The 116,092-nt window shown below is 43.0% G+C and overlaps 13 protein-coding genes across 17 annotated transcripts; 7 read left to right on the top strand and 6 right to left on the bottom strand.

Annotated features, from left to right (window-relative positions):
- Window positions 1-4,456: 4,456 nt before the first annotated feature.
- Window positions 4,457-10,989, top strand: fzr1b (fizzy/cell division cycle 20 related 1b). Its single transcript, XM_062403982.1, has 14 exons — window positions 4,457-4,613; window positions 4,923-5,109; window positions 6,177-6,278; window positions 6,365-6,428; window positions 6,535-6,662; window positions 7,326-7,408; window positions 7,528-7,711; window positions 7,809-7,874; window positions 7,965-8,067; window positions 8,318-8,499; window positions 8,623-8,856; window positions 9,141-9,245; window positions 9,541-9,633; window positions 10,352-10,989. The coding sequence occupies exons 2-14, from the start codon at window positions 5,032-5,034 to the stop codon at window positions 10,391-10,393; spliced, it is 1,464 nt and encodes a 487-aa protein (XP_062259966.1). The 5' UTR covers window positions 4,457-4,613; window positions 4,923-5,031; the 3' UTR covers window positions 10,394-10,989.
- A 27-nt stretch (window positions 10,990-11,016) lies between these two features.
- LOC133968129 (importin-13-like) lies at window positions 11,017-20,203 on the bottom strand. Of its 2 annotated transcripts, XM_062403980.1 has the most exons (21): window positions 19,991-20,197; window positions 19,349-19,474; window positions 17,616-18,256; window positions 17,395-17,535; window positions 17,163-17,304; window positions 16,403-16,569; window positions 16,073-16,193; window positions 15,821-15,968; window positions 15,538-15,719; window positions 15,387-15,413; window positions 15,144-15,278; window positions 14,493-14,630; window positions 14,207-14,287; window positions 13,949-14,086; window positions 13,766-13,862; window positions 13,635-13,687; window positions 13,468-13,534; window positions 12,600-12,658; window positions 12,412-12,501; window positions 12,119-12,300; window positions 11,017-11,341 (listed from the first exon to the last, which is right to left on the bottom strand). In XM_062403980.1, the coding sequence occupies exons 1-21, from the start codon at window positions 20,051-20,053 to the stop codon at window positions 11,248-11,250; spliced, it is 2,892 nt and encodes a 963-aa protein (XP_062259964.1). In that variant the 5' UTR covers window positions 20,054-20,197; the 3' UTR covers window positions 11,017-11,247. The 2 variants fall into 2 exon arrangements, with proteins under 2 accessions (XP_062259964.1, XP_062259965.1); XM_062403981.1 differs by lacking the exon at window positions 11,017-11,341 and having other exon boundaries at window positions 12,161-12,300; window positions 12,412-12,497; window positions 19,991-20,203.
- Window positions 20,204-20,515: 312 nt separating this feature from the next.
- LOC133968131 (uncharacterized) lies at window positions 20,516-25,867 on the top strand. Its single transcript, XM_062403983.1, has 5 exons — window positions 20,516-20,992; window positions 21,658-21,957; window positions 23,708-23,974; window positions 24,069-24,235; window positions 24,658-25,867. Exons 1-5 carry the CDS (start codon window positions 20,923-20,925, stop codon window positions 24,700-24,702), a joined length of 849 nt encoding a protein of 282 aa, XP_062259967.1. The 5' UTR covers window positions 20,516-20,922; the 3' UTR covers window positions 24,703-25,867.
- A 240-nt stretch (window positions 25,868-26,107) lies between these two features.
- On the bottom strand, window positions 26,108-28,313 carry mgst3a (microsomal glutathione S-transferase 3a). Its single transcript, XM_062403984.1, has 6 exons — window positions 28,156-28,313; window positions 27,637-27,763; window positions 27,478-27,551; window positions 27,298-27,355; window positions 27,057-27,129; window positions 26,108-26,792 (listed from the first exon to the last, which is right to left on the bottom strand). Exons 2-6 carry the CDS (start codon window positions 27,751-27,753, stop codon window positions 26,650-26,652), a joined length of 465 nt encoding a protein of 154 aa, XP_062259968.1. The 5' UTR covers window positions 27,754-27,763; window positions 28,156-28,313; the 3' UTR covers window positions 26,108-26,649.
- Window positions 28,314-32,458: 4,145 nt separating this feature from the next.
- Window positions 32,459-44,335, top strand: LOC133967907 (leucine-rich repeat-containing protein 52-like). The gene is made up of 2 exons (XM_062403609.1): window positions 32,459-33,446; window positions 40,959-44,335. Exons 1-2 carry the CDS (start codon window positions 32,798-32,800, stop codon window positions 41,300-41,302), a joined length of 993 nt encoding a protein of 330 aa, XP_062259593.1. The 5' UTR covers window positions 32,459-32,797; the 3' UTR covers window positions 41,303-44,335.
- Window positions 44,336-50,257: 5,922 nt separating this feature from the next.
- On the bottom strand, window positions 50,258-58,182 carry LOC133968635 (protein zyg-11 homolog). The gene is made up of 14 exons (XM_062404783.1): window positions 58,057-58,182; window positions 57,023-57,188; window positions 55,689-56,488; window positions 55,331-55,471; window positions 54,706-54,882; window positions 54,377-54,441; window positions 54,007-54,106; window positions 53,715-53,765; window positions 53,004-53,165; window positions 52,846-52,893; window positions 52,277-52,477; window positions 52,142-52,194; window positions 51,423-51,520; window positions 50,258-50,654 (listed from the first exon to the last, which is right to left on the bottom strand). The coding sequence occupies exons 1-14, from the start codon at window positions 58,057-58,059 to the stop codon at window positions 50,473-50,475; spliced, it is 2,247 nt and encodes a 748-aa protein (XP_062260767.1). The 5' UTR covers window positions 58,060-58,182; the 3' UTR covers window positions 50,258-50,472.
- Window positions 58,183-59,708: 1,526 nt separating this feature from the next.
- On the top strand, window positions 59,709-69,784 carry angptl1b (angiopoietin-like 1b). 2 transcript variants are annotated; one of them, XM_062405317.1, is made up of 5 exons: window positions 59,709-60,143; window positions 63,564-64,398; window positions 66,261-66,454; window positions 67,536-67,806; window positions 68,483-69,784. In XM_062405317.1, exons 2-5 carry the CDS (start codon window positions 63,597-63,599, stop codon window positions 68,668-68,670), a joined length of 1,455 nt encoding a protein of 484 aa, XP_062261301.1. In that variant the 5' UTR covers window positions 59,709-60,143; window positions 63,564-63,596; the 3' UTR covers window positions 68,671-69,784. The 2 variants fall into 2 exon arrangements, with proteins under 2 accessions (XP_062261301.1, XP_062261300.1); XM_062405316.1 differs by having other exon boundaries at window positions 63,564-64,404.
- Window positions 69,785-75,988: 6,204 nt separating this feature from the next.
- tada1 (transcriptional adaptor 1) lies at window positions 75,989-82,584 on the top strand. The gene is made up of 8 exons (XM_062405231.1): window positions 75,989-76,097; window positions 76,562-76,653; window positions 76,763-76,828; window positions 77,257-77,351; window positions 77,505-77,717; window positions 78,820-78,971; window positions 79,221-79,377; window positions 81,470-82,584. Exons 1-8 carry the CDS (start codon window positions 75,994-75,996, stop codon window positions 81,620-81,622), a joined length of 1,032 nt encoding a protein of 343 aa, XP_062261215.1. The 5' UTR covers window positions 75,989-75,993; the 3' UTR covers window positions 81,623-82,584.
- Window positions 82,585-82,988: 404 nt separating this feature from the next.
- Window positions 82,989-85,133, bottom strand: LOC133968957 (transcription factor Jun-like). The gene has a single exon (XM_062405229.1). The coding sequence runs from the start codon at window positions 84,964-84,966 to the stop codon at window positions 83,803-83,805; it is 1,164 nt and encodes a 387-aa protein (XP_062261213.1). The 5' UTR covers window positions 84,967-85,133; the 3' UTR covers window positions 82,989-83,802.
- Window positions 85,134-90,549: 5,416 nt separating this feature from the next.
- fggy (FGGY carbohydrate kinase domain containing) lies at window positions 90,550-102,169 on the top strand. 2 transcript variants are annotated; one of them, XM_062405227.1, is made up of 16 exons: window positions 90,550-90,764; window positions 91,995-92,188; window positions 93,296-93,407; window positions 93,863-94,014; window positions 94,232-94,320; window positions 94,758-94,873; window positions 95,010-95,138; window positions 95,952-96,055; window positions 96,955-97,062; window positions 97,646-97,707; window positions 98,010-98,172; window positions 99,096-99,170; window positions 99,287-99,407; window positions 99,572-99,666; window positions 101,130-101,191; window positions 101,837-102,169. In XM_062405227.1, the coding sequence occupies exons 2-16, from the start codon at window positions 92,006-92,008 to the stop codon at window positions 101,916-101,918; spliced, it is 1,653 nt and encodes a 550-aa protein (XP_062261211.1). In that variant the 5' UTR covers window positions 90,550-90,764; window positions 91,995-92,005; the 3' UTR covers window positions 101,919-102,169. The 2 variants fall into 2 exon arrangements, with proteins under 2 accessions (XP_062261211.1, XP_062261212.1); XM_062405228.1 differs by lacking the exons at window positions 90,550-90,764; window positions 91,995-92,188; window positions 93,296-93,407 and having other exon boundaries at window positions 93,885-94,021.
- Window positions 102,170-102,381: 212 nt separating this feature from the next.
- Window positions 102,382-105,477, bottom strand: LOC133968960 (peroxiredoxin-6-like). 2 transcript variants are annotated; one of them, XM_062405233.1, is made up of 5 exons: window positions 105,324-105,477; window positions 104,591-104,747; window positions 103,874-104,023; window positions 103,583-103,729; window positions 102,382-103,486 (listed from the first exon to the last, which is right to left on the bottom strand). In XM_062405233.1, the coding sequence occupies exons 1-5, from the start codon at window positions 105,413-105,415 to the stop codon at window positions 103,358-103,360; spliced, it is 675 nt and encodes a 224-aa protein (XP_062261217.1). In that variant the 5' UTR covers window positions 105,416-105,477; the 3' UTR covers window positions 102,382-103,357. The 2 variants fall into 2 exon arrangements, with proteins under 2 accessions (XP_062261217.1, XP_062261218.1); XM_062405234.1 differs by having other exon boundaries at window positions 104,591-104,720; window positions 105,324-105,462.
- LOC133968959 (polyisoprenoid diphosphate/phosphate phosphohydrolase PLPP6-like) lies at window positions 105,423-107,702 on the top strand. Its single transcript, XM_062405232.1, has 2 exons — window positions 105,423-106,254; window positions 106,866-107,702. The coding sequence occupies exons 1-2, from the start codon at window positions 105,915-105,917 to the stop codon at window positions 107,285-107,287; spliced, it is 762 nt and encodes a 253-aa protein (XP_062261216.1). The 5' UTR covers window positions 105,423-105,914; the 3' UTR covers window positions 107,288-107,702.
- A 1,066-nt stretch (window positions 107,703-108,768) lies between these two features.
- On the bottom strand, window positions 108,769-111,210 carry LOC133968698 (myocilin-like). Its single transcript, XM_062404876.1, has 3 exons — window positions 110,607-111,210; window positions 110,017-110,121; window positions 108,769-109,896 (listed from the first exon to the last, which is right to left on the bottom strand). The coding sequence occupies exons 1-3, from the start codon at window positions 111,088-111,090 to the stop codon at window positions 109,094-109,096; spliced, it is 1,392 nt and encodes a 463-aa protein (XP_062260860.1). The 5' UTR covers window positions 111,091-111,210; the 3' UTR covers window positions 108,769-109,093.
- Between the last annotated feature and the right edge of the window lie 4,882 nt (window positions 111,211-116,092).

Genomic DNA, 116,092 nt, shown 5'->3' with positions numbered 1-116,092 from the left:
TCCCTTCATAGTTTAATGTTGTGTCGCTCTCACAAAGAAATGGATGTTCTCTTTACTGAATAAAAACATCTGTAAAAACCTAACAAGATTCTTTGGAATGTGACTTGATTTTAAATGCCAGACAAAGTATTAGTAAATAATAAATCAGTCAATTAAATGTTATCTGTATTCTGTATCTGTCTATTTTCTGTATAGCCCATATTCACAAATTAGAGTTGGCTCAGGGTTTAACAGGTGCCACATCCTCTGCTTTAAACCCTCCACACGAGTGAGGACAAATGAAATGCAGCCCCCTGAGGGAGAGTCACAAGTGAGAGATCCCTCTCTCTCAGGAAGCACCAAAGATGTCACGTGTAACAGAGCACATCAACAAAATAGCAATATTTACAACATTCATGAGAAAAGACAGAGTACACAGAGGACTATTCATGTTTAAATACTATAGTTTTGGACTGTTTACCTGACAAAAGTTAACAACATGTGTCACTGCTGACCCAATTTAAAGATAAGGGTGTTTTTTCTTACAGTAAAACCATCGTTATCATTACAATAACATGTTTTTTTCGATAGTATGAACAATAAAGCTTCACATGTTTGCCTGGAATGAGCCGATCCTGCGTTTGACACCCACACTGTCACAAAGTCGGCTTCTTTTTTATCCTGCTGAAACTGTCATTTTTCTTGTCATCACAAAAGAGAAGAGATTAGTCAGAGGCCTATTCTTGTTGTGTTTTTGGATTCCAGTAAGGATCTGAGAGCGTCACAGTCTACCGAGCTCTGACCCAGCTTCCTCTGTGCCCGCTGAGCTGCACTGTATCACGAGAGCGATAAGGCCGCAGCCCCCCCCCCCACCCCCCCACACACACACACACAAACACACACCCTGACTGAGGCAGACAGCAGCTCACCAACCCCCCCCCCCTTCCCAGACACTGCCCTCCATGTCGGCATCAGGCTTCTCAGAACACATGTGTGTAACCCGATGGAGGATGCAGATAAGGCAGGCTGTTGTGACTGCGGAGCAAAGTAAGATCACGCTCAGATAGCTCTTTGTGAGTAAGGCTGGTGTTTGCGCACCTGTGTGTCCGCATGTGCGGAATGTGCGCAGAGTGAGAGCTGTAAACAGGCCTATAGAGAATATTACACAGTGGTGGAAAACTACTCGCCTGTTGAAGGTAAAACAAAATAAAAACACTCTGTCCCTTAGTTAGGTAAAGGTGGAGAGGTATTATCAGCTGACTGTAAGAGTGAAACAATCAACTGGCCCCTGTGATTGATCTATTAACACGACTGGACAATAAAACAATATACTAATTATATATAATATCACTTTAATCAATTGTTATACAGTTCAATATGTATGTATGGATGTGTAAACGCAGTGAGGAGGTATAATGAGTAAATGATCCACTTATATTAACATCCATTATTACAATCTCAGTGACTGGTGCAAATGGTGGAGATCAAGGTGCTGCTACAGTTTAAACTACTTTGTGTACACATATAGTGGTTTTTAACCCGGAGGTCAGATCGTGAGGTGATTAACTGGGTTGGTCCCACATTTAAATTATATTTTCACGTTTGCTCTAATCCAGTGATGGTGAACAATATAACCCTGTGAAATACATTCATCACTTTGGTTTTACACTTCCTCATACTCTTAATGCACAAAGAATTGTACTTGGTTTCATAAAATGTATTTATATTGAGCTCTTTTTTATTTAGATTAAATTTCTTTTCTTTTTTTTATGACATTGCTTACATTGCTGAGGTGAACTGTCTCTCTCATTCAACCCAAGTCATGTCAACCCAAGCCCTCGGCCTTGAAAGGCTTAGAGATAAGGCTCGCAGAGTCAGTGACTTCTTTTTAATCGCTTCTTGTGATGTTTTCTTTTTTTCTTTTCACCTTTTTATATTAATTGTCATATAAGTTATTCTATGTGTTTAAGTTTTGACGTGACACAGATCCTAATTTTTTATTTAATTTGAACCCTCCACCTAAACGTGGTCGTCTGGCCTCCTTGCCACATTTCATCCTGCATATTTCTATTTCTATATTTACTTTTCTTTCTTTGCTTTCAGGGAACTTTGTAAACTCAGTTTTTTAAAACTGCTATATAAATAAAAGAGTTTTATTATTATTATTAATATATAAATACTTTTTATTAAATTATTTCTAAATAACTTATAAAGCTTGACACTTTTAACCGGAAAATCTAAAATTAGAAAGTGAAATTGTTTATGTTCAAGATTTCAAATTGCACTAGAATAAAGTATATGAGCTTCATCTGTATCAAAAACAGACGATCAGCTCAGAAAGGAAAGCGGCGACAGTATCTAAACGGTGTGTGTGTGTTACACTTGATGTCGGCTGACATGTAATTGTAGGAGGAGGCTCTCGCTGTGAGCCAAGGGGCAGTGTGGCAGACGGGGCCTACGTGCAGATCAGCGTGCCACCAGAGATGCCATGCCTTGTCTCCACTCTACCATGTCCGTCAGTCTCATTAGAAGACTGGAAGCCTGGAAGCAGCAGCAGCGGGGGCCACTCTTCCTGTCGCTCCCTTCTCCTCCTCCACACTTTCATTGGTCTGGAAAACAAAACCCTCTCATGAGAGAGTTCAGAGAGTGAACTTTTGCTCTGCTGTGCTATTAGCAGGTGCATGGAAAAAGTAGTATCAGTGGGGGCAAATGCGAGATCTCTATTTACTTTGAAGTCACGCTCACACAGGGGCCCTGAGGCCAGCATGTGTTATCTATCCTCTTTCTCTGCATGACGCTCAGAGATCGATTGGGGCACACATGGTACACCTATATACCATGTAGGCCAGAGGTTGGTTTTAAAAGTTCATTTACTTATATTGACAGGAGAATCCAGGGCTTCTAGGGTTCATGATGGTCGAGGGAACTATTTTCTCTTCATACATCTTAAGTGACACAACCGGCCTCATTACCTCCACACACAAAAAAAAACATTATTTGTGGCTAATGTCTTATTTAAAATCTTATCTTATTCTTCATAAGTATTAAAGGGATTCTAATTGCACTGCAAAGATCTGATAATAATAATAGTTATATTAATATGTTTCCAATGATAATAGTTATAATAAAATCATAATTATTATTATGATTATTTCCATGACGTCTTTCTAAAGTCCAAAGTAAGCCCTATAATACATCATATATGAACCTCTGAAACATTTAATTAAAGCTAATGTAAAAGGTTCAGTGACAAAGACAATTGAGAATACACCACGGGAAAACCAGACATGTTATTGGCAAAGGACAAAAAAAGCAGAAAATATCCAGATAAGGCCTCCGATGACAACAAGGACAAGATCATGAGACCGCTGCTCTGCTTCGGCTTTGTTCAGTGCAGGAGGACAAAAGGCATTGTACATAATGACTGTGTAGAAGACATGATCGTTAATTAAGTGATGGAGTAATCTGAATGAACTGATGTGGGTCACTGTGTTACACATGCTCATGCTTATTATCATTGTATTGGATGAGTGCAATGTTTTTTTAGGGCAATGGCAATACCCTTTCCAGCCCTTTGTTGGTTTGATTCAAATTATTCCTGTGTTGACTACACATGGGGATAATAAGTAGAACCCAAGGTTTAAATTAAAATAAGAGACGATTTAGACAGAGAAGGATGAGGTTATGTTTGGTATGTCCCACAGCTGGGCTTTCACAAGAGATACAGGTGACACAATATGGAAAGACCATTCAGCTCTGTTACAGCACCAAATATGGAGCTATCCTGTGCGTTATATGTGTGAAGAAATGTATATTCCTTGTATTTGGAATTTAGATACTGAAACATGCAGTCGGATGCAAAAAAAATTTACTTTGTGACTGTATTTGAACTTGAGCTCCACTACATTTTCGTAGTCGTTGGTCATCTACCTTGACGTTGGGTGCCAACCGCCAATAAACCGAAAAAAGAAGAAGAACCTGGAAAAGCAATACGATAAATAATTGGTTTTGAGCAAAGATTTGAGATAGGCCACTGCCTCCACCTGTTGGCTTTGCTGGGGCAGGGTGTTCCTGACTCCGCCCCCCTTAGTCTTCAGCTGAGAGTTTGGGACAATTAGGAGACCCCTACCCGAGGATCTCAAGGTGCGAGCAAGGTCACACGAGATCTGAAGTATATATTGAGGAGTCAGCCCATGCAGTTATTTCAATGTAATGAAAAGTACCTTAAAATCAATTATAAAAACCTACTGTAGGTATATTGAGTATATTATTTATAATGCTTAAAAGAATAAAATCCCAGATGAAAACATTTGGGACAAGTGAAGTTACATCTTCTCCTTCTACAGTGCAGCAGCGACACTATGTGGCCACGCGGGGAACAACCAGAGTGCGGCTTTAAACGCAGTGAGCGTGTGTCACCAGCGGGGGTCGCTGCTGCACGCGCAGACAGCGGAGAGGGGCCGACCAGACTGCTCCTGCTCCAGCTGATCCGTCGCCATCTTTGTCGCGAACATAAACAACAGCAGTGACGCGTCGGACGTGCCGCTGTTCACCGGAGGAGAGCGACCGCAGCTCGCACCACCGCAGCGCCTCACCCTGGACATGGAGGCCGCCCCGTTCGCCTGAGCCGCCGGGTGAGTGGCTGACAGAGCGTCGGTGTCGTCGGCCTGACGGTAGCAGCGCTGGTTAAAGGGGCTTGTGTGCGGGAGCAGGATGCCAGGGACAATGTGTCAGGTGTCAGAACCGCAGCCTTAGGCTGTTTAGCGGGTTGACGTTGATATTTGGATGATTTTAATAAACAGTGAAGTTGCTCTTTGAGAAACGAGAAGAGAATAACACCACCGGGTCGTTTGTTGCGGTGCGTCCTCACCGTCTCCAGCCGCAGCAGCGGTTCCCACATCCGGTGTTTCCTCCTCTGACCCTCGGCCCCCTGTCTTTCACAGAGATGGAGATCCTCTGCGGGTTTCCTCAGCGAGAGGGAGCGGAGGTTTAATCCAGGGGGCGGGGACTGGCCAGCAGAGGGAGGCTCCTCGGCTCGTCCGCCCTTAGGACATGGACCAGGAGTACGAGAGGAGGCTGCTCCGGCAGATCAACCACCAGAACGTGCCCACAGAGGCCCGCCTGTCAAAGGTCAGACCCCCCAGCAGCACAGCACACACTGTGTTTGTGAACACCGGTGCACGCGCAGCTGCGTGATGCGACGTACAGCCTGACATGATGTGCGTGTGTGTGTGTGGCAGCTGCGGGATGGAGCCGCAGACCGAGTAGAACAGATGGTTCATTGTCATCATGTGGTCCCGGCCCGGAGCAGTGTGAGCAGAGGTGTGGTACGGTGGCCCCCGAGGTGTCACACACAACAACAACAAATCATAACCTACAACAAAAACAAATCATAACCTACAACAACAAATCTCAAAAACACAACAACAAAGAAGGAAACAACTAAACACACATACTGCACCATTAAATCTGTGTTTGATCTAACCAAATTGTATCACTCCTCTGTGATGAAACACACAAATGCAGGTTTTATTACAACATTTATATTCAAAGACATTTACATTGATGGGTTCACTGTGGCTTATGATGCCACCTGATGTTTCAATCCATTTTCAACGGAAACCAGTTGAACCAATCAAAGCGACCGTCGGTGAGTGGGAATCTGCAAAGCTGCACTTGTTTTTGTGATGAAACTAAATAACCATAACCACCACATCCTCGACCATTCAGAGACCCCCCTCCCATCCTCACCTGCCCCTCCATGTCTCCTCCCACTCACACGGATTTGCAACAGAAATGTCTTGCAAAGTAGAGGGCTTCTCGCCTCTAGGTGTCCCTTAGTCCACTGCGTTCTCAGGGCATTTTTTGAATTTCCAGGGAGAGAGATACTTCAGACAAAACTTTTTGTTTCACATTAACCTCTAAACTGAAAAAGGAGGCACCTGCTACCGGCAAGGCTCGTCGCTGATTGAACAAACGCATTGTCCGTCTTTTTATCGTGTTTTAAGATTAGCTGTTAAAACTGTTTTCTTATTTGTCATTGTGTTATGTGATTTTTTTTTTTACGGGCAGCCGCAGTGCTGCTACAAGTTTCAGGAGCCCTGAAAAGTATCTCCCTCGGCCACATCTTAACCATGAGGCTTATAACTCAGCCTAATTGTTTGTTGTTGTCTAAATAGTGTTATCTTCCCTCCCAGTGTGTAAGTGCCACCTGCAGTCCTGTCAGTGTGAAGTCAGGGGACCGCTTCATTCCCACCCGAGCTGGAAGCAACTGGAGCATCAACTTCCACTATGCTAACGTGAGCAGCTCCTCAGTTTGTCTACCCGGTCAGGCATTTTAATGGGAGGTGCAGCTCAGTAATCAGTGTCCTGCTCCTCTCCACAGGAGAACTGCCGCTCTCCCAGTCAGACCCATAAAGCAAAGGACGCCAGCTCAGACTCAAGCAAAGGTCAGAGACCCTCAGTGGTTGCAGTTTTTTCCCTCAACGGTTTGAATGTTTTGATTTTGTGGATCACATCCCTCTACCCTCTGTGTTGCCTCTGCCCCCCCTGCAGACACGGTGGCGTACGCTGCCCTGCTGAGGAATGAGCTGCTGGGGGCAGGAATAGAGATGGTGCCAGACCCGCACACGGACGACCGGAGGCACACGGTCCTCTCTCAAGACTCTCACAGCCTTTTTAGGGTAAAAGTCGTCTCAATCCCTTTTTCATTTGTTTCCAGACACCACAGAATCTTACAATGTATGAAGAAGTTTAACATCTATGAGTAATGTTGGTAACACTGGATTGTATAAGCTGACAAAGAACTCATGTGTAAAATATGAATTGTCTATCTGTCCCTGTGATCAAATATAAAAATGCTACAATGTAATTTGGATTCCGCTCAGATTTTACGTGTCTCTTATCAGAAATGGTGAGTAAATAATCAGGACACGTCAATATATCTTCAACTTTAGCTTTTTCCATTTTTTATTTTCATACTCTAATGTTTTATTAAGAAAGCTTAAGCTACAAAATAAAACAAATCTAGCAACAGGAGGTGCTGTAATGTATCCAGAGCTTTCAATTGGTTGAGTCATAAAGCTGCAAAACCTTTCACTATGTTTGTTTAAACCATGCACCATAAAGGAAATTAATAATACAAATGTTATGAAGAAGGCAGGTGCTTGACATTGTGATCAAATCTGAAACCACAATTTAACAACATAAGGAAAATGAGTATTTTATTGCTAATTCTTTTTACTGAAGAACTGAAGAAGTATATTGAAAAAAAACCTGTGACATGTGATCATCTTGGCAGTCAGCAGCCTCCTGCAATAATCCTGCTCTGTGCTCTTTCTCTGCAGTACACTGTCCACACTAAGAGAGTGCCTTTCGATAGCGATAATGAAGTCTCACCATACTCCCTTTCTCCCCTCAGTAACAAGAGGTACAGTATACACCTCCTTTATCTCACCTACTGCTGCGTGAACATGAACTGACGCTGAAGCTTTTTGTCTCGGATCCTAATGAGTAAACTCTCTCTGTTTCCTCTCGACGTGTCTCCAGTCACAAGCTGCTCCGTTCTCCTCGCAAACCGGCACGGAAGATCTCCAAGATCCCCTTCAAAGTGCTGGACGCTCCGGAGCTGCAAGACGACTTCTACCTCAACCTGGTGGACTGGTCCGCGGGCAACCTGCTCAGCGTGGGCCTGGGGGCCTGCGTCTACCTGTGGAGTGCCTGCACCAGCCAGGTCAGAGGAGGACTTTGGACTTTTATTGTGACATTTCCCCTACGTTTGGCATTAGTGGAAAGAATTAAGTGTGTGTGAACTTTTGCTGCCCTAACAGGTGACGAGGTTATGTGACCTCTCGGTGGATGGAGACTCGGTTACTTCAGTGTGTTGGAATGAGAGGGTGAGCTGCCACAACTGAATCTACCGTGTTGAAAATGTAATAATCAATGTAGAACAGAGGAATAAAAAACGCGCTTGCTCTCCCTATCAGGGAAGTCTGGTCGCTGTTGGAACCCATAAAGGTTACGTTCAGATCTGGGACGCAGCTGGAGGGAGGAAGCTGACCAGTCTGGAGGGTCACTCAGCCCGTGTAGGTCAGTCATTGCTTGAGTAAAAAACAATTACACAGTTCTGGAGACAGTGTTATATGAAAAAAGGAAAAGGAAATTGTCCTAACAGAGATTTCAAAATATTGTATTCAACTGTGATTTTCTAATATTAAATTCCACCCGCTACTGCATATATTGGAACAGTGAGCATGTGCTATGTGGTGTGCAAGCAATGCCGGATGGATATTTGATAGCTCCAGTGAAATGCAAGACCCTCCCTCCCTTTGTGCCGAAGGTGCCCTGGCATGGAACGGGGAGCAGCTGTCGTCGGGAAGTCGAGACAGAGTGATCCTCCAGCGGGACGTCAGGACCCCCCCTTCTGGTGAGAGGAGGCTGCAAGGTCACAGGCAAGAAGTGTGTGGCCTCAAATGGTCTCCTGACCACCAGCACCTCGCGTCCGGAGGCAACGACAATAAGGTTAGAGAATCTAGAGCTCAACTTCCACCACGGATTTTCTGAGGTGGCCCCCTGAGTTTAGCTCGAATGATCTTTTAAGAGTAAATGTGAACGCACTCAAAGCCTCTGTCTTCCTCTGGACAGTTACTGGTGTGGAATAGCTCCAGCCTGCTCCCAGTGCAGCAGTACAGTGACCACCTGGCAGCCGTGAAGGCCATCGCCTGGTCCCCCCACCAGCACGGGCTGCTGGCGTCGGGGGGCGGCACCGCGGACCGCTGCCTGCGCTTCTGGAACACACTGACGGGTCAGGCGCTGCAGAGCACAGACACCGGCTCCCAGGTCTGCAACTTGGCCTGGTCCAAACATGCCAATGAACTGGTGAGGAGGCGCACACACACCAACACACACCCTGGAGATGCTTTGTGCTAATATAGTATATCACAATATAGCAATCTATCAAATGTAATGCTGCAAACACCATCCAATAATCTACAGATTAAAAATGGTAAATAAGTGTAGAGATATTTTATATAATGGGCCATGATTCTCAAGATGTTGTTGTCAAACCACTATGACAAAACGATGTATTAAGACTTAATATTTTATGGTTTACCTATAATCTTTTCAGATTTTATATTTAATATGAATCTCTTTGTTTTCAGGTGAGCACTCATGGCTACTCGCAGAACCAGATCCTGGTGTGGAAGTATCCATCACTAACACAGGTGGCCAAGCTGACAGGACACTCGTACAGAGTGCTGTATCTGGTGAGACAACAGGTTTAATGATGTCCAGTGTTTTCATACTGTTCATTTTACCCATGGTAGAAGTATTAACTTGCTATGCATCAGTAAAAGTCCTGCATTTAAACTCATATTTAAGTAAGAGTTTTTAAAATGTACTAAATTTAGTGTTCAAATAAAAGCTTTTATTATGAGCCTGAACTTCTCTGCTGGATGTTATTCTCTTTCCTGTGACATCAAACTTCTTCTCAGTATTTAGAATATTATCGTCCCAGTGTGCACGTACACACCTTTTCACCTCCCTGTCCTCTCTTCTCAGGCTGTGTCGCCTGACGGGGAGGCCATCGTAACAGGAGCTGGAGATGAAACACTACGTTTCTGGAACGTCTTCAGTAAGACACGCTGCACAAAGGTACAGTCTGTCTGTCAATAACAGCATGTACGAGTGCAATGCCTTGGTTATTTGAAATTATCGAATGGGGCCTTGAAAAGATACGAAAAATGAGATAGGTTAAGATAAGATAATTCTTTATTAGTCCGACGGTGGTGAAATTTGCCAAGTACTCAAATACTTGATGTTTGAGTAAGTCTAGACCCTCTGGAAACACTGAGGGCTCAGTGTTCATAAAACAAAAAAGTGGTTCACCCTGATTAAGCTGACCCTAACCCTAACCCTAACCCTAAGTAAACTAAAATGGCAATCAGAACAGTGCAAACCTCCACTAAGGTAATTTGGAAACCATATTTACATCTTCTAGATTTCAATTTGATCTGCACCAAGTCTCACAAACTCATAAATATCAGTATCCTTAATATTCCTGATTGTTTTGATTAAGATCAGTGAATTATTGTCTGAAAATTTTTTTAAAGAAACATGACGGGAAACATGACCCAGAAGGTTATCCTTCCTCCATATTTCATGAAAACCTATGAAGTAATAAATTACCAAAAAAAACTAACCAACAGACAGAGATGCAAATACAATCTTCATGTTGGCAGAAATAACAGTCTATAAAATCTCATTTTTAAGTTGTAATTCCTTGAAATGCACTTGACAGATAAATGATGTGGATTCTGGGACAATTTGTTTTCTTGTTCCTGACACTTTTAAATGTCTCTGTTTCCCTCAGGAATCAAAGTCAGTGCTGAACCTCTTCACAAGAATACGATAGTCCTGTGTCAGGACGGGTTCAGGAGGAAAGTACTGAGCTGTGGACGAACTGCACAGTCACACAGTGACGCTCGCAGACCAGCCGCCACTTTCCACTCATCTCAGAGACATCTTCAACAACCCCCAATAAGACTGTCCACTTTTTCTACAGCCACAACTTCAACCGACAACTGCCATCCCTCACAGTGACTGATCTAAAAAAAAAAGAATGAGCAGCGTATTGTCAGGACATGTTGTCTGCTTACAAATGTGGGTCTTGTTTTCTTTTCTGTCGTGTAAGTGATGAAATTGTTTTACTATATATTAACAGAAATATACATCTACAAGAGCTCTAAGCTATAATAATGTAACGTCAAGTTTTTAAACTTCTCTGCTTGGATCAGAGAAGAAGCAGAAGATTAAGAAGTCTGACTCGGGTGGGGAGGGTTTCTATATTTTGATAATGTGTGAATATGATCAACCGCAGTATACAGAGGAAGAAAAACAATAAATGCGTGAACACACACACACACACACACACACTAAGTTGTTCACGCAGCTGGAAAGAAAGATTTGAGTATTCATTGGTGTTTTCTTTCAGTCGTCAGTGGTTTGAATCCATGTCTGGAGATAAGAGACATAATATGACACCTTCTCATTTCATTTTATTCTCCACAATCGTTATTTTATTATAAACACTTTGCCCAGAGGCTCATTCATCCTCATCATCGTCCACTCTCTCTCCGCTCACTTCAAGTGATCTGGTCTTTGGTCGTCCAGTGTCACCTGCCACAATCCTATCCCATTTGTCACGGAAACAGATTCAGATCGTTTCTTTTTCCTTTCGACTGTCCTCGGCAGCTCTGGCAGCTCAGACTAGTACTCCGAGTATCCAGAGCCCTGCAGGCCTCGACAGAGCAGAGAGAACTCCTTCACTATCTCCTTCACACGACGCTTGTTGGTTTGCTCCCTGGAAGAAAGAAACAGACGGGAAGAGAGCAGTACTGATCACATAAGTGTTTAACATTCAGAATGTTTCGTTTTAACTGGGCCCAGCACCTGAATCCTCTAATATAATCCTTGTGGTTTTATTTATTAATATCCTAAATTAATACCCCAGTTAAGGCTGAAACTCTCAACAACCATAGGTGAGTGGTTGGGAGACATTGTGTGGGTGTAAGTAAACTGAGAGGTGTGTACCTGGCCACATTCTCCTCCTCTCTTACACCACACTGCCTGTATTCACTTCCCCTATCAAAAGAGAAGCACAGTAATGCCCCAAAAATTCTACTTGAAAAAAATGAAGAGGATAAATCTTCCATGTTGACAGGAGCAGAAACATGGTGAAAAGTGAAAATATGAAAACACGAAACTGCCAGCATACAGCAGTTACAAAGAAACATGAGTAGTCATTTAAAGTTGTGTTTCTGTAGAATTGTATAAATGTCAGTCAAGCATTCACTCCCTTTGTAGTCTTGTTTGCTTATAGTTGCGGGGACACTCCACAATGGTTGCCATGCAGCTAACAACATTGTGTGTCTTCCATGTTGTGCTGGGCAGATGTACACAGTGATGTCTTTAGAGTGTGTGCACCTGAAACCAGCTGCTGCATATGGAAGTGAGGTTTATGAGAAGGCTGAGATTGAACCACAGCTGGAAAGTTATGGACCAGAAAACCAAAACATTGAGTTCAAGGACGGCAAAACAGTGAACTGTGAAGTCAACTTGTTAACAGCTCAGTTTTTACCTGAGGAGCTGCTGAGTGAAGGTGTGTTTCTGTTCTGTGGAGACCTGAGCCGAGGGGAATCCTGGGCTCTGCAGCGTGTCTTTCAGCCACTGGGACAACAGAGCAGGACAGTGTCTGTTCAGACTCAGCAGCACCTCAGAGAAATGCTCCGTCAGACTGCGAGGAGAGCCGCCTCCGACCGCCTGAGACCAGGAGTCAAACACATACAGGGTGTTAACACTCGAAAGAAGTGGATATCTTCCACTTCTCCATCTAGTTTTCATGGTATGTCCTCGGTCTTAAAGCTGCCTCACCTGGAGTATGGTCTCTGTCAGGAGCTTTCCATCCCTCTGCAACACTTCACCGAGACATGGCATGTCTTTACAGCGAGGCAGCAGCTCTGTCTTCCAGGGACAAGACAGAAACAGCACGACTTCAAGACCCGACCGATTGGGTTCAGACAATAAAGATACTGGAACCACACATTTCAGGCTCAACTTACAAAGAATAGACTGGCAGCTTTTACTGTGGGCGTCTCTGGAAACTTGAGTGATAAAATCCCTGGAGAAAACAGGAGAAGATAAAAAAAATGTTTAATGTTTGCTTCAGTTGTTTAGCTGAATCTCAAGACCATGCAAAACAACAGAGAGTGGTGAGAAAAGGGGAATAGACCCTTTGCCATTACTTGGTTTTCAACATTCAATGGTCATAAAATGTGGTGTGATCAAATGCAGACAAACACAATGTGCTTGTGGTAATAAAACACACGAGGAGGACATTTTGGATCATACTTCCTCAAAGACTGATGTCATTCCACTGTCAGGTTTAAGTCTGGGCTCTGATTGGGTCGCTCCAAAAGGCAGATTCTATTTGAATGTTATTTACTTCAGGCCCATTGTACGGCTGCTTTAGCCAACTTGTACTGAGCTTCACCTGGTGGAGACATATCGCTTTTCACATTGTTTTTTAACGTAACTGATGTATTCAATGTGGATTAAACCAAAACAATGAATGGTATGTTATCAGTTAAAGAGAATTTACACGTGCTTGATCATCCATGATAATAATGTTATAACAACAAGAATAATAATCCTAATAATAATAAATAAAATCAAATAATTCAGATATTAAATGTAGAGATGAAAGCTTTTCTAGTAAAGAACATTTTTAGATGGGATTTAAAAGCAGAGACAGATGAAGCATTTCTGATCCTTGCTCATAAGTCATTCCAGATTTTCGAGACCCTGTACAAATTTAGTCACCAATGTACAAAGAGTAAAAATCATGCAAATCAATTAATTATAATCACAATCATAAAATAATAATAATGGACTGACGGGTGAACAATAGAAGCAGGTAATGATACTCACCACAGTAAAACAGAGCTTTTTTATCCAGCTGATCAGACAGGTACAAATCAGGTTTTCTTTTAAGAATCTAATGATCAGGAAAAAACACAAGCACTGTCGTGAGAAAAAAAAAAAAAAATATTTCATCTAATGCTCGAGTGATAAATGGACACGTGCATCTGACCAACCTGAGCATGGAGGTGCATAAATGATTCTGCTATATCAGGATGATCCCGTGGACCTGGAGAACAAATGTGGAAAGGTGAGCAAAAAAAGGGATTTCCTTTAAAAACTAAAAAAAGAAATGTTGTTGCTGTACCTTGTTGAAATATTGAGAGCGTAGCAGTAGTCAAGACTTCACTGAGGCCTCTGATGTTCGAGCTGTGATGGTCGTCTCCTGCAAATATGTGAACCATCTAAACACAAAGAAAGAGAATACTTAAATTGTTTCCAGAAGCTTGTTCCAGGTTTTGTCCTGGGGGGGGGGGGGGGGGGGGGCTACCTGCCGCGCCAGGTCCAGTGCAGAGGCTTGTGGGTAGGCGCTGTAGATCTGCCCCAGCATCTCGCTCAGCTGAGACACCATGGGCCCGAAATCATGTAGGAGGGTTCGAACGGATTTATCAAAGACGCCACACACCGCCTGCAGGGGGGCAGATGTGAGCGAGTGTGAGTCAGATATATCGCACGCACAGACACACATGACACCGTACACACACGACACCATAACCAATAATATAAGCAGTTATAACAACCCTCCTACCTCCACCACCTCGGAGTCATCAAGCCACTTGCTGAGGATGGTCTGGATCAGTGTGAACACTTGTTGAAGCACAACCACAACCTGAACACATTTCAAATAAAGACAAAGTAGATATAAATATGAAGTATGATTTAGTTAATTTAAGATCCTGATGGTTAAGATCCAGGAACTATTTGAGATAATTTTATCCTTATTTTATGAAGAGTAGCTGGTATGATCTATGACAGTGGAGTCAGTGGTGCTCATTTGACAGGTTTCGTCTGCTGATATTTGAAGCTGAACTCACTGGGCTCTGTGAGGGTGTGAGTCTGGGACTGGGTGTTCCTTCTAGGTCGTCTGCTTGTCTGTTGATGTCCAGAGTGGTGAAGAGACTGGACATCATCCCCAGGATGTGCACAATGGACGGTTTATTAGTGGGATCAGGCTGCAGAGGGACACAAAGATGCTGGGTTTGAGACAAAGCCTCCGACTGACAGCAAACAGGAATTGAATGGGCCCTGGTGTCCTTCATACTCAGGGTTATCATCGAACTTGAGCTAAATACACCAGCCAATAGACAGTACTGGCATTTTCCTGTACATGTATATATGATTGTGGCCTTTATGGTTTTGGAATTATTACACCCATATAAGATGTGGTAGTGTTAGCTGACGCTGCACACTTTCATGCTGTATTCCAGATTGTAGTTTCATGCATGAACCAAACCAATTAAAAGATTCAGACAGAAATATTAATACAGAGACATTTTAAATATTGGTAACACTATTTAAAGTAGTGTATGACAATTTTAAAATATTGTTTTCATTTAAATTAAACATTATAACACAATTTATATTTTTTACACAACATAATATAGCGTGCTTTATTTCTACCATGGTACAAGAACAGTTTATTTTTTCAGTACAAGAGTTGTATGAGTTTGGTCGATGGACTGTACCTCGTGCTGGGCCAGTGTGTCCAGCCGCTGGATGTGAGGGGTGATGAGAGAGTGAAGTCGGGCCAGGATCTCGTCTGCTGGCAGGGCCGACAGCAGGAAACCCAGAGCCTGCATCAGCCACATGCACTGGCTGCTCTGCACCCACACACGCACAGTGCACATTATTCACAATGTCCTCAGAGAGGTGGTAGGTGTTTGCGTGTTTGCAGAAGAAAAAGGCAATGTTTAAGGCAGTTTACTCACCTTATGGATTTCTTTAATCAGTGCATCCTGCAGACAAAAATCCATCGTGAGTGTGGATGCGTTTACAAAGGCAGTAACCACACTGATTAAAACACATGCAGCACATTTAAGATAAATCGTTTTTATGATCCTGTGAGGCGGAGGGTCTGACCTGTGACACAGACAGGATGTCCTGAGCGTAGGGGCTGAGGTCATGTCTGCACTCTCTGCAGATCCTCTTCAGAGTAGACACACTGGACACAGACAGCTCCGCCTTCACGAGACCCTGGAGCACCATGGGTAATATGCCGCCCAGCATCACCGGGTGGTCGGCCAGCCACTCAGCCAGGGATCCTGAGCAACAAGGGGAAAAAAGCAGCAAAACATGATGATTCATTCATAGTAAGAAAATGTGTGAAGGTAAAAAAAAAAACTGGTGTTGTGTATGCGTGTACCAATGGTGTACATGACAGTGTCGGCCAGCATGACGTTGCTGATGTTGATTCTGGGAATCAGGCCGATAAGACCTGGGATAACATCAGAGTAGTTCACATCTATGGTCTCAGCTATGGACTGGAAGCCAAACAGCAGGGCCTCCGTGTCCTAGAGGAGAAGAGGGTGAGGTCAGATCAGAGGAGGAGGAGGAGGAGGAGGAGGAAACACTTAAGATCTAAACAAAGTCAGAAAGGAGTTATCAAATGCATTACCTGCCATATTGCAGACTGCTGTGGGTCCATCAGCTGCCTGCCCAGCCTGTCGTAGAGGTTACTGAGCAGCTCGGCCCCCAACATTTCATAGACGTACATCAGAGTGTCAGAGATGTCCACCCTATACAGGAAAACAGTCAGGGACACAAGGGTCAATCTGTAACTTCCTTTTTTAGTCTCCAAATGAGGCTGAAAGGTATTTAAGGATATAGTTTGAAAAGAAAAAAAAGTTATTCTGTGTGTAGCTATAACAGAAAATCTTCCCTGTGATGAAGGACGACAGCCCAGTCTTAGGCCCCCTTCAGAGTTTCCTCCGTCTTCCAGACTAACCTGTAGATTCTGAACTGCTCCTTGTCATCAGACGACCAGGAGGTGAATTCCTCCTGCGAGGGATAGTGGGATTTTTGTAGCAGCACATCCACGAGCTGGAAGTAAACTGGTCTGTAAACCTGGAGATAAACTGCCTGTTTCTCCTCCTCGAACGACAAAATGTCATCCTGGACACGCAGGAAATAAAAAGGGCAACAGAGCCTGGGTTTAGATGCTTTGTCAGGGAGAATACACACAAAAATAGTAAACCAAAATAAACATTTAATTTAGAAGTGGCGCAGTGCAGCTGTATGCCTCAATCAACCGGAGCAGTTTCAGTCTGCATGATATATTGTCACAATGACCTTTGACCTTTGTCCATTGCGATGTAATGAATCAATATTTAATAACTAGTCACATTAGTCACCATACCTTGACCTTTGACGATGGGTCTCAATGGGACATTTTTGCCAAATTTTCAATAATGCTCTTCAGGCTTTCTTAAGGTCACATGTTCATGAGGCCCAAAAAAAAGGTTTTGTGAGGACACATGAACCTTGACCTTTGACCTTTGGCCACCAAATTCTATTCAGTTCATCTTTGAGTGCAAGTGAACGTTTGGACCAAATTTGAAGGAATTCCCTCGAGACTTTCTTGAGAAGGGACAACAGACATACGTATACATAACATGAAAACACAAAGCCTCTGAGCACTGGCCGACACCAGCGTGGAGGCAAACAAACAACAAAAACGTCTCTCTTCTCACAGTCGGCCTCCGTACCTGCAGAGAGTACCAGAAGGTGAGTGTGAGGGAGCTGGTGGTCTCGGTGACCGGGTAATGACCAGGGATACCGGTGCAGTACAGGATCATGTTGACCAAAGCCAGATACTCCTGCCAGTGATCCAACTGTTCCAATAAAACCCTGTCGTACACAAACACAATTAATCCAAATCAGGAAATAAAAGCCACACTGAGGGAGGTTGAGGTTGTGTGAGTCCTTATCTGTGTGTACCTGGAGTGTGTTTCTCCCATGGCAACAGCGATACGACAGATCCCATGTGAGGTTTCCATGTCCCCGTCCTGAGCCGCAGTCTTCAGCTGGTCATGGAGACCCAGCACCAGAGGCATCAGGTTCACCAGAGCGTCGGTATGCCTGCACACACATGTTCTCATTCACACACCTGACGAATGAACGTTGACCTTCTGACCCCTATGAACCGGCATGTCTCTCACCTCTGGCAGTCAGGCTGTGACAGGGCGTTTACTATCGTCTCCACGGCCGTGTCAAACAGCTCGGGATTGGACAGCGCGGCGAAACAGTCCTGCACCAGCTCGTGACTCTCCCCCAACGGCACGTCCAGCGCCACCCAGCTGGAAAGGCAGCGCAGCACCTTCTCCTTCACCTGGTTGGAGGAGTCCTGGCTCTGGAGGAGCTGACGCAGCATGGGACACACCACCGCCCACTCCGCAGACAGGGCCCCTCTCAGCTGCGTGCGGCGAGCCTGAGCCAGCCGGCTGCACTGGAACTCCTCAGGGAGCACGGTGAGGAGCTCCAGCAGCGCCAGGCAGTGGGCCTGGGGGTCCTGAGGGGCCTCGGCACCAGAGCCCCCTTCAAAAGCTGGTTTCTGTGGCTGGAATGCCCTCACCATGTCCGCCACCGGATGAGACCACGCCTGGGGGATTAGGTTAAGAGCCATGGAAGCCAGGGAGACACACAGGCGAGTCAGCACCATTCTGGGCCCCGAGGAGAAGTGCAAGATGTGGGAGAGGAGCTGCATCCTGAGGGTGTCATGCTGGTCAGCGGGGAGGTCGCTCCAGTGGCGGGAGATCTTGGTGTGGAGGGTGCTGGCTCCAAAAAACTGAACCTCCGGGAGCTGCAAGAAGAAAGTGTGACATCATGAGCAACGTTGAGACAGACGAAACAACTGTTTGGAAATCAACACATTAAAAATATTCATGTTTTTCTGCTTGGAATCACTGCTTGGATTTTAATCACAAAACATTTTTACAATATATGGATTTTTTTAATTCTGTGTGCACACAGACTAAAACTAGTAACCAGAGGGGCAGCATCAATTAGATAAACCATCCTGATGTTTTCCCAAGATTTAAGGGACAAACGTAACGTCTTACAAGCATTATAATGAATAGTCTAATAATCTAAATCTTAACTCATCATAATAACAGCATCACAGAAGAAACTGTGATTCATAATTCACACAATTCAAACAACCGGTCTTTCTCAGGGATCTTTTTTTTTATTATTGATCAATTTGGAGATGCAAAGGGAAAGATTCCTGTTCTCAGCTTGGACCATAAACACCTTTGACTCCTCAATAAGTAACATAGGACCCAGAGCCATAATACTTGATTGAAATATAGGTTCACCATTTTTGATACCTTCTAACTGGGTTCATGATTTATGATAAATTATTGTTTACATATTTTGTAATCCAGCTTTCCCAGAAAACCGCTTGAGAATTTAGTGATTTAATGATTCCACAGTCTCACAGGAGAGGCGGTGGTCTAGTGGCAGAAACTTGGACTATGGGCAGAGAAGGTCTCTGGTTCGTCTCTGGTTCGACTCCACGGAGAGACAACAAAAGACAAACCTGGATTGATCTGTCCAAAAATCCAAGAGTCTCTCTACCCTGTCTAGTGCCCCTGAGCCAGGCACCTTACTCCCCCAACATCTGCTCCCCGAGCGCCGCACATGGTTGCTCACTGCTCTGTGTGTCCTGCACCAGATGGGTCAAAAGCAGAAGTTAAATTTCCCTACCTGCATGAGTGTGCCTTTGCATGTCTGTGCATGTGTTTGGGACCAATAAATGCATCTTAATCTTATCCTAATCTTAATCTCCCATTTGTGTCTTAATGATCCAGGAATCCAACCACTTGTCACCCTGAACAGCTGAAGCTTATAGGACCAAACTTATGGGATGAACTGTGAACCGACAACAACACACCTTGTCCGGGCTGAGCAGGGCCCAGCAGAACTGCCAGGCCTGTGCGGAGCCCTGGGCCTGGGTCAGCCACTTCTGGGCCACGTTCTTACGCTCCATGTCGGGATCAAAGTAGAGCTGGTAGAGAGCCTGTGCAGGGAGAGGGACAAGAACAAGGAAAGAAGTAAGGACCCTGCTCCAGTCTGTATTGACTGAGGAGGCTGATACACAAACAAGAGTCGACTTTACGGTTAAATAGAGCTTTAAGAGCTGTAATTCCCCCATGCATTGATAATCGTACTTGATGACTTATTGTCTGAATAGAGATAAAAAATATGTGTTGTCCTGGCAACTAATCCAAAGCACATGGTGTTAGTTATTATTAGGACAGCATATGCTTATGGCTGGTATCACGTTACCCAGGGTCCACTCTCACTAATCTGCTCATGTTCGACAACAATTAACAAACTCTTTTCTGCTTAACTGCTTGTTGTTTCACCAGTATATGAATTATGCTAGACTCACTTTACCACTAATAAATGATGATGCAGCAGTGACAATAGTGTGTAGTTGAATTAGCAGAGGTGTTTTTAGTGCATCTGCAGGTTTAAACTCACGAAACAGTCGTTCAGATAATTACCGTCTGGTTACTGACAACTAACTCACCGATTCCACATTCTCCACCGTTAACTCCACCGGGCTCTCTCCCGGGTTGTCCGGAGGCTCCATCTGGCGCCACTGGCAGGTTTCTCTGGGTGTCCCTCAAGAAACTACAGCCTGCTGATCGGTAGAAAGTAAATAAGTGATCAGATCGAGCTCTCGCTGTCTTCTGAAGTGTGTGTGCGTGTGTTTGTGTGTGTGGGTGGGTGGGTGTGGGTGTGTGTGTGACAGAGGACGCAGCGGGTCATTCAGCTGTCTACACAGTACACATGTGGGCTGTGCGCTCAGGCGTGACGACACACTGACCTCTGCGGGGGCTGAAAAGTTTGTCACACACACACACACACACGCACACACAAGCACACTTCGTCAGCTGTCACTTCTCTGAACCAGTTCATGCACCAAACCTGCAATAACACGGAGCACGGGGAAAACTTGGAAGCAGCATTGGCACCGTGTGTGTGTGTGTGTGTGTGTGTGTGTGTGTGTGTTTGTGTGTGTGTGTGCGTGTGTGTGTGTGTGCCAAAACAGGCGCTAGAGTCCTGACGCACACAACTGCGCCTCTGACGCACTGGCACCTGATTGGAGCGGCGGAGCGACAGCGCCTGCAAACTGCCGCGCTCCAGAGAGGGATGGATGCGGATGGATGAGTGAGTGTGAGAGGAAAAAGCAACACACGGACGGAAGGTGAAGCATGAATTGGCAGCTTGGCATCCTTTCGCTCTTTGGGCAATAAGGACCGCGCGTGCGTCTGTGCACCCGCGTGCCATGCGGCCCCACCCCTGCTCCTCTTCTGCCCGACTCCCTCAGGATATTTTTAGCGCTGCTGCTGCTGATGAGCTCTGTCAAATCACGTAACGGAAACAAGCTCAGAGCTGAAGCGGCGAAGCTGCTGTGCACAGTCCGGTTTTTACGGAGAATCTCCAGGGGGAGGTGAGATGAGATTAGAAATCAACTTGGTGTTCGTCGTGTTGGTGCTGCTGCTTACCGGCTCAACGCAGACAAGAGGTAAGGTGCCATCCCCAGCGTGTGTGTGTGTGTGTGTGTGTGTGTGTGTGTGTGTGTTTGATTTGGACATCCTGCTGACGTTAGCTGGGCTCCTTATTAATTCAGCACATGATGCTCTCCGCTGTTTACTCGTCTTAGACAAAGTTGTTACATAGCTGGAGGCAGAATTTGATCATTATTCACTAATATCATAAAAGGTTTAGTTCATTCGTCATAAGGATGTGCACTGTTCATTTAGATGAGATCACCCAACTCGAATGTATTCATTTTTATTTCCACCAATATCAAAGATCATTTCGTTTTGCTTTTAATACATAACTTGATTTAGACTTGTATCTCAGTGTATGTCTGTTTTACACCTTATTTGCAAAAATGGAACCAGGCCTCTGGGTTTCAAAATTCAAATTTCAAATCATGGTTTAGCAGAAGACTATTGGATGACGTGTCACTCAGCTGATTCGTTATTGATCCAGTGATTCTTCTGTGTCAGTGAACTAAAAAATAACAATCAAGACATGAATATTTCCCTTTGTGCTCTGGTGAGTTCTAAGAGGACCGTTTTTTTTAGTCTATGGACAAAACTATGTATATAATATATGAATTATATGTTATTTATATTGTATGCTATTTATAATTTATTTCATTTCTATATCCACTTAATCTAGGTCAGAGCAGTGCTTTGCCCCCTGTCCTCCCTGGGAGTCATACCGGCACCTCAGCATCTCCTGACCGTGTGACAGGGGATCCTGGGAATGAGGGCCCGCAGGGGACACGTGATCCTGCAGGAAAGGATGAAACCTCCACTGAAACCATCACCAGGGCTGAAGGAACAGTCAGATCAGATAATGTCACTGATGCAGCATTTAAATCCCACTTGTTGAGCACAAGCTCTCCAGCTGCAGCATCTGCACACACGGATGGAGCCGTGGTCATGAAGGCTCACACAGGTGCTTCCTCTTCTCCAGGTAAGACAGACCTTTATGCCCTTTTTTTTTAAAAGCTATGGAGGAAACAATTATCAACACACAAACTTATGGTATTTTACTCTGCATCTATAATTTTCCAATCCTTTCTGTTTACCGAGTCCAGATTGACCTATTCAAATAATAACTGCCTGAGAGCTGCCTGTTTGCAAACACAGCCTCTTTCCTCAGACTCAGCTCCACTCCCAGCAGCAGGAGCAGGGCCCTCGATTACAATGCGTGTCGTATCTTCAATATTTTTAATAGATCAGTTAAATAGAAACCTGCCATGTTGCCTCTTCTGAGGGGCGTGGAAATAACAGACAATGTGACATCTCACTTTAGCTCCCTTTAGTCATCGTCACCTCTCTCACCTCCGTCTCTGTAGAATAACGCGGAGCCCGACACTTTACAAGCTAAAAGTGGCATCGCTGCTACTTTTATGTGTTTTTGTATTTAATGCAGAATGTGTATTTTGTTCTATTTCTCGCACTTTGTCAAACAAAATGCATCAATCCATCCATCTACCCACCTATCCATCAGTTCATCCATTCTATCCATCTATACCACATAGCCTTCGAGGGTTGCAATCTGACATTGGGTGATAGGTGAGGTGCACCCTGGACAATTCAATGGTGCATCACAAGGCCAACATACAGAGACACACAACCATTCACACTCACATTCACACCTGGTCAAGCTGACCTGTCTTTGGGCTGTGGGAATAAACCGGAGAACCAAGAGACAACAGAGAGAACATGCACACTCCAAACAGGATCGGGATGAGGACACTAAGCAATTCAATCTTCAATTCAATTTCATTTGTAAACAGCCATATTTAAACCAATTTTATTTCAAGGCACTTGACATATTAACCTGACAATATTATAGAAAAAAGCTAAAGTTCCAACAATGAGCAAGACATTGGTGACTACAGAGGCTACCAGACTCATTGTGGTCGGGCCATCTGCCTCGACCGGTTGGGTTAGAAGAGAAAAATGGACCATTTACCACCATACCACCACACACACATCCATTTGCCTAATGTAATTGTAGTTTATTTTGTTACCTCTGATGGGAAGGTTATGTTGTCACCCCCTGTTTGATCGTTGGTTGGTTTGACTGTTAGCAAGATTACACAAAAACAACAAAATGATTTGTCACAAAACCTGTTTGAAGTATGCGGTATGGTTCAGGAAAGTACACAATACATTTTTGTGCAGATTCACATGAGAAGGCACATCCAGAAGTATTTTTTCATTTTCTTTAACCTAGTGAGATCATGATATTTACAGGTGTGGGAAACTTTGATCTGGATCTAGTGAATTTAAATTGTTCCATAAGGGGCCTGTTGGGCCTTTCAGTTGTCATTCCAGTTAAGTGATTTTAATCTGACTATAGCTCAACCAAAACCAATGTGCGGTGGGAAAAGTTGATCTCTGTTTTGTCTGACAAAGCTTTAATTTACAGCAGTGAACATGTGTTATATCCACCACTACCACTGTTATTGTGCCGTGGAGTCCATGCATGAAAAAACAAACAGTGTATGTCAAGCAGGATGCTGGTGAACGCAGGTGGACGCTGACAACAATAAGATTACAGCAGGAGTGTGTGCTGTAATGTCAGCGGGAGATACCCTGCTGTTATGGGCAGGGTGGTGTGTATGTGTGTGTGTGTGTGCTCCATTTGCTTTGAAGAATCCTATGTACTGTTTTGAATTGATACAGCACTACCCTCACATCCACACTTTCAGCTGGCGCCCACAGCCTTTCATCCAGGCCTATGGCGCAGAGCCCCACCCCTCTGCATCACGTCTCAACCACTGAGGACAGGAAGCCCCCGGCCACAGATCCCACAGCCACCTTTTCATCTCAGCCAGCCCACACAGTGCCGATTATGAGCTCCACCACCCAGTCACAGGCCAAATCCAAGCCCACAGGCCGCCCTCCCACCTCAGCTCCAGTCCCTGTGGGGCCAAAACACCGGGAGGCCCCATCTGAACTCAACGTTGGAGATGAAGGTACGGCGACGGACAGGGGAAACCGCAATATAATTCAGATTTCCTCTAAAAAAAAGTGTGTTTTATTATGTTTGTCCATTCCTGTGTCACATAGAGCTCAGGGGGCCCCGGTTCCACCCGAGCTCCCGTTTAGACCCCCTGCTTGCTGGTCTGCTGTCAGTGTTCATCGTCACCACTGCCATCGTATTTGTCGTCCTCTTCTTGAAGCTCCGCCAGCGGACAAACCACCCCGAGTTTCATCGGCTGCAGGATCTCCCCATGGTAAGACTTCTGAGTGGACATCACAGTGAGGATGATTCATCTTCACTTGCTTCCTGTCCACTCCCACATTCTATACAAAATCCTCCTCCTCATCTACAAGTCCCTGCATGACCTGGCCCCCCAGTACCTGTCTCACCTTCTCTATCCCAGAACCTATTGTCCTCATAAACAGGTCTCAGCCCCTGTTGATTCCCAAATTGTATACAACCAGACATTTTTAAGATATAATATATAATCAAGTCACAAAATGACCTTTGGCCTGTATAAAAATAGAGGAAAACTGAATCCATTACACTGGAAAGGTCAAATATGCTTCTGTATCTCTGTAACTTTATAAACTAGGGCTCTAATCTCATTCTTATGATTGCACTCCACTATATGTCCAACTTACCATCAAGTTTTGTCTCAATGATCTTCTCCAGGACGATTTGATGGAGGACACACCGCTCTCCAGATACACTTACTGAGGGACGCGTCCTGTCAGTCAGAGGCAGCAGAAGCAACGCGGACACCACAGGAAGGAAGCGTGGACACGAGCAAAGCTTTTACCTGATGCAGCTGCGTCACTGCTGATCAGTGTGTTGGGTCAGTGGTGAAAACGTTTCTCTGATGCTACGTAAGAACGATTGTTTAACTCATTTAATAGCGACGGTTTTGTATAACTTCAACTCTTTTCCCACATTCCCTCTAAAGTACAGGAGATCTTCAGTCAGGTGGGAAACGTATGTTTTCTATGTAAACCCTGACTTGACTCCCTATGTACACACAGCACTTTAATGTGGCACGTATGGTCACACTGCCCTCTAGGGGACATTTGGGGTTATGTGGATGCACATGGTTCCTTATTGTAAATGAACTGACCACCTCAGGTTATGAAGGGAGACATTAGAGAGTGATGGATAAAGAGACTGTAAAGTGCTTTGAGACACGTTGAAAAGTTGTCATCACGCCCCCAAATTAAGGACTTGAATTATGATCTTTTAGGTGACCAAATATAAGTGAAGTGCACTTTCACACCATATTGCCAGGTTGCACGTGTTGTCTTAATGCCACAGTGCTGCTGCACAAAAAAGGAAAAAAAAGCAAGTGATATAAAAATTGAAAAGCCATATATTTTGGAAAAACGGTTAAGTTATTCACACGTTATAGGTTATTAAAGTGTTTTCATGAGCTAACCAATTTACCCCAAATTATGAGCCAAATATTTCTTGTTGCGTTGCAGCCTTTAATGTTTACTTATCTGTGTTGTGGAACTTGTATCATCATAGTCTGATGCAAATATATAAAACTTGAAATGGGTTATTCTGCTTTTATTGGTGAATATTTAATCCACCAGTGCACATCCACCACAAGACCCTGCTTCACTAAATAACAACTTAAATATGAGTCACATGTCATGTCAAGCAGCATCAGGGATGTTTTTTTTTGTTACCTGTATCTGTATTAGTTGAATATTGTGCAGTTGTGCTTGGCCTTAAATGATGTATTAGAGATGTTAACCTAGTATTACTTTACTACTGCATTAAGTGCCATTAGTTATGTATATATATATATGACCTTGAAAGGTAGACTGTAAGAGTTTATTGATATATGTCCTGTTTGATAATAAATAGAAACCACAGTAAAGTTGCACATCTAGAGTTGGGTGTTGATTTATAAAAGCAATGAGCTTCAAGCCTTACAGTATGCTGGGTCATTGTGAATGTTTGCTTCTTTTGTCAGTGAATCTGCCTCAACAAGTCATGTTGGATTTGAACAAAAACTCTCCTTAAATAAACAAAGCCACTCCCGTAAACACAGTCCACTGCTGCAAGGGCAGAATTTCAACCCTTACCCCACTCCACTCGCTACAAAGGAGTAAACACAAACATATTCATAACCAATGTGTCATATTTAATAGTAGAAGACTTTATAATGAAAAAATAACAGAGATAATGATTGTGATTGGAATTAAGTTTGAGTTTTCTTACACGACACCTGCATTCTTTTAAATAACCACTTTCATTTATTTCTTTGCCAGATAAAAAGGTAAAACATAAGGTTTTATTTTGTACTTCAGTCGTGCCTGAAAAGTCCCTTTTTATAACATTGTCTTCATTTGTATATTACAAAAGATACATTCTTTGGCCAATTCATTCAACTTGTCAAAACCGGAAAGCAGGTAAAAATGCTTTAATGATATAAACTGACTTGTTATGTCACACGGAACAGGACTGCCCGTATGTGAAAAAAACACAATCATGATGGTAAATGAGGCGTTTTCCCTCAGCGAGAACCAGTCAGGTCACTTGTCAACGGCTTCCTGACGAGAGGTTAAAGCATGCATGCTTCAAGGTACGACACATTATACTAGTTATGTAGAGGAGTATTTATTGTTATTATCATTACTAAAAACCCAGGCTTAGTCGCTGTCCTCAACAGCAATCGGGCGTCTTACAGAAACGGCCCATCCGGGGTCCCGTCCAACCCAACAGTTGGCGGCCAAAGCTGGCTGTGGTCAGCATCATTCCGATGAAAGCCACATTGCCAAATGCTCCCCACCTTCTGTTTTTAGGATCTGATTTGGATAAAAAATATCATCCGTTAGCTAAACTGCTATAGCTAAGAAGAAAAAAGATTAAAGACGTGGTACGCCCTCGACAGATCCCACAGTCACCCGGTCTTTGGGTTGTGGGAGGACGCTGGAGAAAACCCAGAGGGAGAACATGCAATCTCCACACAGACATGTGGGTCACCAGGCTCAAACCCAGAACCTTGTTACTTAGAGGTGGCAGTACAAACTGCTGATATAAAATATAAATGAAAGACAACACGTTCTTACCACCTGTAGAGTACCCATGTGCGTACACCTCTCTGCCAATGATCCATACAGCTCCAAGTCCACTGGCTAGACGCTGTTACACACACACACACACACACACATAAAACACTTAGATATGATGAGAAAGTTGACATTCCTGCATTCTGCATACAATGGCCCTATTTTTTCAAATCCTATCAAAGTCTTAGTCTGAGAATTGTATATTCAAGTGTTGTGTTAGTATGGCACTACAAAAACTCACTGGACAATTCAAGCCACCAATAGCCAGGCAGAAGAGGAAGGCGGGGTATATCTCCAGGCTAATGAGAGGTGATAACAGATTTGTATCACATTAATACCTGAGCTTTAACCTCGGTTTCAAATGCAACAACTTCTGAGTCACAGTGTGCAATTGTCCTGGTCTACTCTGATCGAAACTCACGTGTTTTGGTGTGCACGCTGGATACAGTTGAAAATCTTTCCGGTTTCAGGATCATCGCTGTACATCTGAGGGTACTGTGAAGGCGAGGCAAGAGTATTTGTATACATACAAATACATATACTCTCCTATACGTATTTTAACAGTAATAGTTGGGCTCACCTGCACGTTGTACTTCTTGCGAGCTTTGCTAACTTTGATGCCCAGATGCCCAACCATGGCAATACTGGCAACGCCTGTCAACACCACTAATCCATACTCTTTGGAGAGCACAACCATCCTGACAGACCTGAGAGGGGGAAAATAGCAGTCACACAAAAATTGAAGACGATCCAAAAAAACATTGCAAACAAAACAGTCAAACAAAAATCCCAGACACGAAAACCCACAATTCTTCAGATTATGAGTCACACACATACAGTTCCTCTAGGAGGAAGAGTTCGTTGTTTGGCTAAACAACGGAGTGAAAACCCTGTTTTCTTTTCATGCATGAGGATGATTAACATTCATTCGTCGTCTGAATCTAACATGAGTTTGTCGCAGAGGAAGAAAGAGAGACAGAGAGGAGCAGGGAAGGTCACCTGAGGATTCAAGCGGCGCCATTATTACAACAACATGTCCGAAAGTAGAAGAAGCGATCAAAGCCACAGCTCTCTCGCAATAACACAAAGTTTAACTCACAGATGAAGCGACAGCTGTAACACACGGGAGAGAACACGGACCAACTCTCGCAAGACCCGAAGTTTTCTGGTTTAATGCTACTTCCGTGTGCGCAGAGGATAACGTTACAGCACAGACACCCAGGGGGCGTGGTCAGCGCTGAGAACAAAACCCTGTGTTTTATTCTCTGATTATTAACTCGATAGCTTTTATGGCGGATGTGTGCTTAAAGTCAGGGTCACACCCACTTTCACTTGCCACATACAGGACCTTGAGTCTTCCTCAGGTGAGCTGAGGACACCAGGTCATATGGGGTCACTGAGAACAATTGGGAATACCATGTATGAAAATCCGGGAGTGCATATAAAGATGGAAGGCACATTACCACCTTCTTCCACTATCTAGAACTAGAGCTGGTATTGATCGAGAATTGGCATAAAAACACATGTCAGTATGCCCTGAAAAGTAAAGTTCAAAGTATCAACCGAAGGGAAGAGTATAGGACACATATGTGACTGTCCTCTGATAGCTGACGAGCTTTAATAAGCATAGATACAATAATGAATAACTGATAATAACATCATAAGAGACATTTTAAACAGAAATAATAATAAATAACCACAAGGGGAAATACACTTATTTTGTGTCCTTTAAATGTCAATCAATACGATCTTTGTGTTCTAAGCACTATTATTTACAAAAGGTAATTGTGACAAAGTACATAATGCAAGGTGGCTATACCGAGCAACAAGACCTGCTATCAAGCCACAGTGAGAGAAAAAGAATCGATGGGAAGAGACCAAAGTGTTTGTCCAGAGGGGGGGAATCCAGGAAGTAGAGTGGCTGATGGAACTGGATCAGACGTCAGTGCCACAGCAGGTGAGTTCGTGGGTGATTCTTGGAGGAGGTTTTCTAGCAACCTCAAGAACAGCTCAAAGTCTGCTATTTCTTTCGTGTAAGAAAAGGAAATGCTTGAGAATAAAAAACAAATGAATCTCTGCCAATTCACAGCATATCTGTTTAATTCTTTTATTCTCTTACAGAAAAACACAAATCAAGAACTATACAATAAATGAAAAACATACACAGAGCACTGTTTTTCACAGACTTACAGCACCAAGTCCACTGACTGCACGCTGTTACACACACACACACACAAACACACACATAAAACACTTAGATATGATGTGAAAGTTGACATTGCTGCTTTCTGCATACAATGGCCCAATTTTTCAAATCCTATCAAAAATAATTTCAGTCAAACTTTGTTATATAAATGCTTAGAATTTTTTGTAACACCTTAGTCTGCAAATTGTATTGAAGTGCTGTGTTAGTATGACACTACAGAAATAAACTCACTGGACAATTCAGGCCACCAACAGCCAGGCAGAGGAGGAAGGCTGGGTACAGCTCCAGGCTAATGAGAGGTGATAACAGATTTTTATGACATTACTACATGAGCTTTAACCTCCTTTTCAAATGAAACAACTTCTGAGTCACAGTGTGCAAATCTTTGTTGCATTGTCCTGGTCGAAACTGACGTGTGTTGGTGTGCACGCTGGATACAGTTGAAAATCTTTCCGGATTCAGGATCATCGCTGTACATCTGAGGGTACTGTTAAGGCGAGGCAAGATTATTTGTACAGGCTGGCACCTTTCAACAAAACTAATCCACTGTTACACCACATTCCACGGGATACAACGAGACTCTGCCCACGTATGAAGCAACTTCTTCAAAGTAGAGACCTATGCTTAAGTGAGTGGTGATTTGATCGAAAATGTACATTATACTCTCCTATATGTATTTAAACAATCATAATTGTGCTCACCTCCACGTTGTACTTCTTGCAAGCTTTGCCAACTTTGTCAACCCCTGAGATCAGTCAGCGAGCACAATGCTCACTTATCACTTCCAGGGATGGCTCACACTTTGCTGTGTTTGCCATGTTGACTGTATTTAAAATCCCTGGTTGATATGTTGATACACTCCCAAAATATTCCAGTGGTAAGTTAGAGTGTGAAATAAACCCTCAAACCTCAGATGAGCCTGCAGGGAGAGAAATGCATACAAGTTCCGCCTCTCATAATCCAAAAGCTTTAATGCATTTATTTTTACAGTGTGTGCAAAATCGGCACAGGTTGATAAACCACAGACAAATTCTATTAAAACTGTAAAAGATGCAATGATAGCGGATGAAAAGATGGGGGTGGGGGGGGAAAGCCTTTTTGAAAGTGTCAGAACTGATAATAAAGCTTTTTATTAGACAATGAATTGTACAATAGTGACTTGAAAATGACTCAGTTATTCTATGTATAAACTATGTTACAATGTTATAAATTATTTTACATTGTAGTGGTTGATAAGAAGAGGAATTGTTAAAAGAATGCACATATTGAATTTGTAAAGAAAAATACTGTATATGCTTTTGGGTCAGTCCTAAACGAGGGACCCTGCATAAGTCTATTCACTCAGAACAATACCAGGTATTCGCCACTAGATGTCCTCATGAAGTCACGTACCATTCCCTGGCTTCAAACAGCTGTGTGGAACAACTCAGCCCCAGCATGTGTGAAAAAAACATGAGGTTATATATGCCTACAGGCCTCCTGCTCTGTTTTACACCAGGGAATAGCAAGTACAACTCCTAACCTCTTCATGTGGACGTCTGCGTGTGTGAGACAGTGTGAGAGTGGTCAGTGTGCAGCCGGTTGTCAACTCTCATCTGAGGGAGTCGATTTTTTTTCACGGACTGTCAGCGGCACATCTGTCCTCCTCCTCCTCCTCCTCCTCCTCCTCCTCCATCATGCCTAGTCTGATTCAGCACTTCAACACCTACACACAGAACCGAGAATAGACTCGGGACTCTCACTTAGACTGGAGAGGGGAGGAGAGAACAACTGCTGCCTGCGACTACCCTGTCCCATCTCATCTCGTCCCACCGTCTGCTGGCTGGATACTGGGCAGACTTCGGCTGGTTGCCAGTGGCAGATATGTCAGTCATTGTCGTGAACATCTCTCTGCACATATACGGCCTGAGCTGTGATGGGCTGATAGGGATCCCCCTCGCTCAGCACATTGTAATTATTGCTCCACTATCTTTTTACGAAAGCTTAAAACCCAATGTGATGTTATCTCACACAATCTCAGGTGTCAGGTGCACATGCTTCGTGTTACAGCTACACAAACGCACACACACACACACATACACAGGCACACACACACAGACACACACACACACACCTGAGGTAAAGACTGATTGAAGTGTATGCAATACACACGCATGTGCGCACACACTCACACCAGGCTCACACACATGAAAGGAAGAGTACTTATTCCTGCATTCTGCATACGATGGCCCTATCATATGTTGCACTATCTTGATGAGTACACACTCATTACCCTAATGCACTTCCTGTGGCCCAATACACTAAACTTAACGATCGCGACTGAATCACTAACCAAATTCACCCTAAAAACTTACCCTATTATAAACCTAATTCTAAACTTATCCCAATTCTAAATTTAAACTAATCCTAACCCTAAAAACAATTCTAACCCTCAAACACCCGATTGAAGGTGACACAGAAAGTGAGGACCTGTCAAAATGTCCTCACTTTCTAAAAATATCCACCAGTCCTATAGGCTAAAAAATGATCCTCACAAAGATTTCTTTACAAGTACACACACACACACACACACACACACACACACACACACACACACTTGTGTTTATGTTTGTAAATCTATCTTAGTGAGGACATTCCGCATACCCTATCCTTAACCGTCGGTACTAAATGCCTAACCCTTAGCAAAAACCTAACCCAATAACCCTAAAACCAAGTCTTAACCCTCAAATGGGTCCACAAGTGAGGACCGGACAAAATGTCCACACTGTCCCAGAATGTCCTCACTCTCTAAGTTGTATATAGGCTAAACTTTATACTCACAAAGATACCTGTAGTGCACACACGCACACACCGAGCTCATGTGGATGCACACACACACACACACACACACACACACACACCAGAGGCATGGGGGAGATGCCTGCAGCTGAAGCATTATAGGTCACCTTTATTCCAGCTGCTCTCCCGAATCAGGCTTTGCAGTGGCCTCAATATTTAATGTTTGTCTTCCATTACCTCTGCTCTATCCGTCCAAGGCGTCAGATCGCCCCACAGCGCCTAAACCCTCCGCGCCCCCCACCCCCCTCCGCCGCCGTGCACTTCAGCTCTCAGCCCCCCCCCCCCCCCCTCCCCTCCTCCCCCACCTTCTGGATTCAGTTTCGGAAAAGCGAGACATGCTGAAGGGAAGCGACTGACCGTGACCGTCGGCAGCAGCGCGGCGTGCGAGGACGCGGTGAGCTTGTACCCGGGTCTGTTCCGATGTCAGAAACTGGCTCAACCCGATGAGATTTGAAGCAGCATGACAAACAAGTGATTGTCAAGTTCCCAGACAGTGGATGCGCGCTCCGGACCCACGCGGGAGAAGGCAGGATGAACTGAGACATTACGCGCAAAGAGGGTGCCACGGGCAGGCGCGAAGGTTTGACCTCTGCGGGGATCATTTCTGTGATCAGTCATTTGGCGAGGATACATCAATGAAGAATGTGACTGCGCCGGATTCTCTCCGAACGGGCTGGATGAAGCCCTCGGCGGTGACATGCGTCTTGCCCCGCAGCCAAGCGCGCAACCCCTGCGGCTCCTAGTTCTGCTCCTCCTCGCCACGGGGGTGATCGCATCCCCGGTGATCTCCGCCGGCTGCCCGGACAGGTGCGTGTGTGACGACCAGCTGGTGGTTCAGTGCGCCGGGCAACATCTGACCACCTTCCCGGTCAACTTGCCGCTGGCCACGCGGCAGCTCATCATCTCCAACAACCGCATCGTGGAGCTGCCGCCGCTGTCGCTCAACTACCTCTCGGACCTGGTGTACCTGGACTGCAGCAACAACTCCCTGACCGAGATCTCAGAGTCCACGTTCGGGAACCTACGCAAGCTGGCCTACCTGGACCTCTCCTTTAACACCCTGACCCGGATCGAGGACCGGACCTTCGGGCCCTTGGCGAGTCTGGTGATGCTGAGGATGACGGACAACCCGGGGCTCTCGGAGATCCACCCGGACACCTTTTCGGAGAACGCAGTGCTGCAGGTTCTGGACGTGAGCAGGAACAATCTGACGGTGCTCAACATCACCTCCCTGATCGCTCTGCCCTCCCTGCGCTCCGTGGGACTCAGCGGGAACCCGTGGAGCTGCGAGTGCGACAACGAGGACCTGTGTCTGTGGGTCCACCTGGAGGGCTTCAAGTTCCAAGGTCCTATCAATGATTTATTCTGTTTCATTCTTATATGATACACGGTGCTGCACAGTATCACGAACCTTCACTGTTGGGTTTCCCTTGGCCTAGAGTGGATTCGTCCCACATGGACTCCTGTGCTCTAGTTATTAATTATTAGATAACCTGTTATGTAAACTATTGGTCTTTTTCTGGCTCAATAACTGTATCCACGAAGAGATGCAAATGTGTCTTTTCATTTTATATTTAAAATTGTTACGAAAGAGAAGCAGATAACTAAGAGAAGAGATAAACTATTGGTGTGCCAAAATTAAAGATGAAAATATGCTGTAGTTTATATAGCAGTTAATACATTAATACATGTTTCAGTGAGTGGGTTAACCTGCTACTGGGCATCTGGACAAAAAGTAGCCATTGATTTGAATTGTTTATATTTAGATATAAAGTTGTAAAACTGAATATTGCCACAGGGCCATCAAGATTACAACAGACCGTCTCAAGCTTTATCACGTCAACTGATGGGCCTAGAGTGCTCTATACTGCCAGACTCCTTTTCAATAACATTATCCCCACAATCATCCCTTCAGAGATCTTGCTGTATTTCCATTAAAAGGCCCCTCGTCATGCCACCTTTGCTTGTTTATCTTTAAAAGAAACTTGCCAGCATTCTATAACCTCGTGTGTGATGTCACGTTGCACGGTGGCTTCCCCTCATGTCAGAGGCGTGACATGCAGCACAACAGCGTGGGCATCTCTCACGCCGTTCCAGCCGCACACAGCCGCTCGTTCCCCTCTGTGGCCACATCTGCTGCCAGCATCAAAGTGGAACTCACGTTTGCACCTTTTCTACAAGGCAGTGACGCAGAATAAAAGCAGAGCACATGCATCTTGAACAGGCTGTGTGCAAAAAGAGCTGCTTGAACCAGAGCTTCTGGGTTCACTGTGGCCCGCTTTTCCTCACTGGTTATACAGCTTATATCAGTCAATATGATTTCTTAAATTCCAACCTGGTAACCATAACCCTATGGTTATCAATGGTTTATGAAATATGCAAAGACCATTTATAAAACAAGTCATTATTAAAGGATGCATTATTCAATCTGCAGTAAAACAAAAGGGAGGAATTCAAAATAACTGCTTGTAAAACATGTTTGCTTCTATCAAAGCAGCACTAATATTCTCCAGAGCCCTTCGAGGAAGGAGTGACTCCACGCTCGCTCATGTTGAACCATGTCACGTCAACATGTCACAGCAAAACGCTCTGTCACGTCGTCACCCCTGAGCACACACCACCATCACAACCGCCATCATACCTCGTCACCCGCAACTGCATCATTGTCAATGGTAAGACACAGTGTGTCTCATATGCTAAATATACAGGCCCGGCTTTACCCAAGTCTAAGTTCGACCCTCTCTCGGCTTTCAGTGGGACGAGGCGCAGGTGACGACAGTGGAGCGTGACAGCATTCAGACTATCAAATAACAAAGCTGCCTGAAAGGAGATGGGAGACTGGGAGCCGTCTGATTTCTTCTCTAGCAGCCGTGGTCATTAATTCAGCCCCGAACGCTCGCGGCAGTTTGGGAGGAAAACAGCGAGTCGTTTATCCCAGAAATGACTTATCGATCTATTTAGCGAGTGGGATAGTTCCCTGCAGGTGTGTGATAAATAGATAACGGTTGCACCATCAAGTATCGACCGCTCTTTTCGTTTTATTTCGGTCAAACTGATACTGATAGAAGTGTTTGATATTCCATCATACTTTTAGTGTGGATGTGTCACTATGCAAAAGGGCAGCAGCTATTTATAGTGCGTCTTAGTGAGCAAGAAGCCAGTCATCATTCGAACACTATTGCTGTTGAATGCACACCACTCATAGTAAAAAGGCATCCCCTGCTTCTCTCTCCTATGCACAAACACACACCCACACAAACACCCACACACACACACACACAAACAGGCACACACACACACACACACACACACACACACACACACACACACAGACGCACGGACACACAGCGGTTCACCATGGTACCTGTGAGGCTTAGTTCAAGTCCAAATTGAAAGAGCAAGAGCTGTCCTATTTTCTTGCCGCTCATTGCCTTTTGTTTATCTTAATTTTGAGTGGTGCCTCTTCCAGTGACAGCTGCCAGCATGGGAGAAGGCGGACACACATTCACACACACGCATTGTCACACACATTCTCCATCTCTGCTATGTACACACATTGTCTGTCCATCTTTTTTCCAGCAGCCAACAACAATTTATCGCCTAAATTGAGCCCCATGTGTCTTTAAACATGTGCTGTCACATGCATACAAAATCCCAAATATCCATTTACGCATGTAAACACACACAGAACTGACTTTTGGTGCTTTAGGTGGAGGAGACAGAAGGTTAACATTCTCGAGGCGAGTGTGTTTCGGCTCCAAACTCTGCCTCCACAGCCTTGTTATCTCTCGACTCGGTCTCACCTGGCTCATACAACACGAGCCGCCTGTCTACTTGGTTTAGGAAACGCGTCTACAGCCAGCGCGTGAGCGAGCGCGAGGGAGAGAAAGCTTCAGGAAGGAACCAACAGATTCTCCTCTGTCTCGCCTTACTGGCTGGATTAGCACACGCTCAGCTGTTATATAAGGAGAGTGTCTAGAAATAGAGCAGAGAGAGTGGATGGGGGAAGGAAAGAGGGAAAGCCCTCTTCTTTGATGCCAGTCTCTTGAGGGTGGAGGAGGATGAGCGGTGGGGGTGAAGCCAGAAGGGTTTCCTTCCTGGCTGTCAGGCACAAACACTTGCATGGGTATACACGCACGCATACCCACACACACACACACACACACACATGCTGCAAGGGCACAGATAATAGATGGGAAAGTTGATTCTTGTGGAGAGGGTTTGTGCATACATATGAGATAAGAGAGTGTGTGTTTCTGCATGGATGGACATGTTTGTTTGTGACTAACTGCATTTTGTGTGAGCGGTGCACAGGATCAGAGCAGACATTGAATTATCTGCGGTAGATGGAGCTTAGAGAAGCCGACTGTCTTTGTGTTCTTCAGATCTCTGAGCCCAAAACATTAGGAAAACAACAGTTTCAGCCATCCTGTAGATGTTCTAATAAATGAAAGTGATTGAAGGATACCACACCTCTCTATCACCCTCTGTCATTTCACACTTCCCACCCATCTGAGTCAGTCACAACACCACGTGGTACCATTGGGAGGGCATCAAAACTAGATTGGAATCGCTAGCAGGAATTATAATAGGAAAAAGTAATGAATGACTGCATATTCTTAAGAGTGGATGTGAAGGATGTTTTAAATAGGCTACCTAGCCAAACAATTATTAAGCATCTAAGCATCTAAAATCAATGAATAAACAGGTAAAACAATAAGGTTGCTTAGTCTGGAATCTGAAGGTGGTATGTCCCATCAGTACTTGTGTACCTCTAATCTGTACACAGATGTTCCTGTTCACTATCCCAGCCACTTGGTATTGCCTCTCAATGTGGCCTGTCCCAGCCTGCATCCTAAACCCTGCTACTATGTGCTGGGCTGTCTCTATGTGCCGTACTGTCACCAGGGCGTCTTTGCAAAGCCTGTCCATTACGTCATGTCTGCTGTGGCTGACCCTAGCCTCTATGGATCTTGTGCTTTGGGCCTGTTCTTGTGCCACTGGTAGGATCTCTTGATATCAGCCACTTCGCGGGGGTACGTGCCGTGCAGGGGCTTGTCCTTCGATGATGTTTCATCTTCCTCTTCCTATTCATCATCATCATCATTATGTTTCTACAGACGAGGTATTTACTTAGCAGCTCGTCACTTGGGGCTATCTTCCTCATGTAGTCCTGGATTTTGTCAGGCGTGTTGGTTTATCCTAAATATGAGAAGATGAGCCGAACTCGGTTTGTTCAATCAAGTATTTATTTAGAAAGCAATGAAAGGTGTCAATCAGCAAAGCAATGGGCATCCAACAAGTCGCATCAGAACACGAGACCCATCAGAACGCATCAAACAGCCGGCGCCTGTCTAATTTATAACAGCAGATCTTGGTTCTTCCTCCTCGAAAGTGCGCAGGCGTAGGCCATCCTCTTGGTATTGGACTACAGAAGTGACAAGGAGCCACTCCCAAGGCCTTGACACAGCTGATGGCATGTGGGCCAATAGTGTTGACAATTGGAGAAAAGATTATTGTGTTCTTGCTATATCAAAACAATATTCTGTTTGTACAGACATTAAAAACAATTTAAACAAAACAACGAAACACATTCTAATTACAGAATACAGATTACACACTAGGAAGGAAAAGGTTATTTATTTAGCACAGAGGTATCTCCAAAGAATACACATCTGAGTCTGCCAAGCTGACCCCACATGTTTTCAGTCTTAAACACACAGGAACACATCTTAATAATATTTCAATCTTATAACTGCATGAAACTTAACTAAATATAAAATCTCCCATCACACCTCTCTCTCTATATATATATATATCTATATAACAACAATCTTAGTCTGAATATATATATATGTATATATAGAGGCAATTCAAATGTATATATAGTGGCTCCTCTTACAATAGCATGTCATCAAGAGCCTGGTCAAACACACATAAAGTCAGTTACCATAGGTCAGATCATTACAGGCACAACAGCAAAGTATAGTCCAAAACAAATGCTGGTAGACCTACTGTTCATACATGGATAGATAGCACATTGGGCTAACTGTAACGAAGAGACAATGAAAAGAGTCACACATAACATGTCAGATCATCCAGTTCTTCATTGAATATATTAGGTGGAGTGATTTAAGGTAAAATATATACCTACACTCACATTGGACTAGAATTTGGTTTATATTACCCCTAAGATGGTTGGGTAACATAATGCCAACTCTGCTGAGTGCTGTCTGCCAAGTGTCTAGCGACAGCTTGTTGAGGTTGAGCCAGGTGGATGGCTCCTTTATGTTTGTTAATCGTACATTTTAGTTGTCTCTTTGTTTTTTCGGCATGTTCGATATCACACTTGGTGCATGATAGGCAGCATTACTGGAGCTACATAGAGGTGCAAGTCATAGAAAGTTGAAACAGATTGCAAAAGAACAGTCGAGAAATTAACTCCAACAATAAAATGCAGTCATATGAAAGGTATCACAGAAGTTGTTATTGTCCACTTTAAAGTCAACTCACATCAGCATTTGGAACAATATGATGGTGTTGTTGAATGGGGTACTTGGTTCATCTGATAGAGAAGTGTACATAAGACAACAAAGTTTAGTAACCCCGGATTTAGATGACATAGATGTCTATAGTAAACTGCATTATACAGTAAGTATAATAACAGTGTGTCGATCCACGTTTCCCTTAAATATCAGGCTGCAGAGACGCAAAGCAGCAAACATTTACATGCAAACTCTACAATATATAAGCCAGCAAAATGAGAGAGTGGATTTTTAAAGCTGTTTAGAGACAGGGTTATGGAAAACTGTTCCCTGTGCAGGAACTTCCAAGTCTTTTCATCTCTCCCTGCGGGAATTCCCCTCAGCACAAAAGCTCTGGAAACAGAGACGCCAATTAAAAACAGCGGCCTCGTGGAGACGGCAGCATTCCGTTCCGTCGCACACACTTTCTGCTCTGAGTAACAAAAGGCTTTCGGATTATTTCCTGAAAAATGCATCTCTCGTCAGCCGCTGCCGAGCTCAACGTCAACAATGTGGCGCGGTTAATATTGAGTGAAGGGCCTTTGAAACTGGATCCAAACTGTAGTTTTGTGAGAGCTAGGAGGCGTGGGATTTGTTTTTTTTTCTGACATTTTTGTTAGGATTTGTGGATTTCAGCAAGGTCTTATTCGTTGTCGTACCCGGCGCCTGATGATGAGAAACCCTATTATCAGTGGTTTCAGGCAGACGCAAAGGCCCAAGTCCCTCTCTAATCCTGTGGGGGAGAAAAGAGTTTGAATAATTCATCCATGATTCTTTTTTTTTTTTTAATGCTGCATCAAACTCAAGGCTGTCGTACATGGGAGGCTCCCAAAGCCCCCAGTTTTCTGATAAGGAGAGCAACATTGTTATGCAAGTGCCGTTTGAACTCCAATGTGTCATGGACCTCTTCAGCTCAGTTTGCAGCAGATGTGCCATTTACAAATGTTATGTAAAGTGATGTGTCGTAATGTGTTCATGAATGATTTAACAGGCTGCTGTGATTAATGCCATATGTAGAATAATTTTTCCTGCTGAGTTATCTGCTGAGTTATTTGTGCATTTGTTGTTGTGGCTCTCACAACATCAAAGAATCCTTTAAAACATATGCTGATTGTCAAGGCGGTGAATATTTATACTGTTAGAAATGTCTCTTGGAATTTGCAGAGAAGGTCAGCAGTTAAGTTCACTTACAAGGGCCAGGAAATATGATGTTTTGGGGTGTAAAACTCAGTTAACAATAGCTAAGGACATTTTCTTTCTTAACTTTAACTTCGATTGTTACTCGTTTTGTCAATTTGTTTTATTTTATAGAAAAACATTTGACTTATCTCTGCCAAACATGTTGTGTTTTCATTAGAATTTGTATGTTAATGCAGGATAACGGAATCAAGTACTCAATGGATTTCCATTAAACATTTTGGACGGATGTGTTATGAGTTGGTTACATCTCATTAAATTGTGGTGCAGATCTGAGGAAGGATTTTTTTTTTTAAACTCTCTTTAACATTGTTGTATTTTATCAGGCGTGTTTAGGGAACTGGTATTTAGGAGTGTGTGTATAATTGATATAGTGCTTCATAAGGCTTCATAAAGGGACTGCTTGGTCTTGGCGGACGTATGCACTCTACTGAATAACATTCTAGTGCACGTGTATCCTTCTTTGACCAACTGTAATGTAGCTTTACTAACTGTTAGTAAAGGAATTAGCATGTGTGTTCAGGATGTCCCTGTCCTGGATTGACGATATGAAAACACACACACACACACCCTGCACATTCAGTCCAGAACAGCATGAGTTGTCTGAATGATACCACTCCGGAAAAGCTGACCACTTATCAACACCAAGCAATTCACTTCAATTCAAACAACTTTATTAATCCCATGGGGACAATCAATCATTTGGAATTTGGAACTGCTTGTTTGAAAACATACTCAGACAGGTACAATATACGAGGGAGCTAAATGACAGAGATGAAAAATAAATATTGAATAAATATAAAAGTTAAAAAAGTTAAAAAAAAATTGCAGGAGGGATTTGTGGTACAAACAGATTACATAACAACATCCTGATTGCAAAAAGTAAAACTCACTGGTTAGAACCTTTTCAGGAGACGATATATACTCTGTGCTTTCCAGAGTGTTGTTGGTAACAAAAGAACTGAAATCTTCTAAACGTCTGTGATCTCAGAACAGATTTTTTAAATAGTGTTCAGGCTGATTGCTACGATTTGTTGAAAAATATAAATTAGATACCGAGTGCTATGAATTATGAATTAGGTCCTGATCCTTTGACTAATGCTCTTCATTCTCTCTCGCTGTGCGTCTGTGTCACAGATGAGGGCCAGAGCGTGTGCGGCTCACCTGCCGACATGCAGGGCCGTCGACTGGGTGACGTGGGCATCCAGCTGCGGACGTTATGTCACCAGACTCTGGGCTCCTGGGACTACATTTTCTTTATCGCCATCGGCTTCGTCATCTTTGCTGCCGGCACCGTGTCGGCCTGGGTGATGGGCGTCATAATGGTGCTCTACGAGCGCTACATCAAGAAAAAAGATGAGCGGCTCGAAGTGGACGATGACGAGGAGGAGGAGGAAGAAGAAACCAATGAGACGGGCCACACCTCGCGGGCCAGGAGTGACCATGGCAACGGGAATTTAAAAACCTTGCACAATGTTTAAAAGATGACGCCATGGAAACCCACAGTGCCTCCTGTCAACTTCCAGGACAGTCTGTGAAGTCCAATTAAAGCCCAGAGTCTGTTTAACAGGCTCCGCTCTGAGAGAGAGAGAGAGGACTCGACAGATAGAGGGAATGTCATTCTGCTCATCTGTAGTGGGCTTTCAGGTGATGTAACACACTCTGGCTGCCATAATGGAGGTCTGTGAAACATTTGAGTGGGAAGTGGTCATCCCTGCAGAAAGAAACCAGTAAAGGTGGTTATCAATGTTCTGAAATAACAGGATGGTTTAACATGAGATATTTTGAAAAAAAATGCTCATTTTGGTGGTCTCATCTCCCACCGTAAGAAAATATTTTGACATTTGCAAACTTAGTTTTCTTGTCAAGAGTACAATAACAAGACAAAAACTAGACAAAAAAATATTGATCAATACAATTTTATTTGTAGAGCACATATTCACAAATCACAATTTGCCTCAAAGGAGCAACATCCTCTGATCCCTCATCAAGAGGTTTCTACAATGTAGAAAATGTAGAAACCCAGAGAGAGTCACATGTGAGGGATCCCTCTCCCAGGACAGAGTGAAGCGCAGTAGAGGAGGAAAGAGAAGCATGTGACATGTCCCCAGACAATCTAGGCAGATAGCAACAGAATTAAGATCGAGATCAATCTGTCGAGACAAAAAACATGAAGCGGCAACTGTCACTCAGCTTACACTGGAAAATAAAACAGTTTACCAACTTAAAAACTGAAATGAATCATTTATGCTGTAATTTGTTAATTCAAATTTGTACCAACTTTATTAATTTGTGTGTCACCAGTTGAAGTAATTTCTTATACGCTGGTCCAACAGTCTGTTTTTCAGTGTAATGTAAAGTGTGGAAAATAGGCAGGAACAACCAGCCTGGCTCTGGGCTGAGGTAACACAATCCTCCTGCCAGCTGTTTCTCCACATTTCCAGCTTCTGCGTGACACCATGTAAAGTTCACTAGCGGAAGCTTAACAGACAAATATGAGACTGGTGTCATTCTCCTCGTCTGACGCTTTGCAGGAAGAAATAAATAGGAGCAGTTTCCAAAATGTCAAACTTTTTTCTTTAACCGCCATGTGGGTCCAGCCAAGAGCAGCACAGGAACAGCAGGGCTCAGACCACCACCCACATAGACTGGTGTGAACTGTGTGTTTTTCCAAAAGATTTTGCCAAAAGGAAAAGATCTAATTACTCTGCACAAGAAACCATTGTTACTTTAAGTGACCATTGGGCCCTTTCCTAAAATTATAGGTCAGGAAAGACTGGAGTTAGCTATTTCCCTCCATATATGTAAGGCCTATGTGGAAAATTCGGTGTTATCCAATTTCATAAATATTTTGATCTAAAAATATTACAAATTGTATGCTAATTAATCAAAATCAAGTGTATTTCTTGAGCCCACTTATGAACAATGTTTTCACACAAAAGGGTTCAACCCCAGACCTCCATGATGGCACCAAGCATGGTAAGAGAATTGTGACGCAGCTTCACAACATCTTTGTTAACCTTAAAGTGTTGTTGTTATACTACTCATTTGTATGAAGGTGTGGGTTAAATGCATTAATATAATCCATTTACGTCCCTGTAGATGAGCCGAAGTCAGAGTGTGTGGCTGAGCTTTTGCCGACACCAGTGGGACAATCTGTGCTCCGACATGTGTGTGCGGTTTTGTGGTGACGGTTCAACCTCCCCTCAGTTACTCTCTCACGAAACTGCAGTCCAGGTGTACGTGCTGAGGGACCACAGTATTTACCAAGTGGAGAGCCAACTCGTGCCATCTGCTGAGGTCTGCTATAGCAGCGGGCTCCATGCTGGATGGCAAGTTATCGGGACTGTGCGATGATTGATTTAGGCCTCTCCTGTCTCTGTGCTGGGTTGCTAGTTTGAGTGCAGTGCCCCGTCCGTCTGTGTCTGCATGCACTGTTGATGCACCGAAAAGCCTTATGAGATGTGTATAAACTGTGAGACCGACCCGTTCATGTAAGTAGATAAAGAAAAGGAATATATGGCAATATACAAAAGATCTATAAATGTATCATTTTTGTATTTTTGGAACAAATATGAAAAATGTTCAGTAAATCCCGGTTTTATTCATTCGTTCATTTGATTTACAAAGATTTACAGCAATAAGACAGTTCAGGAAGGAATTTGTTCGTTGAATAGCTCAAATAACCAAATTTCACACACACACACACACTCCTCAAAATCTCTGCATTATATCTTGAGAAATTAACCGAAGTGGAAAATCCAGTTTTGTTTAATCGTCCTAAAGACAGTGATGAAAACATAACCCTCTTGGTGGAGGTGAATATCATTCAGCTGTGATATCAGCCCCTGCTGTGTGTGTGAGTTTTTTTTGTTTTTGTTCGGATGTACCACTTCACTGACCATGACACTGACTGTTATGAACTGAAAATGTTTTCAGGAAAGAAACAAAACTATTGTTGGATAAGGGAAGTCCAAAGGTGGCTACACTTAAATGCTATCGCGTGTGTGTCTGTGCGCATGTCTGTGCGCAATTGGTTGTGTATAGGGTACAGAATAATTTACTTGATTTGAGAACACAGAAGAACCTTTTGGGGACCTGAGAACGAGGGCATTCTCTTAAAATGTTGTGCCAGCAGTTTTTCCCCTCCTTTTGTGCTGTGCATATTTGACTTGACACAAGTTTTACTTTGAAACTGTTTGCATTGTAAAGCTTGGATGTATGTTTGTCCCAGTTATTTTTGAAACTGTGCCCGACAAGGAGAACGGACCTGTTCCACCGAGGACATTTGGACAAGTTGCAGTTAGACAAGCACAGGTGTAAATAATGGATTTGAGTGTGTCTGAGATCCATGTACCTGCTTCACTTTCAGAGTCCCAGTGTTGTGCATGCATGGGACACACAAAGACTGGAGGCATTAATCACTTCTTTTTGTAAAACATGTGCAGGCAACAAGAAGCTCTTATACTGGTATTATGTGACTTTTACCTATTAAACTTTTGGACTGTAGTTAACAGGCTGTGAGGCTGTAACTGTGTCATAATGCAATTGTGAGGATATTGATTATTAGCATGTAAAATAATTTTTTTGTGCGATGAGAAGGTGGTGAAGTTTCCACACCATCTGCTATTTGTACTGTTCTGTCATCTGAAAGCTAATGACCAACCTTTTTTTTCACATGCTCTCTGGCACTCACATGTGAATATTATTAAGATTTGGCCAAAATTAACTAAATGCATAAAAAACTCACCTTTTTACAGCAGAATATAAATATATATATATATATAAGTGTAATTAATAACATAAATGATTTAATATATCTAATAAATACAAGCTCAGAAACACAGCTTACTTAATTAATTTAAAGTTAATTTATAGTTATACTATGGGAATTAATCTTACTTTTCGTGCCAGCATGATAGGTCTAAATTTATCTTTTACTCCACTGATATAAGATACTAAGGACTGAATATGGTGTGTGTGATTATACATTGTTGCCTGCATTCCATTATTATATAAGGCAGTGATCCAATTTCAAAGCAGAACTATGCTTGTGCCGAGCTAAGCATACTCACTGGCATAGCACACATAGCTGGATGCTAAAAGTGTCAATCAAAAATAATGACCCATACTGTACCTGTCAGTCTCCCACAAGCTGTTACAGTCTGCTGAGCACTACAGCTAGTGGTTTACGCTTATGTGTCTGGGTGTTATTTCTGCATGGGCGGCTGCAGTACATACAAAATGCAAAAACAAATATGAATATCTATTGACGTCAGTGTGCTTAACCCTTATATCTACATGCGGTGCATTTCTATGGCAGATCTCAGCTGTGACAGTGTACTACAGTACATTCTGCTGTAAGCACACCGAAAAGGCCATGCCATGCCGGAGGCAAGGGTGCAGGGTGTGGCCTGGAAATAGGATAGCAGGCGGATCTAATTCATGCTAGCGCAGTGAGACAGATGGAATGACAAGGGATACCCACAAGTCTCTGTTTCATAATAAAAATTGGCTTAGTTGCAGTTCTCATGCACCTCTCACAACTCTGTATTGACAGCTCTGGCAAACCATGCAGCCTCTGTATGACTGAATATGCTTTTAACAGTATATAATGAACTAACTGGATGAATTTCAATGTTCTGCGCTTTTTACTCCCCCACATGTCAAAATCACCCTGTATGGAGGCACATGTATGAAATGTGCTCGGTGCACAGAGACAAAGACATCAGTTCTGCCTCCAGAGCCGACTCCAACACATATCGCCTCTCAGTACAATGTACTGTGTGAAGTCTTTGGGAGAAGTGCTCTGTGTGCACCACAATACAGACACCAACCAGAACAGCATCTTCCCACATCATCAATAGAACAAAATCTGCAATTCAAATGAGGGAGACTGTTCGGGAAAGTCGCTTATTAGCTTTCTTACCGAGCGTTGAGAAGGTTAATACTGTTCTCTCTTCTGTGTTTACAGTACATTCAAGTCCACAGCTAACAGCCAATTAGCTTAGAGTAACAGCAAACCTGGTTCTGCCCAAAGGTAGGAGAAATGCCCGACCAATGAACAGATTTATATCTTATTTGTTTTATACATATAAAACAAAGTGTAAAATCAACATATTGTCGTTATCTGAGGAAAAAAGTGATGAACTATAACCGATGAGTATTTCAAGAAAAGTCATAATATTATAAGAATACATTTTTTTTCGAGATACATCTCTCGGATACGCTGGGATGCATCATCGGTGATGTTCCTCGGGTCAAGAGAGTTATAATATTATGAGGATAAAGACATGATTTACCAAGAAAGTCTATATTACAAGAATTAAGTTGTAGTTGAGCAGAAAGTCATAAATCAGAAAAAGTTATAATTTAAAAATACGAAAGTCAAACTTATTGTAGTTGTTTTTTAGAAACTACAAAATCCATTTCAATAATATGGAGATGTAACCAACAGTAACAATTGAACATCTTAATTCACAAAAAAAATTTAAACTTCTCCATAATATAACAACTTTATTTTCAAAATATCTATATTTCCCTTCAAGGGGCTCTGACGCTCATAACAGAGTAATACACAGAGTGTCCACTTTATTAATAATAAGTGATTTAGGGGGTTATTTCTAAGTTGTAGAGCTGCTTTGCATGGAGCTTTCTCTTCCTGCCTCCAGTCTTTCTGCTAAGCTAAGCTAAACAACTGCTTCCTGGAGCTTGATATTAAGCACTAACATATGTGAGTGGGGTATCAATCTTCTCATCTAACTATCAGAAAAAAAATGAATAACCACATTTCTCAAAATATTACAAACAGATTAACTGTAAACCATTGCTTTAAGATGACATATTGTATTTGTACTAATGGGTTCTCTATTGTGCTTGATAATGGATGTTTGTTTTTCTTCTCAAGTATCCCATCATTCACCAGCTGGGCTGAGGCCGTGGTCAGGATGTGTTTTAGGTTAGGGACGCACTCATCCAGCGATGGTCACATCAACAGCACAGCTGCGACCCTGAGCCACTTCAGTGAATAGACGAGGCAATTCACACAAGCCATTGAACGGAGAAGCTCCTGCAGCCCTGTGTCCAGCCTGCGGTTGTTGAACGCAAATGTTTGCACCATTGTGCAAATCGACCGAGCTGAAAGCAAAGTGGCCACTATAAAAACACCCGCAGATGAGAGATGTGACATTAAGTAAGAGCGGATCTAACCGACCGTGTTAGCCCTCTGACACATCTACTTACAAACACACTCACTCACACTCACATACAAACATGCAAACAAAATGAAAGTCCTTTTCGCCGCGGAGCAGTGGAATGAGTTACACCAAAGTTAAAGATGAGGGATTTATTTCCAGCGACTTTGCTTTGGATAGTCCGTTTCTATTTCTATTATTTCGTGAAAATGTCATCATTAGTCACTGCCACTTATGGAGGCAGCACCAAATCACTGTCAGCCAGATCCAAACCAGCCAGAGCTGGAACAGCGAGGAACTACTGCAACGTATATTATTTTAAGTTAATCACATTTAACCAGTGTCCACACAAACATGCAAACTGCTTGGTTTTCATTACAGGCCAAGAATAACTTTTCCAGCGTTTTCTCCATTTTCATTCAAACACCTTCTCAATCATTATTTCATTATTATATGTCAGCTGGGATTCAGTTCAAATCCATGAACATATGTTGCATATTATGTGTTTCGTAGTGGACTGGATATCGACAATTTCTCCTCTGGGGAAATGACTATTGATTGACGGTGAAGAGGGAGCCCCTGCCTCCACTTGACAAACAGGAGGATGGTCTTACTGCTGTTACACATCTGCGCACAGGCTCAGGGGCCTACCAACTCTGTATCCTTCCCTAGCAATAAAAGGTCATTGAGACGAGATGGTACGCCCTTTTATGTGTCACAGTTCTGCCTGGAGAAGTGTTGTTTTATATATTGTTTTGCTTCATCTTGTTATTCAACCCTCCTGCTCTTTAAAAGTACTTTCCCCCCCTATTTCTGTCTCTGGGTGTTTAGAAGGTTAGCGGGTGTCTAATTAGCATCCAAGTCAAAAACCTTTTAAGTTGACCTCGGGCTCTGCACTGGGGCCTGGTTTGTGTGCAGACTGGGCTGCAGAAACGGCCTCACACATGTGCACACACACTCGCAGCTGGAGTTGTATTGCACTGGTGTATTCTGAGTGCCCAGGCTGGTTCACAGTTGTGTTATAATCCATTAGAGATGGCTGCACGAGTGAGATAACGAGATTCTTACTAGCGCTAAGCTCTAAGTCAAAACCAGCACAATCAAATTTCAAGCCAATACAGCCAATTTGCAAATTGGTCTGTGTTATTTTTGCACAAACAATCGTGGAGCTTGAAAGGGTCTGAAAATATCCTTTGACTCGCTCTCTTGCAGCATGGCTCCCTTGCTTCTTTTTTTATCTCCTCTGAAGTTATTTTTGGTCATTCGATTTTTTTTCTATCCGTCAGCTTCCATATAGGAATCTCTATTTCTGTCCTTTTTGTCCAGTGCAAAGATTCTGTTTAGATCTTAACAGGAAAGTTACACATTTTGAGTGATTGATAATTAGCTTTCTAGCTATTTGTACTTGGACAAGCTAGCTGCTCATTTTTATGCTAAACCATTGGCGCTAAACTGTGCTAACGGGCTGCTGGCTTCAATAAGTGCAGACAGTGCTACCTCTGCTAAGGATCGATTGGTTATTTTCAGCCAAATCTGTTGTTAATTTATTCATTAGCTGGATTATGCAAAAAACTATTTCCATCAAACTTGGTGGTGGGATGAAGACAGATCGGATCTTGATGACAAAAATCTGTCATATTTAGTGGGCTGTTTTTTATGGGTGTGTCAATTTTTTGTGTGGATTCCACTTTTTCAGATTTCATAAAATGATTTGCGGCCTTTCAAGTTGACATATTTTGTGTTGCTAATTTATACTCCATTAAGTACTGTAGGAACTAGATAAACTGACATTTTTGTTTGTGACCCATCCACCTACATGGAGGAAGCAGAATTTATGACATTTAGGCTACTACAGCCAGCCACCAGGTAGCGATAGAGACACATCGGCTTTACTTTTGGGGAGCTGTCATGTCTTCCCTCTTTCTATACGGAAAAAAAGTTCAAGATGTTGTTTTAAGGTGTGCCAGTCTATTTCTGTGAGTACTTGCTAGCGACCAGCATACAGGAAGTTTCAGCTAAAACAGTCTGTTACCTAACTGTGGTTTCCATTTCAACACTGCAGTTACAGATTAAAGATAAGAGAGGTGTGGGTAGCTGGATTTTGTTACAGAGCCAGGCCTCCAGTATCCTTTCACAACCAACTGAGCTTCTAGAATATCACATGTAGTGTGCAGGCCGGACAGAGGTATCAGTCTTCTGCTCTTACGCCTGGCATGAAAGCGAATAGTCACATTCATCAAAATGTCCTAACTAGTCATTTCCTTTACTTCCTATGCTGTCTATTTGATGTAGTCTTTCTGTCTCGTATTGTCACATGAATATCGATGAGCTCTTTGAGCCACAGACAGAAACTTTAAACCTTATTAATGTGATGCACTTTTACACCTTTGGCTCTTCCGTTCACTTTACCGCATCAGTTTGCTTTTATATTTTGTGTAAACGACCGACACCAGTGCTCAATCGCCCTGCATGCTGTGGCATCAGCTTCTGTGGGAAGCAGTGCAGTTTCCCCACACCTCTCACGACTTTACCTGCTCGCATTACACAACATTACACCACGTCCACTGTGAGGTGCTTGACCTTTAACCCAGCAGGACTGTCACAGTGAGTTTAATGTTTAGGGGTTGAAGGAGTTGAAATGCTGACACTGGATCAGTTTTCGCAGCATTTTCCTTTATCACAGCCCAACAAACTGCACAGGCAATGGCCTGACCTGGCTGAATCGCAGACCTGCCATATTCTGTTAAACAGATCCCTTTGAATTCCCTCAAGGGATTTGATACTTAAAAGTTGGAACAAGGGAATGCGAATAAATTAAATATTCATGTGAGGTTGATAATCCACTTTTCAAAGGGGATTATTAATAGGCCAACTTAGAATAGAAGCTGTAGATACCTGGGAGCAGTTCTGTCTTCCAGCTGTGTTACATAAACTTTAGTTAATTCATCATCATTTCACCTGGGGAGAGACAGAGAGAGTGGGGAAGAGAGGGATACGAGATAATATTATAGTCCCAAAAATGACTGTATTATATTGAGGCCCTTGGTACAGACAAAGTAGCAGAATAATGCTGTTTCAGTATTTTATAAATTATCATGTATGATCTTGAATTAAAGATCGACTGACTTTAGAATCGACTTAGCCCTGAAGCTATGATACTAAAGCACCCTCTAGTGACAGGATTAGTATCTACAGCAAAAGAGTTGTCAAGAATTCAGTTTATTTGGAACAATTAGCCCAACCTTTTACATCCAGCAACAAATTAAACTCAAAACAATGGAAATAATTTGCATCTCTCTGTAAGGTTTTGTTTCAGTATCCTTTCAATATCTATAACAAATATATACAGTATATATATATTTATATATATAATTCTATTGATTATTCAATTAAACATCAAATGTGTACAACAGCTCAAACACCTAAAATCAAAAACAATATTTTCTTTTACACTGCTGTCAAGAGCTTAAAGGCCCCTTCTGGCTGCCGAAGGCCCCCGAGTGACTCTGCTGTTGCTCTACCATCCGTAAAATGCTTTCTGTTAGTCCTCTAATGTCTCCGTGTGTGTCAGGATTCACAGCCAAAGCCCTCAGAAGTCCCGTCACGCCTTCCTTCTCCAACATGTTCCTGTAGTGTGAAGCTAGAGGAAGGTGGAGGTAGAGGAAGATGAGACAAGGATAAGACCCCACGGCTAAAAATGTACCGACCAATCAGAATGAGCCGGACACTTCTAGGCACTTATCATCGAGGCAAAATGCCTAGAAATGTCCCACACTAGTGGTTACAGAAGTGCAAAACTTGGGACACTTCTAGGCACTTATCATAGTAGCAAAATGCCTAGACATGTCCCAACCAATCAGAATGAGCCAGACACTTCTAGACACTTATCATTGAGGCCAAATGCCTAGAAATGTTCCACTCTTGGTGTTAGGGATGTACAATACCCGGGACACTTGTAGGCACATAACATTATAGCAAAAATGCCTAGAAATGTCCCGACCAATCAGAATGAGCCGGACACTTTGAGGCACTTATCATTGAGGCCAAAATGCCTAGAAATGTCCCACCCTAGGTGTTAGGGAAGTACAATACTTGGGACACTTGTAGGAACCTATCATTATTGCAAAATGCCTTGAATTGTTCCATACTTGTGTTTAGGGATGTACAATACGTGGGACTCTTGGGACACAAACCAACTGACTGTTATTAAACCAGATAGCTCCATTTGAATCAATGTTTTAATTAAATAAGGTGGTATATTCTATGGAAAGTAACTACAGAAAGACAATATATGCTCTGTTTTATGCTCTGTTTTTTATCCGTGTGGGTTATAAAGAGATACACTTCTTTGTGTTTGCCATATTCAAACTTCCCCTGGGGTCTCCATAGTGGTGTTTGTGTGTCTTACTGTTTTGACTGCAGACCAGATGTATGGCCCAGACTGCCCACAGCTGCACTCCCGAGGGCTGACAGGTCTGGAGCAGAGGGCGGAATGGATGGAACGACCTGAAACCAGGACAGTGTGCTGAGATTAAAAAACGGAAGAGAGTTACTCTTCACATTGTTTTGATCATTTATTTTGTGCTTGAAGTACCAGATGGTCGATTTTTCCATTAGGGCTTCGGTGCAAAATGAATTGTCACCAGCAGAAATACAATTTCAGTAGGTTTCTTGTGATTGTCTGAGCTTCCTGTAGCACTAGTGTTCAGTCTGAAAAATCACTATGTGGGAACTCAGGGCATACAAGGGCCCCACGGTGGTGTGGTGGTCAGCACCTAACAGCAAGAAGGTTCCTGTTTCAATCCTGGCTGTATGGTGGCCCTGTGATGGACTGGTGACCTGAACATCGAAGGGTAATCGGTATGGATGATAATTTATACAAATAATAACAATCATATTAAAAGTAGTCAGTTTTTCATGCAATGCATATATCATATTATTAAATATATATTTATATATAAATAAATAGATATCAAATCAGCAACGACTGATGTTATGTAAGAGTGTAGGATGTGTAATTGACGAGAAAGTGAACATTATCCAACATAAATTTGACGTTGAAGTGCAAATGCATTTTAAGTGACTGCTCCTGAAAAGCTTTCCTTCTGTACTGTGCAGTTCTCTCACCTGTACGAGACCATTTCTCTCTCCAGCTGAGTCCAGGTCATTATGGAAGTGTGCTGCGGTGAAGAGTGACAACAGTGAAAAGAGGTGAAGGTCATTGTCTGTTAAATGAAAAAATAGCAAACCAAAAACACACACCAGCTTTTTCAGGATGTTGGTGCGGAGCTCAGTGTCCAGGGTCCAGGCCTCCAGTCTTGAGGTGAGCTGCGCAAGAATCCCTCCGGCAAAGTAACGGACCCCGACCTCCATCTGGGGGTCCTGCAGGATGGTCAGGATGTGTTCCAGCAGATCCTTCTCCAGCAGCTGGGACTGCAGCTCCTCCACCTCGGCTATGTTGTTCTGAAACAGAGACAAACGATAACAGCAATGACAGCAACAGCAGCGTTAGGGGTAGAAGCGATTCCAGAACTGTTTTATGTTAGATAGTCTACAGATCATTAATCCTACCTGCAAATTTAAACCTTTTAACAAGACTTTAGGATTTAAGGTGGATGCTCTGTGTTATAACAATATTAAATCCTGAATCTAGGAATGATTGCAAAAATAAAATAAAAATAACTTTATTTGGCCTCAAAACACACCAGTTAGTCCAAATAAGCAATAAAATTAAGACCATGCAGCTCTGTGGCAAACAGAGCATGTAATAAAAAATCCAAAAATCACTTTCACAACTATTAAGGGAACATTCACACACACAGAAAACCCACCAGGAGGCCAAGAACTTTCTGCTGAATAGAGGGTTCAGTGTAGTAGGTCTGTAAAATAAAATGGCACAGCACACAAATAAAAATGTTTGTCTCTCATGCACCATGAAGGCGCATTTTCATTATGCATACATCAGTGCACTTTTTCAGGGCACTCTTACCTCCAGAACCTCCACGTACAGCTCCAGGCCCTGGCACTCGATGAAGTTGTGGGCTGCAGTGGGCATCTCGTCCGTCAAGTTCCACAGAGCACTCAGGGCAAACTTCAGAGTGGAGTCCACCACTCCCACCATGGCCTTCTGCTGCACGATAGCCAGCAGCTGCTGTGGTACGGGGTCGAGCAGAAGAGAACACATGAGGCATCAGGGGATTATAGAGATGTGTTGATAAACAAGACACATCCTCTGGTAAGGAGGTGGGCCGCATTGTATAAAACGTGCATCAGTCGAATAAAAGGACAGGCATTTGAATATGAGGCACTCGACCTACAATAAATGAAAATGAGCGATACCGCCCTGTGGAAGTATGCCCCCTCCAACCAGTGCAGTTTCAATCTACATATTTATTCTTCCAGACTCATGTGAGATCACTGTAACTTCTGACCTTTGACCATTGTCAAATGCAGCCACTGAAGAACGCAACCCCTGAATTGAGACACAGCTAAATTTTGTTAAACATTTGTGACAGGTTTGAGAGGATTATTAGGTCACAGTGACTTTGAACCTTTAGATCGTTGTCTCTGATGTATCACCTCCAATGACAGAGCGTGTGAGAGAGAGACGGGGATCTAGAAATACACTCACGCATATCTAGTGCTAAGTTGGGAACGTTGTGTAAGTATGAAACCAAATACCCTGAAAATGGAAAGGTACCTTCATAATGAAGACGTCCTTGCTGAGCTGTGCAGTCTGCTCTGTGGACAACTGCAAACAAAACAAACAGGCGAGAGAGTCGCTGAGCTTCACCCACTATTTTTAAAGTCACACAAGAACAAGCAGTTCTTTGGGAAATTGACCTCTATTAAAGCAGGAGTAAATGTAAGTATAAAGGTGGCTGTTGAAAGTTGGGTCACAGAGGCACGGGAGAGCTCAACACATGGGAATGACAGGTGTGCACTATGTCCCTGCAGCAGACTAACACACGGTAAGTGAGCAGAGTCTTGACCTTGGCCACCAGGACGGAGATGACAGCCACAGCCATCCTCTGCAGGGTCGGATCCTCGTGGCTGCTCAGCCAGTTAATCACCAGCGTGGCTGCCAAATACCTGAACCCATGATGACAGCATGGGGTATAAGGAACGCAGTATTAGAAAAATATACCAACAATCTACACGCACGCTTCCCTTCAGGTCAGCACTTTCACATCTGGATGCACTTTTTTCTTTTGGCAGTCGGACTTCAAGACAAAACATATTTTAGCTGGATCAAAATCGGCTGGAAAAACAAGTGTCATGCCTTTAGGGCAGTGATTATCTTGGCTGCTGCTTGACCGCAGGCTCATACGTCGCACATATAGTGAGTCAAAGTAAACTAACTTGTCAAAAGGGACATCCTGCAGGATGTAGTCACTGCAGAGAGCCAGCAGGCAGTTTTTCTGCACCTGGAGAGATGAAATAATTCATGAATATTGAAGAAACACATGGGTTTAGGAAAATTTACGAGTTAATGTGTGCATACAGCTTTATAGTGTCTATGAATATTGTGTGAATGTGGCAGAATGAGAGCTGTAATGAAAGGCAACGTTTAAATCAGAATATAAATCAAAATCAGTTTTATGAAAAGCAATGGTAGCAACCTCCTCTGTCGCAATATTTCCTGCTCATGTGCAACTACATGGTGTCATGATGGATGTGAAGCCCCCGACCTGATGGTGGCTGGGGAAGCTCTTCATGGCGTTGAGCAGCTGGGTAATGGCGGAGGTGAGCAGGCCGACGGGCATGGCCTCGGCCAGGTCCTGGGTGGTCAGGTTGAACGCGCATGCAGTGGCCACCAGGTGGACGTGCAGAGAGGTGGGGTGGCTCCGCATGACGCTCAGCACCAGCTGTGGGAAACAGGCGGCCTGTGTCACGATCATGACGGTTCCAGAGTCGGTAAATGTTTGTGCCTGTAACTGTCCCACTGGAAACTGTCTCGAAACGATTCCCAGCTTGGTGTTAGTGGGTGACGTTCCAACCTCTGCGACCGCTCACCAAGCTGTGGGGTTAGACTGTTCTCTCTGAGCAAGACTCCTCCACAAACAGCCTCATTACCTCTGATCACATCCAAGTACAGTCATGGGGATGACCGCTCACAGGACTATTTAACTTTGGCATGCTTTGTGCTGCATGTTCAAACTGAGCTGTTTCTGAGCACAACGCTCCTCACCAATAGAACTGAATCTACAGTAAAGAACATTTCGACAGTGTTATGAATTGATAAGCAAAATATCTAGATTTTTTAACCTCTGGTCGAAATGTTCTACAGTCAAGGAATTAACTAGATCGCGATACCTTCAGCATATCCGGTCGTGGCTTGGCGATGTCTATGGTTAGATTGTAGAGATGGACGAGGGCCTCTCGGATGAAGCACTCCCTGTCTCTGTACCTTCTCAGGGCCTCACAAACCTGGTTCTCATTAGACTCTCCGGTTACCTTAAAAAACACACAGCACATCAGCAGCGTCACAGACATGGAAAACACTGTGCATATTCAGCAAATGCATAAGAAGGAGCCTCGAGGCAAAGTAAAATGGGAAACGTATGCACAAGGCAAGCTTCTGCATTTATTTATGAGATTCAGAGTGTCCTGGCATGTCACAGACAACAGTGTGACATCAACTCTGTGCCCAGTGCTCACACTACATCCTTACTTTGAGGTTTGCCTGTGAAGAAAGGACGTCACAGGAGCTAACCCCAGTGGCTAGCAGGCCCAAGAAGACCAGCCCACCTCTGGCCTCCACAAATGCTCGGACTGCTGCTTCCGTGACTCTCTTCCGCCCAGAGATATCGAGAGAAATGAGGGAAGGGAGAACCTGGGGACTGCCCTCCAGGAGCTGTTGCACCAGCTCCTCCCCGTCTCTCCCGTCATTGTCATCCATCGCAAGGTGGTCATCTGAGAAGTCCAGATGCCTGAGAGCGTGGAGCTGGCCGAGGACAGAGAGCAGCCTGGCAGGGGACATATCCAGCTGCCGCAGCCGGTGGGCGATTACAGACCTGAGGGTGTTCTTGCACTGAAGGAGCGCCGTGAGCTTTGAGACAGCGGTGCACGAGATATCCAGCGTCTCCAACTGAGGGAGAGTGCAGATATCCTCCAGGGCAGCGTCGGTCAGGTCTGTGTTGGCCAAGTTTAGCGTCCTCAGGCCCTGCAGCGAGCTGAAGCCAACTCGGACCCTTCCATCCTCCGGCAGAGATCCCCAGTCCAGATGCAGCCCGTTGAGGGACAACCTCTGCAGGCTGGACCTGCACTCCAGGTTGGCAGCGAGGCCTGAGATAATGTCAGCCCCAGTGATGCCGCCAGAGACCCAGGAGGCATCTAGTTCCTGGAGGCGGTGAGGGCAGAGGGCCAGGTGGAAAGCCTCGGTGGAAACGGGGCAGCAGCGGACGGCGGCTCGGCGCAGGCGGAGCTCTTTACAGTTTCGGAAAATCCCAACAGTTGTGTCATTCAGTATCCCTTGTTGGGAGAAGCAAACAGAGCGATGTTGTAGGAAAAAGTAGCATCAGTTTTCCCAAATTCATGTTTGCGGAGTAGAATTTTCCCCTCAAGACAGCCTGGCATACAGTACACTGTGAACTGTTGTGTACTCATTTGTTGTATACTTATGTTTACACCAAGTTAAGAGAAAAACAGCATTTCAATCCTGTCAATGTCCTGAATTGACAATAAGGTTGACTTTGACGATATCTATTTCAATATCTTACACATAATACACATATAGCGTATAAATCCTTACGCAATAATCCTATGTATCTACATGTTACTGTAGGGACAGGTGTATATTCTGTGCATATTATCTGTATTTTACTATCTACTCTAATTCTTTATTTCCTTCTATTTTTTAATATTTTATGCTGCAGTAAATTATCAAATCTTTGCTTATCTCATCTTATCAGAACATATATTAGAACTACTTTCCTATAGAAGCTGCAGTTTCCCTCCTTAATGGATCCCAATGTTCCTGGTGCCTTTTCTGTCCCCCTTACCCACCTGTGGCTGCCATCTCACGCAGAAGTTGGTCGGCCATCTCCTGTGGGAAGAGCGGGGCCCAGGCGAGGCACATGGAGCCGTCTGCTCGCCTGCTGCACAGTGAGTCCAGGCTGCAACACACCTGAGCCAGGCAGAGGTCGCACAAGGCCTGGGGGCCCTCAGCATCCTTAACACAACAGCGGGCAATAAAAAGAATCATTCAACTGGGTAATCAAGTATTGTAGAGCAGCAAAAGTGAAGTGAACTTAAAAGATAAAACGCCTCCATACTGCTCCTGTGGTGTCATCCATCTGTAAGCCCTGACATTCAAATACCACTCGAAACAAGGTCATTTACACTGTGTTTTTAGCCTTAATCTGATTTGAACATTTGAATGTGTCGGGCTTATGGACACTTGGATGACACCACAGGAGCGGTTTGCAGGCTGGCTCTCTGCAGTTTGATGCTACGTTTGATGAAGTGGTCCCCCGTCATTTTAATTGTATTGGATTTGGCTGCAACGCTGTTAACCCCTGAGACTCCAAAACACTTCACCCACCCCTCCCTCAGCATAGTGGTGAGTAGATTATGAATGGGTTTTCCTTTTTATTGGTGAACTATCTCTTTAACGTGTTGATTTCCCCAAATTGCAGAAAAAAATTCTATTATATATTTTGTGTTAAAATACCCTTTAAAAGTACAATGCAATTAGAATGAAATTGGTTGTTCAGGGGAGGTTTTTTGCTCTTTGTTTGTTCTCAACACATGTAAAGCACGGCGTTCTGCTCGGGCCTCAGCAGATCCACAGTGACACAGGATCTCCCTCTGCAGGTTTCTAATTTTATCCACAACAGACGAAGCCCCGCACACGAGTAAAGCCCGTTTAAATCACCTAATCCTGCGGCTCTGTGCAGGACGAGGTGGACAGAGGCAGTTGGTCCTTTACCGCAGTGTGCGGGTTCAGCGTTGATTACTGGCAAATAGGGCACGGGGGGGGAAATACTCATTACTACATTATAACTACATTATAATTCAAAGGTAAGAGTCAAACTCACCATGTTTAAAAAGAAAACAGTCGACTGGGCAGTAGAAACACGGAACCACGTCCTCACGCAGCCTTTAAATCAAAGATGCCATTGATTCAAGTCATTTATTCCAGTTAAGTCAAAGTTAGATTTGATTCTCGTGTTTTGATAAGAGTCGCTGCTGCTGCTGCCCGTCGAGCGTCAACTGTCACACTATGTACGCGTCCTATTGGTCGGTCCACGTGACGTCACCGCAGGCTTGTCTGAAGGTACGATCGCACGACGAATACTCGTTTTTATTTGTACACACTTACCCTTACCAAACAATGAGAGCTCATCATTGGATAATTATTTTCTGTGAACCTCAATTTAACTTACTCACATGTTATTGTTCATATTATTGGGATATTCCATTTATTTATTATTTTTCATGGTCATAATTTAACTTTTGATCCGTTTAGAATTAAATTGCTCCCATGTGACTAGTCTGATCAAAGACCTTTATAAATTATGATATGTGTTTAATTACATGTCAATGAGCTTTCTGCTAGTTTGTAGGCAAATCAAAGGTGAATACATTTTTAAAAGCTGTCTGTCTGTTGATCTATCTATCTATCTATCTATCATGTAATCTCAGTATGAACATACCTGTACCGTTGCACCTGTAAAGGTGGAGGGGGTAGTGAACTCTTTTAGCCACAAGGAGGGGCTCACAGAGAGAGTTTGAGGTTTGGACCATTTTATATGAGACAATTACTAACTTCTTAAATTTTAAAAGAACATTATTAGTGTTGGTTACACTTATTTTCCAGTTGCAAAAATAAGAATGGGGAAGCTCTTCCATTCAAATTCCTATTGCATTAAGCAAACAGGCTCCTCTGGTTTGACATGGGGCACAATCTGCCGGATGAAGCATGGAAGTGGCCCATTTCAAGGCTTCACAAGAGTTTCTAAATGTAGAGCACATACAGAAAATGCACATCCAGACATGGTTTGAATTAGCACAAAAGCACTTTAGCCCAGGGTTTATAGCTTCTTTCCATAACATTTACACATGTTTATATTTATTTAAATTGCAAGACCTCAATTTCCCTAAAACCGACCAACTATGGGAGACATACAATCCCAATTACACGAAGGCAAACATGTGTCCCCATACATGTATGGGTCACAGACACTCACACACCCATGTTACTCTAGGATATTTTGTCCTGTCTCAATTTCTCATAAACACAACCATCCTCCCACGTGCTGAAATATGTCTCCCAACGCGGAGAATCCCCCACGCATCAAAGCCTGTGCTTCCTCTTCAATCCAAAACATTTAGCTGAGGGCCATTGGTTTTTCTTTTCTCCACAGAGCCCTCTGCTTATTGTCCTCATAACCAAATAAACACAGCTGCCAATAGTTCTTGGACTCTGCCACATGAGACACACTCACCCCCATAAACGGAGAGAGAGAAACAGTCACATCAGAAAAAACTGGCCTAATGCCATCATGTTGAAACTACTGAAGTTGCCAGAACCGCTCAGTCATTATATGGAGCTAATTGAGAGACGCTTTGTGAGCCGGAGGAAGTATAGACTCCGAGAAATGTAAATATAAGTGAGGCTGAGAAATGAATGTGTCTCTTTGTGTGACAGAAACAAAGACAAAGTGTGTGTTTGTGTGTGTATCTGTGTGTGCATGTAAGTGTGGGTCATTACCTTCTACAAGCCCGATAGATAAGCTGTGTGTGTGGGAGACAGTTAACCTGATATTCGGTGTGTTCAGTGACTCTCAGTCATCACCTAGTTTTTGTTTCTGCCATGCTGAGACTTTTAAATGTGACATCAGAGGAGAAGGCAGGGCCGAGCCAGAGAAAATTACAACATCAGCCTCCCTCTTTCTGGGTACGGACCACCCTCCACTGTTCTCTCCCTCGGTGGACGGTGTTTGCCTGTGCCATAGCTGAGTGCAGACCTTCATTCTCAATGAGAGCAGCACATAGGGGGAGACTGGGAGTGAGAGGAGGAGAATGGAGAGCATGAACCCACATAGGAACCACAACTGAGACGCCTAGGCTGGGTCTTACCTGCACATCCCGGACCATTGACTAAACTCACTCACTGACACAGGTAAGATTATTATTTTTGCTCCATTGTGTCCTGGTTATTCATCAAACTCATGTGGCCCATGTATATATTCTGTATCCTCTCTGTTAAAGTGTCCACATTGCTAGATATTTCTTGTCTTAACTGCAAATAAGCAAAACAGAATTTACAAGCAAAGTTCAATGTGATTTTAAACACTGTTGTTAGATTAAAGTTAGATGTGCCTCACACCCAGGATGCTTCATAGAATAACAATGGAATGATTATTAAATTTAAATAAATTTGAGTTTAACATTTGACCACTTTAAGATATTTATATTTATTGTAAAAACCCGTTTCCTGATTCAATTCACCGAGTGTGAACCTACTGCATCTTGTCAGCAGATGGATCTAATCAGTCGCACCATTGGAATAACTTGTGGGCTAACTGGCTAACTCCTAAAAATCTGTTGGACGAAAGCAAATGCCGCAAAAAAGTTTTAATGTTGGAGAGAAAGTTATGGGTGCAAATGTGGTGTAAGCTTTTTCTGGGCTTGAATATACATAAAACAACTTTTAATTGAGGTGTGTACCAGTAAGGCAGAGCTTAGTGGTGGCAATTCGAGTCAATGGGTCGATTGGCTCCGTCCCCCCTTCCCACTCTGGGCTGGGAAAAGCAGCCACCGCAAAGTTTGACCTGTGAGCACGGCATTAATATAGATGAGGTGGCTGCATATGGCCCGATCTGGCTTGGAGTGAGGGAGAGTAGAGGAGAAAATACCTCTCCAATAAGTCAACAAAAAAAGGGCCGCCTTGATGAAGACCAGCAGGGTGTGAACGACGGAGAGAAGCCTGGTGGTGGCAGCGGCAGATGAGATTCAGCGGCCCGGCTGACGAGCCCTCTCTGTAAACACCGTCACTCCTGTCAGGTCGAGGGCTCGTGAGATTCATATTGTGGGGTTGGAGACGTGAAGACGGGCCAATTGCTGAGACCATGCTATTGAAAGGGGGATGACCCCTGATTACGGAAAAAACAGGGAGAAGTTCTCTCTGGGTAATAATAGCGGAGTGACAGTGCCAAGGTGTCTCTGAGTGCTGACACATGGCCCGTTTTCCTCAAAGTGCACTTTTCCTCTGCCCTCAGATGCTTCATAATCTGTGACGAAACAATCTGCACCTTGTTCCATACGTTAAAACAAAAACACAGGCTTCGGGGCAGTTTCAATAACATTGCTGCAACAACATAGTTATAAAAAATCTATGTTGACTTAGGTACTCTCTGTGCTTTCTGTAAAGACGCCATTGTGCTTAATGAAAACACACAGCTTCGTATTACATTTTACTCTTGAGACACGCTTGTTTTTTCCTATGACAATGACAAAAGGATACTATTCTGTTAGAGCAGCAGTTTGAGCTTAGGTAATGCTCTGGGATCAGTCCTATTAACTGTGGTGAGAACTCTTGAGTGCAAGTAAACATCAAGAGTCGACCTCAGAAAAGATTCAAAGCCCCTGCTGTCTCTGTCTTGGACTCATTTTGTCCTGTCTCTTTGCCATCTGTTAAAATCCTCACTGGATTTGTTTTTGATGAGCTCAGATATGAAGTGGGTCAAAGTGTCTTTCCGTCAGAAGTGTTAGGCGCAGGTTACTTCTTGGCCATATTCATCCGACTGCCTTCTGACAGGCTTCTGATTTTGGCACGGCCGCCAAAATCAGCCTGCAGTTGGCTCGCCGGTAGCCCCGGCTCCCAGAGCAGGGCCTCGCTACAGGATTGTGGAAGGTGGGATCTCTTACTTAACGTGCATTTTTGGGTCATCACCCACTCCTGCTCCATTCGTTGTGCTGTCAAAACCAATAAGATCAACACACAAGCTTTTCCATCCAAAAATAGACTCCAGAAAACATTACTCATAGATGAGGGATTCCAGCTCCCTCTGCCACCGCTCAAACGTTAAATCTGTTTTGTTTCCGCATCAAATTCAAATTTGTGGCGTGTGCCCGTCGGGCAGAGAAGACAGAATTCACAAAGAGTCAGACTGGCCCAGTGATAATTACCGGGCTGTTTTCTATCGTGGTGCTCACCACTGATGGTTCTACAACTCAAGAATCGATGAAAGACTGACAGTGGATGTGGCACCTTATAAATAATATGATCAGAGTCCTCCATGGCTGCACAGATTCAATTTCTACAGCTTACATTCATGTTAAATTTGAATCTTTTCAGACTCAAAGGTTGGTGTTTTTTCCACGAGCCAGTGCAGGTAAACTGAAAGGATATAGGGGAGGTTAATGGAGGATGTGGAGAAACAGATCCCTGCACTTGCACACCCCCAGACACCTGATACACTTGTGGTGAGGGGCTTAATGAAAGACAACACATAAAGGAATGTATTGAAAATACGGGTAACGATAACAGAGTTGTGGTGGGTGGGTGGGTGACACTGCTCTTAGTCCACCACAAGCGAACCAGATGGCACATCCTGCCGGGAGCAGGAGCGTCTTTTCACTTTGCATTTAAAAGCTCACTAACTACTAAAGAATCAAGCCAGTCTTGTGCTTTGAATCATGACCACAGGCTTTTATGTCAACAGATGCTCTCTGTCTATTTTAGCTTTGCCGGCACTATGGTTGGAATATATTGGGTAATACAAGAAAAAAGGAAATCTGAATAGCAACATATTTTTATGGAGTGCATGGGAGGAAATTGAACAGAAAGTACAAGATGAGTGGTGGAAAAAATTGAAGCAAAACACTTAAAGGATATCTGGTGATTTCTCTCATGTCTACAGGTCAAAAGAAAATACTAAAACCAATCAACAAAAAATGTGCTTAATATAAGTGAAGCCAAAGCATTATATAGCAGTGTCATAGATGTCATAGATCTTAGCTGGGGTCCAAAAACTTTGATGAGTGAGCCAATAAGTTTTGGGCGACATTATGAGGAACATCCGTTTATAATGGTTTTGTTTGAGACAATTGCTTTCTAATGCTGTTAATAGGCTACTCCTATTACACAAACTGTGTATTGGTCCACAGTGGAAAATAGTCCCCAACTATGCCAATGCTAACATAACACACCAAATAAAGTGAAGAACATTATAAGTTCTTCTTGTATTTTGTCAAAAACTACATGACACATTTAATGTCATTGGTAATCATCCTCTGGAGACCATGCATATCTGTGCAACCGTCAAATAGTTTTTGAAACATACACTCTAACGTATCACTGACCCATTGGCTATCATCAGCTGTTTTAAAGCACATACATTAGCCTATTCTCTAGGAAGCAATGGACTTGAAGTTAAATCCTGGAGCAAGTGTAGGGGAGCTGGTAAGTATTGAGAGATGGACGAGTACACTTTAATAACTTTTTGATGGAATTTATTGACAATTAGCAGCCTACAAAATAGAATAACACCAGTTTTGCCCTGAAAGTAAAATTGTCCTTGTTCTTTCCTGTTTATAGATCTGTAGTTTGGTGCTAAAGGGAGGAAGAACCATGGGACCTGGAACATGGAGTCTATTTGCGCTGCTTGGTCTGGCCCTCTGGAGCAACTCCCATGCCCTCACCAATAACCCCATTCTCTCTCGGACACGGAGGGCACCAGTGGCCAACGGGGAAACCAAGAAATGCTCTTACACCTTCCTGGTCCCCGAGCAGAAGATCACAGGCCCCATCTGTGCTGCTCGGGGTTATTCCACTGACAAGGACCGAGTGACGCGCTTGGACGTGGCTGCAGTGCGCGACCTTCTGTCCAAGCAGCGTGGGGAGATGGAGACTTTGAAGCTGGTGGTCGACGTGGACGGCAACTTGGTGAATGAGATGAAGCTATTGAGGAAGGAGAGCAGGAACATGAACTCGAGGGTGACCCAACTCTACATGCAGCTGCTGCATGAGATCATCAGGAAGAGGGACAACTCACTGGAGCTGGCACAGCTGGAGACACGCATCCTCAACGCCACCTCTGAGTCCCTACGTCTGGCCTCCAGGTACAGGGAACTGGAGACCAAATACTCAGCCCTGTCGGCAGTGGTGAACAACCAGTCGGTGCTGATTGGAGCACTGGAGGAGCAGTGTATGCAAGTGTACAGCCGCAGGCATGAGCACCCACCAATGGGACCTCCACTAGTGCAGGTGGTGCCTGAAAACATTCCTGTCAATGTGCCACGTTTCACCAATGAGATCCAGAGGGACCACAATCAAAGGTTTGTGCGGGAGAGGGGCTCCCGCTCTGGGCCATCGCCCACAGGTGATACCCTGGAAGTCCAGACTCCTCCCGAGAGGAACTTCAGTACAGAAGGTATAGGTGAGAGAATGGATCCGTCCATCCATCCATTTATGCACCCATCCATCTATCATCCATCTGTCCATCTGTCCATCCATCTATCAATCCATCCATCCATCCATCTGCTTTGTTATTTTTCATTCATTTCAACCTTGATCCACTCAGGAAAATCCAAAACAGTCAGTGTAATATTTGGAGCAGCTCTGACTTTGCAGGCCAACCATAACAAAAGAATAATCTCTGGGTTTGAGTACAGCCGCAGGTGGGCCAGTGGCCTCATTCTGAAAGGTTAAAGATTTGCTAATTCAGCTGGAACTCTGCTCCCCGCTCCACAGAAAGAACACAAACGAGAGTGGAAATAGAAACGTTGTAACGTCTGAATTTAGGCAGGGGACATAAAGCAAAGCAAAGAAAAACGTAGCGGGTGCGAATTTGTCCTCATCAACAGAAAATTCCTGACACATTTAGATTGGCCTTGCCAAAGAATAATAAAGTGTGTAGGAATTCAGTGCAGCAAAATGATCCATGTGAGACTGTTCCATTGCATGTGAGATGTGGACAAGACCCCGGCTGACTCATATAAGCTCCTGTTAAGTTTCATGTTGTGAATGGACTCCTTAACTATATTATATTAATAGCAGGGACCCTGGTAGATTTATATGCCTCTTTATGTAAAGTCAGTGCTACATGTGTTTATAATAAAAATTCTTCTAATGAGAATTACCTTGAAAAGGGCCGCACTCTTACCACTTAAAAACAGTGGTGACCACTTTCCAATCTAGAGTGATGGCAAGTTGTAAGGTTCTTATAAAAAATTTAATTAGCCCCATTTTTCTCTGCTGTTCCGGGAGGACATAGTAAACAAGGGTATCTTTGTGAACCCGGATAAATGTGTTTTCTATTAGATTGTCTGTGCGGTTTTGTGCCTGTTCACTGGTCTTTCCTTCATAGTTAAACCTCTGTCACACACAGTGTTTTCTTCATTATGTAAACTAATGGCACTGATGCTGTTGTTTCATTCTTTTGGTGCAAAGCTTTTTCAAAACTGGCCCACAAGGCCAAAATAAAGCCACTATATTTGTGTTGAAGCTTGAGTTGAGATCAGAGTCTGTCTGACACATGTTTCAACCATTTTAGGAACATCAAAACAGAAGTAACCTTTGCGCATCAGTGGTAAAACGGGTAAACGGGAGGAAATAGCGTAGATTGCATCTGACAACTAATTTTTAACGAACCATGATTCAGCGAATAAATTATTAGGATAAAAATATCATGCCTTAGAAAAAAAAAAGATGGAAACATTAGCGATGATAATCTGGCACTACTTTTTCTGCTGCTTTTACTTTAAAATTAGAAAAAAAAGATGCAATACGTTGGAATATCCTAAATGAAGAGAGAAGAACACATTGTCACATTCAATGTATTTCACAATGTATTTAATTTGACAAATGTCCCGTTTGTTGTTTGTTGTGTGCATTTTGGTTAATTTTTGACAGGGGTTGGGTCACCTGTTTCTTGATCCTTGCTTCAAGTCAGCTACATCATATCCTGAGAACAAAAATAACTTGAATCAACAGCCATAGATAATTATATTAAAAAAATCGACAAATAACTTTATAATGGAGTTGACAGAGGAGGGAGTGGTTCTTTTTCTACAGCTATAGCTTCAAAATGTGTCATTGTCAACAACACGCATTGTGATTAGTCAGATGTGTACAGGTCTGAAGCTAAACCGTGGAAAATCGTCCCCGGCCCGAAAACAAAAAGCAGTATCACTCAGTGAAATTGCATCGCTGACGTGAAAGCTTGCAATTAACTTGATTTTCAAAACTAATTTTGGCTGTTAAATAAGTGTTATTGTCGTGTCTTGCTTGCAGGCCCATTTAGAGACTGTTTGGAGGCACAGGAAGCCGGCCACAGCACCAGCGGCATGTACCTGATCCGACCAGACGAAGCAGAGCGGCCACTGCAGGTCTGGTGCGAACAGGACATAGACAACGGGGGCTGGACCGTGATCCAGACCAGGAGGGACGGCTCTGTCAACTTCTTCAGGAACTGGGAGAGCTACAAGGTGATTATAATGTCACGTCTCCTGGCATGATCTGTCTCCCATTTTCTCTCTCCTCTCTCTCCGGCCAATATTCTGAATACTTGGCTCATTCAGAGACAACAGTTGTGCCAATGATCTGGAGTGTTTGGGGCTATATCCGAGGCCAGTGTCCTTGTGTTTTCACTTACTGCAAAATATAACGTCAGCACCACTGTTAGTCTGCTCGTTTGGTTTGAGATCCCCATTATGAAACATTAGATGGCCCGCTGAGGAAGGTATGTTCCACAGCTCAATCTTCAGCCGTTTCTTTCCAAAACCGCTGCTACTATGGTGCCTTCCTGGATGGATGGCCGCTTGGCTTACTGCGCCACACCGTACAGAGCCGTCTCATCAAAGCTCTGTGAGAATGAGATGGAGGATATCGCCGCTGGCAGCCGCAGAAATCCAGTGTTCCATTCGGCCCGGCCAGGCTTGTGCATGTGTAACTGGAAGCTAAATGGTCTCTTCAACAGTGATTTGCCTCCACGCTCTCCCACAAAGCCACCACATGTACACACACACACACGCACACACTGCATCGGAGAGGAGGCCCCAGACTGAAACCCCACATCATTCATCGTCTCCTGGCTCACTCGACTAATCCACAATCACAAACCTCAGTCTCCTCGACCAAGTGAAGTGTTCTGAGGGCACATGGCCAGATGTAGATTGCTCGAGGTTATTCGACACAAGCACCACTCGATTTTGATCTGAGAGATCTGTGGCGTTTGAGTGATGAACCAGCGTTTTGAAGATAGATGCTTATTTTCCAGCACAAAATTTTACAACTTGTCTTTCTCGGGAATGTCAAAGACAGGGGGCATTGTTTTCCTTAGTCAGTTTTTTTTTATCGTTTGAAGTTTGTCTTAACTACAGATCCACGAGGGAAATGTTATCAAAAAGAAAAGTCCCATCTGTTCTGTTAACAAATCTGCGGCGTCTCCCAAAAGTTCCTAAACAACTCTCGTGTTTCTAAACACCCCGGGGCTGCCGCACAACAAACAAGGTGCATTATTTTCTGTCATTTCTCTGAAACCTTCCTTTTAATCTTCCTTTGACTCAGAGCGGCTTTGGCAACATAGACGGGGAGTACTGGCTCGGCCTGGAAGGCATCTACAATCTGGGGAGGCAGGGGGACTACAAGCTGCTGGTGGAGCTGGAGGACTGGATGGGCAAAAAGGTCTACGCTCAGTACAGCAGCTTCCACCTGGAGCCGCAGAGCGAGGACTACCGCCTGCGGCTGGGCACCTACCAGGGCAACGCCGGGGACTCGCTCAGCAGCCACAACGGCAAACAGTTCACTACACTGGATCGAGACAAGGATGCTTTCACAGGTACATTTTACTTAAGTAAAAATAAACTTGCACACAAAAATTACCACAACCATAATTTTCCTGCTTGAGTAAAAGTAATTTATGTCTTTTTAATATACTATATTTGATTATGAGTATTGAAAGTAAAGAACTGGCTGAGTGTAGCCTATTTTCTGAATGAAACAGTGTAAAATGTTGTGGCTGAGTCTCCGCCTCTCCTGTCTAATGTTACCTCCCGCTCTGATTGGATCATGAAACCAATTCCTCTCCCGTTATTGATTTACCTTTAAAAATATAAAAGCCAATGTGAACATGTAACACATTGCATTTTAAAAATGTAGTGAGTAGAAAGTACAGATATTTTTTGATATATGTAGTGGAGTAAATGTGAAAAGTACCCAAAAATGAAGTAAGAAATTCGTATTTCTACTTTGCTACATCACACCACTATGACTGGTTGCAAAATTTGCCTGGTGATATATGTATAAAAAAAATAACTGATATCAAAAACGTGGATGCAGTGGTGGGACAGGCAGAGGCAATGACTCTGCCTTAATAAACGCACTGAATTACATAAAGAGTTTTCATTGTTGTATTCTGCAGACAACATAACATGTGTTTTTTGAATCCCTCCCTCTGTGAAAAACACTCTTCCTCACCGATCTCATCATCCCTCTTCCTTTTCCTCCCACCTCAGGTAACTGTGCCCATTTCCACAAAGGCGGCTGGTGGTACAACGCCTGCGGCCAGGCAAACCTTAACGGGGTTTGGTACAATGGAGGCGTCTACCGCAGCAAGTTCCAGGACGGGATCTTCTGGGCCGACTATGGGGGAGGCTTCTACTCCATGAAAACTGTCCGCTTGATGATCAGGCCTATAGACTGAGGCTGGGCCGGTCCACGGGCATCTGTGGAGGTCAAGGCACACTTCTGACTGTGTGTCATCGGTAACTGGTTGATCCAAGTTAAAAAAGAATTGCATCATTGGAGTTTGACCATCGGTAGTGACTTGAAAAGCCCCCTGTCTTTAAAACAGACTCTGCTTGAACATTTTCCTCTCTGTATAACATCAAATAGAAGCACACATAGAGGAATTTATGGGACATAATTATTTATAATAAGCCATACAACTATTTTTCCCACCAAATACGTATGATAGTTGGGGGAAATAGATAATAAAGGTCTACATTTTGAAGTTTTATAATCCAAGCTGCTTTATGATTAAGAAACCACAGTGTTTTCCTCATTACCGGGTCGCCCCGTGGGGAGGAGGCGCCACATCCTCACACAACTTCACCGGTGTTGATTTCATTCATAAGCTTTCACAGGATCTACATGCATCTCTTCCTACCTCGCCAAGTTCAACGTCAGGGGGAAACTCTCCCTCACTGAACTTTTGCTGTTCTTGCTGTTCTAACCCTAACCTGGAAAATACATTTTGTTAAGAACTATTTAGATTTATTTAGACTCTGTATCCAATTCCAAATTTAAAAAGACCAACATCTTCAGAAGCTGGAGAATGGAAAGAGGTTTAAATCCATGTTTTTATTTTATTTTTACTCCTTACACATAATATATTCTTTACAATGAATGTTAAAGTACTTTGCCCAAGTCCACATGACCTGAAACTATAATTTATGTGTGCAATAAACTTATCAAAACAGTGAAAAAGGGGACAGGTATCCTGTGGGAGCAGAGAATGTTCCTGCAGAAAATAGAGCTAATTTCCTCCTCTGTATATGTGACAATTATTCTCAAAGAGTGCTCGCAAATTGCTCTTAATGTTTTTCTCATTAGGGCCATTGATTCAATTTCAGCATGACTCTGGGAAAAACAAGCAACGTTGAAAGAAAGATTGCTAGAGAAAGGAGAAGGAATTATATTTGGTTTTGAGTGGTTTTGGAGCAGGACAAATATGCCGACCAAGCGTGCTGAGTTATAGGCATTGGGACAGACAACGAGAAACACATTGCCTAGAGCCAGACAGGATGGAGAGAGAGAAGGGGAGCGGAGGGAGGGAGGGAAGGAGGGAGGGAGGGAGGGAGGGGATGAACTCGGATGGAATTGGTCCAATTTTCCAAGTTAACCCCCCCCCCCCCTTCCCTTTGAATATGTACATTCTGTTTTCATAAAGAATATCTTTCATTGACAAAGTCACAGGCTCCTGTGCTCTGCGATCGCCAATGTATGGAAGGAAACCGGTGCCCTTTGGGGGAAACCTGTCCAGCCAGAGGAGAGGGGGAGCTGGGGGGTGGTGTTTGAACTGGTGGGCCTGCTCTGAACAACAGGGTTGCGTTCACACACACACGAAAAAGACGAAAACAGCCTTTGAGCTGAAAATAGACCCTCGTATTCTGCTGGTTTTTGCCTCATTGACCACAACGGCCCTCACACCCACGTCTTTTACAAACTTTTGCTGGACTCAGCTGGACATGGAACCATGTTTATGGACATGTAGAAGAAAAAGCTGCATCCAATAAAATGACATTACCATGTTAAAATAAAGCAGCAATAAAACCAATGAGTCAAAGACCTTTGCAGAACAACATTACGCGAATGAGACTCAACATTTTGTTTAATTTCAGTGGATTCTCCCAATCACAGAGAGCTCCTCTCACAATCTGATTTATAAAGCTGTTGTTGATACATGACATTGTTAGTTTTTAAGGCTTTGTTGAGATTACGTGCACATTTCAGTCTTATCTTGTGGGTGTGAGTCAGTCTGATAACTTGTTGTTCCAAACAGAACCTTTATCTCTTCCTGACAGAGGGAGGTGCTGTCCAAGTTCCCCTTCTTAAACTCTGCAGCATTCGAGTTTTACAGAAATAACAGATCTCTTCAAAAATAAAAACCTGGTTCCGTGTGTTTTATTTCGTTGTGAAAAAGTCACGGGGGGAGACGGAAGATCGCGATACAAACATATCTCTTTTCAAGTGGCTACACATTTCTGTGGTTGACTGGGCGGGACGAGTCGTCCCACTAATAAAGCCAGATTTCCGTCTTTTCTGTCTGTCCTTAGATTGTCTCGACTACTCATGTGATCAACTTCAAACTTGGTGGGTTTCCTCTGAAGTGCAGTGTCGACTGTGAAGTGTTTTGGATAAATGCATCTACAACCCCAATTCGTTTTAAATGGCACTTGCAGTGTTGTCATTTTGAATGTGCCAAACGTGATGACTTGTAGTCAGCTGAAATCTAGCTCACAACCTGAATGTGATTCTTTTTCACTAGATCCTTTTCCACTGTATTTCTGTTTCACTGAAGTGCAGTGAATGTTTTTACACCTTGACTCTGTCACTGCTTCTAAACCTCTGTTTCCTGAGTGTCGAGCCTTCATAGATTCAAAGGTTTTAGTTGTGGAGCAGGTCTGTGCCGTTGTTTCATGTCCTGATGACCACTCAGCACTTTACAGTTCTGTTTTTCCATTCAGCCATTCACACAGTACATCTATGTGCAGCACTTTTTTCCTGTCGTATATAATTCATAAGGGTGCGTGCAGGGAGACAGGGATCGAACCGCCAACCTTCTGCTCAGTGGAACGTCCAGCTCTACCTCCTGCGCCACAACTTCCCTCGGCCAGATTGATCACACACCCTCTGTAATGTGCAGATGAAGGTGCATTGGCATAGCATAGAGACACCTCACAGGGAGTAGGGTCCTGGTCTCTCTGTGTGGAGTCTGCATGTTCTCTCCCTGTCTGCAGGTTTTCCTCTGGGTTCCTCCCACAGTTCAGAGACATCGGACAATTGGATACCCTGTAAGTTTTGTGAGGATGGTTCTCTCTCTCTGTATGTAAGCCTCGTGATACACTGGTGACCTGATCAGGGTGGACCCGGCCTCTTGACCAATGGCAGCTGTAATTGGCTCCAGCTCCCCCACAACCCTTAAATGGATGAGTGGTACGGATGAGAGATGGATGGATGGCACAGCGGGGAACAATGACAGCCTTATCTATACCATGACACCTGGACTAGGAGTGGGTTTGTACTTAAAGGAATAGTCTGACATTTTCAATTCCTTCTTGCTGAGAGTGAAATGAGATGATTGATACCAGAGGCTGCAGGTGGTTACTTTACATTAACATAAAGACTGGAGGCAGAGCCAGCCGGTCTGGCTCTTTCCGTTTCAAACAGAATCAGACCACAGTGAGCTGCAGAGGTCATTTCTGGTGGATTTTTGACAGAGAGAGCTGTGTCCCCTTCCTTGCAGTCTTCACATTAAGCATACTGACATTAAATCAGTATCGATCTCACCCCACTCTATGCAGGAAAGGATTTATCAAAATGTACTTGAGGGAAAATATTGGATTTTATTTTTCTTGAGTAAATAAAATAAAAATGCAAATGTGGGTGAACCTACAAGGGTAGAAAATGAACCCACACTAGCCATTTAATCTGGGTGTATAGATGAAACGGTCAAGGGCACACATTCTCTTTGAAGATATTTATTTGTCAACCAGCCAGCTGAGCACATATGTTCTTTAAAGGGCCAGTGTGTAGGATTTAAGGGGATCTTTACAGAAATTGGATATAAAATGCCTAATTATCTTTTCATCAGTTTGTAATCACCTGAAACAAAAATGTTCTCTTTACCTTATAACAACCTGTTTACATCCAAGTGAGGAGCAGGTCCTTTTGAACGGTTTGTACAGTGGCCCAGAACAGACAAACCAAAACCACACAACAGCTCTAAAGTTGTATTTTTTTGCATTTCTACCATTGATTCTTCTACATTGAAATTAGAGGGTGTGGTGAGGTGTATTCAGTTAGTTCTTATATGCAACTTTAACACTATGTTACGCACTTTGCATTTGAATCCACACTAATTTGTGGTTTCATAGATTCTGGATAATATGTCCCTCCTGTCTTGTTCTGTTCAGCTCTTCTGTAAATTCAGGAGTAAAATACATTTTCTTTTTCTCCGACCTTTCAACAACTTGTGATGACAGTGATGAGAGAGTTGGTTAAACTTCAGCCCACATTATACCAGCTGGGTCCAGGACTCAGATTATAACAGGCCACCGTTCCTGTCACAAACCTGCCTCTCTCACTCTGACACATGGCGCTAAACCAACCCTCAGATTGCCAGTGTGGGATTCAGCTACAGCTTTAACTCCAGTCTTCCAATAACTCTGCCCTGCACACACTGAACCCTTCACATTTTTAGGAGCTTAATGGCAGCATTGGGAATGCATGATTAGCCCACAAAAACCAGACCGCTGCGCAGTCATACATTAGAACAGCGGAGGTGACATCCACTGCTGAGGGGACCACACTCTGGCCTGTATACCCCCTCGAAAACGGGGCCTGTATAGAGGGAAGATGGCCGAGGGCTGCTGCTGTGTGGTCCTCCAGAGCTTTCAGAGGTGAAAGCTCTCTTTGTCGCCGAGTGAAGCGTCGCTGTCTACGAATCCCACCACCAAAATGGCACCGGGCACGGAGGATTCTTGGAAAAAGCTGGCTCCGTGCACACTGAGTTGTTATTTGCTAAAAGACATGTGCTGTTTGGGGGAAATGGCCATGAGAGTGATTCATTATCCTCCAAAAAACCTCAAGTCAGTGTCAACCAGCGAGTCAACAGACAGGACGTGGGGCTGTTTTCTTTGAAAATAAGCACCGTGACTAATTCTTGCCCTAACTGGGACAGTCAAACAACTCCATAGCTAAGTCTGCTCCTAAGTGGCCTTTTGACTTGAAGCTTAACAGACACTTGTTTGAGATGGATGATCATTTGCTGGGGTCTGGGAGAGCTCAGTGAGCAGACAGCTTTATGTTTCCACTCACCCTCTCAGACAAACTGTGGAATGATAATTTATTCAGCTGTGAAGCACATCAGCGAGTGTTGAGATTGGGAAAATTAGATTTATTTTAACGAGGTTCTTTATTCGAAGAGACAATTTAATCTAAGCAGCAATCGCAGCCCAGAGATAACAAACAAAGGGGCCATTTGAGCCCCGAGAAGTGCGCTCATTGAGGTTCAGCTGCTTATTAACAGACATTTAAGTCTGTTAAATCCATCTTCTAGTGACCAACATATTCAGTTTCCATTGTTTGTGTGGTTGGCACGAAACACATTTTTATTCTCGACAAAAGCCTTGAGAGCCATCACGCTATCTAATGAATCTCCCCTGTGAAGACGTGTGACCTCAGAACACTGTGGAGTCAGCGTTAGTCACTGAACTGGAAGGCCCTTTAACCGTCTACTGTACCACTGTTCACTGCATAAGTCCTGGATATATGATTACACTCACTGTGATGAATGGCATGAGTCACGGAGGTCTGTCGAAAGGCTTCACGACTGCCTGGGGAGAGACAGCCGGAGGAGCGATCGACTCCACTGTTTTTACACCATAGTTAAACAGTGAGACACAAAAGGGCCTCCCAGTCTAAACCTTCTCAAGAGAGCTGTGAGCCCAGAGAACAACAGATGGAACCACAGAAATGTTCTCTATCCAGTGGAGGAGAAGAAGAGGCAGCTTACAGCCATTTAAATGGCGCTATATCTGCTTTTATCTTATTACTAACAAAAAACTCAACATGCCAAGTACCAACACATTATCTGGTTTATCATTAGGAGATAACAAGAACTTAAACTAAAAAACAGTAAGAGCTGCAGCTAAAATGACAGCATATGCCAGCAGATGTTTACATATATTAAAACACCAAAACTGTAGTTTTTTTTGTTTTTTTGAGGACATCAAAGTCTTGTCTCATGTCTCGGGGCTAAATTGAGTCCAGACTGAGGGATAGTCCAGCCTGAATTCTGTAATGTGATTAGCCACATTTTTTCCATCAGCTCTGAAAGCAGCTCTACCACCTCATTCTGATGACAGAACAGAAAATACAGTGTCTGATCTCCTCATTTAGCAGGAGTTAATTTTTGCTGCTGTATTCACAAGTGGCTGCAGATGTGAGATGACTGTCGACTCATAATCTGGCTGCTGCCTCTGTGTTGGTGCAACGTTATTCAATAACATGTCTAGAGTTTGTGGACCAGAAAAAATTCCCCTTGGATACATTTTTACTAAGCAGTAAAACGCTGGAACATATCTAAATAAGTCTAATAATACATTCCCTGAACTGGGAAGGAGGATAAATTAATCTCACTCTGACTTTGTTATAAATTGTTGCAACTCAGCTTTATTCCAGACATAATTATTTGAAAGGGCTTCGTGGGTCACATTCTTGGCATTGATCAGAATCGTACATCAACCCCAGAGCCACAATCTTAACACATTAGCTCAGGCTCCAGTGAAGCCATGATGCCGTAAGAGAAGAAAACTTACTTAGAACTCGCTGCACTGTGTGTTTGGGTGTGAAATTCACATTGTTGTGTTTTAACTCCTCAATGAAGCAACTGCAAAAGCATTGGTTTAATTAACCAGCTCTAATGCACTAAAATGTGAAGTAGAAGTAACTTTGCAGGATTTAAAGGATACGATGGCGCCCTCTAGTGGTGTATTGCTGACATGTGGACATAGTCAATCTTTAACAGCCTTCATAAACGGTTTATTCTCAAAAACACGATGTGCTGCAATTATATATATACATATATTAAAGCTTATACATAAACATATATATGCTTTATTTACACTGAGGTATTTTCTCAATAGATAGTTCTGAATGCAATACAATTTGACAAACTGGCTATGTGAAAGAGAACACTGTAACATTATATTCACAGATAGTAATACAAATGTGATATGGCCCCAACAGTATATATAGAAACAAAGCATAGATATTAAAAACAAGGATAATGGGATAATAAAGTAGATATTATGTTGTTTAGGATAAGATAATCCTTTAATTGTCCCTAAAATAGACATTAGTAAGAAATAATAATAAGTAACATGCAATACTTAAGTGTAATGATAATAGTAGTTAAGTGTAAAGAAATATATAAATATGTCTGGAATAATAACCCATATAAATTGTAAAAACAAGACAAACCTGTACAGTGTGAGAGTACAGTGGCTGGATTGTACGTGAACCTTTGCGTTGCACAGACATAATTTAGATAATACTACAGATGAATATATACTTGAAATAACGTTTTCCAAACAAGGAGTTCATATTAACAGCTTTTGGCTGTTTGAAAAAATGCAGGGTTATTCATCGGAAAATAATATTTTACCATTATATCTACATAATTACAGTGCAATAAAGTTTTCGGATACAAAAAACCGGTGGGACGCAGTGTCGCTGGGTGATGACGTCAGTGCAGGAGCGATTGAACGCCATGGCGGCTCATGCTAGCGAGCTGGAGATCGCAAAGAAGAATTTAACCGATGCGATCGGCGATAACGTCAAACAGTGAGTGGAACGATGTCTGCGTGGTTTTCTTTCTCTCACGCTGAATTCTGAACGTGTCTGTGGGTTTGCTGCGAAAACTCAAAGTAATACCGACAGTAGCCTGCTCGCTAGAACTGGTAGCATCCATGAGTTCAGTGTTTACTATTTGTTTTCAGGGTGAAATGATACAAAGAAACGTAGATTTGCGAGTTGGACATTGTAGTTGTCACTTCGATGATGATGCAGGTTGGTAAGACAAGTCTGGAGAGGTGTATCCATTTACCTTCAATTAGCTTGAGGTGAAACAAGAGCAACAAATAAAGGATGGACAAACGATAACGGTGCTGCTAGTATACTGTACACAGATGAATCCAACAAGAGATACAGATATATGATGGCTACCTTGTGTTTAGCCTAGAGTTTTTTGTGGAAAAAAATATTATATATGAATATTATTTATGTTTCTATTCGTTGCATCTTTACAGTTACTGGGCAAATCTGAAACTGTGGTTCAAACAGAAGATCAGTAAGGAGGAGTTTGACGTTGAGGCCCGTCGTCTGTTGGCCCAGGAGAATGGTTAGTACCCAGGAAGTACTGCATTGATATTGTTTCTGTTGGGATGTAAATTGTGTCGTGTGTAAACATGATGCTTATTTAGTAATTTCCCCTTCTTCTTCCTCTGCAGTTCACATTCACAATGATTTTCTCCTGGCCATTCTCACACGCTGCCAGATCATCGTCTCCACACCAGGTAGGAACGTTTTGAACGTGTTTAGTGTTTCTAAAACTGCGTGTGAGCGTGTGTTTGTTTTAAAAATGTACTGTGTTCTATCTCAATACCTTCATATACTGTAACTTTACTGTCTGCTGTTGTGAGGAGTATCATTCCGTCCCCATTTCGATAAACACAACTTAAATAGGACAAAGTAAGAAATGTCCTGTGATTAAGGAATTTTATATTTAGTCTTTCAGTGCCGTCCAACAAGTGTAAACCAAAAGTTTACTGAAATCAATAAACGGAGGGAAAAAAATATCGTGATGATTCATTGCTTCAGAGCAGGAATAAACAATATATTTTTGAAATTATATACATATCTTATTAACGGAAAAAACAAAGTTGTAACTGGTGCATCTTCATTGAAGTGTCTTAAAGCTGTTGTGTTCTATTTTGTCCTCTAGAGGGCACTGGACCATCACAGTGGCAAGGTGGCTCTGCCTCAAAGCCTGGCAAACCAAAAGGGAAGAAGAAGTGTTCCACGAGACAGAAATTTGATGTAAGTGCTTTTTAAATCATTGATCTCAAAATGATGTTTGATGTCATGATTGCATTGTTTTTTTTAAATGTTAATGATATTCAATTAATCTTGAAATGTCTGAACATTTGACTTTATCATTTGAATGAGTGTATCTCCTCTGTGCGTCTTCAGCATCGGTTCCAGCCTCAGAACCCTCTGAGCGCCGCCCAGCCCTTCAGCCCGCGAGAGGCGGGAGGTGAGGAGGAGGAGCTGCGTCTCAGCGCCCACACGCTGCTGCTGCCCACGCGGGGCCAGCTCGAGGCCCGTATGATGGTGACAGCTTTTGAGCTGGGCCTGGACAACATCACAGATGACGCTGTCAGCACCATGATCCATGCTGTGGAGGTTTGTAGAAACGGTTCACCAGGAGATTAGGCATGATTGTGGATAAATGGTTGTTGGTGTATGTGGTGTTATAAATACACACGTCCTGATCATTACCATGTGACCTCATGTGACCACATTTCTTCCTGCTGTATTAAGAATAGCTAACTATATTTGACTAGAATTCAGTAGTTCATACCTCCACTTAGGCCGAACAACCCTTCACAAGATTGTCTGGCTTTTATAGTTTAAAAAAGAAAATATTGAGAGCAGGTCAGAGTGGAGAAGGACACAGAAACTCTAGCTCGGTACAAACCAGCTGCAGCTTCTGCTCTAATTCGCAGCTCTGATCTCTGAGCAGCTGAGACCAGAGAAACTCTGTTTCGCGGTTCTACTACAAATTCACTGACTGGCTGCTTTAATTGAACGAGCTCTGATCTCACTGCGTGTGTCTCTCTGAGCGTGGGCGGATATGTTAATCATACCGCGTTAACATGTTAATTTTGACAATCCAAGTAAATATATATATTCCATAAAATTGTTTGGGTAAAAAGCCGGTGTCTGTCCCTCGCAGCACTGTTATTAACAATGAATGACAGGATTGGCTGGTGTACCTGCCTGCCACTAAGCAAACTGTCTGCCTGTGGTCTCACTGCAGACAGTTTGCTGACGCAGATGAAAGTCAGAAGTTAGCGAGCGATTAGGGATGTCAGGATTAAACGATTTTACAATTACCGCGGTTTCATAACATCACGGTTTCATAAGGGTTTGTTTGTGTGTGCGAGCCACCTAACTACAACGTTAGTTGAGAAAAGGGAACTGATGCAACAGCCTTATTTCCACAAACGCTGGACATGAAGCTGCATCGGAGGAGTTCACAGCGAGAGGAGAAATCCTTGTTTACTTTCAGTTTCTGACCAGCTGACACACAATTACCCATGGGTTCAACACAAAGTCACACAGTGTTCGTCTTGGTTTGGTAAAGATGCATTTTGAGACTGACCTTTTCGTTGTCATGCTATATATACATATATATACATATATATACATATATATATGCATGTTGTGCACCACTTCTTATGTGATTGGCTAAAGCTCTACTTTCCGCTCTGATTTATTCCAGCATCACCTGAAAGACGTCCTGACAGCTGTAATCACCCGGAGGAAGGCGTATCGGCTGCGGGACGGTCATTTCCCTTACGCCTTTGGCAGTGATGTCACGCCGCAACCTTATCTGAAAAACAGCCTCGCTGCTTACCACAGTGTCACTGAATGGTAAGAACTGTCTTGGCTCTTACAAGATTATAAACATTGTGAATGTTTAATCATAAGAAAAAGAGTTAGTGCTAACCTAAAAACCCTTGCTGCTCTGAAAGATAAATACTTTGTAAATGGTATTTGGCATGGTTTCCATCCAGTAATCTGCAGCGGTAATAATTGTTTCTGTGGCTGTCATTAGAGAGTTATAGCAATAAGGATCACATTCTCAGTTCACAGTGATTGTTAATTGTTTCTGTCATGCAGTCCTGCTCCAAGTGCTTCTCTCCCTGCTGGTCCACCACCTCAAGTGTCACCTGATGAGGCTGAACAACAAGCTGTCCACTTGTTGGCTTGTTCTGCCGACATTCTTCCTATGCCTCTCTCTCCAATCAGCTTGTTCGATCTCCTGGAGGCGTTGCAGGTAAAAGAGGAATGTTCTCACAGATGTGGCCAGTTGAAGGATTTTCAGCTGTAACTTGTATGATGGGAAGAACTCAAACGGAATACATTGATATCCCGAAGAGTTAATGAAATATATGCAGTTGCCAGATTTAGGTCATGAATCGACCGAAAACCTTGATGTTAATAAGAGTTGAGGAAACAGAGCTGTTTAGTCAGATTCTCAATCTTCAGGAATTTCTGGTGTTTTTATTCTGTAGTTCAGTGATTCTCAAATGGGGGTACGCGTACCCCTGGGGGTACTTGAAGGTACTCCAGGGGGTACTTGAGATTCTTTTTTTATATATTTAAAATTAGCATCCATTCACAAATCTTTGAAAAATTGTTATTAAACAAATATTCAATAAAATATAAGTGTAAGTTCATGAACTAAATTTTATATTCAGTAGGCTTTTCAATTTAATTATCCTAAAAAAACAGAGTCTCCCCCATACCGATGGTTTGACCCAACCTGGCACACGCCACCTGTCATCACCTGCCTTGAAAACTTCAACAATGGAGTCGCGTTGAAGTGCAGCCGCAATGCTGCTGAAACACGGAGGGACAAGTACAAAAGAAGGCGATACCAGAGCAGAGAGCCTTCCCTAAACAACACCGTGAGAGCTTGTGCCTCTTCGGAGGGGCGCTAAAACGTAAAAGTTTTCCGTTGTGAAGTTAATGATTCATAACAAGAAGTCCGCGTCTCTACCGGTACCCTTTCAAAATAAAAGCATGTAATACAAAAGCGGAAATGAAATTGTATGACCTTAAAGCGCGCAAATATTTCACAATAAAATAACAGAAAGACACTTCAATAATATTAACAATAACATAGATTGAGTTATTTACACTTTTTGTTTTTCTGTGGGGAGCGATTAGCCAACAGTGGCATTAAGCCACCACATCTTCAGCGGTATCTCCAGACAAAACATGAAAGTCATGTTGGTAAGCCACCTGAGTTTTTTAAGAGGAAACTTTCTGAATTCAGGTCATCTCAAGACACGATGCGAAAAGCCTCCCCGAAGCAAACGGAAACAAGCTACCTGTCAGTATTCTTTTCGATCTTTAAAGAAGATATTTTAAGATGATAAATATTAAAAAAATATGTTTTGAGCTAATCTTTTATTTAAAACTAAGTTAATGATTTATTTTTTGGGAAGAAGTGTTTAGCTATAATTAAGTTCATGAGTTCAGTTTGAGAACATATCTTTATTATGATCCCAAAAGAGGTCACTTTAAGTTGATAATTATTTTGAGGTGCACAAATCTTTATTTATATTGAGATAATAATAAAAGTCTTTAGTTATTTTTATATCTTTTTATTTCGAAATAGTTCAAGAGAGACCACTACAAATGAGCAATGTTAAGGACATTGATGGAGTTTTAAATTTGAATGTGTCTAGTTACAAGGCTTAATAAATCACATTACATCTTTCTTTTAACCAAAAATGCTTTGCACTGGTTAGGGGGTACTCGGCAGAATTTTTTCTTCAAAGGGGGTACGTCACTGAAAAAAGGTTGAGAACCACTGCTGTAGTTACACAAAATTGATTATTTGTGGGTTCTGGGCTAAATTGTAACAGGCAATTTTCAGTAAAAATAAATTGAGAACATTATCATTGATTTCAACCCTAATCTTTGAAAATATCTAAATCAAGAGACCTGATCCTAATAACACAAGCTTCATATATAGAAGTTGTGACATATTACCTCTTGATTTGTATATATAGAGAGTAAGCAGAAGTGCGTAGCAGTAAGAGAGCCTCAGTAACAATGTTTATAAGTCATGAACTTGAAAATAATACGTGGTCACATAGAAAATAATTGTTTTTACAATTTAAAATATACACAACTGAGTGACAGGGATTCCGAGAATTGTATACTATATTTCAAAAAGGTAAAAATCGGTATTTTCTTGTTATTAGACATTTCAACATGTTTGTTTGTGTCTGTGAATTGTTCTGTAATAGCTGCTTGTCACTTAATTATTCACATTATATATTTCTGGTCTGTCACCATTTAACCATCAGACATTTCTATGGTCTAATATCCTCTGTACCATTGGTCTGGTGTAGGTTCACCATGGCGTGATGCCCTCCCACACCATGTATGCCCTCAACATGGAGCGCATCCTGTCGCGGCTCTGGCACCCGAGCCACGAGGAACTAGAACAAGACCACGTCCACCGGCAGCGGCTCGCTGGGAAAGGGGGCATGCACGTCAGCTGAGGAGTCCTGACACAGGACTGTGCATAAACTGTGGATATCATCAGGAACCAAACACGATTTTATCCTCAAATGGATCAGCTACAGTGTGTTCAGAAAAAAACATGGAAGACCTGACGCACTGTAGCTGCTTTCTTCTTGTGTGTCCAGTCAGCACATTTGGGGGTCGATCAGCCATAACTTTAAATTCTGTCATACAGTGAGATTCTAAATGTGAGGATGTGATATTTGCGTTTAATTCAAATGCAGCTATAAGGGCGCCGGACAAGAAATCAAGGATTCCAGCCCAACTTGCACTGTGTTTGGTTTGTGTGGGTTTGAAGCAGGGATCAAGTGAAGTGGGGCTGCGTGGCCTGCAGTTCATCTCGTTCACATTGTCAGATGTGCACCAAAGCTGTTGATAACAACAGCTTCTAAGAAAACATTACAGCCCATACCTAATCCCATTGTCCTGTGTACATGACCAGCTCACAACATACTGCCCGTAGAAAGAAAGAAATCCACGCTGGTGTTTTTATGTCCTCTGGCTGATTTGACCTCATGTAAGGCTGAAGTTGGGGTCAACGCTATGGTGATCTTTATGTCTAATTTAATGGGCCAATCAGACTGATAGAGATGTGTACAGCCTCCTTTACAGATGTCAGTCAAGCAGTTTGTATTACATCGTAAGGGGAGGTCTAGTCGAGGAGTAACTGAAAACATGGCTTTCATTTGACTGTGGGTGAGTTGGGTCTTTAGGATCCACATGGGTAAAGCTAAGTCCTTCATAAACCTACAGTGACAAATTTCCTGCGAATCTCCGAAGTGTCCCTCTGTGTCGGTGGTCCACATTGTTTGTGTGTTCGCCGCGTGTGTTTAGTACAGGGTTCAGATGTGTATAAAATTGTATCTTTTTCTACACAAATGTTGTTTGTATTTGGTTAATTTTACAGACAGCACTTTATGTAAATAAAACATGAATCTTGTTTTGGACGATGTATTATTTTCATCCTAAAATGTTTTTTTTATTTTTCCCAATACACTTCCATAGTGTGTAAACAAGTCTGATTTTCCTGTATTGGTTTCTTCTACTGGGAGACACCAGCTGCGGTTGGAGGATGGTGACTCACAAACACACACACACACACAGGGCTAGGCTCAGGACCTCTTGCCATATTTGGCCGCTTGCAGCCAACTTCCGACACCTCCCCGGCCAATAGGAGGCAGCGCAGCTTCAGCCATTACGCGCACGTCGCTCTCTACTCTGGTGACTCAACATCCCGTCCGCCCAGTTCCTTCAATAACAAACACTTCACATAAAGACTCCGTTCAATTATTTCATTCTCTACACCTCGTTTCCATCCTCTGATTGTCAAGCACACACAAGCACTTACGCGTGTCTAACATTTTATTTCGTCATATTTACAGTCGAAGTGCTCGAAAATACAGCGTAGAAATATTATTACAAAGTGTTAATTCAGGTCTAACATTAGTTACACGTATATCACAAAGCTGTTTGAACACAGGGGGGTTAAGAAAGTAAGGCAGTATTTGTCAGTAAACGCTACAAACACACCTACCAGAGTCCGTGCGTAATGGTGTGAAACTGTTTTTAAGTGTTGAATCTGTACAAATCGGCTGCTCGCTGGTGGGATACTCAGTGCTAGACTCAAGTCTGTATCCTTATACATATACTGGACATACTGGGAAATCTGCCGGGACAATGCCTGGCTCAAATTGTGTTTCTCTCTCCATGTGCCATCTGATCCCACACAAGCTCTGACTGACAGTCCAGCCGGGATGGAAGTCTGTGTGGGCCACAGTTAATTTGACATTTAGCTGTTGTGGACACCTGCCATGTTTCCTTGTACAAATTACAAATTCCATTTTTTTCTCGTTTGGATGGATTTTTTCTTTTTCTTTTTTAAGAAACCAATTAAACACAGAAATATGTAACAAAATGACATGGTGTGATATATGAAACGTTCCCTCTGAGCTGTGATTCGTGCATTAGGTCTGCTGGCTTCTTTCCTGTCCAATTCAATACACTGACCAATTAGAAGTCTCTTGTCAGTCACCATCAACAGCCTGAGTAGTGATTCGAGGAAACATGGCTGAGGCTCCTCTGTGAGGCTGGAAAGGCCCGTTTAAGCTGCATTTGGTCCCCAAAAAGTGCCACTCGGTTGTTTTTCCCTTATAGCATTCTAGAACGCCTGGAGCTGCTGCGTCAAGATGAGCTGGCAGCCGCTGTTAACATGGTCCATGACCTTTTGTTTGAGCAGGGCCAGCTCGTCCCGCAGGACGTTGGCGGAGGAAACCAGCTCCGTGTTTTGATTCTTCAGGTTCTTCACCCTGTCCTCCAGCCGGGACACCCTCTCCAGCTTCCTTTTCCGGCACTTGGAGGCGGCCACCCTGTTCCGCATGCGCTTCCTCTCGGCTTTGATGCGCTCCTGGTTCTCCATGTCGATGGGGGAGAGCGGCGGCGTGTCCCCGGACATCTCGGGCACGATCTGCGGCTCCTCCTTGAGGGCGTGCGGCCGCGTGTGGCGCTGGTGCTGGTGAGCCGCCGCCGCCAGCTGCTGGTCCATGTGGTTGTGGGCGGGTTGCGGGTAAGCCGCGGGTGGGTGCCTCTCGCTGGCAGGTGCAGACGCGGTGCTCGCATCCCGGCCGAAGCTGCCCAGGTTGGTGTACTCCGGCGGCTCGCTGCGCACCGTGCAGCTGTAGGGGACCCCGCCGCCCTCGGGCTCAGCAGCTCCGGATGCCGCGCTGCTGGTGGCGCCGGTCAGCGCGTCGGGCAGGACCACCGGGATCTGCTGCTGGTAGTGGAGCTCAGCCAGGGCTCTGACGAACCCCTCGGCGAAACCCTCCTGCTCGTCGGTGATGTTTTTGGGACACACGAACTGGGTCGGGGTGGGCGTCGTGAGCCCGTTGCAGGACTGGATGATCAGCCGCTCGAGCTCAGGCGAGGCCAGCTTCAGGAGCCCGACGTCGGGGGAGGTCAGGATGTCCAGGGCCCTGGCGCTGAGCTGGGGCTTGAAGCTTTTCGGGTCGTTGAGGTTCAGAGTCATCGTCTGTCTGAGGGTTTTGGGGTTGAAGCCGTACACCGTTGTGCCTTCATGCTGGGGGTTAGACGCGCTCACGGCTTCGTCGTAGAAGGTCGCTTCCATTTTCCTGGACATAAAGTTTGAATCACCTTGAGGGAAGACTCGTTTTCTCCGTTGATCGCACTCGAATCCACTGTTTACATGTGTCCCGGGACTCCGGATCCCCCTTCTGTCCTGTGATAGAGTCCGCCTATTGTTGAAGTTCAACTCACTTGACAACTTGGTGTCCTGAGAAAACTTTTCTCCTGTGACACGACCGATCATCGATACAAAACAAATCCTTCCTCTTCCGCAGAGCGTCAAAGTTCTCCCACGTCTACTTTCCCGGTTCGATTGATCCTCCGCCGCTCGGTGTGGAAACTACACGCTGAATAGGGATAATACTTTCTATCACTTCCAACGTGGAGACGAACTTTATCCACCTCTAAGCTGCAGCGCCACTGAAAATAACAATGATGTCATTTCTACGGCCTCCGATTGGCTCGAGATGATGTGCTGGGCGGGGCGGGTCTAATGACATGCAGGTTGCTCTGACAACAAGCCATGTCCACGCCCCCCGCGGTGCTTTGTGGGATTAGGTAATGCAGAGAGTGGAGCAATGTACTCTGGGATTACGTAGTGTTTTTGAATATTTAGTTACCCGCTCATTTATTAGTTACCCATCTTAAAAGGAGGGCTGCTGCTCGGTGGGACTCAGCCTCGGGTTAACACATAGGAGCCACTTCAAAAATAAGATTAATAAATAAAATTAGTTTTTTTCAAATTTTCTTGAAATATATTGAATCTTTTTGTAAAGTTTGACGAATTAAAAGAAAATACATTGTTATTTCAATGTCAATAGCAGTACTATAAAAATAATAGAAATCAAGGTGTACATAAACCTGCACCCAAAACCTCTAGTGGTAAAGGACAGATCTTCAGCATTTTTATTTCTATATGCACATGCTTGAGTGTTTGCAGTAAAATCAAGTATCGACATTTAAATTCAAATTAAAATTATACAAAAAACAACAAACATGTATTATCTTTAGCTTTATGTCAAACTGATACTGTAAACTGTATATCAAGGAGTTTGGTATGGGTGGCACAAGCATTGCATTATAAACCACATTTATCTATTCAATAACAAACAATTTTTAATAAAATGTTTCATATATCATACATTTAAAGATCATTCAGAAGAGAAATGCCATACCAAATAATTATTTGTTTTCCTCCACCAAGGAGGTTATGTTTTCCCTCCTGTCCGTTTGTTTGTTTATATTTTCAGATGATATTATGCAAGAAAAAGTGGATTTCCACAAAACTTGGTGAAAGGACGAGACATGGGCCAAGAAAAAAAAGGTTTTGGCACAAATCTGTAGAAAGAGGCAGATCCAGTATATTTCTCTCTCTCTCTCTCTCTCTCTCTCTCCTTAACATTATGAAATCAGAATAATGCATTAATCACAATGAAAGAACCTAACCACATTTAGGAGACTGAAAATTATAAAATGTTCTGTGGATCCAAATCAAGAGTTTTTCAATGTGATATAATAGGAGGTATTTGCTTATTTCAACCCCTGTACATTACTTCACGTGTCATTTAGCCGACATTTTTTTCCGAAGGGACTTCCAATTAGTGCATTCAACATCTATGAGAGGCCATTCAGGTTCAGCATCTTGCCCGGGGAAACTTCTGTACAGTTATATATGTCGGTGCTGATCTTGAAATAGGGATGGAACCATGAATTTTGTATCCCTTTCTTTTATAATGTGAGAAAAAGAACTGGGTAAAGGTACAGTTTGTGCTCTATACTAGTGCCGTTCTAGCTAGAAGTTAAATCAACCAATCACCTCACAGTCTAGTCCTGAATATCGGCTTGTTTACCAGCTCATATATCTGTGTTCAGAAATAGGTACAAGGATAGATACATTATAACAATTGGACATTGTCATTTTACATATTTCATGAAAACAACACAAGTGAGCCACGCCAAGTGAGGAAATATACATTGCTGAAAAAAGTATATTCCGATATTTACTGTCAATTATTACTTACCCACAAGTCAATTATTAGTCACTCCAAAGTAAGGCCTGCTCCAATTGATATCCAACAGACCAGAGCAAAATTCAATAGATGAGGTGATTGATTGCATCATCTCAATGCAGTGACATGAAGTCATCAGTGTTTTACATATTTGTAGTAACAGGGCGTTCGCAGCATGTAGACAATTTAAAGGGAAGAGGAAGAAGCTTAGAGGAATAGGAATAAGGGGAAATTGAGTGGTTAGGACCAAAACAAGAGCTCCTTTGTTGAAGAGAACAGCACATTTTAAAAATGCAGGCCTGCAAGTGTTTTATTGATCTAGTTACTTTGAAATGAGGATGTGTCTCACTGGAATCATAATCTGATTGGACAGGTCCAGGGAACTGGTTTGCAGAAGGATATGAAGATGTCAGATAACAAAGATAAAGATGAGAGAACACAGAAATACAACAAGCAGGTTATATAGTGGTTAACGTGCAGCATCTCTAGTAACTGTAAACTGGTATTACTTACCAATAACTGATGTTGAAATATTGTGGGGCTGGACATAAAACCAAATCTAATCCAATATAAATATGCATGCCATTGATTTCTTGCTGATCAAGATCACAATGTAAATTCAATTTAATTAATCAAAGTCAATCAAATCTATTTAAAATTATGCAAGTTTTTCCCCAGCTACAATCTATATTTATTTTTTGTAATTTGTAATGTTTGACTAAGATGCATCTATCTGTTCAAACTTTTTCAAATAAGATATTACGTCATATTTCATTTAGCTGAAGCTTTTAAAATAAGTGCATTCAACCATGAGGGTACAACCCAAGAATCAAGTAAGATCAACTTGCTTCAAAAAAGTCCAAACTACAAGGTGATTTTTTTTTTTCCAAGGTTTAGTTGGAAGAGATTTGTCTTTAGTCAGATGCACCAATCAGTTTTTTCACTGTTTTTATATCATCCCACTCTGTTCTATATCTATAGACAAAAAGTGTACTCTTTTCAATGGATTACATTTGCCAAGGAGGTTGTGTTTACATTGCCCTTTTGTTTGTCTGCAAGAATACTCAGAAATACTCACACTGATTTCCTTGAAATTGTTTGGAGGGCTTGAGTATAACCCAATAAAGAACCTATTACATTTTGAATCAATTCAGTTAAATTGGCGGTTCCGGAAACCTTTTTTTGCACTTTCTTTAACATGGCGAGATAGGGCGTTGGCCTTGGTGGAGGTCTCCAAGCACCAATACACATTTTATTTCGTAAACTGAGAGTGTTTGGCTTGAAAAATGTATTTCTGGATGAATGAAGTTCCCTTTTATCTCAATCAATAACATGTCAATGTGTGATTTAGCATCATTAGGAATATAAGGAAAGTTAAAGCATTAAAAAAAAGTTTAGTTATAAGGCAAATGTATCATAATTAAAAATGTAGCTCTAACTTGCAGGCTATTCAAAATCTTGAGTTTTTCCTAATTTAAATATGATTAGTGCTTGTGCATTTTAACTGGCATAGCACTACTCAATACATAAAAGATGTTAATAATATTCCTCACACACATGTTTAAACGGGTGAATGTGGAGCTGGACTAATGACTGGCGCAGCTGCAGTTCAGCCGCTGTGGCCTCCGCGCCTCCATTGCATTATTCAACATGTTCTCCTCAAGCCAACTATAAATAAGTTAACAGCCTCAGACCAGACAGCCTGAGAGAATCAGAGCTGTTGAGGTCAACGCTCTCCAGACGACATGTCGTCCTCACAGCGACACCACGCAGCCACGCTGCACGCATTCTGAACAATGTGTCACCCAGTGGAGGCAAGCCAGCAGAGAAACACTTAAAAAAACGTTTGTGTCTAATACCACAACAACAATGAAGGTCCTCCTTCTTTCTTTCTACCTTACTTGCTTCCTTACTTCCTAACCAACTTCCGTCCTTCCGTCCTTACATATTTTCCTTCCTGATTTACATACTTACTTCACTTACTTTCTTCCATTTTTCACTTACCTCCTTCCTTACTTCACTTACTTCTTCTTTTACTTACTGTCTGAGTCTTTACTTACTTCCTAAATGTCCTTCCTTTCTAATTTCCTTCCTTACTTCCAAACATACATACATACATCCACTTTAACCTCCCCTTGTCTCTCCCTCTCTCTCTGTACACCTGTGCTAAACCCATAGGGTAAACCCCCGCGATATTTTCCCATCAAACCACTGCTGTGCTCCGGCCGGGCTTCCTGTTTCCCTGTCAGTGTTTCCTCTCTGCTGGCCTGACGGGGTCGCCTTCAGATAACAGCTCTTCCCTCCTCCCTGCCCAGGCCAGCTGTTTCCACCGCATACCGTTTTCTAATCAGGAGCTGCTCCTGCCAGCCTCCAAACAGGCCTGCTTTTGTTGTGCAGAGGTGGGACAGGCCATCCTCCATGGAAACACTCCCACTCTGCATGTGGGCAAAACACAGAGAGCGAGCCTATATGTGCACGTGTTGATGTATAAGCAGAGCAAAGTTTTGATTACCTTCAGGACACACACACACACACACACAAACACACACATACACATACACACTCTAAGACACACCGAGATTTCTAACACTGTCTGTGCGGTGTTTGGTGAAGACCATCTGTTTCTTCCTGTCCTGCTGCTCAGTTGTTTCCCAGTACTCCATCACTGCTGATCATTCCTGCTCCAAACAATCTGATCACAGCCAGCGCCGCTTCCTTTGGACAGCTGTTTATCTCTTCCAAGAAAAAGACACGCACACACACACACAATGGAGGAAAGGGACGTGGCGGGATGCAGCATAGAAAGTTTCAGAACCGGTGCTGTTATTGTCTCTTATTTATTTTGCCACTTTGCAGCCTTATCACTACACCAATGTGACAGATTATCAATTGCAGTAAATGATCCTCTCAAATAACCCAGCTCACATGTAAATCATCACTAAATCATATACATTCAGTGACTTTAGTTATCCATATTTGTCATAGCAAATACTGGGACATGAAAGTTTAATTACAAGTATAACAAACATAAGTGATGGCTGCATACTGTTAAAAGTTGCAATGAATAAAATCCTGTGCACCTATAAGTCGTTTAGGCCCCAGGGTGGTTTCCCATTTCACCCATAATAACTAATCTAATAACTCTAACATTACTGATTGATAGACTTGAGGAAGTATATATAGAGCAAACAGGTTTAATCTCAGTCAATGATAATAATCAACACAGTACATGTCACAGTATTGTTTCTTTTCAGTTTAAAAACAGATTTTTTTCTTCTGAATGAAGGTGTGGTTATAACCTCTGAGGTGTTGTACCTTCTCGCTGTGTTTGAATAATGCAAAATCATAATTTCAATATGTACAATCTCATATTGCATTGTAATAAATAATATAATATATACTGAACCTTTGTTTTATTGCTATTTATGAGATAGCAGACTTTAGTCAACAAAATTGGTGTTTCTATGTGGGGAGCAAGTTTACTCTGACCTACTCCTGGGCCCATAGAGTATTTCCATCAACCCTCATATGACTTGAACGTAGGATGTACCGTGTTACCACCAGCAGCATCTGGATCTGTTGAGTTGCAGTGATTTTTATGTGGAAAATAAGTCCTCTAACCACTTGGACTTAACAAACACAGAATACGATCAGTTCATGGTGCCCTCTTGACTCGCTTGTATCCAGGGATCCATGGTTTTATAATGTATATGCAGTCTATGGTTTTATCCGGCTCGACAAGAAAAGCGACTTCTACCTGTTTTGGCTCCTTACGCGTTCCGTAGCCAGCACTGTCCTCAGCTCAAGGTACAATGACCCGAAAACTGTTCCACACACACGCACACGCACACGCACACACACGGTGTATAGCTTGCGAGAAACTGTGAGTAACATTACAATCTGTAGGGAAGAAGAGTTCAGCTACTTTCACACGAACACACCACGTTTGATAGTTTTTTACGGTGACGCGTTCACGACGCTCCGGAGTTTTCGAGGAATCTGAACCAGAGACTGTTGGATACAAACGCTGCTGGTTAGTCTGAACCCCCCCACCCACTGTTGTTTTCCAATGGATTTATAATGTACAAGTGCCAGTGTTTATCTCCGTGTCGGAGACAGAAGGTCAGAGTGGCTGCAGGCTCAGGATCAGTCCTCCTGCGCATTCTCATGGATTAGTCTCATGACAAGAATATGAGGTGGGAGAGTGCGGTGTCTTTCTACAAACCAGTCCTCTCTCCCTCCAGACTGAGACAACAAGAACAGATCACATCACCGATCTGATCTGAACTAGCATTTACATCAATAATATATGTAATCAATAGCGTGACGGATCGCGACTGTACTTCCAAAACATGAGGTGTAAATCTCTCCAGCTCCTAAATAAGCTTTGCACTTCAATACAGATACGTGATGATCGAATGTAGTAAATGTTGAAATGTTATTTAACAGTGTGAATTTCTGGCACGTACCATTACAATAGGGAGTGCAAAGTTAGGGGCAGCTCCTAAATCAAGTGAAAAGCTAGAGCACATACTTCTGCCAATGCCCAGCAGCCCCCTCATGAAACCACAGTTAAATTACTCAGGTTGGGATTTTTAATTGGATCTTCATCAAGATCCGTGAATTATTCTCAGAGAAAGCAACAAAAATGCTGGAAAATGCCCTAAATCATTATGTTGCAGTAAGTGACAAGAAAAATCCGGCCCTCACCAAAATTGAATTGTTCCCCTTTGACCCACACCACATCCTTCCAATAAGTTTCATGGTCCGTCCAGTAGTTTTTGCATAATCTTGCCCAAAGACTGACTGATAAACAAACAAACAAAGAAATGCAGACGAAAACATATCCTCCGTTGGTAATTTCGATTTTTGGACACTCTAGTCTTAGATTGTAAATATCAATTCACAGCTGGTCAGGTTAAGGCAAAATCACCTGCATCCACATTGCGACATTATAAATTAAGTGGTTTAATGTCTGTTTGGGCCATTTTGTCAATTTGACCATTTTAATTTCAGACATTTAATCAGGACTTAATTGCTAAATTATAACTCGGCAGCCGCCCACCTCTAACATCCAGAGAGGACACAGAGGTCAGAGGTTAAACTGTCTCTGCACTTTTTTCATGGCTTTATATTGAAGAACTCTACATTTCGGTGCAGGTTAACCGTGACGGAGGACCGCCTCCATCACCTTTCCAGAAAGTTGAAACCTGGTTTGTAATCAACCTCTGTATCTCCCCTACTCCTCCTCCTCTACATTCAGCTCGTATCCCCATGGCGGAGTGCTATTACGTCGGAGTGGACGTAGGCACTGCCAGTGTGAGGGCTGCACTGGTGACCAGAGATGGCGTCCTGAAGAGTACTGCAAAGGAGCCCATCAGCATCTGGGAGCCCCAGTCTGACCACTATGTCCAGTCCTCCACTGAGATTTGGGAGAAATGCTGTGCAGTTGTCAAGGTGGGGTGACCTCAACGCAGTGTTTGGTTCCTAACCTTAGTTTTAGATCCCCTCAATTACCCAAACAGGGAACCCAGCCATCATGTCCCTGATTTAACAGTGGGTGTTAGCTAACACAAGTACATAAAACATGATGTATTTTTATACAAGTAGTTTTTAATCCTATTGCTTCCTGTGCAGGTGGAAATTACTTTGACCAATTTTTACTATTCATTCTTTAACTTTAAATCATGATTTCAACCATTTATTATGGATAACAACTTTGAGCAAACTATAGCAATTGTTTATCCATGACTGTTAACTAACTCAATAACCATAGACTGTGTATAAAGATGTATGATGAATCTCCACTTACCCAACATAAACGATTGGTCAAACACCAGGTTATGTATGACTAAGAGCTATCTAAAAGGACAGAAACCATCTTTGACAAAAAAAAAATTATTTTAGATTTTTAAAAGAAAAAAAAGTGTGGCCCATGTCCCCTCCACCAACATGGAGGAGGCAGGGCTTAGCAGTCAGGCCCAAGGGGCAGATCATGTTGGTTTGGCTTCTCTTTTGGGAGTTGTTATTTAATCCATCTGATACAGTCTATGATATCAACTACTTGTTCTTGACTGTCAGCTAACTATAGCCCCTGTTTATTCGATATATAGAGCTGTTTCAGTTGTGTAGTCATTAAGCTGAAGACAACACTTCAGTGTGTTGTCCATTTTTTTTAAACTCACTGTTTCCCCTGCTCTCTCAACTGCAACTTGTGACTTTGATGTGTCAAAACCATCTCATGTGGGTTTTTTTTTTTATTTTGGGGGGGGGGGGGGCGGAGCCTTTACAGTCAGCAAAGTTGCTTCCTGGTATTTGTGACATCAGCATGACCTCAGCTTTTACTCCTCGTTTCTGCACAAAACACAAATATGTGTATATATCGTTTGCTTGAGCATGAACCTTTTATAGTTTATTTTGGGTTGAAATTATAAAAAAGAAGAATATTTATTCGATCAGTTTTATTTAAGGGGATTTTTGCAATCTACACACCATACAACAGAACAGCCAAGGTGTGTTGTGTTGTAAATGCATCTGAACTGATATCTGTTCTATATGTTCCAGAGAGTTACCCAGGGTGTGGACAGGAACCAGGTTTGTGGTGTTGGTTTTGATGCCACCTGCTCTCTTGTGGTTTTGGATCAAAGCTTCCAGCCTGTACCAGTCTGTCAGGATGGTGAGTGAGTCACATGACCAGAATACTTTTCAATGAGTGAACACATTAAGTTTTTAAGGATGGAAGTAATTATTATTGGTCTTTGAAATCCGGATACAAAAGCGTTTGCAATCATTTTTAGCTAGAATGGATTTTTGAGATGGGATCTTTCAATGGGTTAGCTCTGCTTGGACTTGTTGATTAGTCTAATGCTATGTGATACTTCATTGATCCCTGAAGTTGAACTCCGGGTCAGGGCAGCTATAGATCAGAATCCCTGGAGCTGGTAGGGAGTTGTTGTTTTTGTTCCTCAAAGAATCACAGTCAGGACCCACATATGCAGGTTAAATTACTTTGTTTCTCATCTCCCAGTTAAATCTTATGGCTACATCCAAGATATTCAGTCCATGCCGTATTATTGATATTTGCTCTCATTTAAACATACACATTCTCCCTTTCTCTTCTGCTTCATCCAGGTGACGGACAAAGGAATGTGGTTATGTGGATGGACCATCGTGCTGCAGAGCAGGCCGCTCGTATAACCACCGCCGGCCACAGAGCTCTGAGCAGGGTAGGAGGGGTCATGTCACCTGAGATGCAGCCCCCGAAGCTGCTCTGGCTCAAAGAGGTGAGAGGTGAGAGAGGTTTCCAGAGGACACTGATCTCTGATTTTTCTTGTTTGTACTGGGTGGTCAGCATGTGGCGGGTGTTGTTTCAGCCTACCTTCTCCTGGCGAGACAGATCCTTCAAAACACGTTCCCCAGAAGTTATTCACGGCTCAGCTCTGACCAACCAGTGCATGTATGTGTCCTTATTACTCACAAATCAGAGGCTTCTTTTATCAGAACCTCAAAGAAAGCTGCTGGAACAAGGCGGCTCATTTCTTCGACCTGCCAGACTTCCTGTCGTGGAAAGCAACGGGGTCTTTGACAAGGTGAACTTTACTGATTCATCATTATATAATTTCACCCTTCACCCTTTACAAGTGTCCTTGGCAAGATACTGAAACCCTAGATGGCCCCTCATAAAATGATGAGTGTTCTAAAAAAAAAATGTAAGTCGCTTTGGATAAAAGCGTCAGCTAAATGACATGTAATGTAATGTAATGTAATGTAATGTACCAGTCGTTTAATGTGCATATATAACAGGAAGGTGTGTGTAATAGAATGTCTCTGTTTGAAAGAAAGAATGGGCTTGTCCTAACTGGGTTTATTCTAAGAAATGTGTCTTTTAATATGTTTTTGATACAGTGGCCTTCATAAGATACTGTTAATGTGACTCTTGGTCATTGGATAGATGGTAGAAAGCGTCCTTATTTCCGAGAACTATCTTTGGAGGCATGTTGAAGTATTATTCTGCAATGTTTCACAGATCTCTTTGCACTGTGGTGTGTAAGTGGATGTACTGCCCTCCAGAGGGATGGGATGACAGCTTTTGGAAAAGTATTGGATTGGAGGACCTCCTAGAAAACAACTATTCCAAAATAGGTCAGAGAATCGAGTACCCAAAAATATTCTTTGTGTATGTAGGAAATGTTCTAATGAAAATTCTCATCTCACCTAAAACAGACTGTCTTTGCAAGAGTTATTTCATTCTATAAGCTGTGGCATTTCTGTCGTCCAGGCAGTGTGACCTGTTCTCCAGGGAGCCCGTTGGGAGGAGGCCTCAGCCAGGAAGCAGCAGCGGATTTTGGTCTCAACCCAGGAACTGCAGTCGGCGCTTCTCTCATTGATGCTCATGCTGGAGGCCTAGGTATCACACACTGAAATACAAAAATGTTTCCGGGATACATTAAATCAAATAAATCCGCATTTCTATTTGGATCCACACACATTTTTGTCCCTTAAATATGCTTGATTTGTTTTCGTTAAGATCCATGAGTAATTCCCTTGGTAATTGGTGAAAATGTCTAAAAAGCTACCTTTTATCCAGGAATATTAATCCTTTGTTCAGATTTGTGCTAAAACATAATATATTCTTTCTTGGGCCATTGTCCCATCTTTCCACCAGGATGTGTGGACATTCATTTTTGTGTACTCCTGCTAACAAACAAAACAACCAACAAACAAACAGACAAACATAATCTCCTAGTTGGAGGTAATTAACAAACAAGTATCTTAAGTAAAAGTCCCTCAGTGCTTCAGTTTACTGTATCTTTGTCCTTGGCTCAGAAACCCCAACCATCTGGTTTTGCTTTGCGAGGTAAACTACTCATGAACTCTGCCCTCTGACCTCTGGCTTTGACCTCTGCCGATCACACATTGTTGTAGCAGCCAGAGGTTAAAACACACTGAACTTTTAGTTGTTGTACATGTCACAGTGATGTACAGCCCCGGCCCTTGCGCATAGATCAGCCTTGCACCTTAAACTCAAACCAGCTTGACCAACATTATTCCAGTAGTTAGTGTCAGTGCTGAGTCCCACATGTAGGTGAGAGGGTCGCTTCAAAAGCCTTTCAAGCTTTTGATCTGCAAATCACTGCTACTACTACACCCAACAATTTTTATCAGGTAATACCCCAAAAGGGCTTTAGACGATCAAATCTAATTTTACATCTCATTCCAGGTGTGATAGGTGCAGATGTGAAAGGCTTGAATTTGCCATGTGAGGACCAGTCTATCACCCAACGCATGGCGGTGATCTGCGGGACGTCCAGCTGTCACATGGCGGTGAGTGGGTTGCAGATACACTTCACCTGCTGTGTGACATTTTTAACAGACTTGAGCTGCAGTGGTTCCTGCTGTGCATTTCAATTAAAGTCACTCCAGCTTATTGGCTGCTGAAAACATGGGCAAGCTTTGAACTCCATGATAAACTATATTATACTTCATCACTGCATGACTAATGTAACTCCTTACTCATGCATTTATTAACCAAAAATGAACACACTCTAAAGTCATGTACATACTAATACTTATAGTAATGCTAATACCAATACCAATACCAATACCAATACTGATACAAATACAAATGCTAATATTAATGCTATTGCTCAATCTGATACTAGTACTAATATCATTACTAACACAGGTACTAATAATATTGCTAAGGATAATACTTATATAGTTATAATACTAGTACTCATATTTATCTTCATGTTGTGACAGCCTCATGGCTTCTGACCTACTTTGTGTAATACTTGCTCAAATACTTGTACTAACACTGATTCAATACTCAAAATAATATTATACTCATAATGATTTTTATACTTATCAAATGCTTACACTGATTGTGAATACTGATACAATCCTGAAACTACTATACTGGTACCCAATCAGTTTGAAGTAGTTTTTCTATTTATAGTAGTTTGATAAATCATCTTTCTCAGTAACACTGATGACAGGGCTGCTCTCATAACCTCTCTCTTACACATGTCATTATATAACGTGAATAAGTAGCTGTAAGCAGTCGAGCTCTGTTACTAATACTGTTACTAGCTGTTTACATTCACATTTCAAACATACATAGTCCTTCTGCTGCTTTAAAAAAAGGCTTTCATATCTCTCTAGATGTAAAAACACACCCTGATTGACCCCTCACATTTATTTTTCACTGTGACGTCTGTCAGATCAGCGAGCAGCCCCGGTTTGTGCCTGGAGTGTGGGGACCCCACCTGTCGGCCATGGTGCCGGACATGTGGCTCAACGAGGGAGGACAGAGTGCTACAGGAAGGCTGGTCAGTCCACGGCTTAGTGATAATCCTACTGTACTACACACACTTCAGGCTTCACAGAAAACTGTTTGCAAGCTGAGATGAATTATTATTATACTCAAAACACATCTGGATGTGATCACACATCTGGCCACATAAACATTTCAGTCTGAGAGCAGTTTGTCTCTGCCCAGTAATTATATGGCTTTTGTGTACTGTCACTCAAATGAGTTGAAACACTTGTAAAGATGCACATTAATGTGGAACATGTAAGGCAAGTTGTTTTGTGTCTTTATGTTTTACTTTCGTAGTACTTGGTATGAGGGACATTATGCAGTCAGGCTTGTGTCTGTGACTCTGTAGACACATTCTTGGATATAAGGCAAATATTGACGTATATGTATAGAATCACTTTATTGCCACTGTGAATGTGAATACTTTGGTTTGACAAAATAAGCTACTATATAAAATCTGCTTAATCGTCATTAACTCTACATGGGGATCTGTAAAATATTCCTAATAAATTGTTTGATGCGATAGCTCCTCAAAATCTTTATGATCTGTGATTCTCTCTCTGTTGGACCATGTTGCTCCCCCCCCCCTTCAGATTGACCACATGGTGAAGGGCCACGCTGCCTACGCTCAGCTCCAGGAGCAGGCACAGCAGAGGTCAGTGGATGTGTTGCATGCCGCACATACGTGTCGGCACAGGTGTCAACCCTGTTTAGTTTACTCAACTTTACAAAGGTTAGAAACTTGTTATGTCTATTATATGGTTGTTAAAAATAAATAAATATAATTCCCGCATTATTTAATGGTTTGATTTTCAAAAATTAAACAAAGGTGCTCGCTCAGTCACACCTGTGCTCTTCATCCTATGACAAGCTGTATTGTCTTCTGTGAAAAAGGTTTGGTTTTGGATTGGTTTTTTATCTTGTTTCATCGGTTTCCTTACTGTGCTTTTTCTTCAGATGTCCCTTCACAGGTGAGAGCATCTACAGCTACCTGAACAGCCACCTGAGTTCAATGGCTACCTCCAGCTCCTCTGTTGACCTGCTGGGATCCAGTCTTCACTTGTGGCCAGACTTCCACGGGAACAGGTCTCCCCTGGCTGATCCCACGTTGAAGGGCATGGTGAGGGGGACACGACTCCAGGCTTGAAATTACTTTATGATACACAATATCATTTAAAGCATTACGTTTATTACTGACCTACAGAGGCTTTTCTATTAACCTTATCAGTAGTGTTATGTTCAAACAACGCAGAGGTGTGGTCATAAAAAAGAGAGATTTTAAGAATACAAATGTTTGATTAGAAGGAAGAAAGAAGAACCCCCAAAGAAAAAGAAAAACAATTTATTAATAAATACAAATTGTATGTGTTTAATGCTATCAAACTAACCAAATTAAAAATAAATGAATGAATAAAAATGTTTAATGCTTGATTATAATATATAAACAATAATAAATCAAAACACATATTAAGATCACATTATAAAAGGAAAAAAATGAAAAGGGTGGATAAATAATAAATAAGAACTAATAATTCCAAAACCGAAAAACATATATATTTATTCATATGCATTATCAGCTGTTTACTTATCAGGTTAAGGAAATGTTGCATTCAACTTCATTCACTTACAAAGAGCTTCCTCCAGTGGTCAAAAGCAACACCTATGTTAAATGAGTAGAGATAACGATCAGCTTCTATTTCTGTCACTCCTTTGTCGTTACTGAAGTTAGCATGCTAACCAGCTTCGTCTCTCATCACCTTCACATCAGTCTGATCTGAAGAAGTAGAGCCGCTCAGGAGGGAGGGAGACGAACTGTCTCTAGTTAACAAGTGAATTATGTCCTCCACTATACTTGCAGTAGACAGACATGAGTGTTGTACATTTTTTGATGGAGATAGCAAATAACCACATACCCAGAAATGTTTAACAATTTCTCCTTCCATAACAAAATATAGTAAACTTTTGACGTAGGGATTTTTAAATCAAACAGTGATTCTTCTTATTCAGCACTGAAGTCTTTTTGCATGAATCACTGTTTTGCAGGTGGTTGGACTGGGCTTCTCTCAAACCTTGGATGACTTGGCGCTGCTCTATTTAGCCACTATGCAAGCCCTCGCTGTAAGTTTGACTTCTTCCTCTGAGCCTCACACGCACATCATGGTATACCTACAGAGGGAGGTTGTATTTCTTTACTTGTAACCTAAATAGTCTTGTGTTTCCTTCTTTGGTTTCAGCTCGGTACGCTACATATTCTGGAGGCCATGAAGGAAGCAGGACATGATATCACAACCCTCTTCCTGTGTGGGGGACTGAGCAAAAACTCCCTGTTTGTACAGATTCACGCCAATGCAACAGGTAGAAAGTTTCAATAATGGATCACAAAAGTATGTTATATGTTACTTCTTTTAACTAGAACTTCCACTAATATTAGAAAACATTTACATTTAGATAAAAACTATTAAGTGAACTAACACGGCTCTTTCACTCATTGCACTTATGTTCAATGTGATCCTCGTCAGGATTGCCTGTGGTGCTACCAGACCAGGTGGAGGCTGTGTTAATAGGAGCAGCCATTTTGGGAGCATGTGCATCACAGGACTTCAGCTCTATACAGGTAGGGCAACACACACACACACGCACGCACAAATGCACGCACACACACACACCCACACACATACACACAAACAAACTGCATTAAAAAACCTGAAGATGGCAATGGCTGTAGCAGAGAATAAATATAAATAAAACCCAATATATAAAACTTGAATTGAGAAAATACAATTTAACAGAAATTAACATAATTGTGCATCTTTTCTGCATTGTTTATTCTGTAAAATAGAAGTCGCCATATTCAGAAACATAAATTCTGTTACTGATATGTCTGTGTAAGGCTAAGTTGGGTTCTAGTATGTATGTATGTATGTATGTTTGTACGTATGTATGTATGTATATATGTATGTACGTATGCAACTGCTGGTGATACAGGATAATGAAAATGCATTACAGATTTGGAGAGAGACAAACAACCATTCATACTCACATTCACACCCATACGGTCAATTTACCGAACATTTATTTGGACTTTGGGAGAAGTACCCTTGAGAAACCCACTCAGACACGGGGTGAACGTCTCACAGTTAGGCCCCCGGCTGAACAGGGATTTGAACCAAGAACCTTTTTGCTATGACACAAGTGGGAACCACTGAACCACTTCCCATTGTACTGTATTATGGAAATAACAATATATGCAAATTGCAAATTGGAAAATATTTTGAACCATTATTGACATCCTATACTTTGTATTAATAATGTAAAATTGATGTATTTCTCACCTGGGTTTGTCCCAAGCCAACAACAAAGCTATACCCATGGATGTCTTAGAGCTATCATATAGCTGTTTCCACAGGTTGGCTGGTACTCTAAACTGAACTTCATGGGTAAAATCATTCTTGTACATCACTGAAAAATATTTATTTTGCAGTGTATTTAGTGGTTTTAAATCCAATCTTCTTATTTCTATTCCAATAAAATGGACCTGAGAAACATCGATGACAAAAACCATATGCACACATGTTTTAACAGACTCAATGCCTCCATCTGCTGGGTGTGAAAATTGGATGTATGATGTGCATCGCTCTGCTGACGAGGTTCAGGCCACAGAGAAGAGCCAGATTCATGCACAGTGTGTTTAAGATATAAGTGAGGATAAGTGCTCTGCTGGGTCAGCTTATCGTTCCTTGCCTTCCCAGTACCGGAGCTCGTAGAATGACAAGCCTTTAAGCCACATGTACTAAAAATAAGACGTTATTGTTTGGACTAGTCTGCACCTGTCAAACCGTTTTCGGCCATAACTGCAGCAGCCAGTTGTTGCGTCTGATCCTCTGAGCTGCACAGAGTCAACCGGCTGGATTTGGTGGCTTCAGACGACAGAGAGGCCCCCGTGCTGCATTAGTCATAAACTGTAACCGCTGCAGCTGGCTTTTGTTCGCACTGTAACTGGGTCAGGGCCGGCCTGCAACTGAATGAGTGTAACATGATTTATTGAGTCACATTTTCCTTTGCGATCTATGTTTTTAGGAGGCAATGGAGAGAATGGCCAAAGTGGGGCGAGTTGTTCAGCCCGACGATAAACTCCAGAGGTGAGAGAGAAACAAATCAATGAATATATAACCTCAACAATTTTATTTAAGAATAAGAAGAGTCCCTCCTTTCTTAAGATACTCACCTTTCGATGGGAACCATTTTCACATAAACTTCTACCTGTTCTTTTTCTTTTATGTTTTATTTCTAATCTAATTTCAAAGTTACAAAAATAACCCCTGTAGATATAGAGACTGATTTACAAGTTATTTTTCTATTAAGTGATTCGACTCCAGTTAAGGGTAACACCAAAGATGATTATAGAGCCTGCATAAGATAATTTACTTTATAATTTATCTCTAACAACTTTAGATGCACAACAGGTGCTGGAGAGAACTCAGCTAATCACGTTTTATGTTCACCCTGTCATATAATTCAGTTCATGTTGCTCGTTAAAGCTATTAAAGCATTTACCATTATTCCTTCACCATGCAGTGATTAACACGGTCTTTGTTTATGCACAAAATAAATAAATAAACATCTCCAGTTGGGATTTATATATCTATTCTATTATCGCATTAGTTTTCTTTGAATTACGGACCTTCTCAGGACGCATGTTTCCAGGCTTAAATTAAAATGACATATTAAATATTCATTAGTATACATTATTTAAAAAATATAATGCATATTATATTTTGTTTCAGCTTCTATCAGAGAAAGTACAAGGTGTTCTTGCGGCTTTTCGCCCACCAGAGGGAGTACCAGGCCCTAATGAACGATGGGTGATGGAGGCGCCAAGAAGACTGTGACCTAAAACAGAAAATGGATCCACACACTGCAAACAAGAGCAGTTCCGAATAATTGTTTTCAATGAACTGAAGTAAAACAGACCCGATGCTGCAGGATGATAAAGCAAATGTGCGGAGATCCACAGATTGAACAGTATGTGTGGGCTACCCAAAGGCCTCTCTGCCTCAAGGTGACAGTACCACGAAATACTGTCAGATTAAAATATATAAAGAAATTATTGAAATTACGGAACAGTGCTTGTGTCTTTCACCGCCTCCACTATCTAAAGTAATAGATATATAATTTAAAGAACTTCAACGTCAACACTGACACTGGTTAATTTTTCAATCATCTTGTCCTTTGTTCTGCCCTCGCGAACTGAATCCGAGAGGAGGTGTCAGCGCGGTGACAGAGCAAGTTCCCTGTTGCTAGACTTTGCTCTTTATTCAAATATAGGTGGTTAAGAGGGAAAACAGCAACCACAACGGTTTTTATTCACTCACAAAGGTGAAATGCACACATCACACACCCTACCATTTCAATGCAAGTACCATACTATTTTCAGTCAATGAATTTGCGATGCCTGACACAACAAATACGCAAGTTATTACAGTTATTTGATAAGAGACATTACTGCATTTTTTTCTGATTCTGTAGATTATAAATGAGCATTGAGGACAATGGAGAGGCTGATGAAATATTTGCTCAATGCAGCTATTATCTCATCGTGTGTGTTTATAACCACAGGTTCCACTTCCTTTTGCATCAGTCTATAGAAGACAGAGCGACCCAAATGCATACGCAAATTATTCAAACTATTTTAACCAATTCATTTGACTTTTTATACAAGTCAGAATCATTGCTCATAGAAAATCCTTCCTATTACCTATGCCCAGGAGGTTATGTTTTCACCTCTGTTCTTTCCTTTATTTGTGAACAAGGTTAGACTAGATCAAGTGAAAGATTTCGAATAAACTTGGGTCAGGAAAGATCCCCTTCTGTTTGAGTGCCAATCCAGGATTTTTTTTTTATCACTTTCATTTACACCGGGAGATGGGACGTTTTTCAACATTGTTTAACATTCCAAGATCAGCCATGTTTCTCTAGATTTGTATTATTTCCCCAAAGAATAATTCATGGATGTCGATGCAAATAGAAATCAGGAACATTAAGGAGTCAGATTAAATTTAAGAGGACTGTTTGGGCCTTGAGAGTGGTTTGCGCTCTACTGAATGCCATTCTAGTTATAAAATATGCATTTTATTCTTTGAGTGATACACACATATGTTCCCATCTCAACCATTTCATGACTGAAGCTCGTTGCTCTAAAATGCGACTGTATTTTCATTCCTTCTACTTTAACTCACAGCTGGGCCGCCTGCTGATGTTGGGGACCTGCGCTGTGAAGATAGAGTGTGTGTGACAGAAGTCAGTGTTCATGGCTGTGGTGTGTAGCGCAGGTACTTCTTGCCAGAGGGCAGGTCTTTGGTGTAGACGCCTTCTGGGAACAAAGCAGCAGCCTCCTCCTCAGGCATGTTCGGAGGAACCATCACACACTCTCCAAGCTGTAGGAAGAAACAAGGCTATTACATGCAGCAGGAGGCCAGTAACCCTATTCTTTTTATCCTTGCTGCCGGCAGTTGAAATAAGTCACACTGTACCTTCCAGTCGGCAGGTGTGGCCACTCTTTTCCCCGCTGTGAGCTGGAGCGAATCCACAACCCTCAGGATCTCATCAAAGTTGCGTCCTGTGGTGGCAGGATAGAGCAGCGACAGTTTCAGCCTTTTGTCGGGGCCGATGATAAACACCTGACCAGAACCAAGGGAGGAGATGGAGACTGAGAGATATGGTATCTTACAGCCAACGAAGGGAGATCGAAACAAGATATTTAGGCAGCCTATGAAAGAAACAAATACAATTCTGTGTTTGGCAGAGGATGCGGAGATGCTTACACAGCGGGCAGTTAGCGGCATGCCATCTTTGTCCTTCTCATCTGGGTCCAGCATGCCCAGGGCCACTGCCAGCTCCCGTTTACTGTCCGCTATGATGGGAAAGGGCAGCGAGCAGCAGGCCGACTCCTCACAGTTGTACGCCAGGATGTCCTACTTATTCCACAGTGCATGTTATAGTCAGTCAGAGCTTTGCAGAGAGCTTTTTAAACAGTTCTACGGTGACACATAAGGGGAAATAAATGAGTTTTAAAAAGATTTAAAATACTGCGCCCATAAAATAAAATCCTGGATGGCTAGGATGTTGGATATTGGATCACTTGATTTCCCAGTAAGCATCTCAAATGTGCAAATCCAGACCAGACAAGAGGACATGTAATGTAATTCTAACAGTGTTATAGGAGCGAGGGCTGATATCTTCACTCTCATAGGCCAAAGGTCACCCTGGCTCTCTCCCTGGCTCTGACCTGCATACCAAAACTATTGTCTTTATTCTATACAGGTCTAAGAAAGAGGGCTCTTTTATTATAACCAGAGACACTAATGTGCTGTACTCATGGATCAGTGTATTAGAAATACATATCTTAATGTGCAGATATGACTATCTAAGTTACAAAGAGGGTCTTGTGTGATATATTTGTCTTATTTTCTAAATGAGTATTTACAAATTTGAGAATAGTCTCAGTGTAAGTGGGGGAGCACGTGCTGTAACCGTCACACCTTGCTCCAGCTGTGATGATCCTCCAGGTGGTCGACTGACAGTGCGATCATTTTGACGCCGCGCTTGCTGAACTCCCCGTGCAGCCTGGCAGCACGGCCAAGCTCCGTGGTGCACACGGGGGTGTAGTCTCTGGGGTGGGAGAACAAGATTCCCCATCTGGGTTGAAAAGAGAGGACGGCGAAGCTGTGTCAGGTGTCCCTCAGGGCCGGTGCTTAGCCCGTCCTGAGATGTCATCTTACTCAATTTCCTCTCGTCAGACTTCTGAATAATGATGTTGCTTGTTGTTGGAATGCACGATATACCTGTGTTCAGAAACCTGTGGTGTGACCGACACCAAACTAACAGGATGTGACCTCTATATCAAAAAATAATTACGAATTCAGCAAATTCATGGTGCATCATGCTTTAGTGCGTGTATGTGTGTGTGTGTGTGGGGGGGGGGGGGGGGGGGCAGCTTACAATGTGATCAAGTCATAAACAGCTCGTGCATCTGATCCCATTTGAATATAGACAGTATTAACTTGTCACTTCCTATCCCCCATCGGGTTTTTCTTTTGTCAGACATCATTAGGTTTACATTTGATCTAATACTGGAAAGGTCTAAAGCAGAAGTCAGTAACAGGAAATGGACTGGACCAAGTTCTCTCTTCCTCTCGTACCAACTGCTCCCACAAGCCACTGACTCAATACCCAAAAGCGTACATGACAATCAGAATCAACGATCCTACTTACGAATCACCGAGAAACTCGTGGAGTTTAATTGTGCCAGTGGTGGCCTCTGCCTCGAAGTCAGGAAACACATCCCCGAGCAACAGTCCCGGCATAGTCAGTGTTAGCGTGGAGGTGCGCGTGTGTTCAGCAGCTGCTCTGATGATATCAAGAGAGATGAGGAAGAGGCGGGGAAACTTTCCTGCCAACAGCTTCTCTATTTACAGAAGCACCGGTTCAATGGGGATGGATATAACGCACCACATCCAAGTTTTACCAAAGCGCCTTTTACGCACCGGCGCACATTTACGCACATGCCTAATTTCCAACCATGAACTTGAATTTATTGGTAAAGATGCAACATTGACACTTTTCTCCACCTGCATATGTTTTTTATAATTTCAGCATCATCAACTTTTAATTCATGGTTATAGGAAGGATAATGCAGCCACGTGACGACAGTGGTCCAGTTCTGACCCGGTCACATTACACCTCCTGACTGTCCAGTTTGCCGGATGTTTTTTCATGTGAGCAGCAGGATTAAAGTATTTACTGGCCACAGGTGCTCTCTGAAGAAGGGCGGATACATTTGAGAGGACGCGCCATCAAACCAAAATGTCCTCACCGACGTCCAGACGGAACAGTTGCCGTGGGAGCCGCCGGGGCTCCAGCTGGTCTTACGTTTACCCTGGCGCTCCAACAGAGGACTCCGCCGTCAGTTTAAGTCAGCCGATGTTCGCCATAACGCTGCGTTTTTTGCTGGCAATAGATCTGTGGCTGTCCAAGCGGCTCGGCGTGTGCTTCTGCGAGGAGTCCCCGTGGGGCAGCATACGGCCCCTGGTGCGCCTGCTGGAGTTCTCTGGACATGTCGTCCCGTGGCTCATCGGCACCCTGTACACTCTGCTCCGTGGAGAGACGGCGGCAGAGCAGGAGATCATGCTGAACTTGGCCCTGGGTAACAATGTTTCTACTGTTGAAGTCAGACGTTAGACCCCAAAGGAGATGAATCGAGACCTCTTAAAACTGTCCTCCAGATAAATAACCATTAAGCTTGTTCTTTCCTCTTTAAATAACCACATTTTTACTCGCAAAATCATCCTTACACATCTTTATATTGACCACCACATCAGCTTTTGGTAAATCCACTGCGTTATTCTGCATATTTGTGCCAATTCCAAAACCGGTGGCTTTGTTGAGCTGCATGATGATAATGGATATTTAAATAGCCCAGCATTACAGGCAACGTCATCACCTGTCCACCAAGTGTCAAAGCCTTTCTAAGCACTTTAATCTATAGGATGAGAGTGTTCTGGAAATATTATGAGCTATTATACCTCTTCTTATGGACCAGTCATAGCAGAACTGTGACTACTTGAAGCTCTGGGCGTTAATGACACAAGTTAACTAATATAAAAAAGAATATTGATGGGAAGTGAGATCAGTGAGTAATAAGATCCCTTAACAATGACATTTTAGACAGTTGGCTTTTGAATTAGGTATGATATTTGGTTTGATATTTGGTTTTGATTTGAGTCAGTGCAAACTGTATCTCTGTCTTCCTCACAGCTCTGTTGTTGGACCTGCTGCTGGTCAGAGTTGTGAAGACTCTGGTGAGACGTCGACGGCCCGCACAGAACCGCTCTGACTTCCTCTCCACCTTCTTCGTGGAGCGTTACTCGTTCCCCTCAGGCCATGCAACGCGGGCGGCAATGTGTGCTCGGTTCTTCCTGGCCCAGCTGGTGGACACAGCCTCCATGCGGGTGCTGGTTGTGGGCTGGGCCTTCCTGGTGAGCCTGTCCCGGCTGCTGCTCGCCAGACACTATGTGACCGATGTGGGCTTTGGCTTGGCCATGGGTTACTGCCAGTACAGCTTGGTAGAGAGGCTGTGGGTGAGCTGGGACTGCCTTCAGGACGTGCTGCTCATGCGACTGCGAGAGGGACTCAACAGGGCTTATGGTGGTCTCTGGATGGCAGCTTGGACACATTAGATTTGGTGGAGCTGTGTGGTGTTTCAACTTATATATAGAGGATGTGTAAGCACGAGTCTGTGTAAATGAAAATCTGAATTGAATTGTATCAAAATGACTCCAGTATTTCTGTGTTTTTTATTGTGTATTTTCTGAAGAATTAGGTGGAAATATAGAAATTGATGGTGTGGGCTGTCACTGGCAAGTTGTTCATGCCCTATTGTTTGCACCTCAAACCTGGTGACCTTATAACAGCCTGACACCAAGGCTAACTTTAACTTAACCCTTACTTAAACATTAAAATCAAACTAAAATCAGTTTTAAGTGTAGTTGTCTGTCTAACTGAGACAGCGTGTGAGTTTCAGGATGAGTGGTGTAACTGTCGTGTGTACCTGCTTCATGGCGGGTGTGTGGTTTTGTTCTCAGCGACAACACACTGTGGATACTTTCTATTTGTGTGACCGCTGGTGGGGGAAAGCCAGCTCACAGTTATCTAAGTTTCCGTCAGCTGTCACCCTGTCTCCTGACTGTCATTATTATTGTAATACATCCCATCTCATCTTACACAGTTGATGAACATACCAATCGCAATTTTGAAAATAAACTACAGCTAAACATGTGCTGAGTTTATATGGGTTCAGGATTACAACTGTAAAAGATCCTACAGAGAACAGACGAGTCCTCTAGTTTTTACCAGTGAATAATTGCATTAGAACAAACTGTCAGTTGAGCTGTAAGATGTGTGTTAAATGCAGATGCAGCCGGTTGTCCACAGAGGGCAGTGCATAATCATAAGAAAAACATGCAGCTGCAAAAAGCAACATGGGGTGTTGCTTTTTGCAGCTGCAAAAAGCAACACCCCATGTTGCTGGTTCTGAACTTATCACTAATGTGGGCTGAGCTCAGAGACTGGATCTGTGTTTATAAGCTCAAGTACACAGGCACTCAATATTTCTCCATCTATCAATAGTGGTGAGGAGTGGGTGTGTCATCTAAGTGCATATTAACACAATAAGAAATAAGCCAAAATACAAACTGCGTCAGTAATAACTGAAATGTCACAAACTTAAGCACACAACTCTCAGCTGTTAACAGTCAGATTTCACATGGTGATGAATTGGCTCCATCAGGTGCCTGACTTGTATTTGACTACAGCGGAATATTTAAAAAATGATAGCCATGTTAGCAAAAAAGCTATGGATGTTAATGAGACTATGCGCATGATATTAGTGTTTATAGATGCATTGGTGACAAGGCAACAACCGAAGTAGCCTAAACAATTTATATATATATATATATATATATATATATATATATATATATATATATATATATATAGATGGAGACATTTTATGTTTTGGTAAGTTATCTCTTATGCCAGAGATAGATACCAGTTTTAGGTTCACTTGTGGACTATCTTTACTCTATAAACACTATTGTAGCATAAAGCTTCTGGTGATAGTTTCTCAAATTGAAAACAAAAATTATGACACAAGCCGGAATCATTCTCTTGGTTTTTATTGAGGACTTAAATAACATGAACATTTATTAGCAGACAACAAAAATATTTCACTTTTTAAACCATCATTTCTGTTCTTAATAATAACTGAGATCATCAGTTCTGTCACTGCTCCATGGATATTACTCAGTTGTCGTATACATCTTATTTACAGTACGAATACACAAAATAGATTTCAATGATGTAAAAACACATTAACGACAATCTTTACAATAACCTCAATGAAATGTCAATGAGTATATGCTTTATCACATTCACTTGCACCAGAACAGTCCGGTAAACAGCAGCAGCTTCTCTGTCGGTTTCCTCTAGCTGCTGCCCTGATTGGCTCTGCCCACTCTGATGTCATAGGTGACCATGTGGAAATTGTCCCACGCATACAGCTTCCTCTGGCCGTGGTTATAGTCCAGCATGCTGGTGTAACGGTACTTGTTCTTGAACGGCACAGCGACTGCCCGCTGCGTCCCAGTGGCTGTGTCAAACACGTAGTTGATGGTGGTGTTGGGTGCAGTGTAGCTGGCCACCGTGTACAGGCGTCCACACACCATGAAGGCGTTGCCCACTGTGTTCTTCCTGATGTTGGTCTCCCAGCTCTGCTTCACGGCCAGGCTCTCTGGGTCCAGCTGGGCGATCACAACGGCGCCTTTCGCCTTGCTCGTGCTGTAGATGGCCCACAAGCCTTGTTCGTCCACCGCCAGGTCGATGTCCGTGTAGCCTCCCCAGGAGTAAGGGTACTGGCCGTGGAAGCCGGCGTGAGGTAGCTCCAGACGTGACGCCAGGCTCTCAGAGGTCAGGTTGTAGCGGATCAGGGAACGGCTTCGTTTGCGCTGGTAGTAGAGGGAGCCGCGGTAGATGGTCGCCCCTGTGCTCTCCACAGGCTCCGGCAGGACCAAGACCTTCATGGGGAAGCCTCGGGAGAATTGGTCCATGTCTTCAAATGCAAAGAGCTGACGGACATCTTTGCCCACTGCGTCGATGCGCCACACAGTCTTTTTGGTGTAATAAGGGCCCAGAGGCTCGGGGTCCTGCAGCCACACCCCATATTTGCCCGTGATACTGTCAGCCTTCCTGTGCAGCACAGGATCTCCCACTGATAGCAGCTCTCCACAGTCTATGCAGAAAAAAAGAGAGGACATGGTAATTTAATATATATATTCACAGAAAAATTTACAAAGAAATTAAGTTTCATCAACGCCCTGCCCAATATTAGGAAAATTGGAGCAGCTACTACCTGTGAAGGTTTGATTTCCATCAGGATTAAGGTTGGATGCTTGAACCTTTGTCACCTCAGCCTTCATCTCCTGGTACGCCCCATTCTTAGAGTCATTTGCAGGGTCTGAAGAAGAGAGAGATGTATATAAAAAAACATGAAATTACAATATTCCAAATGTGGGAGGGCTTTTGAGAAGAATATGGCTGAAAATAATCACGTTGAGTATTGCTAAGCTACAGATAAACCAGAGTTAGGCCCAACACAGATAACATCAATGTTCCAGCCTCTCATATATTTGCCTCAGAGCACAGCGGGTTCAACTTTTAACCCTGCTATGGCTCTCCCGAAAATGATCATGCAAAGTAAACAGACAAGCATGAGGGACAAAGCCATAAAAGAGTCTGTGTTGTAAATTCCTATCCCTAACTGAACCTGAGTTGACTTTAACTGCAACCTGACCTGATGCCCTGGGAGACTTTTCATAGCCCAGGTCAACCACAAACATTAGAAACAGAAGCAGTCCCCAGCAAAATATACACAAAATAGGAGAAAAAGGAAATTTGTATTTAGTTTATGTGGAGTTTCTCTTTGCTTGGGGATGTACATACCATTGGCAGTTCTGCTGTCATGCTGAGCCCCCCCATAGGTGTGTGTCTGCTTGCAGGGCTTCTGCCTGAGGCTCTCTGCCTCCTGGCTCAGCTCGCCCAGCCTCCTCTGCTGCTCCTGGAGCTGCTTGTTCAGACGCTCCTTGTCCTGCTGCAGTTGGTTTCTTTCCCTGGTGACCTGAGCATAAGCTTCCTGGAGACCCTCTTCCATGTTAGACTCGACCCTCGTCCTCGTGCCTCCGTCCGCTCCTGCCAGGAGCTGGCTGACCAAAGCCTCCAGCAAGATGACCCGCGACATGACTCCATCCATCTCTGGTTTCACGCTGCCTCCAGGGCAGCTGGACTCCTCTGGGCTGGCCACGGTAAAGGTGTAGTGGCAGCGTCCAGCAGAGTCATTGGAGCGGCGGAGGGAGGCTCGGTCTGTGGCCTGGCTCTGGCTTGACAGCATCAAGCAGGACAGACACAGGAGAGAGGCTTGGAGCCACATTTCGAAGGAGGCAGTCACAGGCGACGATCTTCAGGTTAAGGAGTGCCTAGTTGTATACCTTCCTTTAGAGGATATAGATCCTTTTTCTTTGAGCTTGTCTCTTTATACCCAAGTGTCACTGGTCAGTGCAGGTCAGTGTCTGAATCCCAGCAATGCTCAGAGAAGGATATTTATACAGTTTACAGTCAGGGAGTGGGAGGGGACGAGGAGTGTGGCAGGGAATGAAATAGCCAAGGGGGTTTGCAGTGTGTGTGTGTGTGTGTGTGAGAGAGTGTGTGTGTCAGTGTGTGCAGAGGTCCACGTGTTTCTTGTTTTTGCCACTGGTTGGGCGAGGTGTGCCGTAAATGACATAAGGTCTGAGCCGTCCGTGTGTCTCCGCAGGTTGTTTTGACTGGACAGCATCTCTTTATGGCTGTCGCCTGAGGTGCTGCAGGTTGACTTCCTCTGGGACCGATACTTTGGCAATTAAATCACTGCACGACTGACAGGAAACATTTTGTGACGAGGAGAAATTTGTACTATAGAGGGCAAGTGTTTCAGAATTGCTGAATCTGAAGCCAGCATATTGCAACCCCATTGCACGTTGGCACCTTTCTTCCTCTTTCACAGCAGGACAGGAGGTCTGGCACCGACTGGCTACCTCAGGAAATGGAGAAGATTCTGATGTTGTTGCTCATCCTTTCTTACAAAGAACCTCATCATTTCCTCAGATTCTAGCCTACATGCCAATAAATCAGCATGACTAGTGACTCAGTCAGTCTTTGCCCTGGCATTGTGAGCCTTTGAGGTGTTGAATTAAGAAATAATCTTACATTTTAAATAAAAAAAAAATTGAAATTTATCTTAGGAAGGACACTTTACATCTGCATAATTTCATAGCGTCTTGCATTTTACAATCACAATCTTGAACCTGATGGTCACAGATCAAGGTAAATTTTGTTCATTTAGATATTGGTTGATTGGCGGCTGTGGCTCAGGAGGTAGATAGGTTCGTCCACTAACCAGACTGTTGGTGGTTTGATCCCAGTCCCACTGTTCTGTCCAGACACCGAAAAACTAAATGGCCCCTGACTGCTGTGCAGAGTGTCTGATTGACAGTTAAAGTGATGCACGTAGATGCACTTTATGAATGTGGATGAATAGCTAACTTGTTCTGGAAAGCACATGTTGGTGGAGGTGAGGTGCTCACCAAAATCCTTAAGAGTGATCTTACAGGCACCATGAATATTTCTACCAAATTTGAGGATTGATGCAATCATTGTTAACAAATATCAGTAAACACAAACCTTAATGAACCTCATTCTGGTGTTATTGTTGGTAGGATTCCATAAGTTTCATCCTCTGCTAACTCTGTAAGCGTATGTGTTGACTATTTGTATTCCATGGATTTGTCTTTGACTGGGCGCATGACAATGGAAAATAGTAATTTTTATGATGATAAACATCCTTTAGAGTCTTAACACTGAGCCATGGAGCCCACCTGTCTCCATGTGATACGACTGGGAGTTGGTCTGTTGGTCTTTCAGTGGTGAAATATCCAATATTTCACCACTGGTGTCCAACAAAACATTATTGAGGTAAAAACAATCATAACTCATTGTTATGAGCTGGTAACACCTCCTATCTCAGGACCTCCACATTTCTTCCACTGTCATTTCTTACCATATATCATTTTTCATAATCACTATGCTGAGGTTGTCCAGCGTGGCTGTTACAAAGATATTTCATAAAAATACCAACAGCAGTGAAGCCTAAAGCAACTTGCCGAGCACATCTGTGTTTGGTTCCACAGGATCCGTCTGCTGCCTAGTTAACCTGTCTGTTTTACGGCTCCATGGAAAGTCACCCGTATTCCACAATGTTCTTCCCACTGAGGTGTGTTTCTCCTTATGTAACATAACGACTCAGGCCACCTGTAAAAGTTCTCTGTCGGCCCCTGAGAGAACAGAAGATCACAACTTGTGCACGTAGACTTTTCCATTGGCAATAGGTCTCACAGCAGTCGCTCTACTGGGAACCAGCACCTTGATGTTTGTGTGCTGAAATGCTTAACATGTACATCTAAGAGCGTTCTTTTATTTGATGATGATTTTTGCAGTAATGGACAGTGGTCTCACCCTGATCAGCAGTTTCTGTCATTCCTTTAGCTTTTTCCACAAAACCTAATGGTATTCCGTTTCAAACTCTTCATTGAGGCAATATGATTTCTTGCTATTGCTTATTTAAACAATGGTCCCTTATCGAGCAATGTAATCATGTATTCAGTGTCATATCTCTGGATACCTGATGAAAATGAGTCCAATGTTAATGTTGTTTTTGGTTTCTTCCAACTCCTGCGGATCTGTGACTCATTAGTTACTCCACCAGCTAGTTGCATGCTAACCAGATCTCACTGCTGTGTGACGATAGCATATATTGACGTTTTTAGAAGTTTCTTTAGCTGCCTGGTGTGGTAGAAAACAAAGCTCAGAGAGCTGTGAGACTGAACCAAATCAGTAGTTGCAGAGTGGACATGTTAAAATGAGTGGAAACCTGGAATAAAACACAGTAAGGCTGCAGAGTGAAAGTATTCATTTGGAAAGAGGAATTGGAAAAACAGCAGTTGAATATTATGACCCTTTGGATTTATCTAGATAAACTTTCACCGTCCTAATCCCCAATGTGGAAATCATTTTGTCAAAGGAACATTTCGGCAAATTGCGCCATAGCTCTCAGCTGGAGATCCAGGTGAGAGGATCGATACCACTTTCATATTTGCCTCTAAGTCTGCAGCCAGTTAGCTTAGCTTAACACAGAATCTGAAAACATTGAGATACAGCTCGCGTGGCTACAAGTTCCTGTAAAGTACACTTATCTATGCACAACATATTTACTTATTTCATTAAAACTGAAGTGTAAAAATGACAATTATTGATTTTGAACGATTAGGAATGGAACTGTAATAGCTGTAACAGTTATGCATTTAGTTGTACAGAAAAATAACAGTTTTACCTGTTTACCAAATAAGAATAACAATAACAAAGTTATATGATTAAATGGGGAAAGGGTTGAAAAATATGAGACATCATAGTTCCTCTGGCAGTTATTTTAAATACCCTCACAGTCCCAGAATTCTTGGCAATAAGTGAATTCCACAGATGAATTCAGAGGGAACATTTTCTGCCGCATTTGTTTGAATGTGAATAACATAATATTATGCAACAGGATAGAGGGGAGGGGGCTCCCTTGGATATTGTACACACAGAGTAAAACAAAACAGATGAGCGACACATTGTGATTGCTGAATCAGGGCAGACACATGGGACATATGAAACAAGCAACATCAGTTGTTTACCCAGCAGGCACCATACATTTTTGTTATTGAGAAGAAGGGGGGGAGGGGTGGAGGGGTAGCAACTAAATGGCGTGCCAGTTCTCCCACACTGGGTCATTCACGCATTATTTTCCACAGGTAATGAACAGGAAGTCTTCCACAGAAACATGTATTGGCTCACCATACGTGGATTTACATATGTGCCGCGTTGTATAACACGGGTGCCAGTCTGGCTTTTTGATTTACAATGTAATGCAGACATAAAGCAAACAGTCACCAGAGCAGCGACTGAGCATCAAGCGTTTTAACACAACCACAGCACAGAGGTGACATTTTAACAAGAAGCCTCAGTGCTCGGACTGAGAGTGCAGATCATGACCCTGAACTGTTTTCTCTGAAGGTCTCTGTGTATTCGCTCAGAGACACAGAGTCAGTCTGGAATCTTTGTGCTGGTTGTGATGTAAGATGCTGATGCTCAGATGAGTCACTGCAATTCATTCACAGAGGGTAGCTGTATTTAGGAGATATTAAGCCTTTATTAATACTAGTACAGTGGCCCTTCTAAACCTGCCTCTTTTGCAATGGGCTTTATGTTTGTCCTGTGCTAATGCTCCAGAGCTACTTCAGAATTATTACTTCTCATTGGTGACAGACAGACAGACAGACAGACAGACAGACAGACGGACGGACAGACAGACATGCATACAGACAGACGGTAAGACAGACAGACAGACAGACAGACAGACAGACAGACAGACGGACGGACGGACAGACAGACAGACAGACAGAGATACAGAAAGAGATACAGACAGACAGACAGACAGACAGACAGACAGACAGACGGACAGACGGACATACGGACAGACAGAAAGACAGACAGATGCACAGATGGACAGATGTACAGACAGACAGACAGACAGACAGACAGCCAGACAGACAGACAGACAGACAGACAGACAGACAGACAGTAAGACATACATACAGATAGACAGACAGTAAGACAGACAGACAGACACACAGGCAGACAGACTGACAGACAGATGGACATACAGACAGACAGACAGACAGACAGACAGACAGACAGACAGACAGACAGACAGACAGACAGACAGACAGACAGACAGACAGATGGATGTTTTTGGAATTAGGAGGAAGATAGTTCCATAGTTAAGTGATTACTGAATGGGCCCAGAGTGGATCAGCCCAAAGTGTTTTTGAGTAAAGCATTAAAAATGTCTGCTGAGACAGTGAGGCTATAATCAAAGGATAACACGCCCACACAGACGCACACACACAAAACCTCAGCCTTGAAGCAGGGCCGTAGGTGTTGTGAGGTATTCAACAGGTCAGTACAGGTGCTAAACACCAGAGGTTCTCATTACTGAAACAGACAGACTGACACGGCTCCACAGTGGCCCTTTGTGAAAAACACAAACATTTACAAACACAGAGATCAGGTCTGAAATACACGCTGACACAACATACTTAACAGTCTGTGTCTGGTACTGTACATATTTTGTAGAAGTCCTCAGCCTCGTATGAAGTGACGTAAATCTCCGATAACATGGAATCATTACAGAGAGAGTTTGAAACAGAAACGAGCCAGGGGAAAAGTTGTGGATGAAAATGTTTTGAAAAAGCTGAGCATTTATATATATATATATATATATATTTATATATTTTATACCT

Source organism: Platichthys flesus, chromosome 14 (genome assembly GCF_949316205.1).
Source record: "Platichthys flesus chromosome 14, fPlaFle2.1, whole genome shotgun sequence".
Taxonomy (NCBI): domain Eukaryota; kingdom Metazoa; phylum Chordata; class Actinopteri; order Pleuronectiformes; family Pleuronectidae; genus Platichthys; species Platichthys flesus.
Note: the sequence above shows the minus strand (reverse complement) of the source record. Positions and strands in the feature narration are given on the sequence as shown.

What these genes read in the sequence shown, in the direction of transcription:
- LOC133967907 (XM_062403609.1), top strand. Translation starts at nt 32,798, where the DNA reads ATGCGTCTTGCCCCGCAGCCAAGCGCGCAACCCCTGCGGCTCCTAGTT. An exon ending in GGAGGGCTTCAAGTTCCAAG is followed by an intron (nt 33,447 to 40,958) that starts GTCCTATCAATG and finishes TCTGTGTCACAG; the next exon opens with ATGAGGGCCAGAGCGTGTGC.
- LOC133968957 (XM_062405229.1), bottom strand. Translation starts at nt 84,966, where the DNA reads ATGATCGGTCGTGTCACAGGAGAAAAGTTTTCTCAGGACACCAAGTTG.
- LOC133968959 (XM_062405232.1), top strand. Translation starts at nt 105,915, where the DNA reads ATGTCCTCACCGACGTCCAGACGGAACAGTTGCCGTGGGAGCCGCCGG. An exon ending in CATGCTGAACTTGGCCCTGG is followed by an intron (nt 106,255 to 106,865) that starts GTAACAATGTTT and finishes TCTTCCTCACAG; the next exon opens with CTCTGTTGTTGGACCTGCTG.
- LOC133968635 (XM_062404783.1), bottom strand. An exon ending in CACGACCGGATATGCTGAAG is followed by an intron (nt 54,883 to 55,330) that starts GTATCGCGATCT and finishes TGTTTCCCACAG; the next exon opens with CTGGTGCTGAGCGTCATGCG. An exon ending in AGGACGTCTTCATTATGAAG is followed by an intron (nt 53,166 to 53,714) that starts GTACCTTTCCAT and finishes CCCGTACCACAG; the next exon opens with CAGCTGCTGGCTATCGTGCA.
- fggy (XM_062405227.1), top strand. Translation starts at nt 92,006, where the DNA reads ATGGCGGAGTGCTATTACGTCGGAGTGGACGTAGGCACTGCCAGTGTG. An exon ending in CGTCCAGCTGTCACATGGCG is followed by an intron (nt 96,056 to 96,954) that starts GTGAGTGGGTTG and finishes GACGTCTGTCAG; the next exon opens with ATCAGCGAGCAGCCCCGGTT. An exon ending in CAGGAGCAGGCACAGCAGAG is followed by an intron (nt 97,708 to 98,009) that starts GTCAGTGGATGT and finishes CTTTTTCTTCAG; the next exon opens with ATGTCCCTTCACAGGTGAGA.
- LOC133968129 (XM_062403980.1), bottom strand. Translation starts at nt 20,053, where the DNA reads ATGGAGCCTCCGGACAACCCGGGAGAGAGCCCGGTGGAGTTAACGGTG. An exon ending in CCTTCTGGTACTCTCTGCAG is followed by an intron (nt 16,570 to 17,162) that starts GTACGGAGGCCG and finishes CTGCGTGTCCAG; the next exon opens with GATGACATTTTGTCGTTCGA. An exon ending in CACTGTCATGTACACCATTG is followed by an intron (nt 15,720 to 15,820) that starts GTACACGCATAC and finishes CTTGTTGCTCAG; the next exon opens with GATCCCTGGCTGAGTGGCTG.
- angptl1b (XM_062405316.1), top strand. Translation starts at nt 63,597, where the DNA reads ATGGGACCTGGAACATGGAGTCTATTTGCGCTGCTTGGTCTGGCCCTC. An exon ending in CTTCAGTACAGAAGGTATAG is followed by an intron (nt 64,405 to 66,260) that starts GTGAGAGAATGG and finishes TCTTGCTTGCAG; the next exon opens with GCCCATTTAGAGACTGTTTG. An exon ending in AGACAAGGATGCTTTCACAG is followed by an intron (nt 67,807 to 68,482) that starts GTACATTTTACT and finishes CTCCCACCTCAG; the next exon opens with GTAACTGTGCCCATTTCCAC.
- LOC133968131 (XM_062403983.1), top strand. Translation starts at nt 20,923, where the DNA reads ATGAGATTAGAAATCAACTTGGTGTTCGTCGTGTTGGTGCTGCTGCTT. An exon ending in AGGTGCTTCCTCTTCTCCAG is followed by an intron (nt 21,958 to 23,707) that starts GTAAGACAGACC and finishes CCACACTTTCAG; the next exon opens with CTGGCGCCCACAGCCTTTCA. An exon ending in ACTCAACGTTGGAGATGAAG is followed by an intron (nt 23,975 to 24,068) that starts GTACGGCGACGG and finishes TGTGTCACATAG; the next exon opens with AGCTCAGGGGGCCCCGGTTC.
- mgst3a (XM_062403984.1), bottom strand. Translation starts at nt 27,753, where the DNA reads ATGGTTGTGCTCTCCAAAGAGTATGGATTAGTGGTGTTGACAGGCGTT. An exon ending in GCAAGAAGTACAACGTGCAG is followed by an intron (nt 27,552 to 27,636) that starts GTGAGCCCAACT and finishes TCGCCTTCACAG; the next exon opens with TACCCTCAGATGTACAGCGA. An exon ending in CAGCGTGCACACCAAAACAC is followed by an intron (nt 27,356 to 27,477) that starts GTGAGTTTCGAT and finishes ACCTCTCATTAG; the next exon opens with CCTGGAGATATACCCCGCCT.
- LOC133968698 (XM_062404876.1), bottom strand. Translation starts at nt 111,090, where the DNA reads ATGTGGCTCCAAGCCTCTCTCCTGTGTCTGTCCTGCTTGATGCTGTCA. An exon ending in TGACAGCAGAACTGCCAATG is followed by an intron (nt 110,122 to 110,606) that starts GTATGTACATCC and finishes TCTCTTCTTCAG; the next exon opens with ACCCTGCAAATGACTCTAAG. An exon ending in TGGAAATCAAACCTTCACAG is followed by an intron (nt 109,897 to 110,016) that starts GTAGTAGCTGCT and finishes TTTTCTGCATAG; the next exon opens with ACTGTGGAGAGCTGCTATCA.
- LOC133968960 (XM_062405233.1), bottom strand. Translation starts at nt 105,415, where the DNA reads ATGCCGGGACTGTTGCTCGGGGATGTGTTTCCTGACTTCGAGGCAGAG. An exon ending in CACGAGTTTCTCGGTGATTC is followed by an intron (nt 104,748 to 105,323) that starts GTAAGTAGGATC and finishes TTTTCAACCCAG; the next exon opens with ATGGGGAATCTTGTTCTCCC. An exon ending in CCACACCTGCCGACTGGAAG is followed by an intron (nt 103,487 to 103,582) that starts GTACAGTGTGAC and finishes TTCTTCCTACAG; the next exon opens with CTTGGAGAGTGTGTGATGGT.
- tada1 (XM_062405231.1), top strand. Translation starts at nt 75,994, where the DNA reads ATGACGTCAGTGCAGGAGCGATTGAACGCCATGGCGGCTCATGCTAGC. An exon ending in CCACGAGACAGAAATTTGAT is followed by an intron (nt 77,352 to 77,504) that starts GTAAGTGCTTTT and finishes GTGCGTCTTCAG; the next exon opens with CATCGGTTCCAGCCTCAGAA. An exon ending in TACCACAGTGTCACTGAATG is followed by an intron (nt 78,972 to 79,220) that starts GTAAGAACTGTC and finishes TCTGTCATGCAG; the next exon opens with TCCTGCTCCAAGTGCTTCTC.
- fzr1b (XM_062403982.1), top strand. Translation starts at nt 5,032, where the DNA reads ATGGACCAGGAGTACGAGAGGAGGCTGCTCCGGCAGATCAACCACCAG. An exon ending in TCAACTTCCACTATGCTAAC is followed by an intron (nt 6,279 to 6,364) that starts GTGAGCAGCTCC and finishes TCCTCTCCACAG; the next exon opens with GAGAACTGCCGCTCTCCCAG. An exon ending in TCTCCCCTCAGTAACAAGAG is followed by an intron (nt 7,409 to 7,527) that starts GTACAGTATACA and finishes ACGTGTCTCCAG; the next exon opens with TCACAAGCTGCTCCGTTCTC.